Source organism: Rhinoraja longicauda, chromosome 9 (genome assembly GCF_053455715.1).
Source record: "Rhinoraja longicauda isolate Sanriku21f chromosome 9, sRhiLon1.1, whole genome shotgun sequence".
NCBI lineage: Eukaryota > Metazoa > Chordata > Chondrichthyes > Rajiformes > Arhynchobatidae > Rhinoraja > Rhinoraja longicauda.
Window position 1 is genome coordinate 16,541,739 of NC_135961.1, and position 144,179 is coordinate 16,685,917.

The 144,179-nt window shown below is 40.9% G+C and overlaps 1 protein-coding gene across 2 annotated transcripts; it reads right to left on the reverse strand.

The window, feature by feature from the left end:
• Positions 1 to 228: 228 nt before the first annotated feature.
• LOC144596914 (EGF-containing fibulin-like extracellular matrix protein 1) lies at positions 229 to 91,649 on the reverse strand. Of its 2 annotated transcripts, XM_078405792.1 has the most exons (11): positions 91,523 to 91,649; positions 90,910 to 90,997; positions 90,532 to 90,580; positions 87,459 to 87,716; positions 18,302 to 18,424; positions 14,143 to 14,262; positions 11,849 to 11,968; positions 7,310 to 7,429; positions 5,130 to 5,253; positions 2,880 to 3,072; positions 229 to 554 (listed from the first exon to the last, which is right to left on the reverse strand). In XM_078405792.1, exons 2-11 carry the CDS (start codon positions 90,988 to 90,990, stop codon positions 393 to 395), a joined length of 1,350 nt encoding a protein of 449 aa, XP_078261918.1. In that variant the 5' UTR covers positions 90,991 to 90,997; positions 91,523 to 91,649; the 3' UTR covers positions 229 to 392. The 2 variants fall into 2 exon arrangements, with proteins under 2 accessions (XP_078261918.1, XP_078261919.1); XM_078405793.1 differs by lacking the exon at positions 91,523 to 91,649 and having other exon boundaries at positions 90,524 to 90,580; positions 90,910 to 90,939.
• Positions 91,650 to 144,179: the final 52,530 nt, after the last annotated feature.

Below are 144,179 nucleotides of genomic sequence, written 5' to 3' on the forward strand. Positions count from 1 at the left end.
CTATGAAATTGCTTTGTGAAAACAGAAGAGTTTGATATTGATTTTTATTGGGATTACTTTCTGCAGTTATAAAAATATTTCAAAGGCAACATTTAATATAGGAAGTACATTTTATTTGGTAAGAAACAACTTTGTACATCATGATATTAAGTACTTAATTTTGGGCTGAATAGCTAACATTATAGAGCTTTATGCAGCTTTAAATATTAATTTCTAACGTATATTTACTTTAGTAAGGTCATTATTGAAGGCACTTTGTACAAATAAAAACATTGAAATACAAAAGTGAAGGTTAAATTGAATCATAAAGCAACTTACATAATCAGACCAGAATGTTAAATGCTGTGGTAAGAAATGTTTTCCTTTGGCTGTATTTAATCACTGCTACAAAATTAGAATGGATGAGGCCCCACGACTATTGTCAACTGCAGCACCGACACAGTTCGGTAGTTCATTATACTGTTGACTGTTTGCATCTCCAGATCTACTATGTACTCCTTTGGTCCTGTTAACGGCTTCATTAAAACGAGCATTGCACTCACGTTACTTGTTTGCTGTGGGAACACAAAATTATTAAATAATAAACAATGCAGTACATTTCAAACTATGAAATATGAGGCTTTTCATTTTCTACCTGTGCATGAGTTAGGTGTCCTAGTGATGGAAAGCTAGATGGGCAATAAGTGTCTTTGTTTGATTTCCACTCTTGCTGCACTTCTGAAGAGTGGCAGAGGTTTCTTCTATTTCCCCTTCACATAATGGAAGGATAGTGGGGAGAGCAAAGAATCTTTCATGTAACCTGGCAAAACCTCTATAACTTTCAAAGACATTCCTGCCTGTAGAACGGGGGCATGTGTGCCATAAAGAGATGTAAGTAGATATTAGTCAGCAGAATTCAAATAACACTCGATTCCAGAGAGACTTATTGCTGTTTGAATGAAGTGCCTACCTGCCAGTGAGCTATGTCACAGTCAGACTGTCCAATTTCCATTTGCATCTGCCTCAGTTCAGTTTTGCTGCATCTAAGGCTAAAGGCTATGCTTATAATTAAACGAATGTTGTAATTTGCACATTTCAAAGGCACTCATTCTGGTTCAATTGCAAAAAAGTGGCACAATCATGATTTCAAAGCTACCTCCTCCACCCAGCATGTTCCTCAGGTGTTGTGCTTGTAACATCCTGGATGATACTGGTTTAGGCTCCTTGTCCTCACCTTCCACCCCATCAGCCGTCATATACAACAAATTATCCTCCAAATTTCCGTCACCTCCAACGGGATCCCACTACTGGCCACATCTTCCCATCTCCACCCCTTTCTGCTTTCCGCAGAGACCGTTCCCTCCGTAACTCCCTGGTCCACTCGTCCCTTCCCACCCATACTACCCCCTCCCCAGGTACTTTCCCCTGCAACCGCAGGAGATGCAACACCTGTCCCTTTACCTCCCCCTCGACTCCATCCAAGGACCCAAACAGTCTTTCCAGGTGAGACAGGTTCACCTGCACTTCCTCCAACCTCATCTATTTTATCCGCTGTTCCAGATGTCAACTTCTCTACATCGGCGAGACCAAACGCAGGCTCGGCGATCGTTTCCCTCAACACCTTCGCTCAGTCCGCCTTAACCAACTTGATTTCCCGGTGGCTCAGCATTTAAACTCCCCCTCCCACTCCCAGTCTGACCTTTCTGTCATGGGCCTCCTCCATTGTCATAGTGAGGCCCAGCGCAAATTGGAGAAACAGCATCTCATATTTTGCTTGGACAGCTTACACCCCAGCAGTATGAACATTGACCTCCAACTTCAGATAGTTCCTCTGTCCCTCACTTTCCCCTCCCCCTTCCCAGCTATCCCACTGTCTTCCTATTTCCTATTACATCCTATCTTTGCCCCAACCCCTCCCCTGACATCAGTCTGAAGAAGGGTCTCGACCCAAAACGTCACCCATTCCTTCTCTCCTGAGATGCTGCCTGACCCGCTGAGTTACTCCAGCATTTTGTGTCTAGGCTTCCAGTAACCTGTTTATACTTTTTTTGTTATTGAAAGTAAAGTGATTAAATGAAAACTTTTCTTTGAGCAACAGTTATTTCACCCCTATAATGATTAAGGCTCAGAAAATGTCGCAGTCCTCCAAGTTTGTATTGAAATTTGTTGGATGACAATGGGGTGAGGGGCGAGGGTGGGAGAGAGAGAGTCTATAGGGCTGGAAATGTCTCATCAAAGAATTTAATTTTGATTCATAAAACTGCTAAGGTACAAGTAGTCATGATAGGCCAATCACCTCAATAATTGGTAGCTTCCAACTAGATTGGAACTTCTCAAGAAAAATGGTAGAACCTTTAGTAAAATTAAAATATTTTCCCAAGAGAGGCTGTGGGGGTAATAAATAATTATTTTAGGGAGACTTATTCTGTGAGTACACATTATTTTCTGGCCCCTTTCAGCCTGAAGGTACTAGAAAAACACTAATGCTGATGAATGCATTCCAATTATAATCAAATTCCACAGTTGTGAATCTGTGGAATTCTCTGCCTCAGAGGGCAGTGGAGGCCAATTCTCTGAATACATTCAAGAGAGAGCTAGATAGAGCTCTTAAGGATAGCGGAGTCAGAGGGTATGGGGAGAAGGCAGGAACGGGGTGCTGATTGAGAATGATCAGCCATGATCACATTGAATGGCGGTGCTGGCTCGAAGGGCCGAATGGCTTTCTCCTGCACCTATTTTCTATTGTCTATTGTCTATTGTCTAAATTATAGGACTGCCTCTCAGTCGAATTTTAAAAATGATGCTAATTACACTGATTTCGACAGGGAACTTTGTGGTTATTATGCAGATTTTTGAGGACCATCTTTTTTGTTCAACCAACATAAACATTTATTACTCACCCTCAGGTAGAACTCTCCTTCATTCCCAGAGCTGATTTGGAAGGTGTTGAAAGTATTGGGGTAGATACTTGTTGCTTGAATTTGGAAGATATCGGAGGGAACAGATCTATCAGATCGAATATTCATGTATTTGTACACATAGGAATAAGGCTGGTCACGGCAGGCTGCATTAGTTGCCAGACAAACACACCGACTGTAAGGAAAACAAGGGGAGTGATATTTCCATTATTAAACACAGAACATTTAAGTATATATCACAATGTTCTTGCTATAATGCTGTAAACTATTGTTATTCATTTAATCCTTATTTGTTCCTGAAATTTATATGTAAATGAATGCAAAGATTTGAACTTGAGGTGGGCCTTTTTTTTAATGTCAGGAAACATGTACATGTGCCAGTCAATGTCTCTGGGTATGCAGATGTGTATCAATAAATGGCACAGTGGCACAGTGGTAGCCTCACAGCGCCAGAGACCCAGGTTCTATCTTGACTATGGATGGAGTCTTTGTGGAGATTGCACATTCTCCCTGTGACTGCATGAGTTTTCTCCAGGTGCTCTGGTTTCCTCCCACTTTCCAAAGACGTGAAAGTTTGTAGGTTAATTGGTTTCTGTAAATATTTCCTCGTGTATGTAGGATAAGAAAGAGGGATAACATAGAAATAGTGTATAGATGATCGATGTGGATTTGGTGACCCTAAGTGCCTGTTTCCACGCTGCATGTCTAAACTAAACTAAACTCTACACAGGTAAAAAATAAAGAGAGTTGCAGATGCTGTAACAATGCTGGAAACACACAGCAGGTCAGGCAGCATCTGGCGAGGAAAACAGGATTGGTCAAAATCTGTTTTTTTTCTACAGAGGCTGCCTGACCTGCTCAGTGTTTCCCACGTTTTCTGTTTTTATTATCCACAGGTAGAACTTCCTCACAAATTTAGCATTAATCGGGACCCCGTCCTTTCTGTTCTCTTAATAATGGACCAGACCAGAGCTTTCTCCCATGGATGTTTTTTTCTACTAATTAAAAGCATGTCATATCTTGTGAGAACAGGAATTTCTACCTGAAATGTGAAGCAATTGATATCCTTCTATTCATTGATTGCAGTGTAATTTTAGTCAATTATGGCTAGCAGTAGAATAAGGAAAATGAAAATGTAGGCCAATAAATAGTAAAGAGGAAGGTGAATGAGTGATATTGAAGCCTGGGGCAAAATAATAGAGGTAATGGGTGGCCCAAAAAAAGAAAGGCAGAAGAATGAAGAGTAAAATGTAAAGGAAATTATGGCAATGTCAAGAAAAGGGAAGGGAAGCTTGCGATGATACAGTGGTGGAGGGAGGAAGAGAGGAAAGAAGGTGGAATAGGCTTCGGAGGAGTCTCAATCTTTCCATTTGTGATTGGGAGATGCCGTCAGCACTGAAGCAAGTAGGGGAGAGCATGCTAGCAGTGTTGGGGTGGGAGGCAGTGTGGAGGGATGGAACTATGTTAATTTGAAATGTAATCATAAAGAAGAACACCAATTGTTTCAAGAGAAGCAATGAGTAACATGAAACGCTTTGGGGAGGATGTATTGTGTTAGATGTTGAGTTATTGCATGGGGTAATAATGTATTTCCATGATCTAGGTTGGAAGGGGCAATTGATTTGTCTGGATCCTATTGATTTTGTGAACATCTCTTAATCAAAATGTTTATTCTTGTTTATTAGATAATGTTAAAAGGTTCTATGAGGTACATTCCCTCAACTTTGAAATGTATCAGCATTAACTTGTACATGAATGGATGGCAGGAACATAATGGGCTGAATTTTATGATTTTATTCGAAGAGGCCATTTGCAGTCAGGGACATTACTTGTTGAAAAGTTGTCTCTACATTAGTGCAGGGATTGCTGACTGGAGAATATGTTTCAAAGGAGAAATTATGAACCTTGTCATTTATAGCCTTTCATAAATTAGTTTACAATTGCTCACATTTTCAAATGCTGTAAGTTCTAAGGTAAACATATTTATTCAGCAATATAGATTTATGGGGTTTTTTTCAGTAACAAATAGTAAATGACCTAAAACTCAGTTTGTTTACAATTGTTTCATGATCTACTGCCCATCCCCAGCAGTTTTGTCTTTATTTCAGATTTCTAGCATCTGCAGTGCATTACTTTTAAAGATGCATCTTCCCACCTCCTGTACAATGTTGGAGATGAACAAAGCCATTTGAAATTATTTTTTACACAGTTGAAAAGTTTTTATATACTCACTTTTCAGCCATCAGAGTATAAGGCTCATAGCATGGATTTTGAGGATAACATCTGTACCCACCATTATAGTTCCAGCACTTTTCTTGTTCTTCACAAACATTTCCAGTTTCACATTCATTTATATCTGTTGCAAAGAAATAAAAAAGGAACATCCAACATACAAAGTGGAAAAGCATGATTAGTCTTGAATTGCAATGTCCTGACAAAGCTGTAATTGCTATGCTGGGCCCCTGAGTCACTTCTAATCACTGCAAAGACAGCAATGCATTGTAATTCTATTGAACAATAAAACCACCAATTTGATATCAGCATCAGCTTTAAGTAATGTTGACATTCTTAAGGTAAGTGCCATAAGTGTTTTGGTCCATAATTGCAGTTTTACATTGATACAAACACCCAACTCAACCAACTTTTGTTACGAACCGTTGGAATGCAACTTTTTACATTTACATGCAAATTGTATTCATGCATATTGTTACTGCTTTTGAAATATTGATCCATTCTGTAACAGTCCACCTGTATCACCACTATCTTAATGTTGTCCACCTTCAAATAAACGACTAGCTTCGAAGATGGTATAATTTCAACCTCACTGATCTGACCCAATAATCATCATGTGTGAGCATAAAATAAAATCACTCTCTCCTGCATGATTCTTTACAAATTGAAAAGTTAGAACATAAATGCACATTCTATTTTAATACAACAAAGTTCAAAGAATATACATTTCAGTCCACTCATCCGCAAACCTACTGGAAAGAGCTCATTTGTCTGAGACACTTGAAAATGTCAGGAGGATTGAAAATTCAAATATATATTTTTTTGCTTTAGGTTGTGAGCAGGCATAACTCATTTCCTAATGGTGTAATTGTTGCACAACTAACTTATGGAATCTTTGGACTATTGATTCTGAAGTTTGTGTGAAGTTTCACTGGAGTGATGCAGACGATCAGACAAAGGGAGGTCAAAAAGGAATGAAAGGAAACAAAAAGTGGGACGAAGAATTTGGAGGTCATTTTCTGACAGACAGGAGCATTTTCAAAGTAATTCAGCACAGGTTTGCTCATTGGTATTGCCTTTGAGTCAGTAGAATGTGGGTTCAGGGCTTGAACCTTGAACACTTAATTTAAACTGAAACCATTGGGTGGAAAGAACTAATGCTGCACTTATTATTTTTTCAGTACCTGGGCTTCTTTGGCAAGAGTGACATTAAATGTTCACCATTAATTATCCACAGAAAGGTGTTAAGAACTGCCTTCTTAAACTGCTGCAGTACTTCTAGTAAAGATATTTCCACGTTGCTTTTGTGAGTGCAGTGGTGATAAAAGGAAAGCAATATATTTCAAGGACTTGGAAGGGAACCTGCAATCTGTGGTGCTTATGAAATGCCATCAGTGTAAACTGCAGTGCATATTGTAGAAGGTATATTCTATAGCTATGGTATGGAGGGAATGAATATTTAGGGTACCAGTTAAGTGGATTGCTTTTCCCTGGATGGTGTTGTACTTCCTGAGAGTCATTAGAGCTGCACAGATATGGGCAAGTGGAGAGTTTATAATCATGCCGCTAATTTGTGCTTTGTAAATGGTAGAGGGGCTTTGGGGTGTCAAGAATTGCATCAGTCATTGCCTAATACTTGACCTTTGACCTGGTCCTGTAAATGGAGCTCAGATAGACAATAGACAATAGGTGCAGGAGTAGGCATTCGGCCCTTCGAGCCAGCACCGCCATTCAATGTGATCATGGCTGATCATTCTCAATCAGTACCTGCTAGATGTGGCTAGTCCAGTTGAACTTGTGCTCAATGGTCAGATATTGGCGGTGGTTGAGTCACCGGTAATAATGTCATTGGAGATGTTGTCTTTTTGGTCAAACAAGTGACAATATACAACATAAAATCAAACTAAGTATTATCAGAGGCTTTATGTGTATCCCTGTGCCTTTTATAACAGTTAGCAGTTGTTTAATTAGGCATCAGAGATGGTCAGAATGGTTAACTGTTGTGATAATTGTGATTTTTTTTCTCATTCTCCAGAATTGTTCTATCCTAGACCACTGGTACTTTGAGGTATTACGTAGAATAGAGCCAGGATGACAAGAATAATTTCAGCTTTTCAGCATCAAAGTAACAATCATATTCCAACTATAAGAAAAAAAAAATATTGTTTGAAATGACCTACCTTGGCACATTCTGGTACCCAGAAGCTTGTATCCCTCTGGACAGATACAGGAGAATTGTCCTGGTTCATTTACACATTGGTACTGACACATGTAGCTTGAATAGGCACACTCATCAACATCTGCAGTTCAGGAGAATATACATGCATTATACAATGTTTTAATAAAAAAGCTTTCTTCCCACAATGAGGTGACCAGAACTGCACACAATACACAAATTCTCATGATTGCATGAAATGTTTTCATCATCGCATAAATTATTCAAACATTAACAGCAAAATACTGCAAGTCTATGCTGTGATCGCCACATGAAAGCTTTTTTATTTGAATATTTTATGCAATTACATTTTGGACAGTAGGACCTGTTCCTCTGCTGTAAATGTTGATGTTTTATGAGAATGATAAGTGGTATAATCTATATACTAAAACTCGTTTGTTTGTTTGTTTGTTCCTGAACTACAACTAAACGGTACACGATAGCGCGACAATTAGGCCCACCTTACTCACCGCCGTCCCTTTGGTGCTAAAGGAGGAAATTTCATTGAAATCGGTGTTATATTTTGAAAGTTATTCACATTTTAAAGTTTAAATCTATCTCCTAGGGCGAGAGGGAAGGGTGGGGGAGGAGGATAAGGGGGTTGAGGGGGGTGGAGTGGGGGGGGGGAAGGGGAGGGGTAAGGGAGGGAGGGAGGGAGGAAAAAGGAGGGAGGAAGAAGGAGGGAGGATAAGGAGGTTGAGGGGGATGGAGTGGGGGGAGGGGAAGGGGGGAGGAGGAGGGGAGGGGGAGGGGGGGAGGAGAGGGTGCTGCACCAATGCAGGAGAGGGTTGGGCCCAATGGGTCGACTTGGTCTAGTTAACACTAAAATGGTAAAGGTAATGTTCAGAGTACTACATCAGCATTGTATCCAACCACACTTCATTTGGATTTGCTCAATAATGTGACTTAATGTCAAATAAAAAACACTCCATTCCTATAAATGACATCTTGCAATTTTTAATAACAGTTCGTGCAAACATGCACAAAATGTAATCTCTAGGAATGGATATCAACAAATAATAAACAAAAATCCAAAAGGATTGATTTCTGGTGAATGCTACCAATAGCTACCATTTCAATATGTTTACAGAATAAGGTCATGGAAATATTTTTTTAATTGGCAGCCAATTTATAATTGGTATAAGTGCTAAAGTGGAATGGAAAGTGCCTATGTCAAGATCATGGATGCAGAACAGGCTTAGTATAACCTGAGCCAAAAGCGTGAAAGATTAGACCTTGATATGTTTTGCTAAGGCCATCCACCAGCTCTGTAAGTGAGATGGTTTTGAGGACAGTGCCTTTCAGGGAAATTCTCTCATCACTAACTCAATGGCATCAGAAGGTTTTAGTTCCAGTATGGAACAAATTCTGTCTACCTTAAATTCTTCCTTTTGTTTTCCACTCGGTTTTTATTTACATTTTTCATTGAAAGTTAACAGAATTCTACCCCAAGCTGCTTTCAGGTCTTTCTTTGTAAAATCAATGTTCTTGGGTAACATTTCAAAGTTTGTTTGAATCTTAAAAAATTGTTATTTTTTAATATTGTTGATACATCCTATCCCACTTATAAACTTCAAAGTATTAACTAGAATGATCAATTAGAGAAAAATCTAAAACATTAACCACAGAAAATAAACACAAAGTAGTATGAATTAAAAGGTAGATTTTAAAATGACAGCTGAAAAGGACTATATTCAAAATATTTAGTAGGTCAATTAGTATCTGAAACACAAAGTCTGATGAAGATTTTGATTAAATCCTTCATTGGCATTAATCAAAGTGGCCTGATATTTTCGCATTATTTCTTCCCCATATCATTGAAATTTAAGTCTGGATACAAAATTATATTACAAGATAATTTTTTGGACATTGGTTGAGTAGCTTGAAAAGAAGTATTAGATTAGTCAGGTTGTAATTGGTTCTTTAATTTTATCAATTTCTTTTTTATTTCCAGAGAACCAAAGCATTGAGCAGAGCATGAAGAATACCAAAAAAAAAGGACACAAGGTGCTGGAGTAACTCAGCAGATCAGGCGGCATATCTGGAGAACATGAATAGGTAACCTTTTGGGTTGGGACAGTTCTTCAGACTGATTGTGGTTGGGGGTGGGGGTGGGGGGGGAGAGAGCTGGAAGAGAGGAGAGAGCTGGCAGAGAGGAGGAGAGAGGAGGGGCAGGACAAAGCCTGGTGAGAGATAGGTGGATACAGGCAATGGGGGGGTGGCAGTTGATAGACAGATGATTTGACAAAGACCAGAGATGAAAAGACAAAAGGTTTCAAAGGTCTTTTCTTGTCACATGTACCAATTAAGGTACAGTGATATGCGAATTACCAGACAGTCATAAGAAAAAAAAGCACCAAGACACCCAACTACATAAAAGTTAACATAAATGTCCACAACAGTGGATTCCCCATATTCCTCACTGTGATGGAAGGCAAAAAAGCCCAATCTTCCTCCTCTTTAATCTCCCGCGGTCGGGGCAGTCGACCATCCGTCGGGGCGATTGAAGCTCCCGCAGCCGGAGGTCGAGACTGTCGCATCGGGGTGGTCGAAGCTCCCGCGTTGCGGCGATCGAAGCTCCTGTGGCTTGAAGTTCCCGAAGTCGGTCTCTGACCAGAGACCGCGAGCTTCATGATGTTAAGTCCGCAAGCACCCACGGTTGGAGTTCCGAGGTCGATCCCAGGCAAAGGGGTCGCGGGCTCCGCGATGTTAAAGTCCCATAGGCTCCCTGCGGTGCAGCTCTCAAAAGTCGGTCTCGCCAACTTCTCGATGTTAGGCCGCAGTGCAGATGGAAAAAAATCGCATCTCCGTCGAGGTATGAGATTATAAAAAATCTCCCCCAACCATCCCCCCTCACATAAAACAAGCGAAAGAACACTAAAAACATACATACTATTTGTTTTAATACATACTGTTTTAATACATACTATTAAAACACAAAGAAGGAAGGGAAAGACAGACTGTTGGCAAGGCAGCCATTGCTGGCGCCATCTGGTGGTGTGGGATAAGATAGAAGAGATATGAATTGTGAAGTCAGAAGAAGGAATCTAGGTGGGAGGAGAGGGAGAGGAGAGAAATGGGTGCAAGTCCAGGTGGGCACAGGAAATGGAAGGGGTAGGCAAGGGGGGGGGGGGGGGGGGTAGGAAGGGGTCTGATTAATCTTACCTAGTTCAAAAGTCATAGTAACAATCTTCAAATCATACGATGTTCTGTCTGAAATGTTGTCATTTTTTATTCTTAGTAATATTAGATGTATAGTTTAAGTACGTTTCTTTCGAGGCATCTAACTAAAGGATAGAGGGGTCTCAACCTGAAATGTCACCAATCCATGGTCTCCAAGGGATGCTGCCTATTCTGCTGAGTTACTGGGTGTCCTTTTGAGTAACAACCAGCATCTTCAGTTTCCTTTGTTTCTGCACTGCTAACTAATGCGCCTACTGCATTAATACAGATGAACAATATTCAGTAATTAAGTTCCAAATTTTGTTTACAATTGGAAAATTGCCAATAAGTAGACATTGACAGGATGTTGCTTGACCAGGAAACGTACCAACTCCCCCCTCACATCCTCTCCCCCTTTACCCGTCCTCTCTTCCATGTGCCCCACCTGGATGTGCACCCTTCGCCTCCCCTTCCACCCATATTCCTTCCTCTAGCATCACAATTCATACTCCTTCTATCCATGTAGAGTCATAGAGTGATACAGTGTGGAAACAGGCCCTTTGGCCCAACTTGCCCACACCGGCCAACAATGTCCCAGCTACACTAGACCCACTTGCCTGCGCTTGGTCCATATCCCTCCAAACCTGTCCTATCCATGTACCTGTCTAACTGTCTCTTAAATGATGGGATAGTCCCAGCCTCTACTACTTCCTCTGGCAGCTTGTTCCAGACACCTACCACCCTTTGTGTGAAAAGGTTACCCCTCGGATTCCTATTAAATCTTTTCCCCTTCACCTTGAACCTATGTCCTCTGTCCTCGATTCTCCTACTCTGGGTAAGAGACTGTGTGCATCTACCCAATCTATTTCTCTCATGATTTTGTACACCTTATCTTATACTTTTTGTTGTTTCATCTCTGGCCTTTGTCCAACCATATGCCTAGCAAAACTCCCCTTCACCTGTATCCGCCTATTATTCGCCAGGCTTTGTCCTACCCCTCATCTCTTCGAGCTTTCTTCACCCCACCACTACAATTAGTCTAAAGAAGGGTCCCAACCTGAAATGTCACCTATTCTATGTTCTCCAGAGATGCTGTTTGAACCGCTGAGTTACTCCAACACTTTGTGTCTATTTTTGTAAGCAAGCATCTGCAGTTCATTGTTTCGCCATGAAAAATACCAATATAAACAACGACTTCTTCTACTGGCTTTATACATAATAAATGCATGAGCTAAGATGAAAATCTTATTATTTTTATGTTTGAACGACATAGTAAAAATAACGATTATTACATATTAATTACAATAGTTGCACAAATTTGAAAGGAGCATTCAGTAGTTACCTCTGCATGTGATTTTGTCTAGATTTAGTTCATATCCTTGGTCACACTGACAGATGAACGTACCCAAAATATTGAAGCACTGATGATCACATGGTGAACCTGTCTCACACTCATTAATATCTCAAAGGAAAGAAAATTTGCAATCATCAACCAAGATCTCAGCAAAATAATCTTACAACAAAAAGGAACAGAATGCTGAAAATTTACACAATTTTAGCAAACACAAGGAAGTTTACAGTGAAATGTTTCAATGTCATTTTTCCAAGTCAGCCATTTCAAAAACCTTTTCTGCAGACCCTACCATTTCATCCAAGAATAATGATGAAGGGGCAGGTGTCATTATGATTATGGAGAACACTAAATAATCCACTCAGCAAGATTATCAAAACATAAAGACTGACAGTGAATACTACCAAATGTTCAGGAGTTACATGAAAACAACACGGATGCACTCTCACATCAAGAACTCTGGAAATGTCTGACATAGGAACACAGTCTGGCATAGTCATGTACCCCTCTAAATTAGTAAGAATGTTTGTTAGGGTCAGATACTTCCAGAGAAGTTCTGAGATCCAAAGTTGCAATCATTTTATGGAATTAGAGACAAGGAATCATACTGAACACAAACAGGTCCTTGGGCTCATTGTGTCCAAGATAGCTTCAAGTACCTATCTATACTAATCCCATTTCCCAGCACTGGACCACAGCAGTCTTCGCCTTGGCACTTCACCTCGATATTTCTTAAATGTGAGAGTACATGTATCCTCCACTCTCTTAAACAGTGGATTCCAAATTTTCACCACCCTCTGGTAGAAAAAAACCCAGCTTTGTTATTCTTCAGATTATCATTAGATCACTGGAAATGTTTTCTTTATAAAAATTGCTTAAGGCTAGATATGCCAAACAAAGTAATTGTAGCAGCATAAGTTCAGAAGAGGATGTTCTGATTAATCTTACCTAGTTCAAAAGTCATTGTACCAATCTTCAAATCCTACTTTGTTCTGTGTGAAATGTTGAGCCATATTTAATTCTTGGTCATAGTAGATTTACAGTTTACGAAAGTTTTTTTATTGGTGTCTAACTAATGCATCTATTGCATTAATAATGGCAATAATGACTGACAACTGTCAGTAATTGAGCACAAAATTTTGTTTACAAACAGAATTGCCAAACTGTAGAGACGGACAGGACCTCATATGAACAGGTAAATAATTACTTTTGTTATCTATGTTTTAATCTGGCCTCCGAACTATTCTTTGGTCAAGTACAGTTTCATGAGTGTCAGAAGCTCTCTGATACTTCCCCATATGGACAAGCTTTTCTTATGATTCTGGACAATGGACAAGACTGTTATCTGTACATCATCATAAGTTTGCAGGAATTTTAGCAAAAACCATGTTCATGTGCATATAAGGAGTTTCTGTCACACTTCCAAAGAAGGTAATGGCAACTACACAGAAATAACTCAAATGAAATTCTGGGCCATTGATTCCTGGTAGGCTATTTCATCTTGTGCGCAAAACTGATAAGCCATGATGATACTTGCACGAGTGCACTGGAGTCAGTGAATACCACTGAGACGTTTAATCTCAAGTTAATTCCACTGCATTTCAGAGGTACTGACAATAACTGAAAGCATCATATTGACACATAACAGGGATTAACTGCAGTACACACAAAATGTTATGGTTCAGTGCCATAGCAGGTGTGTGTTTACTCACTAAACCGTCAGGGGAGATAACTAAAAGGTTCTTTATTACAATGTTTATTATATCATAAAATGCAGGTTATTTTACAAGGCTGCAAGAGGATTTTTTGTGGAATTATTGGAACACCAAGAATTACAGTGAACTGTGGCTTGATGCCAGCTTGGCAGGCGTGAGTAGGAAACCTTTGCCATAGGGTATTGCTCACACTATAAAATAGCAGCTGAAAACGAGTCTCATAGAGAATGACACAAGGAGTTGTGCAGCAGCTGCCAGGTTTAATGATGTCACGATAGAGAGCAAAAGATTCCCAACCACACGAGTTGTTGAATTCAACATAAAAGGATGAGGTTTAAACTACATGTTAGGTCCTGTATCAAAAATGTACAGCAAGCTTTGTACTTTAATAGGGCTGAAATGTTGGAGTATGTTTTGGTGAACTCAAATGAAATATTCTTTATACCTTTATAATTAAGGTTTATTTTTGTATACTCTTTGGACACCTGATAAGAAAAAGTTTTGTTCTGAAATTACTGGTGGTGGTGAATTGAAGCTTTAATGGAATGATGAGTAACAGCAGATGCTTACCCCTGCATGTGCGATTGTTGCTTGCCAACTGAAAACCAGCGTTGCACTGACAGTAATAAGAACCAGGTGTGTTGACACATCCATGATGGCAGTAGGTGGCTACGTTACATTCATCAATGTCTGCATAATCATTGAAAAATAAATTACACAACTACTCATGTTTAAGAAGATCATTGCCAGACACCCAAAATGATTAGTGTCAAGGGCCATGGCCCAACGATGTAATATTATCACAGCAAGGTTGTTTTATTCTGTTTCAAGTCATATTTCTTTATTGGTAACACTTTGGTTCATTCTGTCTTTTTTTTGTAAGTTGCCTGCTAATCTACTGTACTCTAATATCAATTTTGATTTTGTTATTTCCTATTTCATCTCAGACCATATTAATGCTTAACGAATACAGCTGTAGTAGGGTTGGAATACTTGGTTAGTCAGCCTACAGGAGCCATGCCATGGCTAATTTGATACTATGGTTACAATGTGGCCAAGACTAGGTTGAAATCTATCATTTCCTCATGATATTGAGATTTTATGTCAACATTCATCATTTCATTTTAAAATATCTATTCTTAGGATGTGCAAGGTCAACAGTATTGCCCAGACTTAACTTGCCTGAGAAAAGCATGGTGGCCTGCTTTTGTTGTTGCAATACATGTTATCTTATATTGTAATGATTTAATGCAACAGAATGGCTTGCTTTGTTTGCTGGTTGAACCTTGGTGCTTAATACATTACCCTAAATGTCACTCCCTCCGTGACTGGTACATTATGGTGGCACCTACATTTGTACAATGTACAAAATGCTCCTATGTTTACTCACCTGGATGTTCCTAACAGAACCTGACTCCCATCATTGAAAAAAGGACAAGGGCAGCTTGGTTCATCATCCGCACCCCTCAAAATCGCAGTCCGTCAGCACTCAAAATAATAATTGTATTTCCTTTGGAATGGAACTGCCTACTCATCAATTTTATGAGAGTTGCTTTATTAGCAGGAACAAAATGGTTCATGAAAGTAATTTTCTATTGTGCCTGTACATTACAGTACTTGTGCATGAGACAATAAACTTGACTCGACTTCCCACTGCCTTCACAAGTTGGGAAGCAGTTCAGGTCTTTAGCTGGAGGTGCTTTTCTAACACTGCTATGGGCATGATGAATTACATTATGATGCTCCATCCAACTGAGAACACATCTCCAGTGATCAGAACCTCCGCTCTTTCCAATATCTTCTACAGTCCACCATCTACTCCCACATGTCTTCCCTGTGCTCTAATCTCTCCCAGACATTCCACCGATGCTTCCTCCTCTCCCAACATCTATTGCCACTCTTCAATATTTTCTTTATCCTGATCTGTCCTTAGCACCCCCACTTGAATCATTTGATTTCCGTCTCCTTCTCCCTTGTTATCTCCTCCTCCCCTCCTTGTCTATTGTTAATGCCTGGCATTCAGCCAATCTCTCAATCACTTAGACAGTGGCTGGGAAACAGATTTCAAAAAATATAATTTAAGTCCCACTGTTAAATTTGGCAATAGCCGAGGAAAACCCTTTGTAAAACTGCCCTTGTAGCCCCCGTCCCCTCCCAGTTTCCTCAAAATATTGCAGCCAACTTGAGCAACAGCTAACATGGAATATAGAATCATGAGATCACATTTCAAAGCCTCGTTGCACCAAGGTCTCAGTTATTTTTATAAAATGTTCCTACTCTGTTTTTTTTTACACATAGCCAGAACTGAACTTTATCATCACTCATTGCCAACTACTATTCTATGAATTCAAATTGCAGTTCAAAGAAAGGGATGATTTAATACTTGGAAGTCTGTGTTCCTGTATTGAAATTGTACTTTGCTTTTATAGCTTAACTATGTTTTACTGGCAACTTTTGTTTTATTACCTGACATATGGAATATGCAGAATGCAATTATTTTGATTTGAGCCAACTAGTAGAATGGTGTTCATTTCCACTGAGGCAGATTGTCCAGATGATGTAATAATAAATACAACTAGCTTGGAAACAATTTAAAGGGCAATAAATTGTGTTTAGAAATCATTGATTCTATCAGTATTAAATGATAAATTCATTTTCATTGATGTTGTATATTAATCTTGGTGACTTTTTCACTTTCTACATAATAGAAGAATGAGAGTACAGTAAACCCTTGTTATAGCGGTCCATAGAGAGGGGAGTGGTGTCCGTTATTGCTGATTGTCCGCTATAACCGAGTAAGGGATTATCATTGTAATCAGAACCACAAATGCTGGTCAATACACAAAAGAACACACAAAGTGTTGGAATAACTCAACTGGTCAGGCAGCAACTCTGGTAAACATGGATAGGTGATGTTTCGGGTTGGGACCCTTCTTCACACTGATTCAGGCTTCTGAGTTATTTCAGCACTTTGTGTAATTTTACTTTAAAACACAAGGCGCTGATGGTGCTAGTCTGCACCAGCGAGCCTTTCTTCAGCTGCTGCACAGTCCGGTTGACACGGCTGTGGCTGCGGTTCATGTTGTGGTCCCTGGCCGACAGCACTTTCTTCAGGCCACTGACAGGATGCGCTCGGTCACAGTGGGGCTCCCTCCCCTCTCACCAGCTGCTGCCGTGGACAAAGTGACGGGAGAAGGAGGAGAAGGCAGCAGTGAAGCAGAGCAGACAAAGCGACGGCCGACAGGAAGAAGCGGCAGCTGGTGAGAGGGGAGGGAGGTCCACCGTGACCGAGCATGTCATGTCAGGCACCACAACGTGAGCCACAATAACATTCAAGTCAACCAGGCGGTTTGGGCAGTCGGTGAAAAAAGACTTCCTGGTACGCCTTGTGGGCCTTTCCCTCCCCCCCACTTCACTGCCACCTCCCCCTCCTTCTCACCCGGAGTCACCGAGATACTCCGCCTTGGAAGATGTCAGCAACTTCTGGGAAGAAGGAGGAGGAAGGAATGGCACAGCAGACAAAACAAGAGGAGGAGGAGGAGGTGGCAGTGAAGAGCGTAGCGGACAAAGCAACAGCCAACAGAAAGAAGCAGCAGCTGGTGTTAGGGGAGGGAGCTCCATGGTGACTGAGCGTGTCCTGTCAGTGGCAGCGACCTGAAGAAAGCGCTGTCCCCAGGGACCACGACGTGAGCTGCAACAACAGCTACGTCAACCGGACTGTGTGGGCAGCTGGAGCTGCCAGGGGCCGGGGAGGTCATGTGAGCCGCAGTAGGTCTGCTATATGCAAAATCCATTATAAAGAGGGCTATTAAAATGAGGGTACACTGTATAGAAATACATGTATGCATATTAAATTACATATTCCTGAAATAATTCAATTCAATCATATTTAAATGTTGTTTTGTAAACTAAATGATTTTTTTTTAAAACAATGTTTACGCATAAATTAATCAGGATGATGAATGATTAAATTAACCATGTTGCAAGGAATGGTTAACATAATGACTGATGCACTTCCAGCTTTAGTACTTCTGCTTGAATCCACATAAACAGATGTAGGTAAAATGTATCTTTTGGTTGTAATTGAAGATTAATTTAGCTTATCACTTGGGAATCAGCAAACATTGGTAATCTCGGTTGGATAGAAAAATAATTTTGTCACAATTTTGTCCGTGGGATTTAGCAGAGTCCAATTTTAAGGATGAATGTCATCCTTTAGTTGCAATTTTCCTTAAAACTATGTGATTTAAATTTGGAACTGCTATCTTAGAGGAACCCAGGTATTAATACAGGGGAACTCACAATAGCCAGATACTAATAAAAAGTTTGGGGTATGGAAGGAAATCAGAGAACCCTGCAGAAAGCTACCTGGTCACATAGTGAATGTACAAGATCCACAAGATAGCACTCAAGGTCAGCGTTAAAGCAGGGTCCCTACAATGATGAGCTGTACTACATTCTGCACAGTGTTTGCAACTTATGTTTTTCTGAAGGCCCAATCTAACAATTAAAGGGGCCCAATCACTTATTAATAATCACTTAAAATAGAATTGTCCTGCTCAGTTTTCTAGTCATGGATAGGGTTTAGACATCAACATTCACAGAAAAGATACATTTATTTCTTTTTTGGAAGCAGAAACGTTTCGAGTCCAGAAATCTTATTCCTAGAAACTTTATTTCAAAATTTAATAATGCAACATTCATTTCTAAGTGATTTTAATGTACGTACCCAAACATTGGTCTCCACGTTTGTGATAACCCTGTCTGCATCGGCAGCTGAATGAGCCTCTTGTGTTTATACAGATTAGTTCGGAAGCACAGTTATGGTTTCCTAATGCACATTCATCGATATCTGTTTCAAAGGGGAAAAAATACACATACTTCAGTTGTGGATGATGAAACAGAACTGTTTCTGTGGTTTTACTTACTTTTTACTGTTTACTGTGGTTTTCATTGTCATTTCAGCTTCCAAAGGCACATTGGTCTAGAAACTTGGGCACCAAATGAAGTCCTAGGTGTTGAATATTGTGAAGAAATGTTTTTCTTTGCACGTTTGCACAGTGTCTTTCTCATATTTGTTTGGGTTGCTCTGTTGCCACAAGCCAAAATTGTGCAATCATTGGCTAATATAGACAAATTAAGGTCCTTTGCTTGTTGGAGGACCCTTATGAACCGGAGCTGTCTCATAATGAACTCACCTGTGCCACTTTTAAGGTGGAATAATGCTTTTGCACTCGTTTAAAGGGTTCTATTAATATTTCCAGCTACCTGCTGGGCTGCTACTTTGAACTACCATCCATCTGTGTTCTGCCTGTCAAAATTAAAATTTGACTTTTGAAAATAAAGTTTTGCTGGCATTGCACAGTTTCTGGTTGCACTGTTGAACACAGTCAACTGCCTTTCGAATTGGAGGATGGTAGGAAAGCATTAAAGCAGGATCAAGAGGGAAGTAGAGGACACTATAGAGATGGTCACATCTATAGGAGGAATTGAAGGCGCATTTCTCCAGTTGGCAGAATAATATACAATTTAAGTCCTCTTGTGAAGCTACAGATTGGACCTTGCCTTGGAAAAGCTTCAAAATTTCCAGAGGCCTTTTTCCCCCTTTTAGACCGCAGCACATGAGAGCAGCAACAGATCGCATTTCATTATGTAATAGGAAGGTCACCTGAGACAATCTTTATAAGGAGGTGCAACTAAATCATTTTGAAAGTCGTTCTTCACGAAAATCTTAATGCAATGCCAATCCCTGGCCATTGTATATACAGGAGATGTTGTTGGAGGTGAAAACCTGCTGCCGGAAGTGATTTATCCTGAAGCATGTCTGTCTGCATGGCTGTCATATGGGAGGCCCAGAACAAACATTGCGCACAGAAGGGCTGGAGAAATCTTTAGGAAGGAACTGCAGATGCTGATTTAAACTGAAGAAAGACACAAAATGCTGGAGTAACTCAGCGGGACAGGAGCATCTTTGGAGAGAAGGAATGGGTGACGTTTTGGGTCGAGACCCTTCGTCGACCCGAAACATCACCCATTCCTTTGCTCCAGAGATGCCAGTCCTGCTGAATTACTCCAGCATTTTTGGTCTGTCTGCTGGAGAAATCTTTGACAGCTAGCAAGGCCACGTTTCCTGGCTGGAATCAGAATTGGGTCAGTGGGCCAACTCCCCAGTGCTAAACGTCCTGATATTCTGTGGACTAAATGACAGGAAATTTGCAAAGGACTGCTGTATGTTCTGTGCCAATTTGAGGTTAAGGGTAACATTAGGAAGTTTTATCCATTGGCAAGTTGCTACTCTCGATTCGGCCTTTGTTTCTTTCTGACCATATTCTTACTAAGTTCTCAGATAGTATTAATGACGCATTATATATTTATTGTCTCTTGTGCACTTGTTTTCATCACTAGTGAAATCTCTCTTAAAAAAAGAAATCTTCTGGTTGTTTTTTCAAACTGCCTCCGCAGTTCAAGAGAAGATGCCAGACATTTATGCAGGCTACTCCAGACTTACACTAATAGCTTGCTCAATTCACTCTTCTGGTTTATCATGGACTTTCTTGAGTGAATGGCTGCAGCTGGTGATCTGATGAAATGGCACCATGGAAACAATGTGTAGTCACCAGTTATCATCCTTTTTTTAACCTCAGCTATTGTAATAAACAGAACAGCAAACAAAAGCCTCAAGCGTTCTTGCAGTGTATTGGGAATTCACTTGTGAGAAACTTCATATGTCACCACAAAGGACCTATAGATACAGGGAATGTAAGCCATTTTTGCTGATATAATTATAAAGGTTACCATTTGGTGCTCAAAAAGCCTGATGGATGGAATTATTATCTTTTACTTACCCGATATGAAATATTAATATTTTATACTTATTTATTGCCTTTTGAACCTGTCGAGGCCACTGTTCAGTTGTAAAATTAAAAACTGAGGCAATCCTACATAGAAAATCCATTAAGTTGATTGATTGAGACAATATTCCCTCTAACATCTTAGAATAAGCTGTTGCACAAAATGTTAGAGCCAAAATCATATCCTTTGCCTTTGTGTTGCAATCAGACATACTTTTAACTTTGGTTTCAGCAATGAGTAGGATTCCTCCAAAGTTTCAGTGCCAGCTCCTGAGCTACTGCTATGCTTGAATACACATTTCCTGCTGAATCTTTATGACTGACACTAATTTGATGTTTCTTGATTAATGCGTTTACTTTTACAGCCTCCTTGCGGCTCTTTTGCATACTTCAGAAACTTGGCTCCTAATTATCTTCAATTAATAGGCTTTCCATTAGTATTGGGCTATGGAGCGGAAGGTTTCCAAAGTACAAATACTATTTTTATTCTCTAGCCAATCCCAAGTAAATGACTAAAAGTATGCAAACAGTTTCAGCAGATTCCCTTAAAATACAAACAGTTCTTATGAACTGTGGCTGTTGTGCAAGAACAGAAAGTGGCGATGAGGGGAAGAAAAAATGTCACTGAATTTAGGATGGTTCATATTATCAAATGAACATTAATCTTTATTGTGCTCTGTACTAAAAACTCTAAGAGACTCTGGAGTGTGCCCAAAATTCCTGTCCCTCAAGACACACATCCTTACTTATGCCCTCTCCTCAACAAGCTTTCTTTTGCTCTTTGTCCACTTTAGCTTCAAATACTATTTTAAAGTTTACGTTATTCAATCATTTTCAGGATGTAGGTGCAACTGGAATAGCCAGCATTATCACCCAACTCTACCTTCTGTTGAGGCGGTAGTGGGGTGTCTCTTAAACCACTGTATTCCATTTGTTGAGGGTACTTCCATCTATCTTATAGTAAATTCCTAGATTTGGACCTAGCAATAAAGAAAGGACACTGATATATTTCCAAGTCATGATGTGATTCGGAGGGCAACCTTCAGGTGCTGATGATCCCCTGTGACTGCTGCCATTCTCCTTCTTGGCAATATACATTCTGTTTTGGGAAGTGCAGTTGGAGTAGTCTTAGTGAGTCTCATCTAGATGAGCAGTGCATTTTGTGGATGGTACACACCACTTCCAAGTGTGCATGTGGGAGAGGGGATGAAAATTTAGGGAGATATATGGGTAATCAATTAAGTGGGTTGCTTTGTCCTGGATGTATTGATCTCTTTAAGTAGTGAATGAGCTGCACTCATTCAGGTGAATGTAGAGTATTCTACTGCACTCCTGACTTGTGCTTTGTAAATAATGGGAAGGCTATTAAGGTATTCAGTAAGTGAGTTAACCACAGACTATATGGCTTCTGACTCTTGTCACCATTATAGTCCTGTTGAATTTCAGTTCAGGATGTTCATGGTGTGGGATCTGGCAATGGTCATTTCATTAAATATAAAGGGAAGGTGGTTATATTCAGTCTTGTTGCAAATGGATAGTACGTGTTTCTAACTTTACTTTTTTCGTTTCACCATCCACCAGTAATTTGTACTGGGATATTTGAAACTGTGACACTGTGAAGCCTTCTTGGTTCAGAGCTGCAGTATGGAGAGAATTTCTATAGAATTCAAGTGAGGGAAGTTTGTCTACACATGACACAGGTAACACAGAGCAAAATTACCAGTAGAGACTGATAAAATATCATTGATACTTTTGTACAAACTAGAGCCTTGAGAAAGAAATCCCAGTTCAGATTGAGCCTTTAAGCCAACATTAAACTTTAAATCATTCTGCTTATTAAAACGTCCAGAATGAAATTGAGCGAATCCAGTGATTGCAAATCAGTAGCCTGTTTTATAGACCATTCTATTTTCAATTGAAAAATGGGATGAGATGTACAATTGCATGGTAATTGGTTGTCAATTTCATATCGTTCAATTTGCTATCCTCCTTTTAACAAAAGAAGCCCATTTTTACACTCACTTGACTTCTGCAAAAGGCAATGCATTTCCATTATGTTGTGAAGTGTTTACCCCTGAGTTATGAGAAAGTAGTTGATGCCAGTTGTAAGACTGTATTTAGATTTGGCAAGGATGAGTGGTTCCAACAGGAAATATATTAGCATGTTGCAAACTTTTTCTTTGCTCTTGGCAGTTTTCTTTAAGTTCTTCAGTCATTGCCAGATACCAATGCATTGTGCATTATATTTAGTAGTTGGAGTGCCACCCTTTTGTTCACTCAGGAGATTTCTGTAATGTGCTGCCTGGAGAACTCACTTCCTTTTCAGATGCATTTCTTGTTACTCTACTACACCCCAGTTTGAATTTGGATGCTGCAAGTGTGTGCAGTGAAAATGCTTCTTCATCCAGAGTTTTATTTTTAACCATTTACATCTTATCTCTCCATTTCTACAGCCTGCTGATAATTGAAATAATATTGGAGACCTTGAATAGATTGAACTAAACATTTCTCCTTTTTAGCAGGGAATGAAGCAAAAATGTTAAATTATGTTAGATCCAATGTCTAGCGTTTTACCTTCCTCATTGGGCTTGTAATAGCATTTCCCACTGAGAAAATTGTTCACAAACACTGGAGTCAAAGTTTTGGGCTGTCTCTGGGCCGCACCATTTATGTTGCGTGTGCCAACAACCTTCGTTGCTTTGGGAATTTCAGCCCCTAATTTACACAAGGAGTGAATTATTTGAGCTTGATGAGTTACTGAAAAATGAAACCACTAGCTGAATCATACTGATTCTGGTTGTCCTGCCAAAAGTTACTTGGTGACTGATGTTTCAGTAAATCACTGAGTCATGGTTACTTTTGAGCCACATTTAATAGCTGTACTGAGTGGAGGTAAAAGACTTTAAAGTAATATTTTCTCAGTACAGATTTATGTTCAGCTTAAGAATAGCACATGGTGCAGTTATGATACAATGATTATAAACAAAGGTTCATAAGGTATAGACATAAAGAATAGAAAATTAGAAAATTCAGTTTGGAACATTGAGCTTATTTCTTGTATATAACAAATGGAATGATTTTTTTGACATGGTTCCTGTTTGAGGCATACATTAGTAATCTCCTGGAGAAGTAACTGAAGTCATGAAAGTTCAAAATATATAAATTACTCCTCAGTTATCCAAGGAAATTGCAAGTGAAAGATATTTAAATTGCAAGTGAAAGATATTTAAATATTAAAGGACAAGGACAGAGCTGGAAAATGCTCCGAGGTGAAAGATCAACAAGATTTTACTGCATGGTGGAGGACCAAATAGCCTGTACCTTGCGAAAGTTGAGGATGTCATCTTAATGTTAGCTTCTGCATTTCTATACTTTAACCAATTGCATTCCACAGTTAAAGTGTAGTTTGACTCAGCAGGAAGTGGACAATGCATTTCATATTTAATTGGTTCTTTATTTAGCTTTTATGTTAGACTTTAGAGATACAATGTGGAAATAGGACCTTCGGCCCACCGGGTCTGTGCCGACCAGTAAACCCGATGCACTAACACTAGGGACAATTTACAATTTTACCAAAGCCAATTAACCGACTAACCTGTAAGTCTTTGGCGTGCGGGTGGAAACCGCAGCACCCAGAGAAAACCCACACAGTCACAGGGAGAACGTACAAATTCCGTACAGACAGCATCCGTAGTCAGAATCGAACCTGGGCCTCTGGTACTGTAAGGCAGCAACTCTACTGTGCCACATTGTGCCGCCCGACCACAAGTGCCACCCTCTGAAAAGCCTCTTCCTAAACAGTCAATTAGTTACTCCTCCGGCTAAGGAATTAATATAAATTAAACTAACTCTTCTGGGAATCATTTCTTTGGTACCGACTGAAACGAACCTTCAAGATTTTAAACACAAAGTGCTGGAGTAACTCAGCGGGTCAGGCAGCATCTCTGGAGAGAATGGATGGGTGACGTTTCGAGTTGGGATCCTTCTTCAGACTGAACCCAACCCGAAACGTCACCTATTCTTTTTCTCCAGAGATGCTGCCTGACCCGCTGAGTTACTCAAGCACTTTGTGTCTATCTTCAGTATAAACCAGCATCTGTTGTTCCTGCACCCATGCAGAACTCATAGACTTCATCAACTTCACCACCAATTTTCATCCTGCACTCAAATTTACTTGGACCGTCTCCGACATCTCACTCCCCTTTCTTGATCTCACAGTCTCCATCACAGGAAATAGACTATAGACTGACGTCTATTACAAACCCATTGACTCCCACAACTATCATGACTACACCTCTTCCCACCCTGCCTCCTGCAAAGACTCTATCCCCTACTCCCAATTCCTCTGTCTACGCCGCATCTGCACCCAAGATGAGATGTTCCATATTAGAACATCCAAGATGTCCTCATTCTTTAGGGAATGGGGGTTCTCCTCTCCCACCATAGATGAGGCTCTTAATCGTGTCTCCTCGGTATTCCGCAGCTCCGCCCTTGCTCCCCCTCCACCTTGTCGCAACAGAGACAGAGTCCCCCTAGTCCATACCTTCCACCCCATCAGCAGTCGCTTACAACACATAATCCTCCAATATTTCCGCCACCTCCAACGGGATCCCACCACTAGCCACATTTTTCCATCTCCACCCCTTTCCACCTTCTGCAGAGAGTATTTCCTCTGCAACTCCCTGGTTAACTCATCCCTTCCCACCCAAACCTTCCCCTGCAACCACAGAAAATGCAACACCTCCTACACCTCCCTGCTATACCTCATCACTCGACTCTGACCAGGTACCCCGACAGTCCTTGCAGGTTAGGTAGAGGTTCACTTGCACCTCCTCCAACCTCATCTACTGTATCTGTTGTTCAAGATGTGGACTCTTATACATCGGCAAGACCAAATGCAGACTGGGCGATCGGAACACCTTTGCTCAGCCCGCCTGAACCTACCTGATTTCCCTGTTGCTGGACACTTTAATTCTCCTTCCCATTCCTACACAGACCTTTCTGTCCTCGGTCTTCTCCATTGTCAGAGTGAGGCTAAACGCAAAATGGAGGAACAGCATCTCAAATTTTGCTTGGGCAGCTTACAGCCCAGTGGTATGAATATTGATTTCTCTCACTTCAGGTAGTCCCGGCATTCCCTCTCTCTATCCCTCCCCCACCCAAATCGCACTAGCTTCTCATTTTCACCCTACAAACAGCTAACAATGGCCTGTTTCCTTTGTCATCGTTACTTTTTTTGCTTATCTTTCATTCATTTTTCTTTATCTCTCCACATCACCATCTATATCTCTCGTTTCCCTTATCCCTAACCAGTCTGAAGAGGGTCTCAACCTGAAACATCGCCCATTTCTTCTCTCCAGATATGTTGCTTGTCCCACTGAGTTACTCCAGCTTTTTGTGTCTTTCTGCAGTTCCTTTCTACACACTTCAAGTTTTCAAACTTGCTTGAAGTATTGCAATCATTTGGTGAGAAAAGACACCAAGAATAGGTCAATCTTTACCTTAGAAGTCTGATAAGATGGGGTCAATTATCAACTCGCCCCAGGCATCACACTGGATGTGCTAAATATGAGAGAAGCTGCCTGATCTGCAGTGCCAGCTTTAGGCCAGGTGAGAATTTGAAAATCAGCCCTGGTGTGTGGTGGTTTGGGTGTGATGAATGTACCTCTGTACTACAGAAGAAGCAGCTTGTGCTGCAGAATGAATAAAGTTTCCAGAAGGAAATAATTGGTCATTTTTGAGACCACAAGTGTATATGAAAGAAATTAAATTTACATTTCAGTACAATATCATTGGGCCAAAAGAAAACATTCTGGGCTTGGTTCAGATTTATCTTCTGATACCTGGTACTGAGCCAGTTTAATTAAGGAAGATTAAAGTTCATAAAAGGGACTGCATTTCTTTCTGAAATTTTATTTTGGTAAGAAGAAAGAAGTTAATCGATGAATCAGCTTGTGTTCTCAGTGATCACATTGACTTCTGCTTAATTGAACACAATGGTTGAGAAGGTTCTGGTGAATTATCTTATAATGCATCTTGCACTTTCCATGTGTCAGAACACTCAGTGTACTCCGAAAAGTTGACAAATACCCAATTATCATATTAATCTCTTTGTAAAACATTGAATTTCTTTCTCTAGGTTTTTTCCTATGTCCGCAATTGATGATATTCGGAGATAATCCTGACAATTCTCTATTTTTATTCTTTTATTCTCCTTTTCTTGTTTCTTTTATTACTCACAAAGAAAACAAAATCCAAATCACTTCTGTAACTATCGAAATGTTGCACTGTACCCAACAGCTTTGGAGTACATGGGTACAAGGAACGAATTGGTTCTTGAATTCTATTGTTCTATACGGAGAAGCATCCGGCATAAAAAGATCTTCAAGATAAAATGTAAAATCAGCATCATAGTTGAGCGAGGGACTTTAGTCACCAAGTGAAATCCTGGTTTTGCTGCATTTTGTATTTGTACACTGTTATGTAATTTAAAGTGAATTTGCAATTTAAAAATAACTGTGTATCCTCAATATGAATTCACTTTACATACATGTTAGACACCGGATGAGAAATGAATTGTATTCTTCAAAATTGTGCCTTAATTACACATTTCTTGTTTATTTGGAAATTATTTTTAGTTTCCTTGAGTAATGCACACAAAGCATGAGTTATGTAATTTTGGAAAAGTGCCACAGCTGGAGCCTGCAGTCTGGGTAAACAAATCTTCTGGATACTGGGCAAGTGTGAGTTCCAGTTAACAAATCAAATTGGAACTTGAGTAGATGGTATCTGACAGGATTAGCTCTGAATATTATCAATAGTAGACCCAAGGGAAACTCAGGGAAAGAAAATTAAGCAAATCTCTCAAATGCAACACATCATAAACCTTTCCTAAAATCTTTTACTTTGTTTAAATCCATGTGCATCTAGTGTTTAAATGAGAGCAGGTCAATGTTGTCAAAAAAATCTGGCGTGCCAGAAACAATAGCCAGATGGTTAAATTCATGTACGCATTGGAGTGCTGAGACAGAAGTTTTAGGATTTAAACAGCAGCATGAAACATGTCAAAATTATTTTCTTTCAGTGCAAACTATATAGCTGAGCTCCCGGGCTTGGAAACTTGAATCATATCTCAAACCTCTGAGAGCTTCTGGTAGAGTTATAACTATTGCATGATTCTCTTTGAAGTACCACATGCCTTTTGGGGAAATACTATTAAAAACATTTAGTTAGAGGGGAAAAAAAGGATAATGGGGAGCTGGCAGAATAAATACTAAAGGTTGTATCATTGATTTATTATGCTATGGCTTTAGGTCTGTTGTTCTTTTCTGGTTTTCAGTAAACAAGCTCTCTGTAATATTGTCATCTGTTTGAAGGTTAAGTTGAGAAAATGAAAATAGATTGTCTGACTAATTTTTAATTGTTGTTTTTGCTTCCCTTCCACATTTAATCAGCTTTCCCTGAAAATTCACATTCACACCAACATCACTTTCCTTGGCAATCGCTTCCAGTTCTAACATCACATTTGGATTACAATTTAATTTCCACCCTTTGTGATTCATATCCACCTTATATTATGGAAAACCCCATCTTGTTTATTTTTCTAAGAAACACTGTCCTGTTTTTTGTATTTCTTCTGTCTATTGGCTTTATCTTCATCTCCTTTTGGACAAAGTATGTAGTCAACTGTCAGATATCTCCTTTGGCTCAACATTCAGCTGTTCTTGATCACCTACCTGGGATGATTTTCTATGTTATCATATCATATCATATATATACAGCCGGAAACAGGCCTTGTCGGCCCACCAAGTCCGTGCCTTAACAGTACTATATTAATTCCACTTTTAACTGATCAATTCATTACTTCAAACTCCAGGTAATCTATGGCCTTTATGAATGCCAATATGTCTCCATTTTAATTCATTCAAAACCTGACATATTTAATTTTCAGTTTATCTTTTAGAATTTATCATTGCTGTTGATTACATTTAATATTTAGTGGAGATACAAATGTCTGGAAAAAATTCTCCATTAGATGGTGCAAAGCTGAAGTAAAGAACGTGGTAACAGGAATAGGCTATTCATGCCTGGACTTTGCTACCCCCATTAAATCTTCCACCATTCCTCCTGGCTGTTCGACATCTGACTTCATCCTTTGCTGTGTTTCCATAAATGCTTAATGCCCTTGATTATGCTGTGGCTGTGGGATTTAGTGGGGACACGGTAATTAGATTGGAACATGTATCTTCTGGGTTTCTACAATTTACTGGACCCTACAATAGCTACAGTTTGGGAAGTTGAAGAGAATCACCTGCCCTGTTGTCATTTTTTATTGTTGCATCTGGTAGTATCAAGCACTCCTGCTGATGTAGTCAGTTGCACCACTTATTAGTATACATGGATATGAATCACAAAGGATATTAATGAAATGTCATACAAATGGGATAAATCAAAACCGGAGATAATTGTCAAGTTTTAAGAGGTACCTGACCAAACACATAAGGGTTGCAAAATGCAATAAAAAGATGGTCAACGTGTTAATAGAATATTCATTTTCTCAACTTAATCTTCAAACAAATGGTAATGCTTCAGGCTTGCTTAACAGGAAGGGCGCTTACATGAAGCAAGTGTACACAGAGTGCTGTGTTGCACAATGCTCAATTTGTAATGGCAACCAAATCTACTGAAACATTTTGTAGGGCTTACAATTGTTTAGTGCTGAGCATGTGGGGATATTTCTGGAGCAAAAATTAAATGTTTCTTGAGCTGTCACTAAATAGGTTTAAATTTATAAACCTCAAGTTTTTTGAAGTCAGGAACTCACGTTCCTGAGCTGATCGTGCCATGTTAATGGATTAAATACTGGGAGGTGGACTGAATATCAAATAAAAGGATATTTGAGTGAATGGTTCATAAATTGGGGATTGATTGCTTTGATGCTCAGATGAGAATACCTACCCAATCTTTTCCTCACTGTTGTTTACCATTCAATGCACAGCAAAAGAGCAGCTGGTAATTGGCTTCAGAGCAATAAACACACTAGTTAAAATGGAATCTTCAATTACCAGACTGGAGACTTCCATTATTTAGGATCTTAAAGCCTGTCTCTTTAATAATCTGATAAATGGTAAAGCTTGATCACATTAGCATTGGTTCTTAACACCAGTGACACAAACGACTCATGATCTAATATAGTTCAGCATGAATCCTTGTAAAAAAGTAATAATGGAAACCACAAAAGGACCACATTTTTAGCAAGACAGATTTTACTTATTCGAAATGAAGGAAAATGAAACGTATGATTGATTAAATATACTAAATGGTTGCTTTTATGTTTAGATATATAGATAAGACTGGCTCTGCTTTCAATCAATCTATCATCAACAAATCTCAGTTGCCTAATGTTAGGTCAGGAACAGAACGTTTCACAGAATAATTGGCTCTAACATATCATGAATAAGCTAAAATGGAATTTTTCACAGGAACAATTAAAATGTCATTCTTTCTGTAACATATTTTTATAAGATGATTAACAGTCAGCAGTTCTTCAATTTTTATCATTCAGAGTTCATTTGGGATTCTAATTAGAATGAGAATTGTCTAATTATTTCACAGGTATTTAAAAAAAGAATAAGATCACAGGATAACCAGAAATTAGCCTGTCATTTTAAATTTGTAATCGTGTAAACTTGTAATCTGTTTTCTCTTTTCCATGGTTACTTTCTATCAGATATTTTTTGTTTAAACATTTCATATGGAAATCCTTTTCTTGATACTTTCTCCTTTTTTAACACAGACATCAACCAGCATATTTTAAAAATCTAGAATGATCATAAGTGATCATGGAAATTGAATTGTGTGCATAATTTAAGTCAAAGTAAAAATAGTGGCAGTGATGTCAGCTTATATTGCATTTCTTTTAGATAAGTGTAAAGCAAACATCATAAGTGGATGAATACTGATATACTTTGATATACTTACTATACTTGCTAAGAATTTGCATGATGTGGTGAAAAATATTCAAAACTTTGAGTGATTTGCACATTATGGTTATTTAAGTCTTTTATTTATTCATTTGCTCTGTCCATGAAATGATCCAGGACAATTTACAAAATTGAAATACTCCATTTAAAATTTTTATTCCAACATTGATTCCCATGAATGCATGATAATGACTTTATCAGAGGAACACTCAGAGGTAGGTGTATATTGAGCCAAAGAGGTAGTATCAAAAATGCGATGAAAGGCTTGGCCAAATAACTGAATTTTAAGGAAAGTTTTCAAGTGGTGGAGAAGAGCAGGGAAGATAAGGCAGGGAAATTCAGACACAAGGGCTAGTCACCTGGGACTGTAGCTGCTCTTCAGGTAGAGCTGTGTTTACTGCATTTATTGTTTCGGTTTTCTCCGAGATCTTCGGTTTCCTCCCACACTCCAAAGACGTACAGGTATGTAGGTTAATTGGCTGGGTAAATGTAAAAATTGTCCCTAGTGGGTGTAGGATAGTGTTAATGTACGGGGATCGCTGGGCGGCACGGACTTGGAGGGCCGAAAAGGCCTGTTTCCGGCTGTATATATATGATAATACTCAAAAGAAAGGTCTGGATTTATTATTATCAAACAAAATAAAATCCATGTAATGAATGATCTCGCAACTCTTTTTATTGGAGAGCATTAAACAAATGTGGAGAGAACATAGGAGACCCAGCATTTAGTTAATAACCAGGCATATGCGATTCTTCCGTGCTGTTAATAATATGCATGACCCAGACCCAATCACAAAATTCAGTAACTTTTAAATGTAGCCCAGTCCATCACACAACCCAACTCAACTTCCCCTGATCGACTCCATCTGCACATCACGCTGCCTGGGGAAAGCTGCAATCATTCAAGGATCAGTTCCACCATGGCCATTCCTTCTTCTCTCCTCTATCATTAGGCAGAAGGTATAAAAGCTTGAAAGCATGTGCCACCGGATTTAGGAACATCTATGCCCCGGTGGTATCAGACTACTGAGTGGTTCTCTAATAGGCTAAGGGTGTAGTCCCGATCTCCAAACCTCCCTTATTACGACCTCTTGCACATTGTTTCTTAATCTGCACTTTCTCTGTAATGTTGTCATACTATGTTCTGTACTCTGGTATTTTTGTCTTTACATTACTTGTTGTGCTTGTGTATGGCTTGATTGTACTCGTGTATGGTATGATTTGACTGGTGATAGCATGAAAACAATGTTTTTCAATGTATCGGTACAGGTGACCATAATAAACCAGCACCAGATAAGCCTACCATGAGGGACCTTGCCTAATGCCTTCTAAAGAACTTGTAGACAACATCCACTGCCCTAACCTTGTCACCTTATCAAAAAACTTAACCGAGGAAGGTCAGACATACCATGCTTGTACAGAACCATGCTGACTGTCCCTAAGTAGCCTACTAATGGGTAGTGTAATAATTACCAATGCAAGTAATTATTATCCCAAAGAATCCTTTCCAATAGTTTCTCTAACACTGATGTGAACCTCACCAGTCTATAATTTCCTGGATTATTAAACAACGGACAACATTGGCTACTCTCCAGTCCTCAGGGAAGTTGCTGTGGTATGAGAGTATACAAAGATTATCATCAAGACACCAACGAGTTTCTCTCTTGTTTCTCTCAATAACCTGTGATAGATCCCATCAGGCGATGAGGATTTATCCACCTTAATGCTCTTCAAGAGTCCCAGGTGCACCTTCTTCTTCCTCAAAATGCCTAAGCACATTAGTATACCTCTCACGGATCCCACTACTCTTAATCTCTGGTGAATATTGCAAAATTCGCATTTGGTATCTCACCTACATCATCTGATTCCAGCATAAAGTTTAAAAAGCCTTACAATTTTCCTACTTGCCAATAACATTTCATGGCCGCTTTGGCCCTCCGAATTCCCTGTTTGAATTATTTTCTGCTTTCTTTATATTCTTCATCTGATTTCATTTTCTTAAACCTCACATGGATGAAGCATGACATCCATCTTCATGTAAATTCCAAGTTTGCAATGTTCTCGATTAACGATGCCGAGCAGTACAATAAATCTTTGCAAAGACAAAAGGATGCCAAATGGCAATTCCGGCCCAAAGAGTCCCAGAACAACCACATGGAGAGCTTTTGAATGTGGCGTGGCTTGCATGATAGAATAGGCTACATATTGAAGTTGAGCAATATAATGAGCAACAATGCATCCCTTCCTGATGAGTTCAATACATTCTGTGCTTGCTTTGAACAGAAGGTCAGTGGAACATCAACCATCATCAACCCCGACAGCGTCGGGTGCGCCTGTCCCCATGGTCAACATTTTCAGACATCAGATTGCCTTTCTTGAGAGTGAACTCGCAGAAAGCAACGGGCCCAGATGTAGTCCCCAACCATGTCCTCAGGGCCTGAATGGACCAGCTGGCAGGACTATTCACATCTTTAATCTCTCCCTACTCCATTCTGAGATTCCCACCTGCTTTAAGAAGACCACTATGATCCTGATGCCAATGAAAAGCAATGTAGTTTGCCTTAATGACTACTGTTCAGTAGATCTGACATCTACTATAATGAAGTACTTTGAGATGATGTTCACGACACATTCCATCCTGCCTGTGCAGGATGGAATTGCAGATGCTGGTTTAAACTGAAGATAGACACAAAAAGCTGGAATAACAGCAGGTCAGGCAGCATCCCTGGAGAACAGGAATTGGTGATGTTTCGGGTTGATATCCTTTTTCAGACACCAGCCTCCCACTTGATTTAATACAGTTTGTTTACTGGTGCAACAGGTCCATGGCAGACACCATCTCCTTGGCCCAATGCTCATCATTGGAACCTCTGGGTATCAAGAACTCTGTGTCAGACTCCCATTTATTGACTCTGCCTTCAACTCCATAGTTCCAACTAAACTCATCCTCAGACTCCTGAACCTGGAGTCAGCACCCCCTTCTGCTACGAGATCCTCGACTTCTTGACCCATAGGCTACAATCAGTGAAGATAGGTGACAAAACATCCCCCATAATAATTCTCGACATCGGTGCCCCACAAGTTTCCATTCTCAACTCCTTGCTACACTCCTATGCACTCACAACTGTGTAGCCAACTTCTGCTCTGATGATGAGGCAGAGTACAGGAAGGAAACGGAGAGCTTCGTAACACGTTGTCAAGATACCAACCTCTCCCTCAATGTCAGCAAGACGAAGGACATAGTAATTTGATTTGAAGAAGCGAGGTGGTGGACACACCCCAATCAGCACCTCTTCCATTGAGTGCTTCTTTTCCTCCACTTTTCACCTGATCTATCATGATAGTCGGGTATTGCAACATGCTTCTTGAGCAGGGCATACTGTGGGCATTGTTTCAGGATGCCAATGACAAGGTTATTTTTATTTCTTGCAACAGGTTGGCTTTGTTATATGTTTTCTCAGCTACTGCTTGGGAAGTGAGTCAGTGATGACTTATTTTGTCAGTGGACAGGCTGTGTTGCCAAGTGGTCACCCATCAATTTGCCATTATGGTTGTGAATGTGACAGGAGAGAGGAGACATGCAGAACAAATGGCATCCCTGCACTGAGGCAAAGCCTACAAACCTTAAAAAACTGTGTGCGCTGTTAGCTTGTTTCTGTCACGGGGACATTCTGTTATATCTCTTTTCATTAAAAGTCATGGTGACAGCTCCTTGCAGAAACACGCTTAATTATGGTAAATTACTATTTTCTCCAGCAGGAATTTCAAAAGGAGCCAAACGACAGCTTGGCCTGCACTTTCTCCCTGCTGTGCTTAACTCCATGACAACTGAAGACAGGAGTAGTGTTTGGAAACAACTTGAGTTTTACACTAACCTTTAAGTTACCACAAAGAATTTAAGAATCAGTTAAATTACTAAAACTGTTAACAAGTATGTAATGTGCAATGAAAATCCAAAACATACAGAATTCCAGCAGCAGGCTAAAGGAATAATTCAGCAATCTGTTAAGTCATAGAGTCATAGATTGATAGAATGTGGAAACAGGCCCTTCGGCCCACACCAACCAACAATGTCCCAGCTACACTCGTCCCACTTGCCTGCGCTTGGTCCATATCCCTCCGAACCTGTCCTATCCATGTACCTGTCTAACTGTTTCTTAAACGATGGGATAGTCCCATCCTCAACTACCTCCTCTGGCAGCTTGTTCCGTACACCCACAACCCTTTGTGTGAAAAAGTTACCCCTCGGATTCCTATTAAATCTTTTCCCCTTCACCTTGAACCTATGTCCTCTGGTCCTCGATTCCCCTACTCTGGACAAAAGACTCTGTGCATTTACCCGATCTATTCATGATTTTGTACACTATAAGATCTCCCCTCATCCTTCTACGCTCCATGGAATGGAGACCCAGCCTACTCAACCTCTCCCCTCTAGTCCTGGCAACATCCTTGTAAATCCCTAGGGCCTGATGCTCTGCATCCCAGTTACTTAAGGAAGTGGCTCCAGAAATCGTGGACGCATTGGTGATCATTTTCCAATGTTCTATACATTCAGGATCAGTTCCCATTGATCGGAAGGTAGCTAATGTTATCCCACTTTTTAAGAAAGGAGGGAGAGAGAAAACGGGAAATTATAGACCAGTTAGCCTGACATCAGTGGTGGGAAAGATACTGGAGTTAATTATACAAGAAGAAATTGCGGAACATTTGGATAGCAGTAACAGGATCGTTCCAAGTCAGCATGGATTTATGAAGGGGAATCTTCTGGAATTTTTTGAGGATGTACAAGGGAGAGCCAGTGGATGTAGTGTACCTGGACTTTCAGAAAGCCTTTGATAAGGTCCCACATAGGAGATTAGTGGGCAAAATTACACATGGTATTGGGGGTAGGATACTGACATGGATAGAAAATTTGTTGGCAGACAGGAAACAAAGAATAGGGATAAACGGGTCCCTTTCAGAATGGCAGGCAGTGACTAGTGGGGTACCGCAAGGCTCGGTGCTGGGACCGCAGCTATTTACAATATACATTAATGACTTAGATGAAGGGATTAAAAGTAACATTAGCAAATTTGCAGATGACACAAAGTTGGGTGGCAGTGTGAACTGTGAGGAGGATGCTATGTTGCAGGGTAACTTGGACAGGTTGTGTGAGTGGGCAGATGCATGGCAGATGCATGGCAGATGCAGTTTAATGTGGATAAATGTGAGGTTATCCACTTTAGTGGTAAGAACAGGAAGGCAGATTATTATCTGAATGTTGTCAAGTTAGGAAAAGGGGAAGTAAAAAGAGATCGAGGGGTCCTTGTTCATCAGTCACTGAAAGTAAGCATGCAGGTACAGCAGGCAGTGAAGAAAGCTAATGGCATGTTGGCCTTTATGACAAGATGAGTTGAGTATAGGAGCAAAGAGGTCCTTCTGCAGTTGTACAGGGCCCTAGAGAGACCACACCTGGAGTACTGTGTGCAGTTTTGGTCTCCAAATTTGACGAAGGACATTCTTGCTATTGAGAGAGTGCAGCGTAGGTTCATTAGGTTAATTCCCGGAATGGCGGGACTGTCGTATGTTGAAAGACTGGAGCGACTGGGCTTGTATACACTGGAATTTAGAAGGATGAGAGGGGATCTTATTGAATCATATAAGATTATTAAGGGATTGGATACGCTTGAGGCAGGAAATATGTTCCCAATGTTGGGGGAGTCCAGAACCAGGGGCCACAGTTTAAGAATAAGGGGTAGGCCATTTAGAATGGAGATGAGGAAAAACTTTTGCAGTCAGAGAGTTGTAAATCTGTGGAATTCTCTGCCTCAGAAATTCTCGGGCTAAATCTCTGGATGCTTTCAAGAGAGAGTTAGATAGAGCTCTTTATGATAGCGGAGTCAGGGGGTATGGGGAGGGCAGGAACGGGGTACTGATTGTGGATGATCAGCCATGATCACATTGAATAGCGGTGCTGGCTCGAAGGGCCGAATGGCCTACTCCTGCACCTATTGCCTATTGTCTATTGTAAATCTTTTCTGAACCCTTTCAAGCTTGACAATATCTTTCCTATAGCATGGTGCCCAGAACTGAACACAATATTCTAAATGCGGTCTCACCAACATCTTATGCAACTGCAACATGACCTCCCAACTTCTATACTCAATACTCTGATTGATGAAGGCCAAAGTGCCAAAGACCTTTTTGACCACCTTATCTACCTGCGACTCGATCTTCAAGGAACCATGTACCGGTACTCCTAGATCCCTCTGCTCTTCAACACTACCTAGAGGCCTACCATATACTGTATAGGTCCTGCCCTTGTTCGACGTCCCAAAATGCAGCACGTCACATTTTTCTGTATTAAATTCCATCAACCATTCCTCCGCCCACCTGGCGAATCGATCCACATCCTGTTGCAATCTTTCACGACCATCTTCACTATCAGTAAAACCACTACCTTTTGTATCATCAGCAAACTTGCTAATCTTGTCCTGTGTGTTCTCATCCAAATCATTGATGTAGATGACAAACAGTAACGGGCCCAGGACCGAACCCTACAGCACACCACTAATCACAGGCCTCCAGTCTGAGAAGCAACCTTCCACCATCACTGCCTTAACCAAACTCCTGCCCTCTATGCAAGACCTTCGCTCAGTCCGCCTTAACCAACTCCTGCCCTTCCACCGTCACCCTCTGCTTCCTTCCATGGAGCCAATTTGTTATCCATTCAGCTATCTCTCCTTGGATTTCATGCGATCTAACCTTCCAGAGCAGCCGACCATGCAGAACCTTGTCGAACACCTTACCTTATGTTGTGTACATGTGTCCATGTACACAACATCTACAGCTCTGCCTTATCAACCTTTTTGGTCATGTTTTCAAAAAATCAATCAGATTTGTGAGACACGATCTCCCATGTACAAAACCATGCTGACTATCCCTAATCAGCCCTTGCCCATCCAAATGCCTGTATATCCTATCCCTCAGAATACTCTCCAGTAACTTACCAACTACAGATGTTAAGCTCACCGGCTTATAGTTCCCAGCATTTTCCCTGCAGCCCTTATTGAAAAGAGGCACAACATTTGCCACCCTCCAGTCTTCCGGCACCTCTTCTGTGTTTAAGGATGACTCGTAAATTTTAACCAGGGCTCCTGCAATTTCCTCTCTAGTTTCCCCGCAATGTCCTCGGAGATATCTGATCAGGCCCTGGAGATTTGTCTACCTTTAAACCCGACAGTACCTTCAGTACTTCTTCGACGGTAACACTGACTGCTCTCAAAACACTTCCAGTGACTGCTCAAATTTCCTCCGTCCTACTGTCTTTCTCCTCGTTAAATACAGAAGAGAAATCTCAGTTAGGACCTTGCCCATCTCCTGTGGCTCCACACAGAGGTGACTGCTTTGATTTCTGAGAGATCCCACTCTCTCTCTAGTTACCCTTTTCCCCCTTATGTATTTATAAAATCTTTTGGGATTGTCCTTAATGCGACCCGCCAGAGCTATCTCCTGGCCCCTTTTGGCCTGATTTCCTTTTTTAGTATACTCCTTAGTTCCCCAAATTCCTCCAGGGATGCACTTGATCCCAGCTGCATCCCACCTGTCCCATGCAACTTTCTTGTTTTTGACTAACGTCTCAATTTCCCTCTTCAGCCAAGCTTCCTTACGTTTGCCTTCACTCTAACGGGGACGTACACATCCTGATCTTTCTTCAGTACACTTTTGAAAACATCCCACTTGGCCGATGCTCCTTTCCCCTCAAATAACCTGCTCCCGTCAACGAGCGAGACCTTCTCTCATACCCTCAAAGTTGGCCTTACCCCAGTTGAGCATTTTAACACGTGGACCCTCTCCGTCCCTATCCATAACTATCGTTAACCTAATCGAACTCACTGGTCCCAAAAGCCTCCTCCACACACACTTCATTAACTTGCCCCTTCCCAATTTCCCAATACTAGATCCAGCATTGCCCTCTCACGTGTGGGGGCATCCACATACTGCTTAAGAAAACTCTCCTGAACACTTTTGAGGAATTGCATCCCATCTAAACCCTTCACGCTATGATATTACCAGTCTATATTGGGAAAGTTAAAATCCCTTACTACAACAACCTTATTTGACCTGCAGCTTCTGCAATCTCCTGGCACATTTGTTCTTCTAATTCCCGTTGACTATTCGGGGGTTTGTAGTACACCCCCAACAAGGTGATCATCTCTTTCTTGTTCCTCAGCTCCACCCATATAGTCTCACTCGATGAACCGTCCGTAATGTCACCTCTGAACACAGCCGTGACATCCTCCTTAACCAACAATGCAACTCCCCACTCATCTTTTTTCTTCACCCCTGTCTCTCCTGAAGCTCCTGTACCCCGGAGCATTGAGCTCCTCCCTTAACCAGGTTTCAGTCATGGCTACAACGTCCCAGTCGCTCGTACCTGTCCATGCCATAAGCTCATCTGCCTTACCCGTCAGGCCCCTTGTATTAAAATACATGCAGTTTAAACCAACCCTCCAGCCTTGGCAATCATACAAAGACTGTGTCTATTCCTTGGCAGATGTTTAAAATATATTGTAGTTGTGGTTTATACTTAAAATTGAAAGTTGGTTTCACGATTTGCGAAGGCCATTATTGGGTTCCATAATTGCAACATTCTTTTAAGGACTATCATTTCACTATCATTGCTAAAGTCCTTCACAGAAAACAAAATGATCCTTTGCCAATTATTCTTAATGTTATGAGTTTAGCTGAGGTTTACAATGTTGTTTATGCACGAGTGAGGAAAAGGTGCGTTATACCTGCAAACTTAATTCTATCATGATTACATCTGAATTGGTTTACAGAAATTAGAAGCAAAACATTTTTGCCCTGATGCAGCTGCCATGATTCAGTGAACTCTGCCCAAACAAGCTTATTATGTTACTACATACTTGCATTGCCAAATTCCTCTTTGCTCTGTCATCACAGCGCTGGTAGTTCAGAAACATTGGCTTTGGTTGGTATGATCCTACAAATAAATTTCTAAACATGCGAGTAATCCCAAACTGCACGACAGATTTTTGTTGAATATTAAAAAGGACAAAGGCTGCACTGGCATTGCATACCTTAACATCACAGCTTAATTTAAATAAATAGCTGTGATGTTATCATAATCTATATAGTTTCAGTTAAAATTATATCATCATATCTTCCACTTTGCATTCATTACATAATGTGCTCTGTATTATAAAATAATCTATTTATATATTCTCTTGATGAATTCTCAATCAACAGTGTGCTATGCAAATATACTAGGGCTGTGAGGCAAAACCATTGAGACAATTGCCCATAAGGTACAGCAATTTATCTCAATTCAATTAAATATCAAGCATTGTGTATTTGATCCCAATTCCCAAGGCTCAATGTGAGAATGAATTATATAACAATGGGGAAAGCACAAGATACAACAACAAAAAATCACATTCATGAATTCCACCAAGAAAAGCTGACCACGATGGCAAAAATCCATCATACAAAATATGGCACAGGAAAAAAGACAAGACTCGTACACAAGTACAGAACACCAAAAATGCAGAGAATATAAAAAAGGTTATGAAGTCGAGATTATAATAACAATTACTTCATAACTATTGGTATATAAACTTTCGATCAGCATACTCATTATTCAAACCCTATGCTTGCCATTGTTAACATCACCCAATTTATTTTCTCATTTTATCATATGATCTTGTAACTCAATCTTTGCACTACTAGTGTGGTCAATGAAACAATGGTTTTATTACTCTGGGAATATGTCCATATTCCCTGTTAAATGATTTCTTGCTGCAGTAATGCAGGTGCAGCTTTGTCAGTTCCAAGATACCAATCTTTCTTGCATTTATTTTTCCATCTGACTGTTTGTGGGGTCTCCGATTTCTGGCACCCCTCTCTTTTCAGTTTCACAGCTGAGATGTTCTGGTTGTACTTTGCAAGATTTTATCTTTTTCCATCAGCCCTGACTCTGGATTTGAATATTTTGCCAGCAATATTTCTTCACTAGTTTAAGAATTCCATTTTTTGGCTCTAAGATGTTTCCTGCATCAATTGTGGAAAAGACAAAAAAATATCTCTGCCATTCTGAAGTAACTGTTATAATAATTTTTAATATTCCCATAAAGCTTTTCGCTATGTGTAGGAGGGAACTGCAAATGCTGGTTTACACCAAAGATAATCACAAAATGCTGGAGAAACTCAGCGGGACAGTCAGCATCTCTGGATAGAAGGAATGGGTGACATTTCAAGTCAAGTCAAGTTTATTTGTCACATACACATACACGATGTGCAGTGAAATGAAAGTGGCAATGTCTGCGGATTGTGCAAAAAAAATTACAATTACAGCATATAAATTAAAATTAATACAGAAAAAAAATTTAGTCCCTGGAGTTATAATAGTTAACAGTCCTGATGGCCTGTGGGAAGAAACTCCGTCTCATCCTCTCCGTTTTCACAGCATGACAGCGGAGGCATTTGCCTGACCGTAGCAGCTGGAACAGTCCGTTGCTGGGGTGATAGGGGTCCCCCATAATCTTGCTTGCTCTTGATCTGCACCTCCTGATGTATAGGTCCTGCAGGGGGGCGAGTGTAGATCCCATGGTGCGTTCTGCCGAATGTCAAAAAAACTAAGGAGCTGATTGTGCCGAACACACTACTCTCTGCAGGGCCTTCCTGCCCTGGGCAGAGCTGTTCCCAAACCAGACTGTGATGTTGCTGGACAGGATGCTCTCTACACCCCCAGAGTAGAAGCATTGAAGGATCCTCAGAGACACTCTGAATTTCCTCAGCTGTCTAAGGTGGTAAAGGCGCTGTCTTGCCTTACCCACCAGTGCGGCAATGTGTGTTGTCCATGTCAGATCCTCCTTGATGTGGACTCCCAGGTATTTAAAGCTGCTCACCCTATCCACAGTAGACCCATTTATCTCCAGTGGCGTGTACGTCCTTGGATGTTGAGCCCTTCTAAAGTCCGCAATCAGCTCCTTAGTTTTTTTGACATTCAAGAGGAGGCCATTTTCCTGACACCAGATTGCCAGATCAGCCACCTCCTCCCGGTAGGCCTTTTCATCGTTGTCGGAGATCCGGCCCACCACCACAGTGTCATCAGCAAACTTGATGATAGAGTTTGAGCTGAACCTGGCCACACAGTCATGTGTGTACAGGGAGTACAGTAGGGGGGGCTAAGGACGCAACCCTGGGGGGATCCTGTGTTCAGGGTGAGGGGGCTAGATGTATGTTCCCCCATCCTGACCACGGGGGTTGAGACCCTTCTTCAGACTGAGAGTCAGGGGAGAGGGAGACACAGAGATAAGGAAATGTAAGGTGTGAAAACGAGAGAGCAAAGAGAGAGAGGACAAAGATCAAGGAAAATATAGAATGAATCATTGTTAGCTAGGGGGAAGTAACAACGAGGCATACAAAGCTAAAATTGAATCAGGAGGACAGTCAGACTGGTTGGAGAACTAGGATGTGGGAGGGATGGAGATCGAAGGAAAGCATGGATTATTTGAAGTTCGAGTCAATATTCCTACCGCTGGGTTGTAAGCTGCCCAAGCGAAATATGTGGTGCTGTTCCTCCAATTTGCACTGGCCCTCACTCTGACAAAGGAGGGGGCCCAGGAGAGAAAGATCTTGTATCTTGTGGTCATCACTTCCGAAGAGTCCACCAGGGACTACACTGGAAGTTGACGAGAGTGGGTTTGATCTAGTGGGGGCTTTGCCGTCTGTGGACCTGGATGGAGGTCTTGAAGGTTGCATAGGTGGACATGTCAATAGAAGATTGTGGGAGGGCATTCCAGAGGGAAATTGCTTCAAGGAAAAACGACTGGATGTAGGAAGTGTTGTTGAACTACAAGTTGCTTGTTGTGGCTTCTTCTGGATCTTGTTGTTTTCTCTTTGACGTATAAGTCAGTGTCGAGGTCAATGTCCTTGTTGATGATCTTGTGAAGGTTAGTCAATCTGAGCATCTGGCGTCTGGTTTCAAGGGAGTACCAGTTTAAGTCGGTGACCATTTTGGTTACACTGGATTGTCGTCTGAAGTCACCGTACACAAACCGGGCTGCTCTTCGTTGAACATTTTGAAGAACATCTTTATTTTTCTTGGTACTGGGGTTCCAAGCAGCGCAGGCATACTACAAGTGCGGTTGCACTATTGTTTGATACAATTGTTTTTTAGCAGTTTTGGAACAATGGTGGAAGTTTCTCTGGACGAAGTTGAGCATCTTCGTGGCTTTGTTTGCAGCGTAATGTGACTTCAGGTTGTTTTGTATAAAGACACCAAGATATTTGTCTTCAGTGACTCCCTGTATGGTTTCGCCAAGCATAGGATACTTTGCCGATCCTGGTTTACGTTTCCTGGACACCCTCATCACTTTACATTTTGATGCATTAAAACTCATGCCCCATTCTTAGGACCAGTTTGCGGATGACACTACCCTGATTGGACTGATCCAGGATGGGGAGGAATCTGCCTACAGATGGGAAGTGACACAGCTGGCGTCCTGGTGCCATCGCAACAACCTGGAGCTCAATGCAGTCAAGACAGTGGAACTAATTGTAGACTTTCGAAGAGATCCCCCTCCCCTCCCCCCACTCATCATCAATGACACCATAGTCACATCTGTGGAGTCATTTAAGTTCCTTGGAACCATCATCTCCAGGAAACTTAAATGGGGGGCCACCAGAGTCAAAAAGGCCCAATAGAGGATGTACTTCTTGCAGCAACTGAAGAAACACAATCTGCCACAGGCAATGATGGTCCAATTCTATACTGCTATCATTGAGTCCGTCCTCACCTTCTCCATCATGGTCTGGTTTGGCTCAGCCACCAAGCACGACGTCCAGAGGCTGCAACGGATCATTCGCACAGCTGAGAAGGTTGTTGTCTGCAACCTTCCCCCCCATTGACGAACTGTACACTGCAAGGGCTAGGAAGCGAGCGGCCAAGATCATCTCTGACCCCTCTCACCCTGACCACAACCTCTTCGAAGTACTTCCTTCTGGAAGGCGACTCCGGACTATCAAAGCAGCCACAGCCAGACAAAAAAACAGCTTTTTTCCACGAGTGAAAGTTCTACTTAATAACCAAAGTCTGTAGTCTCTTTTTTGCTCTGGCTTATTTTCACCCACATGTTTAGACCGTAATGGTGTATCCTAATTGTTTTGATGTGTTTATGCTTTATTCTTAATTGTTAACTGTATGTTTGTGTTGTTATTTGTGAGCGGAGCACCAAGGCACATTCCTTGTATATGCATACTTGGCCAATAAACTTATTCATTCATTCATTCATTCATTCATTCATTCATTCTTTCGTTAACAAGGCTTGTGAGGTCAGACTGAAGAGAAGTTTCATCCTCTTGAGAATTAATGGCTTTATATATGATGCAGTCTTCTGCAAACAGTCGTGTGGTAGATTTAACAACTTCAATAATGTCATTTATGAATAGGATAAAAAGATGTGGGCCCAATACAGTGCCCTGAGGGACACCACTCAGGACTGGTTTCCATGTTGATGCACAACAGGTCAGTAGGGGAATGGGAGAGGGAGTTAAAGTGTTTAGCAACTGGGAGATCATGAAGGTCTAGGTGGACTGAGCGGAGGTGTTCAGCAAAATGATCGCCGAGCCTGCGCTTGGTCTTTCCGTTATATAGGAGTCCTCACTTGGAACAGTGGATACAGTAGATGAGGTTGGAGGAGGTGCAAGTGAACTTCTGCCTCACCTGAAAGGACTGTCAAGGTCCTTGGAAAGCGTCGCAAGCGGAGGCATAGGGACAGGTGTTAAGATGCTACGTGTCTCAGTCTGAAGAAGCTTTGTGTTACATTCTTGCTGTTTTTCTATAATCTTTTCCTTCTTAATATTGCTTTATTTCTCTAGTCCCACACATGCATACAACTGAATTGAAAAGGTTCTCAATTTTATTCACTATGTGGCGTCAGGGAATGACGCCACCGTTCGGCAGTGACCACACCAACACTCACAATAGGGTGAACTCACATGATATATTTCATTTACATTGGTAAGCAAGTTCAGGACTGAATGGGGGCACTGTCCCTCACTGTCAGAGCGCATGTGTGATGACGCTGGCAATTTTGGGCTTGTCCCAACAGCTTAGTTGTGGTCTTTGATGGAGGAGGCATTGCTTTGAGAGGAGTGGTTGACAATACAGGTTTCTTCCTGACAGCTCAGCTTTGGCCTGAAGAGGCAATGCTGGCAGTCTCTGGATTATTCTGGCAGCCAGTCAATGCCTCTGTGGGTGCAGTTCCTTCTTGTCTGGGGCAGAAAGAGGTTCTGGTATCTCAGGCTTGCCCTGGCCACTCAGACTTAGCCTCAGGTAGAGGCACTGGCTGTCGTGGACTTATTTTCCCAGAAGTCCAGTCGTCCACATGGTGGAGTTGTCTCAAATCTGCCCCAGTGGCTCATTCTATCTCGTACCTGTGACAGGGGAACACAACTTGGAGGGAGGCAACCCACTTTGTCTCCCTTCCTCACTCTCATCTTTCTTCCAGTCTCTCTCTTTGGCTCGAATGCCCGGGTTTTATAGAGAATAGGCTGACCAGGTTCAGTGGCCAACCAATAGCAATAATGCTGGGAATTAGCCTCTCCTGAACTGTCAGCCAGTTAAAGGGATCAGAGTGACACCCAAAGGTACTGCAAATCCACCCTGATATTCATTTTATAAAACTCAAAAGCCCATATATCAATGAGGGAACGGAAGGCTTTATGGCCAAGTTTGCTGATGATACGAAAATATGTGGAGGAGCAGGTAATGTAAAGAAAGCATGAGCTCTGCAAAAGTCTTGGACAGATTTCGAGGGCTGCTTAAGAAGTGGCAGATGGAATCCAATGTAGCAAAGTGTGTAGTCATGCATCTTGGTTGTAGGAATAAAGGCGTAGACTATTTACTAAATGGGGAGAGAATTCAGAAATCGGAGGTGCAAAGGAACTTGGGAGTGCTGGTGCGGGATTCTAAAAATGTAAATTTGCAAGTTGAATCGGCAGTAAAGAAGGCAAATGCAATATTAGCATTTATGTCAAGAGGACTTGGAGTATAAAAGCAGGGATGAAATGCCGAGGCTTTATAATGCACTGGTCAGACCACATATAGAGTATTGCGAGCAGTTTTGGGCCTCATATCTGAGGAAGGATGTGTTGGCATTTGAGTGGGTCATGGGGAGGTTTACGAGAATGATCCAGGGGATGATTGGGTTCACGTATGATGAGTACGAGACCTGTATTTGCTGGTGTTTAGGATGAGGGGGGACCTCATTTAAACTTACCGAATAGTGAAAGGCCTGGATAGAGTGGATGCAGTGATGATTTTTCCACGAGTGAGTCTAGGACCAGAGGTCATAGCCTCAGAATAAAAGGACACACCTTTAGATGGAGATAAGGAGGAATTTCTTTAGCCCGAGTGTGGTGACTCTATGGAATTCATTGCCACAGATGGCCCTGGAGGTCAAATCATTGGGGATTTTTAAGGCAGAGATTGACAAATTCCTGCTTCCTAAGAGTGTCAAGGGTTAAGGGGAGAAGGCAGGAGAATGCAATGGAGAGGAAAAGATAGATCAGCCATGATTGACCAATTTCCCTCCTGGGAAAATAAAGTTCTATCATATCTGTCAGTCTGAAGAAGGGTCTCGACCTGAAACATCACACATTCCTTCTCTCCAGAGATGCTGCCTGACCTGCTGAGTTACTCCAGCATTTTGTGATACTTTCTATCGTATCATTTCGTTTCGTGTTGTATTGAATAGTGGAGTCTACTCAATGGGCCGATTGGTGTAATTCTGCTCCTATGACTTATTCACATGAATTTATATAGCACAATGTATTTTTCTGTGCAGTAGCATCATTATCACATCTCAGCTGCTTGTTTGACATATTTTAATATTTGCATTCTTGTATTCAGATGCCCAAGAATGATGTTTTATCACCACTATTTAGCTTTTAATTTTAGCAGAGAGCAGATGAAGGTGGCAATGGTGATAGCATGCAATTCAGATCTCATGGAATCCATTTTCATTCTGGCTATGATTACTACTTGCTCCAATAATCCTGTACTTTATTGGCATAGTCAAGTAAAATCTTGTGGTGGAACTTCATTAATATCATGGGTTACATAATCATTCTTTAGCTTCAGGAACACATTAATATTGTTGTCCCATGCTAAAGCTGAAAATTTGGAGAAACAAACTCCAGGGAATCTCAGGAAGATGGCGCTTCATCATTGCATGGTATATCCTGAATTCACTGCCATTTAAGCAGGGAAATACGGTCTTGTACTATCTTTTATTGGACTTTATCTTGCAGTAAATATTATACCCTTTATCCCGTATATATACACATGGTGGATGGCTTGATTGTAATCATGTATAATCTTTTCGTTGACTGGATAGCACGCAACAAAAAAGCTTTTCACTGTACCTCGGTACACGTGACAATAATAAACTAAACTGAAATCCAGTATTTGTCTTCAAACTCCAGTCAAAGGTCACAATTATCTGGTCCCATTAATCTAATTGAATGTATGTGTGCATTCATTCTTTTGCATAGATATTTTAAAATACAACGGGCTTAAAAATAAAAAATAATTACAAAGCTAATTAAAATTTAGGCTATGCACATGAATTTTGAATCTGAAATAACATAAATAAGGTTTGCATAATATTTAACAGGTTAAGTAATATTGTGCTACCTGACCCTGAAGTGCATAGCCATTTTAGTTAGTGCACATTCTCCAATCAGTTCCAAGAAATGCTCAGAAAACATAAACAAATTATTTATATATGTGGAGTCACAAGAAAATGTTCATTTTCCTGCAGATGCTACAAGAATAATTTGTCTTGCAACCCCCCCCCCCCCATCATGGTCCCTCACCTAACACAAGCTTAGGTCACTATTCAGCTTTCTTATTGAATATCCATCTTAAAATTTCATCAGAATGCCCCCAAGGTTACTCTACCATTTCCTGTTTGAGATAAATTAGGCAGTTTTCTCAACATTGTGACACCCATTTCATGACTGGAGTGAACAACGAGCTTAAGACGGCTTTGGTGTGCTTTGCTGGTCAATTACTAGTCAAAAATTGAACTGTTCACGGTTTTGTCTTTTTGTTTTCATACATTACGCAACAAGCATTGTGAATATTAAGTTAGAATTAGCTACATTTGGGTACTTTTACTTTCCACCATTATTTTCAATTTTCTCCCTGAATTTTTATCTCAGCTGTTTTGTTTCTAGTGAATTGGCTCTCATGGGTTGCATATGTTTCATTGGTTCCTAGAAGTTAATTAAATGGAATGCCATATGGAAGTTGTTTTAGCACAAGACAAAGAGGAGGAAACAATTAATTCATCATGTTCTTACTACAGTCACATACCTGATCAGCCAATAATGAAATAAGAGCAATTGCAATTATGAGGACAATAATTATCTAATTATTCTTCTCTCCGTTAAATGGATTTAAATAGTGACAAAATGTTTCTATTCCATTGTAGGTTAAGAAGTTAATATGTTGTTATATTAGCTGTGTGCACTCCTGTACAAGATCATATTTGTCTTAACCAATCTTCCTGTTGTATCCATGTTCAGTTTGTAAACCATTCATTTAGTTAGCCTAAATGTTGATTTTATTCTTAAATTAAGTACATAAATGCAGGATGGAATTCATTTTACAAATTGGCATGCATTTCCCTGACTCTCAAGTGAATTGTACTCAATTTTGCAACAATTCAATTCATCTGATACTGTCAGTTTGACTTTTCTCCTGATTCCTTAGACATTAGGTATTTTCTACCCCTAACATTCCTAATGGTACTTACAGTTTGGGCAGTAGTCATGCTTAGGCTGCACTGTTTGGATCCCTGGTAAATCAATTGTTTTTATTCAAGAACTACTTTCTGTCTGGTAATAGCCAACAAACGACATATTTATTATATTCAAGCTCACAATATAATTTGAAGTCATAACCTCTGGATTGTCTTTCCAGTGCCATAACTATTACCTTCTTCTGTCATAGCATTCAGGGGCACATCAAAAAACTCATTCACAACTGATCTCTTAGAAGTTGGTGCAAGACAATACATACACATAATTGGCATAATCAACAGTGAATTGGTCGTACAATGCACCCCAGCAGTAAATTTGAAAGAAAAAGCAAGATCAATGTTCCCTTTATTTAATGTGCTCTAAATGAGTGCAGTTAATTCATAATACCTTGACATGTTTACCAAAATGTTTCAAAAAGTAAAAAATGCTATCCTAATTTTTTACATTATTCTCCACATGGCAAAGCAAGTTTTGTTTGGTAAAGTAGTTTACGCAGCATGGCATAGAATTTTAATGATTTAAGTTAACAATTATAAATATCTATTTATATTTCCTGCATTAAAAAAAATCATTTAAAAAAAATATTCCAAAATATATTACACAAATGTTTGGATCTTCATGGTCTGTGGTTGTGAAGAGAGATTCATAAATAACTTTCAACTAAGCATGATTAATCAAAATGTTTTGAGCTAACAATCTCTGCACAAAATCACAAAGCAAATTTCTGATTTATATTACTCTTTTGTGAAGTGGCTAAACAAAACAACAATGTTGAAATAATTTATTTGCTTTTTGACTCATTTTTTTGTACATGCTGAAATCAGACAACAGTCTGAAAAATTATTTATATCTAAAGTAATTAACACAGCAAAATGCTTTTGTTCACTGTGTACATTTGTTGATATCAAAGGCACATTTCTTTATATCTGGATTACTAAAATATTTCCGCTGTACTTCAAAGGTCATGTTTATACAGGTCTATTATGTCTTGGGACATTGGTTAGTTGTTCAGTCATGCACGTGTAATATTTTATAACCACTGACTTGTTTTCCTATGAGAGATTGCCAGTCATTAAATTGCACAATAATTTACAGAACTAATATTTCTGCAAATTTACTAAAGGAGAAAAATAAATGAAGTAGCATATTATGAAACTGATTATAATATTTAAGTTAAGTAAAATTTTGAATTGAATATTCCAGTATTTTTGATGGCCAGTCATTTAAAAGTTCTAGAGATCATTGTCACCTACAATTCTATTCTAAAACAACTTGTGCACCTAGAAATTCTATTGCAACATTAATGTGCACCGCACAATAGAGTTTCTTCGGAACGTTGTACACAACTTAGCAGATGTGTTGCATGGAATCCATGATTTTCCACTGTCTCGTGATAAGCAGACTTACTCAGGAACCCTTCTGAATATGTGCAGTGGCATCCAATAGCATGAAATGGGTGCTTCAACGCTGGAAGAATTTTCATGCCTGGCTGTGCGGCCTACAGATACCACCAGCCAATCAGGCACATCGTAATTGAAGCCTGTTTCTCATAAATTAAAAGGAATCTGTGATATTTTTGAAATCTTCCAGGAATATTCAAAGTCTGTGGAAATGAAATTCCACTTGTGATAGTTAATGCTAAGGGTCTGACAGAGATAACATGGCAAAAATGTAAAACATTATCAGGTTTTTTTTCTTGTTTATTATATTGTTTACAGTGTACGATGTTCACATATTCTGTTGTGCTGCTGCAAGTAAGAATTTCATTGGTCTATCTGGGACATATGACAATAAAATAGTCTTGACTTGTTTTACAACTGAAAAGTCCCTAATCATGAACTTGGGTTGTAATGAAGAATTGCTGAGTCATATGATGTTGCATGTTCTAATCTTAAGCCAAGCCAAAACATCTTGAAAAATCATCATACTATGGAGAATTAGTATGCTGGCTAACAGAAAATATTATCATTCAATGATCTTCAATATATAGGATAACAATATGCCTAATTCCTAGCCTATCTGCTTTATTCTACATGTCCAACCAAAATAGTTTGTGAAGAGGTGAAGATATTCAGATTCACCAGGGTGGTCGTGCCTGAGGTGTGTAATTTGAGTCATTTGCACTGTGGTACATATGTGGAAAAAGGACAGTATGTTTTTACGAGAAATATAGACACAAAATGCTAGAGTAACTCAGCTGGACAGGCAACATCTCGGAAGAAGGGTCTCGACCCGAATCATCACGCATTCCTTCTATCCAGAGATGCTGCCTGTCCCACTGAGTAACTCCAGCATTTTGTGTCTATCTTCGGTGTAAACCAGCATCTGCAATTCTTTCCTACCCTTTTCGAGAAATATCCTGGATAAAACAAATTTTACCCTGGTGTAAGACAATTGGTATTTCAACATGAAAATTTCTGGAGCTCCAATCCACGAGCACATGACCAAAGCATATCTTTGCACAAGAACCTAGTTAGGCCCCCCAAAAAACTGCTGTTCCTCACATCATTGCTTTGGCAAGCTTCTCTGGAAAAAAAATTAATCAATTTTCCTCAGTTGGGACCACGATTGAGGCCTCAGCTGGACTTATGTGGGCACAGAAGATTGAAATTCCAACAGACCCAAGGAGATTTGGCAGACCTGTTCCTTTGATATGCAAAATGGTACACATTTTCCTCAGTCTACAATGCTGCAATGTAACAGAACTCATTGAAAGCGGTCAAAAACCTAGGGAAAACTGCAAATTCTTCAAATTCCTCAACTCCTTACCAAGGTGCATTGTATCCTCTAAGATGAAAGAATAAAGAGCATGAACAAGAGCTTGAAGTTGGTAGTAATTGTTATACTGATCAGAATAAAAGACATCGGGAGGAAATTGGAAATACAGGTCGTCGCCGGATAAATAAAAGGTTCTGTTTTTACAAAAGCCCATGAGTGGATATTGTTCTTAAATTGGTAAATACACAGAAGTCATTCAATTTGGTAACCATACCGCCACAGTATTGTAATGAATGTCATTTTAAAGTACATGAGATTGATAAGGAAAAACAATTACAAAACAAGTGGAAAGAGAAAGATGACTGGTTCTGCTGTTCATAAGAACCAACCTATTTACATACGTCAGGCATTGGAAATTAATAATACTATGGGAATTCACCTGTTGTACGGCTGTCCTTAAGTCAAGAGTTCATAACTCAAGCCATTAATGATCTTGGTGGATTTCTGCTCTTTAAGGATAAATATCTGCAGAATCAGACAGCACAAAACACCATGCTACTCATCATAAGCCTCCCATCTCTAATTAATTCCAGTTTCTTCTTTCTTTCTGACGTAGTTTCATTTTAAATTCCTTTTCAAGTTTGTGACAAAATGCTTTTGAAACATCACAAATATATCTACCTTCAACAGTCTTCTATCAGGTTTTACCTAGGCAATCTCTCAGGGTCAAGGAACTGCAGTTCTGTGGGTTTTGTCACATGGGGCTGAGTTTTACTCTTCAGGTTAGTCTTGTTTAGTTTAGTTTAGAGATACAGCAGGGAAATATACCCTTTGGCCCAGAGTCCGCGCTGACCAGCGATCCCTGCACACTAATGCTATCCTACACACTAGGGACCAAAGCCAATTAACCTACAAACCTGAATGTCATTGGAGTGTGGGAGGAAACCGGAGCACCCGGAGAAAACCCATGCAGGTCAAGGGGAGAACCTACAAACTGCGTACAGATAGCACCCATGGTCATGATCGAAAATGGGTCTCTGGCGCTGTAAGGCAGCAACTCCACCACTACAACACCATGCTGCCCGGTTCTTTCGTTTGTTCACTCGGTAATCTCTTGCTGTGACAGAGTTTCACATGGAGTGTTTCAGGAGTCTCGTGTTGGGGCATGTGGGTGCTGTGGACTGGCCAACAGAATTGGCTGAGATTATGTTGCAACTGCAGGACTGCAAAGGGATTGAGGTTGGTTTGCTTATTTGTGACAGATTTGTAATATTTTGCAGAGACAATATTGGTGGTCTTTTTCCAATGTTCTGAGATATCAGCTATATCAGAAGCATAGTAGAGGGCACGAATCATTATTGCTCAGCAGCCCACGAATTTTATGCTTGGTTTAATGTCTTGATTTCCAAACCATCTTTCCCCCAGGCAACCAAAGACTGTGTTGGTGCAGTGAAATAGAGGGTGAATTTCACCTTCAGTCTCAGCATTTGGTCTGTTGACTCCAATAACATGGAAAGTTATTTTACATTTTCTAGGGTTCAATGATAATTGTTGGAGAATGGTGTTGAACAGGAGGAATATTGGTAAAGAACACTTTTGTGCACGTTAAGTGTAAAGTCCTCCCATCAAATACTTCAGTGAATGAATAGACAATGATTTGGAGCTTGTCGTCTGAACCCATGTGTACCAACGTATTGTTTGCTTACAATTCAATCTGAGAGTTCCTGGTGACCTTGGTTCTAGTCTCGAACAACATAGTTGAACAATTTCCCGTTAGTCCTGTAAATTTGTCAGAGCAAGACGCAGCAATGCAGCAGAAATGAATGAAAAGAAGATCAGCACGTCACTCAGAGTTGCTTGCCACTGAGATTGGAATGACTATGGAATGACTAGTTAGGATCATCATTTGCATACCTTCATGAAGCAGACAAATTCCTGCAGGCAGAAAAAATTGAGGCTGCTTGCAGAAATCAAAATGACAGCAATACAAATACACTATAATTATCCGGAAGTGGCTGCGCTGCCCTGCAGCTGTGGCTCGCCGGCAGTCTGTTTGTCTTTCTTCTTTCTTTGTCTATTTGTTAGCGTTAGATGTATGGAATAGCTTATTTTTAGCTGTGTATTATGTGTGGTGGGGGATGGTGGGAACCTTTAAAAAAAATCTCTTCCTCAATGGAGATGTGACCTTTTTCCGTGTCGTATCTCTGTTCGCGCTACGGCCTAACACCGTGGGGTTGGCGGCCTCAGCTGGATCGACCTTGAAGGCTCCGGTCACAGGGCCTGGACTTACCATCTCCGAGCTGGCCGACTTTCGGAAGCTGTGTTGGCGCTTTGATTGTGGCTGCGACTGTACCTTCGGAGGCTCGGTCGCGGGCTCTGTGGACTGCAACATCGGGAGCTTGCAGGTTCCTAACTGGTGACCGGCTTTCGGGAGCTCCAGCTGCAGCAGCTTCGACCGCCCCGAATCGCAAGGCTCGATCAACCCGTTTGCAGGACATGCAGCATGGCTCGGCCGCGGGACCTTCCATCGCCCGGCGGAGGCTCAGGACCTTCATCGCCCTGCGTGGCTCGGCCGTGGGAGCTTCCATCGCCTGGCGGGGGATTCAAAAATCGGCCTCGATCGCCTCGAAGCAGCAGTTTGTCTGACCGCGGGAGAACAAACAAAGGAGGAGATAACTTTTTTTTGCCTTCCATCACAGCGAGGGGGTGCCTGGAGGAGTCACTGTGATGGTTGTCTATGTTAAACTTATGTAATTGTGTGTCCTGTGCTCTTTACTGTCATGACTGCATGGCAACGACATTTCATTCAAATATATTTTTGAATGACAATAAAGGCAATTTGTATTTTGTATTTGTATTAGGTTGTCCTAGAATTTGTACAACTCTGCTATTTTTTACTATTAATGTTCGGGCATTCTGGGTGGTGTTTCGGGTATTCTGAGCATCAATGCACTAAATCTTGGATAATCATTTAGATATGTTCTATTCTACATTCAAACAATATTGATGCATCACCTTTTTATTTATTCGGGTTGATATGATGCTTTCCATATTGACATTGAAAAACCTATTGTTCTCCTTGCTTATGTGAAATCTATTCTCCATTTTCATATTATTGCAAAAACTATGTAAAACTTAATATTTATGAATGCGTACACAGATTGTTAACTGCTAAGATACCTCAATGTTACAAATGTGTCATAATTGTCTTGTACCTGCTCTGACTGTAGATTTGTTGTATCTTTATCAAATCTGCTGGACTTGATCAATTTGTAATATCCTGCAGCACAAAAGTGTAATCTTATTCCCTTTGTCCTAATCAGTCCTCTGGCACCTTTCCTGCAATTTAAAATGACCTTTTAAATTTTTCTTTCCCCCAGTTTTGAGAAAGGGTCTCTGACCTAAAACGTTAACTCTCTTTTACAAATATTCCTGACCTACTGACTGTTTCCAGTGTTTTTTTTGTTTTAAATTTAATGTCTTCTTGTTCATCTTCCATTAGTGCTTATCTGCTTCTGGCACCAACCTCATCAGTTAATGGCAATATAATTGGAGGTTTCTACTCCAGATTCAGTTTACTGCTAAGAATGGCTTCTATAAATTCCTATCGTTGTCTGTAATCTTCATGCAATCCTTTATAGTTTAAGCCTTGATTTCTTAAACCCTCTGCAAATTCACCTATTTATTTCCCTCTCTCAGAAACTCCCCCGAACAAATTCACATATTTAATTGTAAACTGGCTCCAATTCTACGACATGTTATTATTGCTCTAGCTGTGCTGTCTTGATAATTGTTCCTAACCTTTAGTCTCCACAGTCAGCTTGTCCCTCGCTACATATCTCAAAATGTTATCGAGTGATCTTTTACTATTTAATTTTCTGAGTTTGGAACTATCATCCAAACCTAGTTTGCCAAAGCTCTTTTCACATTGCCATAATACTCCCTTTATCTTCAAAACTTCCTAAACATCTATTTTTTAAACTTAATTTTGTCCCCTTAGATGACATATTTTTGGCCCATCATTGGCTTTTTCTTTCCATTATTACTGCCCCCTTGCACTTACACTAATGCAATGTAGAGCACTATTATCCATGTTGGTTGTAAGAGCATTTCCTTTTTTTTATTGGTTTTTGTTGTTTTTACAGTGACTAACAAAATACCATCCACAGGATTTCAAGGCTGCAGTTGATTAATGTTTTAAAAAAATACAATAGAAAATATATCATCTTTTGGGGAAAAGGGAACTCCAGATCTTGAACTGTCCAGTTACACATATAGGACATTAAATTGTTAACCGTCTTTTGGTGAAAAACAATGCTCCTTCCAGGACTGATACAAATAATCTAATCTTACATTTATTTCCAACATGATCACAACACTAGTTTAGAAAACTTCAGCAATGAAACAGACCATAAATGTAACAGACAGGAGGAATAGATCAATAGAATATTCAGTTTGTTCCATATCATCTAAATCAAGACTTTGAAGTCTATGATGCCAAAATCCTTTATTTTTTATGAGAAAGATTAAAACCACAGAAATGATTACCTGGAATTCAGGACAAGAAAGCATAGACTGTATTCAGAACAGTCTTAATGGTATACCTTCAAGTACCATTAGAAATACTGTTCTGAATACAGAATGATTGTTGCTTTCAAGTACATACCAAGAGAAACTTCACATTTTTTAAATTGATATATGCAAGTAAAATTCACATTGCATTATAAATTGTCTTTTTATTCAAAATCATGGGATTAAGTCACAATAAAACTGCTTGTGCTGCTGAGTAATATCCTGTATGAACTTGTGAGGTATTTGTTTTTTAAAATATGAGCTGTTTGGGAATCATGATTAGTTTGTGCCTGGAAGATTGAATGACCATCTTTCTTCGTATCACAGTAATTCTTAGGCTTTTGATATAGACGAGATAAAAGGGTTTAATTGGAAAAGAATCAACTTAATATCAACGCACATGAATGGCATACAATAAACTGCAGAATTGTCCTTCTCTGATCCAGATCAAATCTGCAACTTAAAAAGATCTTTGCAAAATTAGATAACAAGCAATTGATACTATCTCTGCATCTTCATTTTTTGTAGTCTTCTTAATCCCAGAAAGATTAGATTCAAATTCACACCTCCAGACTCGACAGGTATTTAGATACTAGTTGTAAACCTTGCAACCAGATTTATAGACGCATGCAGAAAAACTTTGATCAAAATGATTTAATATTACCATAGGCATGATCATGATTCTGTGTTTCACTGGGTAGGGCTGTACACTATAATCTCTGGCATTTTATCACTGAGCTATGTAATCTTTGTAAATATATTAGTCAGTTATTAAAGATGTGATAGCATCACATTTGGAAAGTGGTGAAATCATCGGACAAAGTCAGCATGGATTTACCAAAGGCAAATCATGTCTGACGAATCTTATAGAATTTTTCGAGGATGTAACTAGTAGAGTGGATAAGGGAGAACCAGTCGATGTGTTATATCTGGACTTTCAGAAGGCCTTCGACAAGGTCCCACATAGGAGATTGGTGTACAAACTTAAAGCACACGGTATTGAGGGTTCAGTGTTGAGGTGGATAGAAAATTGGTTGGCGGACAGGAAGCAAAGAGTAGGAATAAACGGGTCCTTTTCGGAATGGCAGGCAGTGACTAGTGGGGTACTGCAAGGCTCAGTGCTGGGACCCCAGTTATTTACAGTGTATATTAATGATTTGGACGAGGGAATTGAATGCAACATCTCTAAGTTTGCGGATGACACGAAGCTGGGTGGCAGTGTTAGCTGCGAGGAGGATGCTAGGAGGCTGCAGAGTGACTTGGATAGATTAGGCGAGTGGGCAAATGCATGGCAGATGCAATATAATGTGGATAAATGGCGGCAAGAACAGGAAAGCAGAGTATTACCTGAATGGTGACCGATTGGGAGAAGGGGAGATGCAACGTGACCTGGGTGTCATGGTACACCAGTCATTGAAAGCAAGCATGCAGGTGCAGCAGGCAGTGAAGAAAGCGAATGGTATGTTGGCATTCATAGCAAGAGGATTTGAGTTTAGGAGCAGGGAGGTTCTGCTGCAGTTGTACAGGGCCTTGGTGAGACCGCACCTGGAGTATTGTGTGCAGTTTTGGTCTCCTAACCTGAGGAAAGAGGTTCTTGCCTTAGAGGGAGTACAGAGAAGGTTCACCAGATTGATCCCTGGGATGGCGGGACTTTCATATGAGGAAAGACTGGATAGACTGGGCTTGTACTCGCTGGAATTTAGAAGACTGAGGGGGAATCTTATAGAAACATATAAAATTCTTAAGGGGTTGGAGAGGCTAGATGCGGGAAGATTGTTCTCGATGTTGGGGAGTCCAGAACCAGGGGTCACAGCTTAAGGATAAGGGGGAAGTCTTTTAGGACCAAGATGAGAAAACATTTCTTCACACAGAGAGTGGTGAGTCTGTGGAATTCTCTGCCACAGAAGGTAGTTGAGGCCAGTTCATTGGCTATATTTAAGAGGGAGTTAGATGTGGCCCTTTTTGCTAAAGAGATCAGGGGGGTATGGAGAGAAAGCAGGTACAGGCTACTGAGCTGGATGATCAGCCATGATCATATTGAATGGCGGTGCAGGCACGAAGGGCCGAATGACCTACTCCTGCACCTATTTTCTATGTTTCTATGTTTCTATACTATACTCTGAGATTTGGGGCTAATCTATAAGAAATGCAAGTACTCATAGACCATCCACTATTTCCTATAAAGATAAATCTTCCAATCCTGTAACAGCAACTTTTTCCTATTTCCTTTGTATTTTCTCCATTCTCTCCAAGCTTATTTTGCTTTCAAGAGAACCACTTGCTCTCTTCACCCCTTTCCCAATGAATTGCTTATTATGTTTAGTTTCTATGATCTCCAGTTTTCTCTAAACATTGGGAAAAGCTGAAGCTAATTTTCTTCGATCTATCCTCCAGCACCTGATTCCAAAATCCATCCTGGCCTTTATCTTAGGTCAGATCAAACGAACAGACAACTCTCTCTATCACAAAGGCCACCTTCTTCTTTCTTTTATTTTTAGTTTAGTTTAGAGATACAGCATGGAAACAGGCCATTCAGCCCACCGAGTCCACGCTGACTAGCAATCACCCGTACACTCGTTCTGTTCTACACAATACTGACAATTTACAGAGGCCAATTAACCTACCAACCTGCATGTCTATGGAATACGAGAGGAAACCAGAGCACCCGGAGAAAACACACACGGTCACAGGGAGAAAGTACAAGCTTCATACAGACCGCATCCATAGTCAGGATGGAACCTGGGTCTCTGGCACTGTGAGGCAGTAACTCTACTGCTGCACCACTGTGCTGCTCAAATGTCTATTAAAAAATAAGGTGAAATTGATTTTCCCATTCATGACCTTGGCAAGATCCAGAACCATGTGTGTTCCAGCCTCAAACAGTCTTAACACAATTGCAGAACTCAGAAATTATTGCAAATCTCTATTTCACCAAGTTGGTCTTGACCAGCAACCAAAATAATTTAGGGCCTTCTTAAAATTCAATTTCTCATGGGACTCAGCAGAAAATGGCACCCCTTTAGCCGCACTGGCACTACTGAGAAGGTCTGCAATCATGCCTGACAGAGCTCCCGGTGAGTGGCAAAACAAGAAAATTGCCAAATCTCTTTAGATCTGAAAAGTCCTTCCCTGGTTTCAGAAGTGGAACAAGACCTTTTTTTACAATGAGATCCCATGCAGATGTTGATTTTTATCATTCATTGAAAAACCTACCAACACTGAATTTCTCTGAAAATAAAAACAGGATCACAGCAAAACCTGCCTGACATATCTGTCTCCACCAGCCTCTACCATGCTGTTATCCATTCCAAACTTGACAATCTCAAAACTTTTTGCTTCCTTTCTATAATTGGTGAACACATAATGCAATTGTTATTTTAATATCTCATAATTCAAGTTTCTGTTTTGTTATTTTCACATTTATTGTAGATTTCTCCCAAATAACTTGAGATTTGATTCGCCCAGATATAATTTTGCAATTTCATTATTTTTCTTGCTTTTTGGTAGTTTAGTTTATTTTTTTTTATTTTTACATAATGCACCATTCCATCTGGGAATTCTAATGTTTTTTCACTTCAAGCACAAATGCCTATTGAAGTGATTGTCATGATTCCAATTATTCAGATTTCACCAATTTATTCAAAAATGCTTCCTTTCAATTATTTCACAACATAGTATTGAATGTTGCAAGCATACAAATTATGTAATGAAAGATACAGTGTGTAAGTTTTGTTTTGATTAGCATTATTTCATAGATTGAATATTGGGAAGCCACTGTCATTATTCCCCTGCATTCACTGGCCACTATTTTCATTCTTTTGAATGTTAAATGTCCGCAGCTGAGCTAGATAGTTGCCTCCAAGAAGGATGCATCTATCACAAGAGTTGCTTACTTCCTGAAGAAGGGTCTCGACCCGAAACGTCATCAATTCCTTTTCTCCAGAGATGGCGTATTAGTCCAGCTTTTTCTGTCTATCATTTGTTTACTTTCACTTCTGTAACACACTCTCTTGAAATTGCCTTATATTAATTATCTTAAACATAAACATGTTAAAATCTATCTGCCAAATTCACCTCCACATTTGTCCCACATTTCACTGAGGTTAATCAATTTCCTTTTATCTAATTACTTGTCCACTCAGGTTTTCAGCATCAACAAGAAGTAATAATGTCTCTCCTGATGCTTTATTTATTTGTTCTAGCAGGGTCTTAGAACTATTCCATTTGGCCAACCTGTGGTTATTCTTTTCTGAGTAATGTATTTCCACTGACAGGTTTTCAATTGCTAAACTAATTCACCAGTTATTTAGGTATCAAACCAATAACCATTGATCAGTTCCAAATGAAGTAAGTTTTGAATGATTGTTTGGGATTAAGTTAAATGATAGCGACTGAGTTATACTCATGATATTCTGCAGGAATGTGGTGTTGTGGTTTTTCATATTTCTTGACATGATAAGGGGTATACAAGACCATGGCTAAACAATTCGTTAAAGTTATTTTCTTATGATGTTGCAAACATTTGTGGGAATAATAAAATTAACATTATCCCTAGCACACTAATACTCAATGAATGCCCTTCATACGTTTTATGTAAACCATGTCATAAAGTGGTAAAGATTGTGTTATCTACAATACAATCAAGGCCCATGTCAAGAATGGTTTACATGTGTAAAGCTTTTCATGAGGTCGTCAGCTTGTGGAGGGTTCTATGTGAATGAAAGTTCTTTGTTTTAAATATATATATATTTTCTAGTCCTGCCTGTTGTTCCCTACTTTTTTCTCTTTACATGCACATAGCCACAAAATGCTCTTCACAATTTTTTTCAAATGCAGACAGGTTAATTGTGTTAAAATTACCACAATATATTTCTTTCTGAATAAATGAATTACTTTGCTATCCTCTAATCCTCAGGTACTATAGTCTTTGAGGGCCTCTGACATATATCAAATATAGTATCATTAATCTCCTGCTTTAATTATTGATGACTTCAGCGAGCATCCAGTCTGGCCTCTTGTGGATACTTTATACTTCCAGTTTCTGTGTTACATGTTCTTTGGCAACTTCTGTATGTGCTATTGCTTGGCCCAAGGGTATCCAACATGCAAACTGGGGCCAACTACGTGCCTTGATAATCTGGCTCTTAAAGAGCAGTCAATTCTATTCATTTTCCATTGATAGTTTTTAGTTAGTGTTTTGACTTATTTAAATTTTGGGGGTCTGTAGGTTTGTGAGTGAAGAACAACACATTTACATTGCTCCTTCAATAAATTGCTTCAGCGAGGTGTATTTGGGTAAGATTATTTGCATAGTTTAAGAACGATTATGCTGCAGCCTTGATTAAAGATGTTTTTGTTAGGGATGGTCTTAAAGGAGGGAAAGGAAATAGCCAGCTAAGTTTTTGAATGAACACTTCAGATGTTATGGTCATGTATCTGAAGGCACAACAAGTAAAGTGTCGACCCACAGATTTGAAAAAGAACTGAGACAGGAAGGGGCAAGTCTAAAGGGATTTCAACAGAGTAATGAAAAATTTAAATTGAAGGACAAAGAACCCATGAAGATTAGCTAGAAAATGAGGTATACAAGCAATATAATTTAGGATGAGTTGACATTTATCAAAATTGGTGCTTGGCAGAAGATAAAACTGTATTAGGCATGAGATGGTCCAAGGCTTAAGGTACACTAAAGTTATGCAGAAAGTAGATAGTTTTGTAATTGTGTGGTGGAAAAGGTGGTCTTTGAATTATTTCTTCATTCTTAAAGCAGAACAAGAAGATCTCTCATTATCCTAAACCTCTGTGTGCGAATTAAAGAGATGCATTTCAATTCTGTACGTAAATCTGGTTTGCATTTATGTAAACCATGAATGCAACAGCTGGTAATTATTTTATTCACTGAATAAGTGATCCCTGTCTTCTACAATGTTTGAAAAGTGGACCACCTACAGCAGGTATCTCAAGTCACTGAGTAAAATTCCACCAACACCAGACATAGAAACATAGAACATAGAAAATAGGTGCAGGAGGAGGCCATTCGGCCCTTCGAGCCAGCACCGCCATTCATTGTGATCATGGCTGATCGTCCCCAATCAATACCCCGTGCCTGCCTTCTCCCCATATCCCTTGATTCCACTAGTCCCTAGAGCTCTATCTAACTCTCTCTTAAATCCATCCAGTGATTTGGCTTCCACTACCCTCTGTGGCAGAGAATTCCACAAATTCACAACTCTCTGGGTGAAAAAGATTTTTCTCATCTCAGTTTTAAATGACCTCCCCTTTATTCTAAGACTGTGGCCCCTGGTTCTGGACTCGCCCAACATTGGGAACATTTTTCCTGCACCTGTCCAGTCCTTTTATAATTTTATATGTTTCTATAAGATCCCCTCTCATCCTTCTAAACTCCAGTGAATACAAGCCTAGTCTTTTCAATCTTTCCTCATATGTCAGTCCCGCCATCCCAGGGATCAATCTCGTGAACCTACGCTGCACTGCCTCAATTACAAGGATGTCCTTCCTCAAATTAGGAGACCAAAACTGTACACAATACTCCAGATGTGGTCTTACCAGGGCCCTATACAACTGCAGAAGAACCTATACTGAAATCCTCGTTATGAAGGCCAACATTCCATTAGCTTTCTTCACTGCCTGCTGTACCTGCACGCCGACTTTCAGTGACTGGTGTACAAGGGCACCCAGGTCTCGCTGCACCTCCCCCTTACCTAACCTAACTCCATTGAGATAATAATCTGCCTCCTTGTTTCTGCTTCCAAAGTGGATAACCTCACATTTATCTATATTATTATACTGCATCTGCCACGCATCTGCCCACTCACTCAACCTGTCCAGATCACCCTGCAACCTCCTAACATCCTCTTCACAGTTTACACTGCCACGCAGCTTTGTGTCATCTGCAAACCTGCTAGTGTTGCTTCTAATTCCCTCTTCCAAATCATTAATATATATGGTAAACAGTTGTAGCCCCAACACCGAGCCTTGCGGCACTCCACTCGCCACTGCCTGCCATTCTGAAAAGGACCCGTTTACCCCTACTCTTTGCTTCCTGTCTGCCAACCAATTCTCTATCCATGTCAACACCCTACCCCAATACCATGTGCTCTAATTTTGGTCACCAATCACCCGTGCGGGACCTTATCAAAGGCTTTCTGGAAGTCTAGATACACTACATCCACTGGCTCCCCTTCATCCATTTTACTTGTCACATCCTCAAAAAATTCCAGAAGATTAGTCAAGCATGATTTCCCTTTCATAAATCCATGCTGACTTGGACTTATCCTTTTACTGTTATCCAAATGCACCGTTATTACCTCTTTAATAATTGACTCCAGCATCTTTCCCACCACTGAAGTCAGGCTAACTGGTCTGTAATTCCCCGTTTTCTCTCTCGCTCCTTTCTTGAAAAGTGGGATAACATTAGCTATCCTCCAATCCACAGGAACTGATCCTGAATCTATTGAACATTGGAAAATGATCACCAACGCGTCCACTATTTCTAGAGCCACCTCCCTGAGGACCCTGGGATGCAGACCATCAGGCCCAGGGGATTTATCATCCTTCAGTCCCATTAATCTACCCAATACTATTTCTCACCTAATGAAAATTTCTTTCAGTTCCTCTACCCCCCTAGATCCTCTGTCTTCCAGTACATCTGGGAGATTGTTTGTGTCTTCCTTAGTGAAGACAGATCCGAAGTACCTGTTCAACTCTTCTGCCATTTCCTTGTTACCCATAATAATTTCACACATGTCTGCCTTCAAGGGACCCACATTTGACTTTGCTACTCTTTTTTCTCTTAACATATCTAAAGAAGCTTTTACTATCCTTCTTTATATTCTTGGCCAGCTTCCCCTCGTACTTCATCTTTTCAGCCCGTATTGTCTGTTTTGTTACCTTCTGTTGTCCTATGAAAGTTTCCCAATCCTCTGGCTTCCGGCTACTCTTTGCTGTGTTATACATCTTTTCTTTTCGTTTTATTCCATCCCTAACTTCCCTTGTCAGCCATGGTTGCCTCCTACTCCCCTTAGATTCTTTCTTCCTTTTTGGAATGAAATGATCCTGCGCATTCCGGATTATCCTCAGAAATTCCTGCCATTGCTGTTCCACCATCAATCCTGCTAGGATCCCTTTCCAGTCTGCTTTGCCAGCTCCTCTCTCATGCCTTCATAGTCCCCTTTGTTCAAACTGCAACACTGACACTTCCGATTTAACCTTCTCCTTCTCAAATTGCAGATTAAAACGAATCATATTACGATCACTACCTCCAAGCGGTTCCTTTACCTCAAGTTCTCTTATCAAATCTGGTTCATTGGACAACACTAAATCCAGAATTGCCTTTTCTCTGGTAGGCTCCATTACAAGCTGCTCTAGGAATCCATCTCGGAGGCACTCTACAGACTCTCTTTCTTGGGGTCCAGAACCAACCTGATTTTCCCAGTTTACCTGCATATTGAAATCGCCCATCACCACAGTGGCATTACCTTTCTTACATGCCAGTTTTAACTCCTGCTGCATCTTACAACCGGGCTACTATTTGGGGGTCTGTAGATAACACCAATTAGTGTCTTCTTGCCTTAACAATTCCTCAACTCAATCCACAGTGACTCTACCTCATCAGTCCCTATGTCTTCCCTCGCAAGGGACTGAATTTCATCCCTCACCAGCAGAGCTACCCCACCGCCTCAGCCCACTTACCTCTCCTTTCTATAGAATGTATAACCCTGAATATTAAGTTCCCAGGCCCAATCCTCCTGCAGCCACGTCTCTGTAATCCCCACAATGTCATATCTACCAATCTCTAACTGAGCCTCGAGCTCATCTATTTTACTTCTTATACTTTGCGCATTCATATACAAGACTTTTAATTCCTTACTCATCTCACCCTTCACATCGACCCCCATTACACTTGCCCATACTCTCCTCTCCCTTTGTGAGTTTTCTTTCCTGTTAATTCTGGGGTCATTAACTATCCCTTTACTTTCTTTCCCTTTAACTCCACCCTTGACTATCACATTTGACCCCCCCCCCCCCTTATTTAGTTTAAAACCACCCGTGTAGCAGTGGCAAACCTGCCCGCCAGAATGCTGGTCCCCCACCTGTTAAGGTGCAATCCGTCCCTTTTGTACAATTCCCCCTTACCCCAAAACAGATCCCAGTGATCTAAGAATCTAAATCCCTGCCCTCTGCACCATTTCCTCAGCCACACATTCAGGTCCTGTATCTCCCTGTTCCTGCTCTCGCCAGCACGAGGAACTGGAAGCAAACCGGAGATAACCACCCTGGAGGTCCTGCTTTTCAGCATTTTTCCGAGCTCTCTAAAGTCACTCTGCAGAATATTCATCCCCTTCTTTCCGACATCGTTTGTGCCAACATGCACTACCACTTCCGGCTGTTCACCTTCGCCCTAGAGCATTTTCTGCACTCTGTCCGTGACATCCTGGATCCTGGCACCAGGGAGGCAGCACACAATCCTCGAATCCCGTCTGTTGCCGCAGAAACCCCTGTCCGTACCTCTCACAATGGAGTCTCCTACTACCACAGCTTTGCCTGAATTCGGCCTCTTTAGTTTTGGCTCAACAACACTTTGTGCTTCGCAAGCCAGTCTGCCGCTCAGTGTGGCAACGTCTTCTTCCCCGACAGCTTCCAAGTGGGTGAACCTGTTTTCAAGAGGTACAACACCCGGTGACCTTTGCATTCCATGTTTCCTTCCCTTTCTCACCGTCACCCACCTTCTCTCTTCCAGTACCTTCGGTGTAACAATCTCACCGTAGGACTTGTCGAGGAACGACTCAGTTTCTCGGACGAACCTGAGGTCATCCACTTGCTTCTCCAGTTCCCCAACATGTTCCTTCAGGAGCTGAACCTGGATAGACTTCTCGCACTTGTAGCAACCAGAGGCACCAGCAGTGTCGCTGATCTCCCACATCCTGCAAGTATCACACTGAATCAGCTTGCTTGACATTTCCCTCTTTCATCTCTCCCTCTCCAGCGTTTGGTGCGGCGTCCTCCCTCAGCCTCCTGGCCGAAGACTCGCACTTTACTCGCGGGGCACTTTACTCACAGGGCACTTTACTCACAGGGCACTTTACTCACAGGGCACTTTACTCACAGGGCACTTTACTCACAGGGCACTTTACTCACAAGGCACTTTACTCACAGGGCCGCACCCCCTTGAGCAAGCCTTGCTTATATCAGATGCTAAATTGACTAATTGTCCAATTTACCAATCTAATTGTTCAGCCAATCCCAACACTCATTCCTGACCTTCCTTTCTCTGGTGAGCTTGAAGGTATGTGCTTTGCACGACCTGCACTCAAAGACTGCTAACCTGCTGTTTGCCCTCTTTTTAAACCTGCACTCAAGACTCACCAAGTCCAGCCAACGGTCGTTCTCGCTGCTGCTTTGTCCGACCTGCATTCAAAGACGGATAAGCAAACCAGAGCATATGGGTTCTCCCAGTTCAACGTTCCCAACACGTTGAGGTCCTAATCAGACTCAGTCAGCTATTAAATGTTGGTCATGTCATTTGCACATCTGACGCTAATGTCCGAAAACAGACCGCTCCATTTGAATTTCAGTGTAACATGGCTGTCCATCTTTTAGTTCCATTTTTTCCAACAGCTTGCTTCTGAAATGTCAGTGAGCCAGCAGAAAGGCTCTCCGGCTGATTTTCTCTGTTCTCTGCAGTTGATTATTACACTTGTTTGCGGGTTCTTTCAAACTTCTATTCCAAGGTCAGTCATGGGAGGAGATTACCAAGCAGACAGAAATCATCATTCATGCGTGTACTTAAGGCTTAAATAAAGTACATGCCCATGGACCTCTAGGAACTATTGGCCCACAACCACGTACATTGGAGGAAGAACAAAGGTATCAAGAAACTTGAGGCTAAGCCTGCAGAAAACCCAGAAATCCGACATGTGTGCTGGAAGAAGCACACCAGCTCACAAACTACCCATTCAACTGCTCACAAACTACCCATTCAACCGCACTGACACTTCCTGCCCACCTGTGGATGTTTCCATTTCCCACATTGGTCTAAATAGCCATCAATTGAACACACAGACAAGAATGGAAGCAAGTCATTCTCAATCCTGAGGGACTGCCGAGGAAGAACATTGTTATTTTCCCCAAAGTTGGCTTGACATCCAACAGTATATTCTTAAGGATGGATTAAATACTAACTCTGGGACACAGCACCTCCTCCCATCTCTTGGATGAAAAGCACATGAATGTGTTTCAGTTGATAGACACATATATCCCAGTGAGGAATGTGGAGGAGTCACTGTGGTGGATGTTTATGTTAAAGTATATTTTGTGTTCTGTTGCTTTTAATTGGTATGACTGTATGGCACAACAAATTCCTTGTATGTTGCAAAACATACTTAGCTAATAAAGTATGATTATGATTACGATATTCAGTCATGAACAATAAACAAAGATTGATTAGAAAATTTATGTTCTGCAGTAGTGTAAACAATTTCCTTAATTCAACAAACTCAAACTAGCAATTGACTTTAATGGGTTAGAAATTGTATTTTTATTTTGAGAGAGTCTGTGGAGCAGTGCAAAAGTTGCAGCAAATTATAATACAGCATAACAGCTCACGTCAAAATTTCCTTCTGTATCAGAGATGTGTCATTGTTTTTGTGAATGTTAGATAAGCTCCAACAGTAATTTTTCTCTTGTGTCATGAGGCCACTTTGTAAGAGGGAAGGAAATTGTTCCTGTGTAGCCTTCAAAGCACAGCATGCATGTCAGCCTCTGGACTAGCTGGGAATAGTTTTTATTATTTTGTTGACAAATGATTCATGGGGGCTTTAGACACATTTGGACCTTTGAAAATTTAAGTTCTGATTCCCTCGCAGGGCTACAATCCCAGGAAATGTCATAGGGGACTGTTAAAGCTCAGATGGTATGATAACATCATACGACATATTGCTGTAATTTGAATTTCAGTGTAACATGGCTGTCCATCTTTTAGTTCCACTTTTTCCAACAGCTTGCTTCTGAAATGTCAGTGAGCCAGCAGAAAGGCTCTCCGGCTGATTTTCTCTGTTCTCTGCAGTTGATTATTACACTTGTTTGCGGGTTCTTTCAAACTTTCTAACTGAACCATTGTGCAGATATTTTTCATGGTCTTAAAACCACCCATCTGAAACTGAGCACTCCAGTTATTACTTTTGAGAATTTTAAATATATAATATAATTGTTGTTAGATACAAAATGCCGGGTATACTCAGCGGGACAGGCAGCATCACTGGGTAAAAGGAATGGGTGTCGTTTTGGTTTGAGAGACCGAGGTCTGAAGAAGGGTCTCAGCCTGAAATGTCATCCATTCCTCCTATCCAGAGATGCTGCCTGTCCCGCTGAGTTACTCCAGCATTTTGTATTTATCTTTGGTGTAGACCAGCATCTGCAGTTCCTTCCTACATGTATAATGGTTGTTGTTCCATAGGCACTTCCTGACATCCAGATCATCGTCCAAGTTTGGTTGATTCCTGTGCAATCACCCAACATAGCATGATTATAGCAACCTATCAGTTGTTTACATTTTCATCTTTTCCTTTGATTGCCCCCCCCCCGGTCATTTTTTGTTGACCAAGTTTACCAAGAATTAAATCTTAAAATGAGAATTTTGTATTTTTGTATTCTTTAACTTTTTCTTATTGTAAACTTCTATTTGTTGCAGGTTATACATGGGAAGATTAAATAAATGTAACCTTATAAAATCATGAACAATGGAAACACCAGTGCCATTGTAAAATGTATTTAAATTAATTGTCTAATTAATTAATTGATTGATTTTTTTTTTGCTTTGGATATATGATCCACTTTTCAACACTTAGGAAACAATGAATGTGAAAATGAAACAGATTTGTCAGTTTATATTTTGTCCAAAACTTTTGTCTGTGGATTACACCTGTGAGGGTGTGTAAAGGAAAAATATGGTTACACAAAATATACTTACAGCATATTTTGCTCAGTATACCACACAATCCATTCGGATGCTCCCAGTAGCAGGTGAAAGTACGAAGGATATATAATAATTGATGAAAATTGACCATCATTGAAGACAAGCAGTAACTTACTTGTGCTGGAGTTTCAAACAGATAAAATATGTGATAATTGGGCATGTGCCTTTATCTAGTCTAGTTCCATATTAATTCTGATTATTTTAATACGTGTTATATTGAAATAAGTAATTATTACTATACATGTGACTCACACTCCAGTGACCTTGTTTATCTGGCTACTTTGGCTCTGATAAATGTAGTTGTACAAACAAGCCCTGGCCCTGTAACACACATGGGAGCTTTCATTAATCTCCACATAAAATATCTCCAGATTTTTCAATGATGTCAGCATTAAAAGCCCCTTGGAGCCCAAGTTTGATCACGCAATGGTCCTTATATGAAAATATTTCAAAAACACCCAGCTGAAGAACTCTGCCTGCTGGTTTGGAAAAATAAACCACAAGCATCTGCATGAAATTATCCATTAATCAAATGAATGTCACTTTTTAAAAATATATAGAACAGCTCAAAATCTGTAAATTATTTCAAAATTTTAACTGGCTATTCTATTTCAACAGGAACAAAAAGCAGCTGGTTAATTCATTGAACCATCAAAGTTTGTGAATCATTTCAGTAACATTAAAGTACTACAGATACCTTTACAATAAATATCATTAGGTTATGAATGCACAATGCTGCCCAGATTATTATTTCCCTCATTCCAATATTGCACTAACTATTTTTTCACACTCTGCTCACATGCAATCACTACACCCTTTTGTGGTGCTTTAATTTACTGTAGTTTGAAAAGTTGCAGAACCTAATGATCTAAAGGATTAAATTAACACAGTGACCTGGTGGTAAATCATCATGCTGAGTGAATGTATTTCTGCTCATGGGAATGCAGTCCGCAACATTGCCTCAGCAAGATTAAGGATCTGCACCTGATTATAACACTCAATTTGGCATTTCAAAATTATTACGATCAACAAAAGAAATGTAATAGTTTCTTATGTTCATCATGTTATTTTAATTACAGAGACTTCATTTAGTACAAAGTTAAAAGTTGTAAATTATATATTTTGTCCCTCGAGCAGCCCGACTATTTACTGGGTCATTTCTTAAGTTAATAATGGTTGTAATAAACCTTTGATCATTTCAAATGTTGTATCCCAAAAGTTGCATTCCTGAACCATTCTGACACGAATGATTTCAGTCTTGATAGCAATGGAAGTGAAAATAACAGTTCCATTTCCATTTCCAATTATGAACATTCTTTTATCCTTTTATGCTTTTCATCCTTTTATCATGCTGTACAATTTGGACAGATATCAGCAAATGACAAGCAGCACTTTTGTCAGAAGCACATTGCATCAACTCTCAAGCAAACCTTTTCCCAAAGGAACCTGCAGATTTAACTCTCTTTATCTGTTCAGAGATGCAGCCCAACCTGCTTGGTATTTCCTCTATCTTCTGCAGTTATTGTAGACCATTTGATTATTTGATTTCTATTTTGGAATTTTCTTACCTCACATTCTCTCTCTATGATATCTCATCACTATACACTGATCAGCCAAAACATTATGACCTGATGAGCCAAAACATTTTGACCACCTGCCTAATATGATGTTGGTCCTCTGTGTGCAGCCCCATACGCAGCAGGGTGCGATGCACTGTGTATTGTGACACATTCCTCCCGTGACCACCATTAAAGTTTTCTGTGACTTGTGCCACAGTAGACCTTCTGTCGGTTCGGACCTGATGGGATAGCCTTCGTTGCCATCGCGCAACGATGAGCCTTGGGCGCCCAACACCGTGTCGGGGGTTTGTGGTTTGTTCCTCCTCGGACCACTGTCGGTAGGTACTGACCACTGCTGACACAAGCCTTGCCATTTCAGAGATGCTCTGACCCAGTCGTCTGGCCATAACAATTTGGCCCTTGTCAAAGTTGCTCAGGTCTTTACTCCTGCCCATTTCTCCTTCATCCAACACATCAACTTCAAGAACCGAATGTTCACTTGCTGCCTAATATATCCCACCCCTTGACAGGTGCCATTGTAACAAGATAATCAATGTTATTCACTTTGCCTGTCAGTGGCCATAATGTTTTGGCTGATCGGTGTGTAACCTTACATGTCTTGAACTAGTTCATTATCATAAGTCTATTTTAGACATGGCTATTCCAGGGGGGGTTTTGTTGGCTTTGTGAAATATTTCCAGAATAACGCTTTTATTAAGCACTTTGATAAAATGTCTGAAGAAGGGTCTCGACCTGAAACGTCACCCATTCCTTCTCTCCAGAGATGCTGCCTGACCCGCTGAGTTACTCCAGCATTTTGTGATACCTTTGATAAAATGTTTGTCATTATCTTAATTTTTTTTTACACAATCTGGAACTGGACAGTTAAAGACTGGACACTTAAAGAAATTAGTTTCAAATGGCCTCACACCAAAAAAAATTGTAAGTGATCCAGGTTTTTTAAAAATTCACTCCATTAGTGCAGAAGTCAACAGCTGATTGTATGACTCTTTTTCCATTAACACAATGAAATCCCAAGTGGTCAACCCTCTCTTCCATTCTATTACTTCACATGGAGTCGTAAGGAGTTCAGAAGGAGGTCACAACCCATCAGATTTATGTTCTTTCAGATTCTTCAACATGGTTTATCAAGTCTCATTATTCGATGCTGCTCTGCTGTTGATGCCCGGTCCACTCCGAGAGTGACACTTTTATGAAATTCAAAATGCCCCATTGTCAATTAGACATATAATAATCTAAACTGTTGGATTGATTGAAAGATACAACATGGAAACAAGCCCTTCACCAATTCCATACCGATCATAGATCACCCATTCACACTAGTTCTATGTTGCTTTCACAACCACTCCCTACACACTGACGGCAGCTTAGAGGTCAACTAACCTACAAACCCACACGTCTTTGGGATGTGGGAGGAAACCCACGCATTCACAGGGAGCATGTGAAAATACCACACAGACAGCACTTGGGATCAGGATCGAACGGGGAACTCTAGTGTGAGGCAGCAGCTCTGTTAATACTACTACTTCTTCATGACCTAATATAAACATATGTATTTTGTACAAGTTCACTTCTTGAACTTTTCACAAATACCGGAAATGAATACCGGTTCAGTTTCATCGGTATGGAACTGAAATCCGATACGAGTAGATGATATTTAAGTCACAGTATGGTGAGTGTGCAAAATAGAATTCATGATCAGACTCACTTAACTCAATCAGTGCAATTTATCTCAGCACAGTAAGACAAAAGAATTAACATGTTGCCTCCCTACATCAGTGAGTGATCTTCCTGACTTAAATGGGCTGATGTTCAACTGGAGTTGAATTAATATTGCAAAAGTCAACTTTTCCATCTTGAACACTAAGATTTGTGGCACCTACAAATTTATTACCAGTTCATCTCTTTTAATGCAACTTGCATACCTTTGATGGTAGTGTGATGGACTTCTACTGCACAGAGAAAAGTCCAATGTTCCACCATCAAAAAGGTATGATTGCTGCCCCATGTTTCAATCATAGGGTCTGAACCATGTACATATAATGTATGAAATAAATGTATTCAGTTGACGATTGTCCTCTTCCAATCTAAAAGGATTAATGGCAATTTGAGAACCTATTTGTTCACTGGCAGATTAGTATTTGCAGACTGACGTACTCAACAAACTTGACGGAAATCAATAAGCTTTCTGAAGGACAAAATTTTCACCTTTCTCACAGGTTAAGAAATAACAAATTACTAAGTGGAAAATTATTTCTAAAGTCAAGTAGAACTGAAGAGGAATTCTTTTTTCAAAAATGAAATCGAGATGCAAGGAGTCAAACAACCATGTGCATTAAAATTATATTGAAAGTTAAATGACCGCAACAATAGGCCTGATTGCATCTCTTTACTCTCAAATCCAGACATGATAGTAAAATTGTGAGATACTTTGCAATCCTCTGCTGCAAATTACATTAATAATAAATAGAGTTCTATCCGAAGGAGTGGAGTGGGAGCTCCTCCAGATAGCTTAATGCAAAATCTGCTGACGCTGGAGAAACCGTTAATAAATATGAAGGGATTTGTAAAAATTAAAAGAATTGCAGGTGTTGGAAATCTGAAATAAACAAAACTAGATTATTATCTCAATTGTGTCAGATTAGGAAAAAGAGAAAGTGCAACGAGATCTGGGTGTCCTTGTGCACAAGTCACTGAAAGTAAACATGCAGGTACAGCAGGCACTAAAGAAAGCTAATGGCATGTAGGCCTTCATAACGAGAGGATTTCAGTATAGGATTGAAGAGGTCCTTCTGCAGTTGTATAGGGCCCTGGCGAGACCACATCTGGAGTATTATGTGCAGCTTTGGTCTCCTAATTTGAGGGAGGACATCCTTGTTATTGAGGCAGTGCAGCGTAGGTTCACAAGGTTAATCCCCAGGATGGCGGGACTGTCATATGAGGTAAGATTGGAAAGACTGGGGTTGTATTCACTGGAATTTAGAAGGATGAGAGGGGATCTTATAGAAACATATAAAATTATAAAAGTGACTGGACAAGCTAGATGCAGGAAAAATGTTCCCAATGTTGGGGGAGTCCAGAACCAGAGCCCGCAGTCTAAGAATAAAGCGGAGGGCATTTAAAACTGAGATGAGAAAAAAAACGTTTTCGCCCAGAGAGTTGTGAATTTGTGGAATTCTTTGCCACAGGAGGCAGTAGAGGCCAATTCACTGGATGAATTTAAGAGAGAGTTAGATAGAGCTCTAGGGGCCAGCGGAATCCAAAGACGTACAGGTATGTAGGTTAATTGACTGGGTAAATGTAAAAAATTGTCCCTAGTGGGTGTAGGATAGTGTTAATGTGCGGGGATCGCTGGGCGGCGCGGACTTGGTGGGCCGAAAAGGCCTGTTTCCGCGCTGTATATATATGATATGATATGATATGAATCAAGGGATATGGGGAGAAGGCAGGCACGGGTTACTGATTGTGGATGATCAGCCACAATCACAATGAATGGTGATGCTGGCTCGAAGGGCCAAATGGCCTCCTCCTGCACCTATTTTCTATGTTTCTATGGAAGCCTTCGGCAGGTCAAGCAGCTTGTAGCGAGAGAAACTGATGTAGTTCTGGATCTGAAATTTTATTCGTTTCTCTTTCCATAGATGCTGCTTGCCTGCTAGGTATTTTCTGCATTTCCAGCTTTGATTAAATAATTTGTTGAAGAATCACTTTAACCCAATGCTGATCAATGTCATGCTTGATTTTCCAGTTAAGAAAACTAATAAGACGGTGGCTGGGTTAATAGGCGAATTACAGATTGTAGATGATCAGCCATGATCACAATAACTTATAACTTAATTTTTTTATCGTCCTGTGACTAATCTAATAAGATGGTGGCTGGGTTAATAGGTGAAAAAAATTTAAGTTATCACAGGAGTATAAATAGGGCTCTCACAGATACTAAGAGACATGTTTGTGTGCAGAATCATTGATGACAAGATTCAGAGCCAGTTGCTGTAAGAGACAAATTTGACTTTTGAGAATGCACTGAAAATTGCTCAAAGAGTGCAATCATCAGGTGGAATTGTTTGGTTTAGTTTATTATTGTCACATGTTTAGAGATACAGTGAAAGCATGTTCTGCCTGTTATCCAGCCACATCATACTATACATGAGTAAAATAGATCCTCTTCCGGAACAGTACGCAGAGAGTCGCCAGGCAAGGCTTGCAAAGGATAACAGGTGTTCCATGCAGTAGTGTGCACTAGTGAAGAATATGCACTATTTCGAAGCAAAACTAACATCATTTTTAAAAAGCTGTTCCTGTGGTAGAGACAAATATATGCCATCTGATTGCTTGCTCGAGCAAAAAAATGGTACAAAAAGGCCACACTGCCTTGGCTTGCAGCAATAAATGAAGAAAAGTTAGGCAAACAACCAGAAAGAAAGAAATGTTTAAAGAAGGGAGCTCAAAATCTCTTAGGTTTCCTTTACATGCACCATGTAAAAAGTGCTGTAATGCAAAGGAAGTGTTCACAATGTTTATTGGGAAAGGGGGCTAAGAATAAAAGAACCATTGATTGTTGCCATGAATGTGAATGACAAAGAGTTGACATGAGCTTCACATTGGGTGCTGCGTTGCACTGACTAACCAAAAAGAATATCCATCTGAGTGGCCAGAAAATACTCTGCCTCAACTTAAAAAGGCACAGTTAAATCTTAAGACCTGTACAGGTGAGAGCATTGAAGTAGTAGTAGATACTGATCATTTAGTAAAATATCACAGATATTGATACGTTATCATGAGTAGTTGTGGTAGGTTCTGGTCTAAGCCTGTTGGGAATATGCTTGCTGAAAGGAATTCTCCTGGATTGGAAGAACAATTATAGCATTGTTACTTCTGTTGTAACAATGTGAGGAGGTTTAGAGGGATATGGGTCAAATGGGGCCAGGTGGGACAGCTGTAGATGGCCCACCTTGATCGGCATGGGCAAGTTGGGCCAAACTGCTAGTTTCCATGCTCTAGGAGTCTAAGTTATTAAACACTGTCTAAAGTGCACCCAAACCAAAATTCCCTGCACTCCACCACAGTTTTTCAAGCCTAGTCCAGTGACCGATTTAATGTAAGTAAAATTGGAGGCACAAATTGCTGGCTACTGGGTCGAGAAAGTAATTCAACCTGTTAAGTACTCTGGATAGTTAGCACCCGTTGTGCCATGATGGATCCATCTGGGTATGTGGACATTACAAACTAACTGTTAATCATCTCATCCCTAAAACAGTATTCAACAGTCTTACTTCCAGTTTTGACTGGAGGACTAGTATTTTACTAAATTGGACACGAGTTATCCATATCAGATAGTGTTAGAGGATCAGTTTAGCATGTGTTTGACAGCCAACATATATAAGGACTAATATACATACTACATAAGCAACCCCCCTTTGGAGTTTCTACACCTGTTAGACAATAGACAATAGACAATAGGTGCAGGAGGAGGCCATTCGGCCCTTCGAGCCAGCACCGCCATTCAATGTGATCATGGCTGATCATTCTCAATCAGTACCCCGTTCCTGCCTTCTCCCCATACCCCCTGACTCCGCTATCCTTAAGAGCTCTATCTAGCTCACTCTTGAATGCATTCAGAGAATTGGCCTCAACTGCCTTCTGAGGCAGAGAATTCCACAGATTCACAACTCTCTGACTGAAAAAGTTTTTCCTCAACTCAGTTCTAAATAGCCTACCCCTTATTCTTAAACTGTGGCCCCTTGTTCTGGACTCCCCCAACATTGGGAACATGTTTCCTGCCTCTAACGTGTCCAACCCCTTAATAATCTTATACGTTTCGATAAGATCTCCTCTCATCCTTCTAAATTCCAGTGTATACAAGCCTAGTCGCTCCAGTCTTTCAACATATGACAGTCCCGCCATTCCGGGAATTAGCCAAGCAAACCTACGCTGCACGCCCTCAATAGCAAGAATATCCTTCCTCAAATTTGGAGACCAAAACTGCACACACCACTCCAAGTGCAGTCTCACTAGGGCCCTGTACAACTGCAGAAGGACCTCTTTGCTCCTATACAACTCCTCTTGTTATGAAGGCCAACATTCCATTGGCTTTCTTCACTGCCTGTGTACCTGCATGCTTCCTTTCAGTGACTGATGCACTAGGACACCCAGATCTCGTTGTACGTCCCCTTTTCCTAACTTGACACCATTCAGATAATACTCTGCCTTCCTATTCTTACCACCAAAGTGGATAACCTCACACTTATCCACATTAAACTGCATCTGCCATGCATCCGCCCACTCACACAACCTGTCTAAGTCACCCTGCAACCTTATAGCATTTTCCTCACAGTTCACACTACCACCAAGCTTTGTGTCATCTGCAAATTTGCTAATGGTACTTTTAATCCCTTCATCCAAGTCATTAATGTATATTGTAAATAGCTGCGGTCCCAGCACCGAGCCTTGCGGTACCCCACTAGTTACTGCCTGCCATTCTGAAAGGGACCCATTTATCCCCACTCTTTGCTTTCTGTCTGTCAACCAATTTTCTATCCATGTTGACTTTGAGAGATCCTTGGAAGGGGTAGTCATGGAGCATTTCCAAGGTCACAGGAACCTGCAGAGATGAACACCTGCAGGATGTGGATGAGCAGATTGAAAATGACAGGCTGACATTCAAAGACAAAGAAGTGAATTTTATTCATGAATGAAATACACTACTTCTCACTGTGGCTATTAAAGGACAACACCTAGTTCATGATGAGGGAAAGGCCACTATGAATGTTCTCACCACAATCAGCGTAAATGAACTGAATGCATAACAGGGTTGTTGAATTATTATTTAAATTCTAGCAACGTATGAAGTACCTCATATCAATTGCTGCTTAAAGATTGAAGTAGACATAGGCCAAAGCCCCCAAAAAAGTTTGTGTATTTTAAAACTTGCTACACAGTCTGTTGATATGCTAATACCTATTCAACTGAAAGAGAGTTAAACTTATTTTGTGATGCATCGTCATAAGGAGCAGAATTCGACCACTCAGCCCATCTAGTCTACACTACTATTCAAGTCAAGTCAAGTCAAGTCAATTTTATTTGTATAGCACATTTAAAAACAACCCACGTTGACCAAAGTGCTGTACATCTGATTAGGTTCCAATGGAAAAAAAATGAAACATACAGTAGCACGCAAACAGTTCACAGCGCCTCCTCAATGAGCCTCAAACGCTCGGGAGTAGAAATAGGTTTTGAGCCTGGACTTAAAGGAGTCGATGGAGGGGGCAGTTCTGATGGGGAGAGGGATGCTGTTCCACAGTCTAGGAGCTGCAACCGCAAAAGCGCGGTCACCCCTGAGCTTAAGCCTAGACTGCGGGATAGTGAGTAGCCCCAAGTCGGCCGACCTGAGGGACCTGGAGTTAGAGAGGGGGGTTAGAAGATTTTTGATGTAGGGGGGGGGGGAGTGTCCATTTAGGGCTTTATACGTGAATAGGAGGAGCTTGAAGTTGATTCTGTACCGTACAGGGAGCCAATGGAGAGAGGCCAGAATCGGGGTGATGTGGTCCCTTTTACGGGTACCCGTCAGGAGTCTCGCTGCGGCGTTTTGGACCAGTTGCAGGCGGGACAGGGAAGATTGGCTGATCCCAGTTGCAGTAGTCTAGGCGGGAGGAAATGAAAGCGTGAATGATTTTTTCTGTGTCGTCGAATTGGAGGAAAGGTTTGATTTTAGCTATGGTTCGAAGTTGGAAGAAGCTGGCTTTTACCACAGCGTTGACTTGCTTATCAAATTTTAATGCAGAGTCAAATATCATGCCGAGGTTTTTGACATGCGGTTTGACTAGGCAGGATAGTCATGCTTGATCTATTTTTCCCTCTCAATCCCATTCTCGTGTCTTCTCACCATAACCTTTGATGCCCTTCCTAATCAAGAACCTATCCTAAAAATACCCAATATCATGGCCTCCACAGCTGCCTGAAATTCCACAAATTCACCACCCTCTGGCTAATTAAATTCCTCTTTATCTCCATCTTGAAGGTACGTCCTTTTATTCTGAGGCAGTGCTCGTTGTTTCTAGACTACTATTACTGGAATTCCACGTCCACTCTATCTAGGCCTTTTATTAAAAACATAGACATAGAAACATAGAAAATAGGTGCATGAGGAGGCCATTTGGCCCTTCGAGCCAGCACCGCCATTCATTGTGATCATGGCTGATCATCTACAATCAGTAACCTGTGCCTGCCTTCTCCCCATATCCTTTGATTCCACTAGCCCCTAGAACTCTATCTAACTCTCTTTTAAATTCATCCAGTGAATTGGCTACCACTGCCTTTGTGGCAGAGAATTCCACAAATTCACAACTCTCTGGGTGAAAAAAATTCTTCTCACCTCAATTTTAAATGGCCTCCCCTTTATTCTTCGACTGTGTGCCCTGGTTCTGGACTCCCCCAACATTGGGAACATTTTTCTTGCATTTAGCTTGTCTAGTCCTTTTATAATTTTATACGTCTCTATAATATCCCCTCTCATTCTTCCAAACTCCAGTGAATACAAGCCTAGTCTTTCCTCATATGACAGTCCCTCCATCCCAGGGATTAATCTCGTGAACCTACGCTGCACTGCCTCAATAGCAAGGACGTCCTTCCTCAAATTAGGAGACCAAAACTGCACACAGTTGGCCTCACCATGGGCCTATACAACTGCAGAAGGACTTCTTTGCTCCTGTACTCAAATCCTCTCGTTATGAAGGCCAACATGCCATTAGCTTTCTTCTCTGCCTGCTGTACCTGCACACTTACTTTCAGTGACTGGTGTACAAGGACACCAAGGTCTCATTGCACTTCCCCTTCACCTAATCTGATACCATTGAGATAACAATCTGCCTCCTTATTTTTGCCGCCAAAGTGGATAACCGCACATTTGTCTACATTATACTGCATCTGCCATGCATCTGCCCACTCACTCAACCTGTCCAAGTCACCCTGCAACCTCCTAACATCCTCTTCGCAGTTCACACTGCCTATTATCTGGTAGTTTAAAATGAGATCCCCCCTTGTCCTTTTAAGCTCCAGCCAGTACAGGATAGAGCCTTCAAATGCTCCTCATATGTTAATCAAATCACCCCCGGGTCATTCTTTTAAACGTCCTCTGGACCCTCTGCAAAGCCAGCACGTCCTTCCTCAGATATGGGGCCCAAAACTGCTCACAATCATAACTGTAGCCTCACCAGTGCCTGATAAAGCCTCAGCATTACATCCTTTATATTCTAGTCCCTTCGGCATGAATGCTAGCATTTCCTTTGCGTTCCTTACCGCCGACTCAACCTGCAAATTAGCCTTTTGGGAATCGTGCACCAACACTCCCAAGTCCCTTTGCACCTCCCATTTCTGAATCCTCTCCCCATTTAGAAAATAGTCGACTCCTTTATACCTTCTACCAAAATGCATGACAGTACACTTTGCCAGGCTGTATTCCATTTGCCACTTCTTTGCCCACTCTCCCAATCTGTCCAAGTCCTTCTGCAGCCTCCCTGCTTCATCAACACTACCTGCCCCTCCACCTATCTTCATATTATCCCCAAATTCAGCCACAAAGCCATCAATTCCCTCATAGACTCATCCACGTCATTAACATGTAATGTGAAAAGTAGCGGACCCAGCACCGACCCCTATAGAACACCACTATTCATTGGCAGCAAACCAGAAAAGGCCTCCTTTGTGCCCACTCTTTGTCTTCTACCAGTCAGCCAATCTTCTACCCATGCTAGTTTAGTTCAGTTTATTATTGTCACATGTACTGTGGTACAGTTAAAAGCTTCTGTTTGCATGCTATCCAGTCAAAGAAAAGGCTATACATGAATACAATCAAGCTGTTCACAATGCACGGATAAAGGATAAAGCGTACAACATTTAATGCAAGATATAACTGAGGTCCAATTAAATCTGATTAAAGATAGTTTAGAGGTCACCAATGAGGTGGATGGGAGGTCAGAAACACAGTCTTGCTGATGAAAAGACCATTCAGTTGCTTGATAACAGTTGGAAAGAAACTGTCCCTAAAAGTAACTTGCCTCTAATACCATGGACTCCTATCTTGTTTAGCAGCCTCACCAAAGGCCTTACCAAAGGCCTTCTGAAAATCCAAGTAAACAACATCCACTACCTTTCCTTTGTCTATCCTGCTTGTTAATTCCTCAAAGAACTCCAACAGATTTATCAGGCAAGATCTCCCCAAAACAAAACCATGCAGGCTTCAGCCTATCACGCGATTCCAAGTACCCTAAGACCTCATCTTTAATAATTGACTAAAATTTTACCAACCATAGAAGTCTGGCTACCTGGCTAGAATTTCCTTTCTTTTGCCTCGTTCCTTTCTTAAACAGTGTAGTTACATTTGCGATTTTCCAGTCCTCTGGAACCATTCCTGACTCAAGCGATTCTTGAAAGATCACCACTAATGCCTCCACAATCTCAACATTTACCTCTTTCAGAAACCTGCGGTGTAATCCATTAGTCCAGGTGACTTATTCACTTTAAGACCTTCCAGCTTCCCAAGCTCCAGTAATAGCGACTGCACTCACTTTTGCCTCCTGACTCTCTTGAATTTCTGGCATGGTGAGGGTGCTGTGTTGTCCCTTTGAATGGAAGATGGATTTTGTAAGACAATAGGGTTTACATCCCTAACACTGACAGTAGCAAAGATAGAATACTCTCAACTAGATAAAGAAGTTTTAATCATCAGGTCTGGAGTCAACGGATGGATGCCACTTCCCCATTCACAGACTATTTCCCTGCCACTCTCTGCGTATGTCCTGACCTGGTTTAACTTCCCAAAATATGTCACTTTGAACTTGTCTGAGTGAACATTAAAAGGTCCCAGTACTGATCCCTGTGGCACACCATTCATCCAGGTCTCTAATCTGAAAGGCAACTCTACACGACCTTCCACTGCCACCTACTGCCAAGCTCACCCAGCATCCCAGGTTTTCTAATCTTCTGGACAAACCATGTGGAAGCTTGTCAAGACCTTGCTAAAGTCCATGTCGGTAACATCCACTACCTTGCCCTCATCAATCCTCTTGACTACAAGTTCAAAAAACTCAGTCAAAGTCATGAGACGTTATTTTCCACACACAAACCCATGCTGACTATTCCCAAATCAGTTGCCTGTCCAAATACAAATAAATGCTGCCTCTCAGAATCCACTCCAATAACTTTCCCATCACTGATTTTAGGTTTCAACTGCAAGCATTTCTTGTATATAAGTACAATATAAGCTATCCTCCTGTTACCTCAGTCAAGGCTAATGAAGATACAATAATCTTTAGTAGGACAAAGAACTGCAGATGCCGGTTTAAATCGAAGGTAGACACAAAATGCTGGAGTAACTCAGCGGTTCAGGCAGCATCTCGGGAGAGAAAGAATGGGTGACGTTTTGGGTCGATACCCTTCTTCAGACTGATCTCTGCCAGGGTTGCAGCAGTTTCTTGGTTCCCACAAAATTCTAGGATACACCTGGTCAGGCCCAGGGTCTTAATCATATGTATGCTCTTCAAGAGCACAAACATCTCCTCTTACCAATCTAAACCCTATTGTGTTACCAAAACCACCAATGGGACAACACAGCACCCTCACTACACCAGCAATGTACCACAAATTCAAGAGTCAGGGGGCAGAAGTGAGTGCAGTCACTATTACTGAGGAGAAATTGCTGGGGAAGCTGAAAAGTCTGAAGGTTGAAAGTCACCTGGACCAGATGGACCACACCCCAGGGTTCTGAAAGAGGTAGTTGGTACCAATATGTTTCAGGCTAATACTAGCTTCCATGTCCTTCTCTGTGTTAAATACAGAGAAGTATTAATTGAAGACCTCTGCATTCTCATATGGATGACCACACTGATCCTTAAGGGGACATCCTCTCTCCCTCGTAACTCTTTTGTTCTTAATATAGTTGTGGATTTTAAAAAAAGTCTCATTATCTTATCTGCAATGCATATCCCACATTCAATTTGTGCCTTTTGTACACAAGGGACTCACTTGATCCTGGAAGCCTGTACCTCACGTGTCTCCTCCTTTTTCTTGACCGGAGCCTTAATATCCATAGAAAACAAGGGTTTCCTAGTCCTGCCAGCATTCAAACAGGCACATGCTGGCCCTAAGCTCACCCATTCCACTTAGAAAGCATTTCACTTCCATCCCTTTACTTTCAAACAGCCTTTCCCAATTAACCTTGGCAAGTTCTTAACTAATTCCATCAAAATTGTCCTTGTCCCAATTTAGAACATCACCTTGTGGACCAGGCCTATCTTTAAGTATAACACATTTCGAACTTATAGAATTATGGAACTGGTCACAAAGTGTTCTCCCATTGACACATCAACCACTATCCCAACCTCATTTCCTAAGAGGAGGTTGAGTGTAGTCCCTTCTCTAATAGGTCCATCTACATATTGCTTCAGAAAACATTCCTGGACACATTTAACAAATTCTAACATCTAATTCTTCAGTACTATGGCAGTTCCTGTCAATATTAGGGAAGTTAAAATCGTCTACCAACACAAACCTATCATTCCTACTCTTATCTGCATTCTCCCTACATATTTGTTCCTCTAATTCTTATCAAATTCTTATTTCCAAGCTCCACCCACATAGCCTCACTGGACACTCCCTCCGTGATACCATTTTTAAACACTGCTGTGATGTTCTCTCTAATCAATACTATGACACCCCTGCTCTCTTACCCTCACCTCCTGCCTGTAGCCATACCTGTCACCCCAGACCATTCAGCTGACAGTCCTGCCCATCCCTCAACCATGTTTCCGTAATTCCTATTAAATCACAAACCCATGTGCCAATCCATGCCCACAGTTCGTCTGTGCTACTCATCAGACTTCTTGCATTAATATATATACTGTTTAGCCCATGAGACCTTCCTTGCCTTCTATTCTGCCCATGTCTGGCTTGCCTTCTAGACGTGCTTGCTTTAACTTCTATATTTGATTGATTGATTTGATTGAGTATTTTGAACAACCAAGAAGGTCAATGAGAGCAAGGCCGTAGACATTGTCTACATGTACTTCAGTAAGACCCATGATAAGATTCCATAGATTGCTCTGGAAGGTTAGATCGCATGGGATCCAGGGAGAGTTAAGGGCCTATCCCACTTAGGCGATTTTAAGGCGACTGCCGGTGACTAGGCTGTCGCCGACAGTTCGCCGGGGTGTTGCGGGCATGATCGTGAGGAGTCTTCCAAAACTCGTAGTGGATCTCGGCGCGTCACTGAGAAGTCATCCGGTTTGAAATTTCTCAGCGACAGCTGGCTTGTCGCCAGGTATCGTTGCTTATTGCAGGCGCTGTCGCCTGCTGTCCCCAGGTTTGATAGGTTCTCTTAGATGCATTTAGAAGCACATAATATTAAAATAAGTAAAGTCATTTCAAATACCATAAAATGCTTGTGTTTAACCAATTTATTTACCGTCAGGACATTTCACAGGTAGATTGGAGGCAACAGTTTGACGGTCAGGTAAGCATGGGAATTTTCGCGATGTTTTTGGCCTCAGCCATTACATTTAAAGTGGGCTCCAAACCCAGATATGCAACCCAGAAACCAGATATGCATCTCCCTTACATTTTCAAAGAATGCCCACACACTTTTCACAAAAATCCACTGAACCACTTTAAAAAAAAAATTTTTTTTTAATACAGCTATTAGTAAACTGGAAGTAAATCCAGTGTATTCCTTGTTAGAGTAAAGCTTGGTTTTCAAGTAACCAGGGCATGATGTTTTATTTCAAAACTCTCAAGTACTTACCGACTTGTCAGTGATTTCAGCGAAAATCAGGACGCCGAAGCATTGACAGCGTGGGAATTTTCCCAATGTTTCAGAAGACGGTGGAAGACCTGATGGCATTGTCGTGGTCATTGGTGTCGGGTAAAAGAAAATCTCGACGATCTGCTACGACTTTGACAGTCGCCGGCAGTCGCCAAAAAATCGTCTAAGTGGGACAGGCCCTTTAGCTGACTGGATATAGAATTAGCCTAGTGTTAGGAAGCTGAGAGGATGTTGGTGGATGGTTGTTTATCAAACTGAAGGCCTGTGACTAGTGGCGTACCTCAGGGATCATCGCTGGGCGTCATTTATATCAACAATTTGGATGAGAATATACTAGGCATGAATTTGTAAGTTTGCAGATGACCCAAAAAAGTGGTATCATAAACAGTGTAGATGGTTATCGAAAATGACATCAGGATCTTGATCAGCAGGGTAAGTGAGCCGAGGAATGGCTAAGAGAGTTTAATTCAGATAAGTGCACGGCGTTGCATTTTGCGATGTAAAACTAGGGCAGGACCTTTACATTAAATGGTAGGATCCTGGGGAGTGTTGCAGGGTGGAGAGATCTAGGAGTACGAGTATGTTTCTATTCTAGGGACTATGTTTCTATTCTAGGGGCTAGTGAAATCAAGGGATATGGGGAGAAGGCAGGCACAGGTTACTGATTATAGATGATCAGCCATGATCACAATGAATGGCGGTGCTGGCTCGAAGGGCTAAATGGCCTCCTCCTACACCTATTTTTCTATGTTTCTTACATAGTTCCCAGAAAGTGCTGTTGCAGGTAGATAGGATGGTGAAGAAGGCTTCATCATCGGGAAACTAAGTATAAAGATCAGAATATTATGTAGAGTTGTTGGTGAGGCTGCACTTGAAGTACTGTGTTCAGTTTTGGTCACTGCTATAGGAAAGATGGCATTAACATAGAAAGGGTGCAGGGAATATATATCAGAATGTTACCATAATTCTAGGACCCGAGCTATAGTAAGAGTTTGGGCAGAGTCAGACTATATTTCTTGGAGCGAAGGATGCTGAGGGGCAATCTTATAAAATCATGAAGGGAAAAGATAGGGTAAATACAGCCTTTTTCCCCCAAGAATAGAGAAACCAAGAACTAGAGGGCACGTTTAAGGTGAGAGAGAAAAGATTTAATAGGAATCTGAGGGGCAACTTGTCTGGTGATTATATGTAACACACTGACAGAGGATGGAGATGAGTCAGATGCAATAACAACATCTAAAATAGATTTGGACAGATGCAGGGATAGGAAAGGTTTAGAGGTATAGGGGGCAAACGTGTACAAATGGGACTAGCTTAAAAAGCATCTTGGTTGGCATGGACACGTTGGACGCTAAGGGTCTGTTTCCATGCTTATGACTCCATTTGCTTTGACTTTCTCATTTGTTACACGACAACTTTGGGTCCCCTGCCAGATGAGAGAAGAAGCTTAGAAGCTTCTAGCATCTCGCTCTGCCAGGATATTGATCCCCCTCCAGGTCAGATGCAACTCGTCTGTCTTGGGGCAGGTCACCTTTGCCCCAGAAGGGATCCCAGTGGTCCAAGAAACCTAATCCCTCCCCTCATCACCAGCTCTTCAGCCATCTGCTTGAGTCGTGCCACAACGACAGCCTCTTGCTCACTGCTATATAATCCAAGGACTTCAGAAAGGGGAAGTTGCCAAAGCCATTTTAATCCTGCTTGGCTGGACATTTGTTAAACAGCAGGGAAGATTAATGCTATTTACAGGGATCACCAGCTACAAAGCAGTTAGTTGCTGATTGATTTTTCTGCTGGTTGGTGTATCTCTGCAGTGATTTTCTTTTGTTCCAAGTTGTAAAAGCATCTAATGCCTGGTGTAATATGTTCTTCGGCTCTTTTTGCTCCCGGCCAAGTACATTGTCAACATTCCCTTGCAATACATTGCATGACACACTGCTGGAAGAAGAAAGAGGGAAGAAGGCTCGTCCTCAAAAGGAAACTGTAACATCAACCACTTAGATGGGATTACAAGCAAACAAAGTTTTCCATTGCTTCTATGCTGAATATCATTAGTTTATTGCAGAGTTTGTGCAAAGTTAATGACAGCCTCCTCCATGCAAGTGCACATGTTTTCTGTAGGCCTGCCTAATATCTTAAACATTTCATTGGGGAAATTGCGAGACAAATTTTTTTCTGCAGGCTGCTGCATTAAATTCTTCATTTAATCCTTCTCCTCAGAGCTCATGTTCGGCTTTGCCTAACCTACCTCTAGGTTCTAACAGTATATTTGTAAAAAAAAAAATACTTGCTCTATTTTTGCTGATTCTTGTCAACTCATGGACCAATTGAAGCCAGGAAAGTGTGCAGCTTGCATGTAAACCTCCTTGAATGTTAATGAGATCCAGAATAGTGTTGATTGTTCAATGCTCCAATGACACACTGAAGAGAAAAATTGCCTCTGAGATTACAGATTCAAACCTGCATTTATTATTATTTTTTTATTGAAGTGGGTATTACCAGCCTTTATTACCCACCTAATGGCGCTTGAGAAGGTGGTAACTGTGAGCCATCGTCTTACAAACCTTACGATGAAGCTGCTCCAATAATGCATAGAAGTCGAGCGCTCCAGTAATTAACACAAAGATAATAAAAGACTGGTGGTGTTTTCCATGTTAAGATGGAGTGGGACATTTTGAATTTTCAGGGGGTGGGCTGCTATCCTTCTTCTAGAGTTGAAGATATGTTTCTTCAGTATTGTTATAGTTGCATTAATCCAAGCTCAGAGAGAGTTAGATATAGCTCTTAGGGCTAACAGAATCAAGGGATATGGGGAGAAAGCAGGAATGGGGTACTGATTTTGGATGATCAGCTATGATCATATTGAATAGCGGTGCTGATTCGAAGGGCCAAATGGCCTACTGCACGATTTTTTTATGTTTCTATATTTCTGTTACTTTCATCAAATTCTTGATTATGTTCTAAAGATGGTAAAGAAGCATTAGCCTCGAGTGAGGTACCGGAAGACTGGAGGATAACCTGGGGAGTTAGGAGGCGAGTCAGTCATTACAGGGTACCCTGCCTCTGATTTAATAGTATCAACAATTAAGCTCCTGGTCATTGGAAACCCTCTAGATGCTGCTTGTCAACTTGCTGTATAGAAGAGCGATCCATTATATAATGTGCAGAAAGTAACTTAATTGTTTAAAAATACAAGAAACATTTAGAAAGAGAGAGACAGCGATTTTGCCTGCCTTCCATACTTGAACTTTGCATCCTACTGGATTCCCATGGAGAACCAATTGCTCATGAATTTTGTTATTGGCAATAAATAATCTGAAGCAATAACAGGTTTCCCAAAACGACAAGTGAAAGAAAAGCAGTAACATGCCAGTTCACATTCTGGGGAAAATATGGAATCAGTTTGTATATTATAGCATTCACAGCAGAATGTGTTGCATTGGAATAATGATCAATTATGCAATAAATGAAGTTGGCACACCATCACCTATTCAACAAATATCCGATTGTAATCAAATTGCTACACTGCTGTCTTACCTTTACACTGGTTTTGATCATTGCGTGCAAAGCCACGTGGACATCGCTGTTGCAGGAAGGGTAGATTTGAGTATGGCCGTTGAGTAGGAACAGGGACATGAACAGGCGCAAGAGTGGTTGAAGGAACATTCCTACTTTCACCACTACTATTCGTGATAATGATAGCTGTTTTAGGCAGGCACAAGTATCCTCCATAATGGTTTATACATTTCATTTCTCCTTTGCATGCATCAGCAATAGTCTCACATTCATCAACATCTGAAAAACAATTTTAAAAAAAATACTTAACATGTGAAAGACTATTTTGCAAAGTTACTAAAAGGATCAGATTTTGCTGCATAGAATCACAGAAACACTTTCAGAAAGAACAATCCCAGTTCACTCCACTCCCCGTCCAACAGTGGAAGTGGGCATGTAAGACCTATAAATGCTTCCTTTTAAAAAATATACATGCACAGGCCATTATGAGAAGTGATGGAAGAAATTGAAGGGCTTCCTGTCAGAGATATTTGTGTCATTGATAGCCATGGGCGAGGTGCCAAAAGACAGGCTAACATAATGCCTCTATTTAACAAAGGCCATAAGAAAAAGCTCGGGAACTACAGACTGGCGATTCTAACATTAGTGGTGAGAAAGTTATTGGATGGGTTTCTGAGAGACAGGATCCAAGGCAAAGAATGATTAGGGATGGTCCACATAGCTTTGTGCATAAGAAATTGTGTCTCCCAAATTTTTCTACGTTCTTCGAAGAGGGAACCAAGAAGATTGATGAGGGTAGTACATTGTCTATATGAACTTTAACAAGGTCTTTGACCAGGTACTGCGTTGGAAGCTGGCAAGGAAGATTAGATCACATGGGATTCAGGATCAGCTAGCCAATTGCACACAAAATTTGATTGAAGGTACGATTAAAGGGTGGTGGTAGAGGTTTGTTTTTCAGACTGAAGGTCTGTAACAAGTGGTGTGCCACAGGGTTTGTTACTGGGTTCATTGTTTATAATATTAATGTGGATGTAAATGGTTAGTAAGTTTGCAGTTGAAATAAAATTGGTGATATAGTGGAAGAATACAGTGAAGAATTTAAAGTGTAACTACAACTAGATCTTGATCAACTGGGCCAATGGGCTGTTCCTATTACATGGATAGGATAGGTTTGGAGGGATATGGACCAAAGGCAGACAGGTGGGACTAGTGTAGCTGGGACATATTGGCTGTTGTGGGCAAGTTGGGCCGAAGGGCCTGTTTTCACACTGTATCACTCTATGTGGCGGATGGAATTTAATTCAGATAAATATGAGGTGTTGCATTTTGGTAAGACAAACTAGGGCTGGACATACACAGTAAATGGTAGAGCCTTGGGTAATGTCATAGCTCAGAGAAACCTAGGGGGTGTATGTATATAATTCCATGTATATGGCAGCACAGGGGATGACGGCGTTTGGCATTCTCCTCTTCATTGTTGAGGGTATCGAGTATAGGAATAGGGATGTCATGATGGAGATGTTCAAGACATTGGCAAGGCCACACTTGGGATACTGTATACAGTTCTGGTTGTCCTACTTATTAAGGATGTCATTAAACTGGAAAGGATGCAGATGAGATTTACAAGAAAGTCACTGGGTTTGGATGGTATAAGCTGAGTCTTTTTCCCTGGAGGCCAAAGGTGACCTTGCAGAGGTTTATACAATCGTAAGGGGCAGAGATAAGATGAATAGCCACAGTCTTTTCCCCCAGGGTAGAAGGCATAGGTTTAAGGTGAGAGAGAAAAGATTTAAAACAGGACCCAAGCAGCAGCTTCTTCACACACCGAGGGTGGTCTGTATTTGGAATGAGCAGCCAGAGGAGGTTGCAGAAGCAGGTACAATACAACACCTGAAACACACTTGAATAGGCACATTTCTCGGAAAGGTTTAGAGGAATATGGTCCATTCACAGGCAAGTTGGGCAACATGGTTGGTGTGGAGGAGTTGAGCTGAAGGGCCTATTTCCATGCTGCATAGCCCTATGATACTATCTATGACTCTATTTCCACAATGTGGGTGGCAGTGTGAACTAGTAAATCAGAGCAAACAGAAGTTCAAAAACACCACTGTGGAATGCAATGTTTGTGTGACTTTCACAAACCACTTGTAGACCACTCACGTAGAACCAGGTCTTTGCAAGACATGCGAGTCCCTTTTAAAAGGAAGTTAAAGGAAAGCTGTTTGACCAGATACCCAACCTAAGGCTTAGGCTTAACCTAGCTTTAATTTAAAACTTATCCTTTCTCTTCAGTCTCCACCTCCCCTGTTCTGACTTCTCTATCCCAGTACAAGCCTGAATCCTTCAGCAGACAATCATGACCATAAATGATGCCCAACCAAACTTTCACAGTCCCAGTCTCCATAAATTACCATCTCACTCTTGCGCTTATAGCTCTCTCCAAGACCCTTGACTTGGATCTGTGACCTCCCTTTCCTCTATTAGTTCTGCAATGTGGAGTGTGTGGAGGAACAGTGCATGCATCTATTGTACAGAACATCTTGGGCTGTACGGTACAGAATTTTGCAGTGATAAGCCCACAGAGAAAAAAAAAAGCAGCTTTCCAGATTCAAATAATTTTTGGACGCATTGATATCCAAGTGCTGGGTGTGTAGCAGGACAATTTGTTTCTATAACCAAGAAGTTTAAATGATGAAGAAATAAACAGTGGAAGGACTGAAGATGTGGTTTATTTCAAAATCTTTATTTGAAATTTATTTTCAAAGAGAAATAGTGAGAAAGATAGAATGATCTCCCTTTTGCTTCAAGATGCTGACCAAATAGCATATTAGCTAGGCATCATTCAGCCTTTTTAAACAAAATTGTAAATTATTTTCATGAAATGATTTTATTTCCTATACCCATAACAATTTGTTTGCAGACACAGTTATTGATTTTATTTATGTATTCATCAGATTTCTAACTCTCATTCGTAAATAACCCAAATTGTATGTCACAATTAGTTTTAGTGCCTTTACTATACAATGTAAAACATACGCAGAAAAATGGACAGAGAAAAGAAATCCCAATTTTTATAAACTTACTATCTCACCTCTGCATTGTTGCTTTTCAGGATCCCATTGATAACCATCTGTACATTGCTGTCGGAATATAAAGGCAAAGGGAGTATCAAAGTACAGCACCACATTTGTATTAATTGGTCAATAATAATAGTATGTAACATAACTAGAAAAATCCATTCAAAACTAAGAGAATTGTCATTCACTAACCCAGCGATGAATTTACTGAGGAACAACGATCAGATTATAAAAAGTGTACATATTTTCACACAAATGTAAATATATCCTTGCAGACGAAAACAGTTTCATCATTACATATTTATATTTTGCCATTAAAATACTGTTGTTGATTTCATTTTAAAGTATTTTGTGGTCTTTAAATATCTGCACAATTCTTAGAGGTGTCTTACCGTGTATGTGATGGTTTCACTAGTTTCTTGCGAGGATGTACCATGCAAAATAAATGTGACCAGCAAACACCATTGCAACATCTTGTATCTAAGTAACAACAATAGCGTACAGTCACTAATAAAATACAAACTCCAACAGTGCTTTATAATGAATTTATTCTTTGAGAAATACTTGAACAGAGGTTTTTTCACACTCATTTGGCACGAGTTCAAGTTTAATCTAATAACATTTTCACAAGTCTTGACAAGCAGAATAGTGTGGAAAATAAAATATTTATGGTTTATAGATCCTTCACAGGTATTTCTAAATTGAGTATATTTCTAGATTTATATTGCATTATTATCAATGACTTAAATGTATTAAATAACTTGATAATTTCAAAATTCCCTCCATATTTAAAGACAATGTTCTACATATCTTTGTTATCTTCTGCATTTTCATACATTTTAAAGCCTGTATGTCTGAATATCGATTATCATATTTTAAATACATTCAAAGATTGTCAGATAGTTAAAATGAACAGGCATACAAGTAAAACACAAATACACATGTAATTACAACCAGTATTTAAATTACTTTTATCGCTTATCGATAGAAATACATTTGTATTACCTCTGAAGACCGCAGACCTTCACAGCTCTTTAAATTTCTCTGTTCGAGTTTGGCAGTTTTTTAGAACTGTGTTGTGTGTGTGACTTACAGTGGTTTATGAGGAAGACTTTGTGCAGCAGTGGTATTGCTCCCTCTGCAGGTTCACAGGCTAACCACGATTCCCGGACTGATAAGATGAGAGGGAACAACAAACCCTTCAGAAGCAGTTAAACGGGAGTGTCGCTGCAACTGCGGAACCGTCAGGTGATACAACTGCTCGCTGGCTATATAGGGAAGGCAGGCGGGACCACCAATCGATGCTCAGTCATCCCACAACCAAATGGGATTGCTAGCAACCAGTGGCATACTTGTGGGTTACTTTGGAATAGAGGGCAACTGCTTACAACATAAAATGGTTCTGGGAATACGAGCGATAGATTTTGTTATAAAGTTGGGATAAAATATAAATTTAAAAAAATCATTTGGATCAATCAATCAATCCACAAAACTAATCCACCGTGTGTGGTATTTTCCATTGATTCAGATGCCTAAGTATGACGAATAAGCTTAAAAGTTGTTGACATACGTTTCTTGGAATTAGGCGAGAATGAAAATGATACGACAATGTATCTGAGTGGGCAAGTTATCGGAAGCGCGTTAAAGCGCTCAGCTCAAGCCCGCAGTTACAGTTCTGAAACGGCCTCTGTTTGCACTGCTCCTTGACTCCGAGAGCCAAGAACAACACGCAGCCCCAGCCCCAGCCCAGCGTGTGGGTGATTTACTACGACAACCTTTGGCTGGCGTGACCGAGAGGTTCATCCAAGCAATGAATAATAAAACACAAATAAACGCGGTGAGCTCAGTCCACCTCCAGCTCGAAAACTCTCTGACAAGCGGCACGAGTCCCGGGGTCACACAGCCTCCCCGCAATGATGAATCTGCAGAATTTTTTTTTGTAAGCGGAGGGAAATATGGCTATTTAAATCAATAAACCACAGGAATGACACGGGGGGGGGGGGGGGGGGGGATGAGGTTATAGGTGATCTACAAGGTCTCACTTGCTTCCCATCATTATCTCACAATTATTTGATGGCATTGTATGTGTCTCACAAGTAGTATAAGAAAATAGCTGCAGATGCTGGTACAAATCGATTTATTCACAAAATGCTGGAGTAACACAGCAGGTCAGGCAGCATCTCAGGAGAGAAGGAATGGGTGACGTTTCGGGTCGAGACCCTTCTTCACACCCTGGTTTATTTCCGTGCACTTGCAAGCTTTATGTTGGCTGCCTGAAAAATAAATTCAGTACTTCCAATAGTTTGCCTTTAATGAGTTGTAGTTCACAAATAAACGGTTACGCTCCAAGTAGGCAAAACATTCATTGTGCATTGTCAAAATATGAAAATGTTTGGAAAAATAGGCCTCAGATATCGCAGCATGGGAAAAGGATGGAGGCGTTGAAAACTTGTAGGTCAATATAATACATCAGGAAAAGAAACATTTCACAGAGAATGCTTGTTGGATACGAATACAAAGTGATGCCAAGTCCAATAACTCCGAAAATGTGTTTCCAAGTGCTAGTTATATGTGAGTTGGTTCTAATACAATTCCAAAACGAGCACATAGACTCCCATCTAGTGGCCACTAAGAGATAAACTATTTGGCTCTTGCATTATTTAGAAACGTAAATAATAATGTCAAGTCAAGTTTATTTGTCACATGCACATACACGATGTGCAATGAAATGAAAGTGGCAATGCCTGCGGATTGTGCACAAAAAAGAATTACAGTTACAGCATATAAATAAAAGTTAATACCGAGAAGACAAAATTTAGTCCCTGGAGTTATAAAAGTTAACAGTCCTGATGGCCTGTGGAAAGAAACTCCGTCTCATCCTCTCCGTTTTCACAGCGTGACAGCGGAGGCGCTTGCCTGGCCATAGCATCTGGAACAGTCCGTTGCTGGGGTGGCAGGGGTCCCTCATAATCTTGCTTGCTCTGGATCTGCACCTCCTGATGTATAGGTCCTGCAGGGGGGCGAGTGTAGTTCCCATGGTGCATTCTGCCGAACGTACTACTCTCTGCAGGGCCTTCCTGTCCTGGGCAGAGCTGTTCCCAAACAAGACTGTAATGTTGCCGGACAGGATGCTCTCTACAGCCCCAGAGTAGAAGCAATGAAGGATCCTCAGAGCCACTCTGAATTTCCTCAGCTGTCTAAGGTGGTAAAGGCGCTGCTTTGGCTTACCCCCCAGTGCGGCAATGTGCGTTAAGGTAGTGTTAATACTAGTGTTAGTGTACTGGCACGTCAGTTGTATTTAGTTTACTCGAGTGTTGGAAACTTAGCGGGTCAAAAATATGCAGCAGTGTGGTAATGTCCATAATGGTAATGTCTCTTTTCGAAACATATAAAATTCTTAAGGGATTGGACAGGCTAGATAAAGAAAAAATGTTCCCCATGTTGGGAGAGTCCAGAACCAGAGGTCACAGTTTAAGAATAAGGGGTAGGCCATTTAGATGAGGAATCATATTGAATGGCGGTGCGGGCTCGAAGGGCCAAATGGCCTACTCCTGCACCTATTTTCTATGTTTCTATGTCAACACAAGAAACTGCAGATGCTGGAATCTTGAGCAAAATGCAAAGTGCTGTAGGAACTCAGCAGACCAGTACGTATCTATGGAGGGAAGACATTTCAGATTGGGACTCTTCTTCAGTGGGGGAAAGAAAGCTGGGAAAAAGGTAGGGGTGAGGCAAAGCCTGGCATGTGAGTGGTGGATACAGGTGAGGTGGGGTGATTGGCAAATGGGTGGATTTAGTGACAAAGGCGAGGTATGAAAAGGAGACATAAGGGGATCAGATAAGGAAATAAGACGAGTTGTAAAATGTAAAGTGGGTGGGAGGGATATAGTTGGAGGAGGACAGAGGGGAAGGGAAAGAGGGGGGAAAGGGCCATTGAGGCTCAGGGTTGGAAGATGCACAGACATAAGAGGGGAATGGAGCAGGGTGACGGGGGAAATGTAAGTGCACTGGGGTAGAGGGGGTGAAGGTGAAGGGGAAAGAGGAGGGGGGTATTATTTGAAATTGGTGAGTTCAATCTTTATACCATTGGGTTGTAAGCAACCCAGGTGGAACATGAAGTGCTGTTCATCCAGTCTGCATGTGGCCACATTCAGGTGATGGAGGAGAAACGTTACAAATTTGAAGCAGAGGCAAGAAAAAAATTGATTGGCAGTGTGACGTTTGCATTTTAAACTATCATTTAAATTCAAAGTGCATTAATGAACAAAATGTAAAGTAAATAAGCATTTCTAAATCAGATGTATAGATTAAAAGGAGATAAAATAAAAGGGCAAACTAAGATATATATAATTATTTCTGATATGTGGGATGGAGGATATTATCGGGCCCATTGATCTCATATCAATTGAAAATGATCCCAACAAGCTCCAATGTGAATGAGATTCAGGATATAAAGGGATCTTAATGCCTTCCAAAAAATGCCTTCCAAGGCTATAGAATCTAACCAGGTAACATTTCCCAATTTTAAAACTGTGATTACATTTTAAAGATTCAAAATTTGTCTGTGCTGCCAATACACTATTCTTTAGGGTTTGATTAAACAAAAACATTTCTACTCAGAATATGTTTTTAAAACAACATTTGCATTCATTGAATATGACTATCAAAAACGTTCATTCAAGATAAATTTCAACTTTTGGTTCCTTTTGATTGTTAGTGCAATATGATGAGAACTTTACCAAGCAAAAATGCTTGAACAAAGTGTTTGTATCCATAAGGTCATAAGTGATATGAGCAAAATTAGGCCATTCAGCCCATCTAGTCTACTCCGCCATTCAATTATGACTGATCTATCTCTCCCTTCTAACCCCATTCTCCTGCCTTCTCCGCATAACCCCTGAACCCCTGACACCCGTACTAATCAAAAATCTGCCTTAAAAATATCAATATCAGCAAAGAATTCCACAGATTCACCACCTTCCAACTAAAGAAATTCTTTCTCATCTCCTTCCTAAAGGAACGTCTATGTTCCTCTAATCTATGACCTCTAGTCCTAGATTTTCCCGCTAGTGGAAATATCCTCTCCACATTCACTCTACCCAAGCCTTTCACTATTCGGTAAGTTTCAATGAGGTCCCCCCTCGTCCTTCTAAACTCCAGCGAGTATAGGCCCAATGCCATCAAACGCTCATCAAATATTAACCCACTCATTCTTGAAATCATTTTCTGTAAACCTCTTCTGAACCCTCTCCAGAGCCAGCCCATCCTTCCTCAGATATGGTGCCCAAAATTGCTCACAATACTCTATATGCGGCCTGACCAGTGTCTTATAGAGCCTCAGCATTACATCCCAATTTTCATTTCCATTTTTGTACTACTTCCATTTTCATTCTTGTTGTAGCAAAGAACATGGATGAATGCAACTAGATTGCAATATATCTGAGGGTGTTCATCAAGGGTAATTATATTTTATTTTGCACCAGAGTATAATATTACTCCAAAGTTTTTCAGATGTAGTAATTCTGACTTTCCATTCATTATTAATTTGGCAAAAACGTCATTTTCAATTAAGTGCATACAATTTGTTTCTCATTACATTTTTATTCACCTATTCCAAACATTAGGCCATTGGCCAGTGAATCCCACCTACAAGAGCAATTGGAAAGCATTCTGAATGCAATCTGCTGATTCCTGAAAGCAAAACATATATTTCATAATGTGAAAGAAGCTTTGTAATTAATTAAAGAAATTAAACAATGTAGAGAGATGCATTTTGTCAAATTGCAAGTGGACACCAGAATAAAACAGTTAACTTGCTAGAAAGATGAATACTAATACTAATACATGGAAATGAATTTTCAAACATCTTCAATTTTCTTAGAAATATTTGGCCCAACATATGAATACAAAATAAGTGCACTGAAACCTTAAATTGGCAGTAGCTCTGGAAAAGTTTTCCTCTGGTTATTCAGTACACGGTTTAATGTACTACAGCAATGGATTTCAATGGATTGATGAAATTGTCCTGCAGCTATTCTTATTATTTGACTGTATTAAACATTATAGATTTGCTCAACATATAAATACAAACAAATATAGAAATGTAAGAGTTGACAATGAGTAAAATAACAATGGCATTGTTGGAGAGGCACAGCACATAGGGTATTTTTTTATTTGAATAATTTGAAGATAAAGTAGGAACTTCACTGACCAGGTTTAATATTGGGAATTCTGGTAATACATGTTGCCTCATGGAAGTTATTCAAATGGCCTTCGGGTTCTAATTTTGCTTAAAATGAAGCACAGCAACTAGCAAAGGATTCCTCTGTCCTCTGAAAACTTGAACACGAGAGTGGATAAAGCTGGAGTCATGGTAAAAATGAAGAAGATTGCCAATATTCATGCCTGGGTAGGCTAAAATAAATATTGATTTGTTGAAGAGTCACAGCTGAGAGGACAGGGAAATCTTTTTTAAATTTTCACAATTTTAACTGAAGTAGGGATCAGAATTTAGCAACTCATAATTCCAACCTAAACATTCTCTGATTTTTGAAATTAATTTTCAGTAGAGACTCAGATATTTTTTGTTCCTGTTAAGATGCTTCGTAAGAGTACTCCTGGCCCTGCATGGTGATATAAGCTTCTCATGGTCACAAAAGTAACCAGTTCCTCTACCCCCCCCAAAAATACACAAATTACTGGAATAATTCAGGCAGCATCTCTGAAGTACATGGATAGGCGACTCAGAGATGCTGCCTGACCTGCTGAGTTATTCCAACACATTGTGTTTTTTTTGTAAACCGGCATCAGCAGTTCTTTGCATCTACAAATTTCTGTACCCAATTTCCTAACATACATTATTGGGAATAGAAACAAACAACTGGAGTAACTCAGCAGGTCAGACAGCATCTCTAGAGGAAAGGAATAGGTGACATTTTCAAGACCCTTCTTCAGACTGACCCGACCCGAAACATCACCCATTCCTTTTCTCCAGAGATGCTGTCTGACCTGCTGAGTTACTCCAGCTTTTTGTGACTATCTTTGGTTTAAACCAGCATCTGCAGTTCCTTCCTGAACATTATTGGGAATTGATTGTGGCAGTGGTGGATTTAATTTTGTATTTGTATTTTCACCTATCGGCAAAAGATTTAACCGTTTTGTTGCTGAAATGCCTCCATTATAGGGAGAAGAAATTGACTCAGGACAAATCAACATTGACATCCAACATTCCAAAAGGAACATCATATAATTTCCTCATGGAGAGGTCACAGGCATGGAGAGATTTTCATGGCTCCAATGAAGAAGAATATTATCCTTGCTTCAAAGTAGCCATTCACCCTGGGGTGAAGAGCTGGGTACGAGTGGCAATACGCATGGCATGTGTTATCCCTTTCACTTTGGGAATGTCTGCAGCATTAAAAAGGAAACCCTTAAATGTATAAAACCATGAGAGGAATAGATCGGGTAGATGCACAGAGTCTCTTGCCCAGAGTAGGGGAATTGAGGACCAGAGGACATAGGTTCAAGGTGAAGGGGAAAAGGTTTAATAGGAATCTGAGGGATAATGTTTTCACACAAAGGGTGGTGGGTGTATAGAACAAGCTGCCAGAGTTGATGCAGGGACTATCCCAACGTTTAAGAAACAGTTAGACAGGTACATGGATAGGAAAGGTTTGGAGGGATATAGACCAAGCGCAGGCATGCTCCATTGGCATAATGTAATTCCTGGGACAGATATTGGGACTAGTGTCGCTGGGACACGTTGGCCGGTGTGGGCAAGTTGGGCCAAAGGGCCTGTTTCCACACTGTATCACTCTGTGACTCTCTATGACTCTCATATTGTTGTTGTGGAAACATGTAAAGAAGTTGGTCCATGTTGACTTAATAATCTGTCTATTGCTTTATTGGTGATGGCAGTGCGGGGTTGCATTTCAATTTTTTAAGGTCATCAGAATATTCCAAAATCTTTAAGAGCTGATCAGTTACTTTTGAAATTTAGTGCTGTTGCTTGGTTAGGCAAATGCAACAGTCAGAATGCATAAAGCTAAGTCTCAGTAAAACAGCAGAATCAGCTAGTTAACTCTTTCTTGTAGTATTTGAATGATAAATGTCAGTCTAGGCATCAGAAGAAAGTTAAAAGTTAAAAGCCGAAAACAGAAAATAATGCAAGTTTGAAGCAATGATCACTGAAGCAATATGAAATTTCACATAAAGTGCTCCATTGGCATAATGTAATTCCTGGGACAGATATTTAAGTGAAGAAAAAATAGATTTTTATGTAAAGAGGTTACCTGGGCAATTTACCCTATTTGGTGTTGCCATGCACATGCCTGTCATCCTTGGCCTGGACCTGAAGCACACTGTTGTTGGGAATCAGTTGTGGTGGTGCCTGAACTTAGATATCTTGCGTTAATGAGTTTCAACATACATACATGAACTGATAAAAGCTGATGATTCCCCACCTAAAATCATCCCCGCCTGCAGATAATGCTGCAGACATTCTCCATTCTCTACAGTCTCAAATCTCCACCCCTGGTTCAGCCGATCCTGGCATAGCAGGGTCTTAATTCCGATCTTAACTTTTTCACTTTGCTCCATCTATTGTACTTGACGTTTCTGATTGTATTGATGTATAGTATTATTTGATCTGATTGGATAGCATGCAAAACAAAGCTTTTCACTGTACCTCAGTACATGTGACAATAATAAACCGAAACATTGCTTGAGAGATTGCTGCTTTCCTTTATCAATGTAGATTTTTCTGAACGCAAGGTGCTGACAGTGAAAATGCAGAGGAAAAGATGAGTGACAACTTTATCAACGGTGCATAACATGAGATAATACAGTGCGCTTGTTTTCCTCAATTATCTTTGACCTGGATTGGATAGGATGGATGTGGAGAGGATGTTTCCACTAGTGGGAGAGTCTAGGACTAGAGGTCATAGCCTCAGAATTAAAGGACGTTCCTTTAGGAAAGTGATGAGGTGGAACTTCTTTAGTCAGAGGGTGGTGAATCTGTGCCACAGAAGGCTGTGGAGGCCGTCAATGGATATTTTAAAGGCAGAGATAGATAGATTCTTGATTAGTATGGGTGATAGGGGTTATGGGGAGAAGGCAGAATGGGGTTAGGAGGGAGAGATAGATCACCCATGATTTATTGGCGGAACAAACCTGATGGGCCGAATGGCCTAATTCTGCTCCTATCACATGATCTTATGACCTGCTATGGAATGCTTAAGGCTACTCTGCAATCTCTTATATCATCCCTTTAAACCATCTGATTATCCTAATATAGGAATGTTTACCATCAGTTGTCAATGATGCCCGATTTCTATCAGTAATATCAACTCAGTCCAATCATTTGGATGCCACCTTCCCATTGCCAGCTGGTCAATGGGAGGAGAATGCAGCTCAAACAAACATGAAGTTAATCCTGGAAAGGAAAACATCAACTCAGGAATTCCAGATGTAAGCTGGAAACGAATGTTATCTTTCAATGCAATCTTTCGTCCAGTAAAAATACTTGGAAAACAACTTCTACAAATTGCACTTCCAAAATCATGCCAATATCAGTCCATAAAATATTTAATTTGTAAGGATAATATTCTGCAACTGCAAATCACCTGCAGTTACTTAAAGAGATAATTATGTAACTTATTCCCGTTCACTGCACGCTGTGCGGTGAATTTAAATGATTCCAAATTACTCTTTGTAGAATATTATTCAGCAAAAATGTACAATGAGAAACATATGCAAAAATTAACAATGTCCTTCTGTCTTAATAATTTGCTGTTCAGTTGTGGCTTTACTTTGGAAAGCTGGTGGCTGAATACGTTTTTCTCTTTGCTGACTTAACACACCAGTGCCCCTATATTATTTCCTCTTCTGTTTACTCTTCAGTATTATTATAACTTAACAGCAAGCCACTGCAGGAAGTGAAATAGTGGAGGTAGCAGAAATGCAACAAATATGCATTAGTTAATGAACTTTGGCAAGAGTATGTTTGTTTGTTGAAGTTTTCTTTCCCTTACATTTCCTCTCCAGAGATTCTTGCTCTGTGCTTACATATAACAAACCAAGTTGATATCGTAGGCTGAGATGAAGCCGAACTTCAGGTGAATACCCTGTATAAATATACAGTGTGTTGAATCAGTGTAACTTATGCGCTTGTAATGTGACAGATCAATGAGATCCCCCCCAAATTTCTTTATTTTTCTTTCAGCCATGTTCCTTCTTTCAGTTCGAAACCTGGCATTCCCTAGGCGCAAATATTGTCCTTGGAAAGGGCCGTAATTATTGGTGAGGAAACACACAGTTTTGATAACCTATTCATCTCATCACTTTTTTAAATAAATATTGGCACACAGATGGTGAACACAGTCATTGGTGGTGGGAGTCCGATATGTAGAAAAAATATTGATTATAATTTTGAATGCTTTGATTAGGCAAAAGACCTTGTAGTGACATTTGAAGTGCGCAGTTAACTTTCCATTGGATTGGTTTCCATTGTTCACAGATAATGGTTCTAGGGGAGATTGATTCCCTCATATACCTATTTTGGGGGGGAATATATGTTAATCATTCCATTTTAAAAGATTAAAATCCTTTTAAGGCTAACATTCTGAATATTCAGATACATGGTAATAATCTTTTGCTTTTTTATTTTTAAATTCTTTTGAATTTTCCAACATTGAATTGCAAAAATACAACATGGGGAGACTGGATATTTTAGTACCCCTCAAATATCTGTGCACCAAGATTAGTTAATTTCTGAGTGATTACTACAATTACATCCTAAAAGAGGTGGTAAACTGAGGTCCATCAGGTGGATAGAAAGTCGAGCAAGGAAATCATCTTCAGGGTCCTGGCTAATATTTAGATCATAATGAACATCACTAAAATGGCTGTTATCACACAGCAAAGCCTGTAGCTGCCTTTTTACTTTTGATCCTCGAAAACTCAAAATCAAAATCGTTAATTCGAATGTACTGCTATTTCTTCTCTTATTAGTTGATCTTAAACATGTAATTGGCTCTCAGATTTGGTTTTCACTTTATCAAGCGCAACAGTAGAAAATGGATAGGCAATTCAAAACAACATTGAAATGGACGAGCAGGTAAAAGCAATGATTTATACAATGAGTTTGGAAGAGTGTATCAGTCTTCAGTGCTTTATCATCCTTTTTGCAGATGAAAAGTTATCTTAATTTGCCGTGTGATTCACCCACCTCTCCAGGAATATCCAATTGCAAGGTTGCCAACCTTTTAATTGAGCTGTCATTGAATAATTCCAACGTTTTGAATGGTAGCTAAATTGTAAAGGAACTTAACGTTCATTTCAAGGGTTCAGGCCTCATGGAACATTCTACTCAATGTTGGTTCCTCATCTAACATTGACAGTGCCACATACAGTTAGCAGGAGATTCATTAGCAATACATTTTAAAAAATCACTATAAATCTCCACCCTCATTATGTGGAAAGTACACATGGAAATATGGTCGTCTGCATTTTTGATGCGTTTGTGATTCATTTCCGGTTGAAATCCCACCCCATTGGGGAATTGGACAGAGCACTTCCTGTCACAAATTGCCCAGGGCCAATGCCATTTTCCATATCCTACGATGTCATCAACGTGCAACATATTCTGCTTTGTTAGATTACAGCTCAGCCATATTAACATTGAATTCTTAATTTTTTCAAATACCCCCTCTCCATTCTCCCCCAAACCCACTTTTTCTTTTTGCCCTCCTCACTCCCCTCCTTTGAACCCTGGCTGACCTTATTTTACCTCTCCCGCTCCACTTATATTCTTTCCACCTGCTACACAATTTGCAACTTTTCTATCTGGGCTCACACGTGCTTTTTCATCTCTGGCCTTTACCCAACAATTTGCCTATCAAAATAACCCCTTGCCACCTATTACCGGCCATGCATCGTTCTGCCCTCCTCTCTTCCAGCTTTCTTTTCCGATCCCCGTGCAATCAGTCTGAAGAAGGGTCCTGACCCGAAACGTCACCTATCCATTTTTACCAGAGGTGTTGCTTGAACTGTTGAGTTCAGTATTTTGTATCTTTCTCTGGTAAACCAGTTCATTGTTATTACTCAACAACCATTTACTGACAGCTTGCAATTCACACGCTTTCTTATTAACTCACAGTTCAATTATGTGCATATAATATTGAAAGTAGTACTTCCAACGTGACTTAAACAGGCATTATTTTTACATTTTATAAATTTCCCACTGTGAATTATATTGTATTATAAATGTCTGCTACCCTGTGGCTTAGGCTACGAATGTGACATCTAGCTCAGCGCCAGCCCAATGACAAACTGATCACGGCACTCATTTTCACATAATATGGCACATAATATTATTTGCAGCTCTTGTTTCATCTCATCTAACACACTCTATTCCTTGTAATCTCTGTCTGAGCTGCTACTTACCACAAGGTGTAATTTGCTGCAAAGATCTGCAAATCCCAGGTTGCTGCATATCTCTAACTGGGCTGATGCTCATCAAAAGGCTCCCTGAGCAGGTTTGTATTTTGTGTGATCACAGCCTGGCAAACTTTTGCTGTTACGTTATCTCCATCTGCAATTGTCGCTACTTTGTAATTAAAATCCAAGTGAAACCTCACCAATTATTTTCATCTTTCACTTGATGTCGATTAAGAAGCATGAGATGGACCTTGTGGGGGGAGGTGTGTGTGGCTCCTTTCTATTACACCTCGGCACCTGTTATTGTATTCACAGTAGATTCCTATAGCTCTTATTTTCTTCACCCTCCTCTTGAAGGACATCACTCTGACTATATATCAGGGGTGGCCAAACTTGCTTAATGTAAGAGCCACATACGATAAAGTTCAGATGTTTGAGAGCCGCAAGACATGAACAAAATTTACACATACGTTTTTATTGTTACATACACATTTTGTTACAAAAAATTTATATAAATATTAAGAAATGCATGTATGCGATAATATTTATTCATGTATGCAGTTTTTTAAACTGTTTGTATTAGTTTCAGTAATCACAAAGTACACATATATACCAAATGTTTTTAATGATATTTATTTGTCTTCGTAAATATCAGGTCAAAACATGGAGGAAAATATGTTTTAAAAAAAAGCAAACCAATAAAATTAGAGATATTTTAATCAGATACCACCTTTCTTTAATCCCTCTGTCTCCCACCATTCCCTCCCCCAGCACTAAAGAACAATGCCTCACTCAGATTTAGCATTAAAATCAGGATTTAAATTCTTAAATATTTTTACTAACCATGAACATTAAACTTACGTTTTATTCCAATGGGGTCTCAATTCATACCTAGTAAACAATTATAAAGCTTGAATTTTTTTCTTATTTACCTTTTATATTAACTGTGATGAAAAAAGGAGCTCAGCCAACATATTTCCACGAGCAGCATATTAAAGGTCAAAGAGCCGCATGTGGCTCGCGAGCCGCGGTTTGGCCACCCCTGCTATATATGAATGGAACCAAGAGGATGGGATTAGGGCCTTGTCAAAGTTTCCTTGTTCCCATTGCTTCAGGCATTATTGTGGGAAAGTGCCAAGAGACCATATTAAAAGGTATGAGGGAAGGCTACCGGTAAGGGTTAAATCTGTTCACTCAAAATGTAGTTGTGATATGTCAACGGTTCAACAGTTCAACAGAGCTTTATTTGTCATTCGGTACCAAGGTACCGAACGAAACTACATAGCAGTCACACACAAAAAAGAACACAAGACACATGACCCCAACACAAACGTCCATCACAGTGACTCCAAACACCCCCTCACTGTGATGGAGGCAACAAAACTTCCACTCTCTTCCCCACGCCCACGGACAGACAGCTCGTCCCCGACCGACCCGCACAGTCCCCGCAAGGGGATGGAAGTCCCCGCGGCCGAGTCGCACCGGGCGCTGAGATGTCTCGCGGCCGAACCGGGCGATGGAAGGCCCCGCGACCTAGCCGTGCGCAGCTAAGTCCTGCGGCCGAGCCGCACCGGGCGATGTTAGGCCCCGCGGCCGAGCCGCACCGGGCGATGGAAGGCCCCGCGGCCAAGCCGCACCGGGCGATGTTAAGTCCAGCGGCCGAGCCGCACCAGCGATGAAAAGTCCCGCGGCCGAGTCGCACCGGGCGATGTTAGGCCCCGAGGCCCGGGCACTGTTAAGTCCAGCGGCCGAGCCGCACCAGCGATGTTAGGCCCCGTGGCCGAGCCGCACCGGGCACTGTTAAGTCCAGCAGCCAAGCCGCACCAGCGATGTTAGGCCCCGCGGCCGAGCCGCACCGGGCGATGGAAGGCTCCGCGGCCAAGCCGCACCGGGCACTGTTAAGTCCAGCGGCCGAGCCGCGCCGGGCGATGTTAAGTCCAGCGGCCGAGCCGCACCGGGCGATGGAAGGCCCCGCGGCCGAGCCGCACCCCGCGCCGAGGAAGAGACCTAAAAGGGAAAGGTTTCCCCCACCCCCCCACCCACACCACCACCCCCCACCCACACCACCACCCCCCACCCACACCACCACCCCCCACCCACACCACCACCCCCCACACATACACAACCAAAAAAAAAACACCAAAAAAACCATCCCAACACCGACACACAACAAAAAAAAAGGAAAAAAGACGAACAGACTGCTAGCGAGCCACAGCCGTTAGGCGCCGCCACTTCCACTACTGAAGCTACAAAGATTTCTGATTCTCTGATCATTTGAACACCTGCACTTTAATTCCATGTCTGCTTTCCCATACCTGCCACCACCAACTCATTGGAAAGCCCATTCCCTCTACCTCCCCCTTGATCTACCCATTCCACCACTACTCGCTTCTTTACTCATACACTGCAAACAAATTCTCCAGCACATTGGAGAATGCTGAATCGTCTTACAGCTGAAAGGACAATGATTTGGTAGTGATGCATTTAGCGTGTAGACTGGAAAAAAATGCAAGCAGAAGGTTTGCTCTTACCGAGGAAGAACACCATGCTATTTTATCTCTCAATTTCAGTCAATGCTTGCTTGACCACTCTCAGTGCAATTACTTCTTTTGATACATCAAAGGATTACATTGGACAGCAGTTTGGGATTATCAGCGTTTTATTTGCACTCCAGGCTGGTATGAAAAATTCGAAAGTCTTGAAGGATATTGACTACAAATTCCCCATAGCCTCAGCAAGTTAACTTCTGCTTTGCAATTCTATGAATCTAGACAACCCTTCAGTTAACTGGTGTTCCCTCAAGTTCTGCTTCAATGGGGTATCTTTCTCGATTTGCATTTCAAGAGGTTCACTGTAATAAGGCTGCTATTTGTGCAGCAAGTCTGGTTTGGAGAAAAAGTTAATTTTTCCTTTTCTCTTCTCTTCTTATTTTCCGGTGTAATCTTGCTGCACCAGAATTGAAAGGAGGATTTTTTGCTCTTATTTACTTCAGCCAATTTGGAAAATGTTGCTACCGCTTGTATCTCTGATCATGTTAATGTCCCAATCATAGCAGCTAATTTTCAGTACTTCTTGCCCTTCTGCCTAATTGCAATTTTAAAAAAAATGTATTTTCAGATTTTTTTCCCTCTCGATCCTATGCATTAGAGGCCAATTGGCTATATCCCAAGGATTGTTTTGGCACAATTCAAAAAAATACAGGCAGCATTTTTTTTGCCAATGTAAATGTAATAAAATTTTAGCTTTCATTAATTCAACATCTTTGCATTATGAAAATAAAAATAAACAATGATTGAATGAGTTGGGAATTGAACATATCATGTGGGTTATTTTTGAGTATTTTGTAATAATTTCTTTGGTATTGTATACAGAAGATTCTTCTGACATGCAATAGGTGTTGAGGAAAGGACACATTTTTTTTGTCATTAATTATGTTATTGAATGGTCAATAATCGGGAAGGAACTTCCAGATAGTGAGCACAAGGTTAGATGTTTTATCTAACCATTCATGAATGGATGAATATTGAGGAATTACAGATATCTTCTCTTCATTGGCTTCTCATTATGGTATATCTGAACATACAAATCTGTTGGAGGCTGAGATTTGTTCTTTAGGATCTTTGTTCAGTTTTCTCAAGCCTGTTACGTGCACATATCCACACATACAGCCTTTCGAGAGAAACCAAAATGCCAAAGAACAACAGTGACACAAGATTATCCCTCAAAAGCACTGATGCAGGCTTAATGGAGAACAGCTATCAATCATTGACATTCATCCACATGTATAGACATCCTGTGTGTTCTCAGCTATTGAAGCTGAGCTCCACTATAATGAAAGACAGCAGCCAAAAGGAACTGACATAGACCATTAATGTTTTTCTTACAAAGAGATTAAAGAATTGCATTTATCTGGCGATGCCTCCAGTGTTCAGTCGACGGGTTCTACTTCCACTTCCATGTCATCTGACTACTGCACAATTCAGCAAACTGTGAGCCAACAGCAATGGGAAACAGGATATTTAGGAGAAAGTAGAAGATGAATAAGACAAGCAAGAGCTAGGCCGCTATCAACAGCACCCAAAGCTTACACCAAAGGCTAATGAGGATGTCAGGCAATGAAATAGGGACTTCTCTCTCTCTCTGTCGGCTAGCTCACCCTGGATCCCATGCGATCTAACCTTTCAGAGCAGCCTACCATGTGGAACTTAGTCAAATGACTTGATTAAATCCATATAAGCAACATCTATGGCTTAGCGTCTTTTTGGTCATCCATTCCTTCTCTACATTCCCTCTCTCCAGAGATGCTGCCTGTGCCGCTGAGTTACTCCAGCATTTTATGTCTGTCCCTAATCAACCTCCATTTATCCAAATGCATATATCTCTTATCCCTCAGAATACTCAGGGAATCTGCGACCAACCTGAATGAGCACGCCACTGCCGTGACAGTCTTCATCAGTAAGTGTGCAGAGGAATGTGTGTCAAAGGAGACAATCTGAGTGTTCCCCAACCGGAAATCATGGATGAACCATCAGGTCCATTCCCGAGGGAAGATCAAAGCTGGAGCATACAATTCAAACAACCCTGAGCAGTTCAAGAAATCTTTCTACGATCTTTGCAAAGCCATCAGGAATGTCAAGAGGCAATCTTGAGTCCCAACAGAACCACTTGAACACCCATCGACTTTGGCAAGACTTCAATACAATGACGGGTTAAAAAAACAAAGTCAGGCAGCATCGCTGGTGAGAGTGCCTCCTTCCCAGATGAAGCTAATGCATTCTATGCTCGCTTTGCACAGAGGGCCAACGAAATGACGACATCCATCGACTCCGTTCTGAGGTACCCACTAAAGATCACCACTATCATTCTGGTGCCAAACAAAAGCAAGATCTCGCACCTTAAGGATTATCATCCTGTGGCCTTGACATCCACCATCATGAAGTGCTTCGAGAGGCAGTTATGTTACACATTAACTTCAGCCTACCAAGCATCCTTGATCCACTGCAGTTCGCCTACCACTACAGCAGGTCAATGGCTGAAGCCATCTCCCTAGTCCTACGCTTATCTCCAGAAAACCTGGATAAGAAGGATACTTTAGACTCCTATTCATCGAATATAGGTCTGGTTTCAATATCGTTATCCTAACCAAGCTTATCTACAAGCTCGGGGCACTTGGAGTCAGCATTATCAACAATGGTGACCCACAAGGATGCATTCTCAGCCCCCTATTGTACTTGTACACTCATGATTGTGCAGCCAAATAGCAATCCAACTCAATCTGCAAGTTTGCAGATGACACCACTGCAGTGGGCTGGATATTGAATAATGACGAGACAAAGTACAGAAAGGAGATTGAGAACCTAGTAACTTGTTGCCAAGACCGCAACCTCTCTCTCAAAGCCAGCAAGACAAAGGAGATAGTGATTGACTAGGAAGCGAAGTGGTACACACGCCCCTCCATTTATGGCACAGAAATGGAGATGGTCAAAAGCTTGAAGTTCTTAGGAATAAGTATCACCAGCAATGTTTTCCTCGACTAGCCACATTGAAGCTACGGTCAAGAAAGCACATCAATGCCTCTTCTTCTTTAGAAGTCTTAGGAAGTTCGGCATGTGCCCAACAACCCTCGTCAACTTCCACAGATGTGCCAAAGAAAGCATCTTATCGGGATACATTACAGCCTTTTAGGAACAGCTCCATTTAAGACCATAAGGAATTGCAGAGAGTTGTGGACGTAGCTCAATCACACAAACCAGCCTCCCTTCATCAACTTCATTTACACTTCTCGGCGCCAGGGTAAGGACACCAGCATAATCAAGGTCCAGCTTCACCCTGGTCACTCCCTCCTCTCCCCTCTCCCATCAGGCAGGAGATACAAAGGTTTGAAAGCACATACCACCAGATTCAGGAACAGTTTCTTCCCAGTTGTTATCAGGCAACTGAATGGTCCTCTTTATCAGCTAGAGTGTGGTCCTGACCTCCCATCTACGTCATTGGAGACCTTTGAGCTTTCTTTAATCTGACTTTATCGGAATTCAATGTTATATCTTTGCATTGAATGTTGCATCCTTTATCCTTTATCTTTTCATTGTGGATAGTTTGATTGTGTTAATTTACAGTAAAGTCTTTTTTTTGACTGGAGAGAAAGCAGACAAAACCTTTTTGCTGTATCGCGGTGCACGTGACAATAATAATAAATTGAACTAAATTAAACTAATGTTCAGTGAATGGAGGAATTTCAGTTCAGTTCAGTTTAGTTTATCATCACGTGTACCGAGGTACAGTGAAAAGCTTTCCTTGCATGCTAACCAGACAGCGGAAAGACATTACATGATTCCAATTGAGCCATTCACAGTGTACAGATACATGATAAGGAAATAACGTTTAGTGCAAGATAAAGCCAGTAAAGTCCAATCAAGGATAGTCTGATGGTCCCCGATGAGATAGATAGTAGTTCAGCATTGCTCTCTGGTTGCGGTAGGATGGTTCAGTTGCCTGATAACAGCTGGGAAGAAACTGTGTCTGAATCTGGAGGTGTGCATTTTCACACTTCTATACCTTTGCCCGATAGGAGAATGGTGGCGCCGTCAGCGATGGCAGCCTCGCCAACGGTCTGTCTGTCTTTTCGTCTTTTTTATTATTTTTAGTGTTTTTTAAAAGTCTGTGCTAATGTTCTCTGGTTTGTTTTATGTGGGGGATGGGGGAGGGGGTCGGGGAAAACCTTTTTTCAATCTCTTACCTTGCCAGAGATGTGATTGTTTTCCGGATCATATTTCCAGTTTCTCTGCGGCCTAACATCATGGAGCTGGTGGCCTTGCTCAAGACTGACTTTGAGCCCCACCGCGGGGCCATGGACTTACCATCGGAGCCTGCGATCCCTTGCCTGTGGATTTCACCATCGAGGAGCTCGCAATCTCGGGTAGAGGCTGATGGCAGGAAGCTCCAAAGTTGCAAGAGGTTCGACTAGCCCCGACACGGGGTCTGATCGCCCGGCGCAGGGAGCATCCCCTCGATGCGGGAGCTCGATTGTCCCGATGCGGAGGGCCCGACCGCTGGCTACGGGAGCCAAGATCGTCCTATCAACAGAAGGCTCGAGGCCCCCGACCGCGAGAGAACAAAGAAGGGAAGAGATTGAACTTTTTTTTCGTCTTCCATCACAGTGAGGAATGTGGAGGAGTCACTGTGTGGTGGATGTTTATGTTAAAATGTATTTTGTGTGTTTTGGTGCTTTTTATTGGTATGACTGTATAGCAAGTCAAATTCCTTGTATGTTGCAAAACATACTTGGCTAATAAAGTATGATTATGATTATGAGAAGAGGGAATGTCCAGGGTGTGACTCGTTGTTGATTATGCTGCTGACCCTACTGAGGCATCGTGAAGTATAAATGGAGTCAATGGAAGGGAGGTTGGTTTATGTGATGTTCTGGGCTGCGTCCACAATTCGATACAATTTCTTGCGGTCTTGGATGGAGCTGTTCCCACACCGGACTGTGATGCATCCCGATAAATGCTTTCGATGGTGCATCTGCAGAAGTTGGTGAGGGTTGTTGGTGACATGCTGAACTTCCTAAGCCTCTAAAGAAGTAGAGTAATTTGCAGAGCCACCTTATGTGATATCTTTACAGAGGTGACATTAACCTTTGCTGAATGGCCTTTACTGACCACTAAGCATTCAACAGGGCTAATGTGCTATATAAATAAATAGCATTATGTTTCAAGGACACGGTGCTGTAAAAATAGAAATTAATTACATCCTGTTTACTACAGCTAGGGGCAAAATATTGCTGTGGTTAATGTTAGGAGCTCCAATTATGTTTTAAAGAATTTGCTTGGATTTGTCCTGAGGTTGTGGACACTTCCATTCTTGAACCACCGTAGCCCAGCCATCAAATAAATACAGGACACCATGACCCTGAGCAGAAAAGATTGCAGATGATAATTATTTAGTACACATTAATTGAAAGAGATGTCCTCAGGAATAGCACTATTTTTTATATTGCTGAGTCTGCAGGTTATCATGAACTATTACTGGTCATAAGAGAAGACTTATTAAGTATTCACCAGTATGTTACCATACCAAGTGTGGTAGCAGAAGCAAATGGAGTAATGGTAAAATGTGAATCTCGATTTCACCGTCTATCTTTTGATTGTGAATGTATTAACTTGTGCACATTACGCTATCATATTGAAGCAGGATATTTTTCCAAGCAGTAAACACAATAGAGAATTAATTAAAAGTTTTGTGTCGAACAAACACAATTCTGAACGTCTAACCACAGAATGGGATCTGCAAATATCACTTCATAGGAAAATGCTACAGGGGTAAGTGCAGATTATGTTTACATGAATTTAGTTTTGTTTAGAGATACAGCGCAGAAACAGGCCCTTTGGCCCACCAAGTCCATGCCAACCAGCGATCCCCGCACACTAACACTATCCTACACACTAGTGACAATTTACAATTAAATAAAGCCGATTAACCTGCAAACCTGTACATCCTGGGAGTGTGGGAGGAAACCGGAGATCATGGAGAAAACCCATGCAGGTCACAGGGAGAATGTATAAACTCCATGCAGACAGCATCTGTAGTCAGACTCAAACCCTGGTCTCTGGAGCTGTGAGGCAGCAACTCTGCCACTACGCCACCGTGCTGACCAAGTTTATTGTTTTGGACATAATGTGCTTTCTTAGCCATAGCTTCGATGTGGAGGGTCCAGGACAAATTGCTGGTGATATTTATTCCTAGGAACTTGAAGCTTTTGGAATCATCTACTGGAATCACCCAGAAATCTACACTTTTCAATACTTAAAATAAAAGTATAATGGGGATTCATTTCATCGCTCTTGATGGTGAAATAAGTGAAATCAACAGGATGTAATCTGATAAGAACAGGAATGCTCAAAGCTGCAGCTTACCTTGCTGTGAAAAAACCTGAAATTATTACTAAGCTGGAAGGAAAAGAAGCATGTGAAACATAATGATGAATATCAGTGCAGAGTTCTTAAAATGTGGTGCATCACATGAAGCCGACTTTAAATGCTTGACGTTAAGACAGAGTAATATCTTTTCTGGAACCCATGAAGGTCCAAGGAGAGCATTTTATATCCTGACATATTTGATGTATTGGTGCTTTTGCCAATACTCCCTGTCACACTTGTAGTTGCACAATGATGGTTCAGTGCCAAAAAGCTTCCCCCAAATGGATTTGCAGCAACATGACAGAAGGATATTTTTAAAACCCCTTGATTCTTTCATTTGAGACTGACATTAATGATACTTGTAGCATGGAAGAGGCTGTAGATATATTTACAGTAGATGAAGAAGGGTCTTGACCTGAAACATCACCATTTTGTTTTCTCCAGAGATGCTGTCTGACCTGCTGAGTTACTCCAGTTGTTTATGTCTATCTTTGGTTTAAACCAGTCCCTTTCTACACAATACATTTAGTTAGATGACTCCAAGGGGCAAGGATTTTCATTGAAATTGTAGATAGTTGTACTTTATTTCTATGATCATTGTAATCCCCAAAAGTGCTAAATTATAAATTGTTGTGCACCTACTGCCTATCAACCCGACAGAAACCTACTGCAAAACTGCAGCTGGCTACCCGATGTCAACTCAAGGTCCAAGAGGACCCCACAGTAGTTTTTATTTTTCTCGTGTCCAACTGCAGGAAGAAATGTAAAGGGTCTCCTCTTATGCATTGCACCCCCCCCCCCAACCCATGTTCTGCAGTCATGGTGTCATTATATGAGTTGCTACGAAGCAGGAACAGATGTAGTAATGCAGGGGACTTGCTCTTGCCACATCAGTGACTTGTTTTACTTAAGCAATATTCAGCTTTCTATTCTTTCAACCAAAGTTGATTATCGAGGACATAATTCAGATGTGGGAGGAAACCGGAGCACCCGGAGAAAATCCATGCGGTCACAGGAAGAATTCACAAACTCCGCACAGACAGCACCCGTAGTCAGGATCGAACCCGGGTCTCTGGCACTGTAGGGCAGCAACACTTCCAGTGCGCCGCTGTGCCGCCTCTTGAAAAGGTAATTTTATTGATATACCATGATGAACTCTTGATATTTTGTAATGCACATGCATTTTATTCGGCTGTATATCTGACAAATGAGATATTATGGTCCATAAATTATTTTTGAGTAAATTGTTAAAAAAACATTTGCAAGAGTAACATTTCAGAAGATGCAAGTTATATTTTTTGGTGTTTCTAACATCTGTTAAATTTGGCATTCATTCCTCACTTCCTTGAAAGTTTTGTTACATGCCAACCAACAAAACAACAACCTACTCTTATGCGTGTGGGTGGAATTGGCAAGGACCCTGTTTCGAAGACCTTTTAATTGAATATCTTGCCTGTAGACGAGGGAAAAGCTGCTCCGAGCACCTGCAGTAACAGATCTTGTTACCAAAAGAAATGTGGATTTAAATATCAGCCTGCAGTTGAAAGCGATTTCTTGTAATCTAAGTAAGTCAGAATTTTGACAGTTTTTAAACAGTTGTGCACACACCCGCATAATTACAGGAAATGTTAGGGGTTGTGTAGCTTGAAAGCAGATCCAGTGAGTTACCGTATTCAAGACCAGAATTACAAAAGAGGAATATTTTTTACTTTTTCATGGTAATTTGACCTGCATTGGACAGAACATTCTGGAACAATTTCAATATGCCAGTACACTTGTGGAGAATTTTTTCACATAAATATACTTTGACAGCAGCATTCAGCCCTAAAATGCATGAATAGCTGTGTGTAATAATTGCTTGAGCACAAGGAATGCTCCTGATAGTATTAATGGGATTACCAGATAAAAAGAAATCAGATATTTTTTAATCTGCTTTTTCAAAGTAAAGCAACATGTCTTGTAAATCGTGTTAATTTTGCAGTGTATTGCTGAAGGGATATTGGACCAGGTCGGGTGGGGAAATACCAGCATTTCTGGACCTAATGGTTAGATTTCTCTGCCTAGGTCACCACAAAACTCTGGTTTTGCCCGATTCCATAAGATGTTCGATGTCGGAGCACAACGGTGGTGATTTTCAAGGGGAGTTTGCTTGCTGAACCTGCATCTGGTCTAACCTAATGCAGGAACAACAAATCCATTCATTTGAAAGGAGAGGAAAAGCTAAAAGGGAGCAATAGATAATTTATATGTTTTAAAGTAATTGAATTATTTCAATGTTTTTCAGCTGTTTAGAAATGATGTGAAATGTTTTCATTTTTGACAACCATGTGTTGTTCACCAGAGTTTTGGGCTGTTTCATGGGTAGGGCTAGTACTGTTTATGCCATCCCTCCCCTTACCACACACCCTACATGACATGTTATACCATGCATGGCTCTGCCCTGCTGCTTGCTGGGCCTTGTCTTTGAAGACAGGGTCAGCTGGACTTGGGAGTGAATGTGGGTTGACATCAGGTGGTCCAAAGAAACATGTTTGTGCTTGCCATGAGGTTCTTGGGCCTCATAAATTTTTTAAAAAAACAATTGATATGATGTCAGTTAAAAGTTTGAATTAAATTGAGGCTTATTATGAAATTAAAGATATATTAGGATGGAAAACTGGCTACTGATAGAAATGAAGAACATGAATTTTCAGGTTACAAATATTGTATTAAACAAGGATCACTGTTGAGTCATCACTAAAGTCATGAACTATCGTGTGAATAAAATGCAACATAAAATAAATATAAATTTACTGACAACACAAAGCTGTTTCAGAAAGTAAGCTGTGATGCAAAGTGCTGGAAAGGGATAGAGACTGAGAAGAATTAAAGGAGGAAGAATGATTTACGAGAGTATATGGCGGGTAGAGCCAAACCTTGCAGCTCCAGAGATCTGAGTTCAATACTGACTTCAGGTGCTGTCTGCATGGAATTTACACATTCTATTTGTGACCACTTAAGTTACCTCGAGGTATCTGGTTTCTTTCCACATCCCATAGATGTGCCGGTTGATAAGTTGATTTGCCACTAAATTGTCCCGAACATAAGTGATTAATAGACTCTAGAGGGAGTTCATAAGTTCATATGTTCTAGGAGAAGAGTAAGGCCATTCAGCCCATTAAGGCTACTCCACCATTCAATCATGGCTGATCTATCTTTCTCTCTCAACCCCATTCTCCTACCTTCACCCCATAACTCTTAACACCCATACTAATCAAGAATCGGTCAATCTTCACCTTAAAAATATCCATTGACTTGGCCTCCACAGCCGTCTGTGGCAATGAATTCCACAGATTCGCCACCCTCTGACTAAAGAGTTGATGAGGAGGTTTGGAGAATAAAAATGGGATTACCATAGGATTAGTGATGGGTGGCTGATAATAAGTATGGACTCAGTCATCCAATGGGCTGATGTTGGTGTGTAAGAGGGAACCTCAAATGTTGGTTTACATCGAAGAATGAATGAATGAATAAGTTTATTGGCCAAGTATGCATATACAAGGAATGTGCCTTGGTGCTCCACTCACAAATGACAACACAAACATACAGTTAACAATTAAGAATAAAGCATAACCACATCAAAACAATAAGGATACAACATTACGGTCTAAACATGTGGGTGAAAATAAACCAGAACAAAAAAGAGACTACAGACTTTGGTTATTGAGTAGAACTTTCACTCGTGGAAAAAAAGCTGTTTTTATGTCTGGCTGTGGCTGCTTTGACAGTCCGGAGTCGCCTTCCAGAGAGAAGTGCTTTGAAGAGTTTGTGGCAGGGTGAGAGGGGTCAGAGATGATCTTGCCCGCTCGCTTCCTGGCCCTTGCAGTGTACAGTTCGTCAATGGGGGGAAGGTTGTGGCCAACAACCTTCTCAGCTGTGCGAACAATCCGTTGCAGCCTCCGGATGTCGTGCTTGGTGGCTGAGCCAAACCAGACCATGATGGAGAAGGTGAGGACGGACTCAATGATAGCAGTATAGAATTGGACCATCATTGCCTGTGGCAGATTGTGTTTCTTCAGTTGCCGCAGGAAGTACATCCTCTGTTGGGCCTTTTTGACTGTGGAGTCGATGGTGGCCCCCCATTTAAGGTCCCTGGAGATGATGGTTCCAAGGAACTTAAATGACTCCACAGATGTGACTGTGGTGTTGTTGATGGTGAGTGGGGGGAGGGGAGGGGGATCTCTTCGAAAGTCTACAATTAGTTCCACTGTCTTGAGAGCATTGAGCTCCAGGTTTTTGCGATGACACCAGGACGCCAGCTGTGTCACTTCCCCTCTGTAAGCAGATTCCTCCCCATCCTGGATCAGTCCAATCAGGGTAGTGTCATCCGCAAACTTGAGGAGCTTGACAGAGGAGTCTGTGGAGGTGCAGTCGTTGGTGTAGAGAGAGTAAAGGAGAGGGGAGAGTATGCAGCCTTGCAGAGCTCCTATGCTGAGGGTCTGTGGGTCTGAGATGTGCTTTCCCAGCCTCACATGCTGCTTGTCCGTCAGGAAGTTGATGATCCACTGACAGAGGGGTTCAGGCACAGTCAGCTGGGAGAGTTTGTAATGTAATAGCTCTGGCACAATGGTGTTAAAAGCAGAGCTAAAGTCCACAAACAGAATCCTGGCATAGGTCCCCTTGTGGTCTAGGTGCTGGAGGATGAAGTGCAGGCCGAGATTGACTACGTCATCCACCGATCTATTGGCCCTATATGCAAACTGCAGGGGGTCCAGCAGGGGGTTTGAGATGTTTTTCAGCTGGGCCAGCACGTCTTTCAAAGGTCCTCATGACTACAGAGGTCAGTGCGACAGGCCTGTAGTCATTAAGACCAGTGATCCTTGTCTTTTTGGGTACAGGGATAATACTGGAGACCTTGAAGCAGGCAGGGACAGTGCAGGTTTGCAGGGACTGGTTGAGAATGTCTGTGTAGATCGTTGCCAGTTGTTCGGCACAGAGCTTGAGGGTAGAGGGGGAAACATTGTCCGGTCCTGGAGGTTTCCGGCTTTTCTGTTTTCTGAATAGCCTCTCCACCTCCACAATTTCTATTGTTAAACTGGAGTCATTCTGTGAGGATGTGCAAATTGGTGATTGCAGATTGGTGGGGGAAGGGCCAGTCTTTGCAAACTCCAGCCAGTCCCTGAGTAGGTGTGAATTGCTGTTTGGGGAGGAGTGGGTGGGGACGGATCCAGTCTTTGCAAACTGGAGTCAGTCTTTGAGTATGTGAAGGACTCCTTCCTTCTCTCATTCCTTCTCTCCAGAGATGCTGCCTGTCCTGCTGAGTAACTCCAGGATTTTGTGTCTATCTTCGGGCTGAACTTGCTGCATCACTTTGTGATTTCATGAAATACATAGAATATAATGGGGGATAAACACATTATCTACTTATGTGGGAAATGTTAAAAGAAAACAAATAATGATTAGGGGTGGCTGGAGTCCTTGTACAGAAGACAATTCTTTAAGCAACAAGGAAATATGACCATTAAGCAGGTTGACCATCATCAGTAAAAGGATTGAAGAATAAGAGTAAAGATCTCGTGAAACCACAATGGGAGCATTATATATCCAAGGAAGGATATTTTTCTATTGGAGAAAATACAAAAAAGATTTATGAGAGTATATTCTTGGAGTATTGTTCTCTGAGTCCCAGTAGAATAAGTGCAGATGATATTGACTGGAATTCAGAGCAATGAGAAGTGATCATGTCGACTAGTGGACTCAATCTTAAGAGAAAAAAATGCATTACGAAATTCTTCACTCAAAATTTTGTGAATCTTTGGAATTTACTGACCCAGGGGATGCTTAGTTGCCGAATATACTAATGACAGAGATTGATAGAGTAGTTTTTGATAATATGAGAACTATGGGATAATGTGGGAAGGTGAAATTGTTACAAATGATTTTATTGATCGACTCCTTCCCCATTTCCTTAAATGGTATCATTGTGAAATATATTTTGTGAAATATATTTTGAACAAATTGCTGAACAGGGAATTGGTGGACACACGTTTGTGAAATACAATCGATGTGTCACATTAACTACCAAGGTCTAAGAAGCAAACAAAGGCCACCTGGGACAGATGGTTCTAGAATCTATCCAAAAACCACACCTCGGGTTTTGTTGCCAAGTTCAAGCTCACGGGCAGCTTTTAGATGAAATGTGAAGGAAATATTGTCATGGCCAAGAAAAAGAGAAGCAAAACAAAGAACCAATTGATTTTAAAAATAACTTTTATGGGAAGTGGAAAAATATTTCGATTGTAAACATCATGAAAGTTAAATGCTGGAAAGATAAATGATGTGTTCCCTGTATAACTGGTGACCTTAAAGCTTCTGTAAAAATCCACAAAAACACTTGAATACTGTAATATTACTTCTGAATGCTCAAGTACTACTTTAAAATTTCCTCTTGAGAAATGAATGAAATATCAAAGCTGAATATATGGAACGTTAAGTGTGACTTCAGAGTGAGATGCTACCTCTAACAAAATCTATTGTGGAATATACAGATTTACTCACAAGAGACACAAGGAGCTCAGCGAAATGTGAGTAGTATATTCAAGGGCTCTTTACAGGTTATCTATGGAACTTACTGTAAACGATTGTGGCACTCCATATCAGTTAGTCACATGATGCAATCTTCAAAGGGCAGACAGACTTAAAATAACTTTAATTGTTCACAACTAATATTACATTTACGTATAAAAGTTAAAATTTGAATGCTCCATTTTAATTGTTACTAGACCAAGTGGACCCATTGGGCCCAAACCTCCTGCATTGGTGCAGCACCCTCTCCCCCCCTCCCACCCTCCCCCATCCTCTGCCTCCCCTCCCCCCACCTCCCTCCTTCCCCCTCCCTTCCCCCTCCCTCCCTCCTTCTCCCTCCACCCCCCCTCTCCCCCCCCTCTCCTCCCCCTCCCCCTTTCTCCTCCCCATTCCCCTCCCCATCACTCCCTCCCTCCACCCCCATCCCTCCCTCCCCCCTCCCTCCACCCCCATCCCTCCCTCCCTCCCTAGGAGATAGATTTAAACTTTAAAATGTGAATAACTTTAAAAATATAACACCGATTTCAATGAAACTTCTTCCATTAGCACCAAAGGGACGACGGTGAGTAAGGTGGGCCTAAAATTGTCGTGCTATCGTGTACCGTTTTGGCTGTAGTTCAGGAACAAACAAACAAACAAATGAGAGTTTTAGTATATAGATATTGCAGTCACACTATATACGTTCTGTATATATTAATTAATTTCTTACTTAAATTCGTATTTTGGGTGAATCATAAATGGAGCACTTCCATTTGATAACTCTCAGGATGAAATGAAATGGGAACTTGTTCCCAGGGTGTGGTTTTTCGTAGATGTGCACAAGTGACTTCACAAGTGACTTCACAAGACTGTTTACCCCTGTTTATCCAAAATTAAAATGGATGTAGATTCAGTGTCACGGGATCATGAGTCATTCCCCAAATTTGTTTCACCTTTTACTTTTATATCCATTTGACCCGAAAAAGAACTAATAGTGTATTGTAAGTGTCACTGGTGCATTGATTGGAGAAAGAAAACATCAGAATGATCTGGCTCCATATTTTTACGCGATCTTCAATGTGATGAACTATAGGATTCCCCACATATAGTGCAATCCACTTTTTAATACATCGGCTACATTTGTGGGCGGCACAGTGGTATGACTTGTAGAGCTGCTGCCTTGCAGCTTCAATGATATGGTACAATTTTAAAAAGATGAGATTAAATTGGGTGCATGGTGATGGCCTCAATGATTCAGTGGGCCAAGTGCATAAGGTTTTACTTGATGGGAAAATTAAATGAACTTTTAATGTAGATTAGTAATTGAAAAATCAGGAGCATGTGAAAATATAAGACCCGCTGATTTTCCCACCCAAATTAGTAATTCACAAATCAAGTAACCACTGTGCTGTAATACACAAACTGCTGGAGTAACTCAGCAGGTCAAGCGGCGTCTTTGGAGGGAACGGATAATCAATGTTTCGGGTCGGGATCCTTCTTCGGAGTCTGAATCCATTTCTTCTGCAAATACTGCCTGACCTGCTGAGTTTCTCCAGCACTTTGTGTTGTACGTAAGATACCAGCATCTTTAGTTTCTAGTATCTACAAGCAATGAGCGGTGCTGGGAGGAATGGCTTACTAAATGTGCATTTATATAACCGTAATATCCTTTATTTGTGTACTGGAGGAATCGATGAAGCCTTTGCACACTGGCGGAAGTGTCACTTTGACCATACTCACCTTTGTAGATATGATGGATTAGTTTCCTTTGTCACTCTAACACTCTGAAGTCAGCAACTATGTGACATTTCTCTGATCTCAACAAACATAAGAAGAGAGAAAAACAGTTTCTCAAGCCTGCCCTGCCATTCAAATATGGTCAAGACTAATCTAGGCTCTCAGGATATACCTGTGGCAAGAGGTTTTTTTCTCTTTCCCAGTTTCTCATTGTCCAGTACTTTCAATACCTTCATTTGTTGCAGACTAAGTGGATATTTGAACCTTTAAAATATCACTCACACGGACTGTTGTGCTGACTGTGTGAAGTTCCTGTGGCCGCGGTGGGGGTACAGTTTAGAATAACCAGTGGTCCTCAAGGTATTTCTACAACTGTGTAATAGGATTTTTGCTTTTGACATATATCCATCTGGAACAGCTTTGTTGCAGAAAGCCACTGCGGTTTAAAGAGATTTCTTTGCTGAAATGTGTCAAAACCATAACTCTGAATAAATGCCTTTGATGTGGGCCCAGATCCCACTAGAGCCAAGGTTGCTGCTTTTACTTCTTGCCTGTATGTTTTTCCAGGGTCTTGAAGTTTGTTCGCTTGTAAAATTTGTAATCATTCACTTGTTAAATTGAATGATAATGCTCCAATTGTGGGCAGTGCAGGCCATCTGCTCAAATTAAATTCTGTGTTCCTAGTCTCTCCCAGGAATGGCCCAACCCAAATACTTTGGAATCTAATTACTTAATCAACTGATTATTGCTGACAGACAAAGATTTTTTCTTTAAACTGCTATAAATATTTAATCACTGCAAAAAAATTATTTTCTCTGTTATATTATCAATAATCTTATATTGTGTTGAGTACATTAACAGACACGATGATGGCAATGGTGGAAATCATTTTCAAATGGTTAAAAGCTTGTTCTAATCTAGCTAGAATGGCACTGGGCCAATTGCACTTGAAGCTTGTGGGTCAAGTATTGTATAATTATTTTCAAACCTAAGTGAAATTTTTGCTGGTGCAGCGTCATGAAAATTAAGCTGGGGACAATCAAAAATGTGTGTCAATGGATGACACACCTTGTAAAAACCTTTAAAAAATTGAAGCAGCCTAGCAATCACAAAGTCATTTGGTCATAAATGATAGGAGCAGAATTAGACCATTCGGCCCATCAAGTCTACTCCACCATTCAATCATGGCTGATCTATCTCTCCCTCCTAACCCCATTTTATTGCCTTTTCCCCATAACTCCTGACACCCAGTACACAATCCTTTTGGGTTATGTGTTCTGGCAGTAAATTAACGTAAAGAGAAAACAAAACCAGTGGGTCTACATGCGCATGGTATGTCCAGTCCTCTTGAGTGCAGCTAGCTGTCAGGGACATATGATTATGGAATCATATCACTGTAAAAGATCACAGGCCTGCTCACGATTTGGGGAAATGGACAGATGATTCAAGTGAGACAATCCTGGGAGAGCTTTCTTTCATGATCTGTGGTAATTGATGTGATTTTTTCTCTTCCTTATGAATTCTTGTTGCTGTAGATAGCCCTCATTATGTAGAGTCAAAGCTGTGCTATAGAGCCCATTCTCTGAATGATGCAGATATTAGAAGCATTACATGAGTACACCATTCCATGCAGCGTAGGTTTACTAGGTTAATTCCCGGAATGACGGGACTGTCCTATGTTGAAAGACTGGAGCGACTAGGTTTGTATACACTGGAATTTAGAAGGATGAGAGGGGATCTTATCGAAACGTGTAAGATTATTAAGGGGTTGGACATGTTAGAGGCAGAAAACATGTTCCCAATGTTGGGGAAGTCCAGAACCAGGGGCCACAGTTTAAAAATAAGGGGTAGGCCATTTAGAACAGAGATGAGGAAAAACTTTTTTAGTCAGAGAGTTGTGAATCTGTGGAATTCTCTGCCTCAGAGGGCAGTGGAGGCCAATTCTCTGAATACATTCAAGAGAGAGCTAGATAGAGCTCTTAAGGATAGCGGAGTCAGGGGGTATGGGGAGAAAGCAGGAACGGGGTACTGATTGAGAATGATCAGCCATGATCACATTGAATGGCGGTGCTGGCTCGAAGGGCCGAATGGACTACTCCTGCACCTATTGTCTATTGTCTATTGTCCTCCATTATATTTCTGCTGGTGGCATGCAGTTTTTCCATTGTATGCCACTCTTCTTCTGCATCTCAAATGCATGAATGTGTTTTCTCTTGCTTCTGATTCACCAAAATCCATTTAGATAATCTGGATGGAGAAAAGCCATGGTGGAGAGATGAATCCGAAATATTACCAGGACTCCATGCATAAACCTTCAGTACACTTTGCCTCTGGTTGCAGAAGAGTTGGGACATGAATGAGAAGTGTACCATGTCTTTAAGGACAATGCCAGCTGGTGACAGATGGGAGTACACAGTTCAATTTAAATGCACCTTTTCTCTCCAATCAATTTAATGCCAGACCCAACAGCCCAAAATGATTTGTCACACACTTGAACCTTTTGAATAGGGGATAAACCTGCAGTGTCGGGGAAATGGTCCCATTCCTCATTGCTCTATTTCTGGGAAATACAATACATGTTTTCATCCCAGCAGGGAGATCCTTGGTGCACAATGAACTGTAGAGATATCATTAATGTTACATTCAATAGCTTGGAACAATCTGGTGGCAAAAAATTGAAGAGCAGTCATGATCGAAGCCCGAATGATCGGTACTCTATGCTCGGGCTTAAGACTCCAATAATGGTCGAAACACATCGTAAGCATCAGACTGTAATGAAAGCTCATTTAACAGTTTTTGAATTCATCTCCACTACCCTGCCTAACACTATGGCAGAAGGCTTGTTTGTGTGAATGAATAGATTTTCTTCCATACTTTTCATTGAAGTTATTGAGGTAGAACACTAGCAGCTGCAAAGCTTGTTAGATGTAATTTTTTTATGAGTCTAATGTCATTTACCTTGCTGAAATTATTACATTCACAAAATTATAAATTAAAAAACTAATTTACAGATACTTACTTAAGTTGAGGTTGCCATTTTAAGTTGCCTTAATCGTGGGGGTGTTGATCATATAATATTTGCAACATGCAAGCACATTTCTTTAATAAAGGTTGGTTACCAAGTTTATTTTTAAGCTTCCACCCACCAGTTTAGTTATCCTGCTTGAACAATATTTATCTACTAAAACTACCCCATTACAGCTCTTGGATAATGCCAGTTTTCAAATTTCATTTTCCTCCCGAGCATCATTCCAAATATTTTTCATTGCATAAAATGCTCCCTGACCTTTGTGCTGAACTCACCATTATCACATGTGTTTCTTAAAAGGAGGAGAGATTTGGATGCTGAAATTTTCAAAGAATCTGCAGTATCAGCAGACAGCAGCCACAGTTTCTCTGACATATTAGATAAGGATTGGGTCTTCCTGCACATTAACAAAATGTTGTTTCGTGGGGGTGGGAGTGTGATGTTTGGCACTTGGGACCCAGCCGGGATCCAGACGTGTTTGGTGGGGACTGGGTGGAAGCCCAGTGCTGATGCTGCCCTGTATCCTTCCAGCAGCTTGTGTGAGGCCAAATTCATCGCCTTGTGTTGGAAGAGCAGCCAGGGCACAGTCACCTGCATGATCTGCACCAGGAAAAGCTTGGGTTCAGACTCTGGCAACTCCTGAACATATAGACTGGTGCAGGTCAGGCATTTGGAATAATGAATAGTTAAATAGCATTATTAATGTTAACCATTAAACTGCTGGCCCAGGGCGGCACGGTGGTGCAGCGGTAGAGTTGCTGCTTTACTGCACCAGAGACCCGGGTTCGATCCTGACTGCAGGTGCTGTCTGTTTGGATTTTGTACGTTCTCCCTGAGACCTGCATCGCTTTTCCGGGATTTCTGGTTTCCTCCCACATTCCAAAGCCATACCGATTTGTAGGCTAATTGACTTGGTAAAATTGTAAATTGTCCCTAGTGTGGAGGATAGTGCTAGTGTGCGGGGATCGCTATTCGGCATGGACCCGGTGGGCTGATGGGCCCCGTTTCCATGCCGTATCTCTAAACTACTGGATTGTTGTAAAACCCCTTCAGAGTTATTAACATCCTCCATTGGATGTAATGTCATCTTCAGTGCTTTTTTTTGTTGCAGACAATAAGGTACCGGTGGGCACCTTTAATAAACACACATGTCACCTGGCCAGAAAACAAAATAAAGATGAACTTTTTAGAGGTACTGGTACAGTGAATGGCACAGACCTTCACGAGAAAAAGCACTTATTTGATCTGGTCATTATTTGACTCCAAGCACATTATTGTGGATGACTCTTAACTCTTTCCTCAGCGCAGTGGCAATTAAAATGGGCAATAATTGTCAACATTGCCAATGATGTCCATATGCCATGAACAGAGTCATGAAGCACATTTAGCTTTAGGTTTATTATCATCACCTAGTACTGAGGTACAGTGAAAAGCTTTGTTTCGCATGCTTTCCAATCAGATCAGTTCACACTAATACAATCAAGCCAAACTCAAGTGCACCAGCCAGAGCAAAGGGGAAGGTACAGAATGCAGAATATAGTCTGTGGAACATTGTCAGCAGAGCACCAGGGATAGTTATCAGATAGTTACCAGGAAAATTTGTGATGCTTGATCATCCTAATGACAATATTATTTTGTAGTAACAGGGAAAAACGAAATTACATTTTCGCAGGAGTTGGCTGCGCCTAACGGCTGCGGCTCTCTGGCAGTCTGTTTTCTTTTTTTTGTTTGTGTCGTTGTTGGGATGGTTTTTGTTTCTGTTTTTGGCTGTGTATGTGTGGGTGTGGGGTGTGGGGGGGTGGGGTGGGTGTGGGGGGGTGGGGTGGGGTGGGGGGAAACCTTTCTTTTATTAGGTCTCTTCCCCGGGGCGCAGCTCGCCCGGCGCGGCTGTGGGACTTAACATCGCTGGCGCGGCTCGGCCGCGGGACGTTTCAGTGCCCGGTGCGGCTCGGCCGCGGGATGTTTCAGTGCCCGGTGCGGCTTGGCCGCTGGACTTAACATCGCCCGGTGCGGCCGTGGGACGTTTCAGTGCCCGGTGCGGCTCGGCCGCGGGACGTTTCAGTGCCCGGCGCGGCTCGGCCGCTGGACTTAACATCGCCAGCACGGCTCGGCCGCGGGACGTTTCAGTGCCCGGTGCGGCTCGGCCGCGGGACGTTTCAGTGCCCGGTGCTGCTCGGCCGCGGGACGTTTCAGTGCCCGGTGCTGCTCGGCCGCGGGACGTTTCAGTGCCCGGTGCGGCTCGGCTGCGGGACGTTTCAGTGCCCGGCGCGGCTTGGCCGCTGGACTTAACATCGCCAGCGCGGCTCGGCCGCGGGACATTTCAGTGCCCGGTGCGACTCGGCCGCTGGACTTAACATCGCCCGGTGCGGCCGCAGGACGTTTCGGTGCCCGGGGCGGCTCGGCCGGGGGGCCTTCCATCCTCTTGCGGGGGCTGTGCGTGTCGGTTGAAGGGAGGAAAAAATTTACTACAAAATACCTTTAAGTACTAGAAATTAATTAAAACGATGAAAATAGGGAATTAGAAGGACAAAAAGGGGACAGGAGATAGTTCTGGCAGATAGCATTGAGGATAATCCCAAGAGGTTTTATAAGCACATAAAGGGGAAAAGGGTAACTAGAGAGAGAGTGGGACCCCTCAGGAATCAAAGCGGTCAACTCTCAGGTCCCTATCCATCTCAATCTCTACTCAATACATTTATAGAACATTGATACATCTACAACTGATCAAGTCCAGTGCTTGGTAAAACTTCTCATGCATAGCACAGTCAATGAGTTACTATGCAGATTGACCACATATTTTTGAAAATTTGCTGAGAACCGATGTAATAAATTAGAGTGAGGCATGACATTGCAAAGTAAGTGAGCTACAACTTCTGCCATTAACTTGTCGTCCATATTTGAAGTCAGTTGTGTGGGGAGAAGACATTGGCCTCCAGTTGAATATGGATCCTGACAGCTCTTGTACACAAGTTGCAGGGGTCTCCGATGTCTGACTGAATTGAAGCAGCGCCATATACAATGACGTGGCACTTGTGCTGTCACCAGAAAGTCCCCCATCAGGTGTTAGTGTGTGGTTAGAAAGATGCCTTCTGGCTGAAGAAAAATCCCAAACCAAAGCATCGCCCTATCCATTTTCTCCAGAGATTCCACCTGTCACGTTGAATTACTTCAGCAGTTTATGTCTACGTTTGGTATAAACCAGCATCTGCAGATCCTTTTTATTAGAAAGTTGCTCCCTGGCTGAACAGTGGTGAAAATTGTTCCAATTTCAGTCATAGTATATTAAATGTCAAGTCTACATCTGCTACTTCTGCCTCTCTCTCAAGCCATCCCGAATAATTGGAATTTGTTGATTTCAGTAAATATTTACAGTAAGCTGAATTTCCTTGCACGTAGAGATAGTGGAGGCACCAAAATGAATTGCCATCAGGATCCAATCACACCCAAGGAACCAGCGTGCATAAGAATAAACAGCAAAATCATAACATCTGCAGGGCAAAACTGGAGGAATTGTTTGAAAGTATTTCAAAGACTCCTGAGACATTTTATGATCTCTTTGTTGGTCTTCCAGTCTCACAAAAATGTTCTGGCCAAATATCCGCTTGTTACAAGATTACAGGCCATTAATTTGATCAGGCTTACGAAATGTGCTGCACTAATCAACAAAGTATAAAATATCTCAATTACTCCACCAATCCAAGAATTGTTCTTAACGAACTGGCACACTATTCTTCAGCTTTCATTTCTGTCGACAATCACTGACAAGATACAGTCTATCTATTAACTCATTGCAGATTTCTGTGCCGTAAAACAAAGTACTGGAGGAACTCAACAGGACAGGCAGTATCTGTGCAGAGAATGAATAGATGACATTTTGGAATGGGACCGTTCGTCAGACTGATAGGAGTAATGAGGTGAAAGTTGGAAAAAAGAGCTGGGGGTGAGGAAAAGATTGGCAAGCCTGGTGGATACAGTTGAGGGAGATTATTGTCAGATGAATGGAGTAAATGATAATGGCTAGAGATGAGATGGAGACTAAATTCTGACAGATAAGGAAAGAAGAGAAGGAGTGAAATGTAAAGCTGGAGGGAGGGATGTAGGTGGAAGCAATAGGGGAGAGTAATGAGGGCAGATAAAAGGGGAATATGGGACTCGGGGATGGGAGATGAGTGCATGGATGAGGGGAAAGGAACAGAGTGACTAGAGTGGTGGAGTGTTGTGAGGGAAATGAGAAACTCAATGTTCACACCATTGGGTTGTAGGCTACCCTAGTGGAATAGGAACACTGTTCTTACAATTTCCTTGTGGAATAAACCATGGACAGAACTGTTCGTATGGGAATGGAAAGAGGATTTAGAATGGTTAGCAACCAAGAGATCCAGCAGGCCTTGGCAGTACAGCACTAATGTTCAGCAACTCGGTCAGCTAGTCTGCGCTTGGTCTTGCTGATGTAAAGGGGACCATATCAGGAGCACCAAATGCAATAGACAAGGTTGGGAAAAGTGCAAGTGAACCTCTGCCTCACCTGGGAACAACTGCTTAGGCCCCTGGATAGATTTGACAGAGGAGAGTAGATCTGCCCTTGCAGGGGAAGGTACTTGCGGAGTTAGGTGGGAAGGGTGGGTTAGGTGGGATAGAATGAAATAACCAATGAGTTATGGAAGGAGTGGTCTCTATGGAAAGAGGAAAGGGGTTAGAGTGGAAAGATGTGATTAGTTGTGGGATTATATTGAAAAAAGCAGATATTTTGGAGAACAATGTGTTGAATATGGAGTCTGAGGTGAAAGATGAGGACCAGGGGAACTCTATCCTTGTTCTGTCTAAAAGTAGGTGTGAGAGCAGAACTGTGGGACGCAGATGAGATGCAAGTGAGGGCTCCATCAACAACAGCAGGGTAGAACCATAGTGACTTCTGAGCTTTTGTATTGCAGTACGGAAGTCAAGACTGATCTGGAAATCTAGTACTGATGCAGCTGATAGGGTCAATTACCTTAATGATAAAGATAAATGTTTTATTTTTCATCTTACTTAATTTTTATAGAATCATAGTCTTACAGCATGGAAACAGGCCCTTCAGCCCAACTTGCCCACGCCAGCCAATATGTCCCATCTCTACTGGTCCAACCTATCTGTTTAGCCCATATCCCTCTAAACTTGTTCTATCCATGTACCTGTCTAAATGTTTCTAATACATTGCAATAGTACCTGCTTCAACCACCTCCTCTGGCGGATTGTTCCATACACTTGCCACTCTTTGTGTGAAACAGTTACCTCCCAGATTCTTATTAAATCTTTCCCCTCTCACCTTAAACCTATGTCCTCTGGTTGTCGATTCTCTACTTTGGGCAAGAGACTCTCTATGTCTACCCGATCTATAACTCTCATAATTTTATGCACCTCCATAAGTTCATCCCTCATCCACCGGTGCTCCAAGGAATAGAATCCTAGCTTGCTCAACCTCTTCCCATAGCTCAGGGCCTTGAGTCCTGGCAATATCCTGGTGGTTAAAAATATTTGTCCTTGATTCCAAATGTCTCCATGGGCCTTCATTACCTCGGTAATTTCCTCCAGTCCGACAGCACTCAGGTGTACTCACTCTTCAAATTCCTGTTCCTGTTTCTTGAACATCCTGTTTCTTGAACATCCTGTTTCTTGAACATCCTGTTTCTTGAAAATTCCTGTTTCTTGAAAATTCCTGTTTCTTGAACATCCTTGAACCTCACTTGCTTCACCTTTGGTGGTCATTTCTTCAGCTACAAAGGCCCAAAGCTGTGGAATCCCCTCCCAACATCTCCTGCCTTGCTTATGATGCTCCTTAAAACCTACTATTTGACCAAGATCTGGGTTGAAAACTCAGATCTTCCTGCATTCATAGCATTAAAATCGGTATCCATCTTCAGTAGATCTGTCAGTGTCAACGCCACCAACGCCACCTGATATTTAATAGCAAGACTCTAGTTTAGAATAAGGATTTGCAAATTGAAATTCTGCTACATGGACTAGCCAGAAAAAGTCCTGTTATCAAAGCAGATGAAAATATGTTTGATAGTTGGCTAAGGCATATCCCCGGTTCAACTGATTATCAAAACTGTCAGGAAATGCAGAATATCTACATTAACATGTAACATTAAACATTTAACATTAAAAATCTCTTAAAAAAATAGAACTAGTGCAACTATTTTAATATTAAACCAAAACATTTGAATATGTTTAGAACAATTAAGTTATTTATATAAGAACGTAAAAATGTAAACAAATCATACGTTACCTTTGTCCCTCTGTAATGTAAGGGTTAACACAGACATTTCAGCTAAATAGAGTTGTCTGCTAACAGTTCTTATGTGGAGCAAGCAAGCTCACTTAGAAAAACCAATTAGGGGCTTTGGAAAATAATTGGGCTCACTTGGAAGAACTAATAAATCACAAGGCCTCAGATCATGCAACCTCAAGGACATATAGTAGTAAAACAAGATAAACATTTCTTCCCAGAGCCATCTGACATTAGCTCAGTCCTGATATAATAAATAACCCCTGTTCCCATTACTGAGGACACTTAATTTTAAAAAGTGTCGACTGTTGTTTGTAATTAAAGAAGAAGCTCAAGCTTATTGAGCAAATAAGTGCATGTATCGAGTGAGCTCACCAGACTTCACCATGGACTGGTATCCAGAATGGTGCCAGGACCATTCTGCAGACCAGGCATCGCAAGCAGGAGTTCCCAATGGCTGAAAACAAGTGATATTCATTACTTTTTCCAGCCACTGCTCGTATCAGTGAAGACTCGATGAGCAGAAGGGTGTGGGATTTCTTCCTTCATTAATTATTTTTCATGTATTTTATTCTAATAAACATACCTGTTTATAACCTTGAAATGTTCTTCACCAATCATTGATCCGAATCTTTGAAAACTTGCTTGTACCATTACAGTCTTTCAGCTTTTCGTTCCTATTCAAATGTGTAGACTCCATTCCTGCATCGCGAAGTTCCCAATATAGGAACACCATCAAATGACAACTCTGGGACTTCTCTACTTCCACTGAAGTCCCAAATTTGTTGCTGGGACATGCGGAAATGGCAATATTTATTGGGCAACAGCAGAATACTCCAAAAGATTAGGGTCAATATAGACTTGAATTTGGTGTCAATTTTTTAAATAATCTTCCTGTGAAGCACTAGTGGATATTTTAACTGTAATAAAAGCATTGCATTAGGATAAATTGCAATTTTTAGATTTAACGTTTGGAATCAATAAAGTTACATTTGGCTTCACGACTACTTACATAGAAAATAGGTGCAGGAGGAGGCCACTTGGCCCTTCGAGAGCTGTAATACATCAATAGAAATATGAGGGAATACAAAATGTTCAAATCAGTTTCTTTATCCGGAGGTTCACAACAATAAACAGTCTAAACCAGGTAGGATAAAGAGATCCAAAGTACCTTTACTGAAGCTTGTTTCGATGCTGAAGGCAATGCATTAGGACCTGATGGTAGTTGAAAATTATCCAATCAGTTCCTGATGCAGTATCTGCGACATCAGAAAATCTGCTCTACCAGTTTCACAGAGACTGTTTTCCTGCAGGACATTTATATTCCATGGCTGATTCTCTTTCACTGACTTCTGACCAGTCTTTCCCAAACCATGTGCTTAATCTCTCGTTTGGTGAGCTTTGGATTCTTGGCATACCAATATTGATACGCACTTTCGGGAAGGTTACCTTAAATTACACACGGCCACATACTATATCATTGATAGTTTATTGTTGAGTTAGTGCTCCATTGAGAAATCAGGGCAAGAGTTTATGCTTTGAGCACAACTGACAAATAGGAGAAAATTGCACGCAATATTGAAGTAGATTTTTAAAATATTAATTTTATCCAAATTTTATCCAGTTTGCTTGCATTGCGAATTGCGTGGAAAAAACCCCCTGCTTGACTTTTGGAAACTCCGAGCCATTTTAAGTAAAACCAGATAGTTGCACAGTTCTGTTGTGCGGCACCACAAAATTTCTGTATTTAGCATAACCCCAGTGACCACTGTGAGGAAACTATTTAAACACTCACAGTTGCCAGCTGAGATTAAACCAACTCACAGCAGTTCGTGGTAGTTTTACAAGTAGAATAATGTCCATGCACCACTTCTACATCTGACAGAATAAGATATAGCAGTTTACTGCACAATACCAGGCAGATAACAGAACATTTCACATTTGAAACGTGTCCAGGCATACACTGGCCCTATCTCCATTACATTGAGGACTGCATCGGTGCTACCTCCTGCACCCATGCAGAACTCATGGACTTCATCAACTTCACCACTAATTTTCATCCTGCACTCAAATTTACTTGGATCATCTCCGACACCTCCCTCCCCTTTCTTGATCTCACAGTCTTCATCACAAGAAATAGACTATTGATGGACGTCTATTACAAACCCCCTGACTCCCACAACTATCTCGACTACACTTCTTCCCACCCTGCTTCCTGCAAAGACTCTATCCCCTACTCCCAATTCCTCCGTCTACGCCGCATCTGCGCCCAAGATGAAATGTTCCATACTGGAACATCCCGAGATGTCCTCATTCTTTAGGGAACGGGGGTTCCCCTCTCCCATCATAGATGAGGCCCTCACTCGTGTCTCCTCAGTACCCCGCAGCTCTGCCCTTGCTCCCCCTCCCCCAAATCGCAACAGAGACAGAATCCCCATAGTCCATACCTTCCACCCATCAGCCATTGTTTAAAACGCATAATCCTCTGAAATTTTTGCCACCTCCAACGGGATTCCACTACGAGCCACATTTTCCCAACTCCACCCCTTTCCGTCTTCCACAGAGACCATTCCCTCTGCACCTCCCTGGTTAACTCATCCCTTCCCACCCAAACCACCCCCTCCCCAGGTACCTTCCTCTGCAACCGCAGAAGATGTCGCTATACCTCCTCCCTCAACTCTGTCCAGGAACCCCAACAGTCCTTTCAGGTTAGGCAGAGGTTCACTTGCACCTCTTCCAACCTCATCTACTGTAGCCGTTGTTCAAGATTTGGACTCACACATCGGCGAGACCAAACGCAGACTGGGCGATCGTTTTGTGGAACACCTTTACTCAGCCTGCTTGAACCAACCTGATTTCCAGGTTGCTGGACACTTTAATTCACCTTCCCTTTCCCAGAGTGAGGCTAAACGCAAATTGGAGGAACAGCATCTCATATTTTGCTTGGGTAGCTTACAGCCCAGTGGTATGAATATTGGTTTCTCTCACTTCAGGTAGCCCCGCCATTCCCTCGCTCACTATCCCTCTCCCACCCAACTCGCACTAGCTTCTCGTTTTCACCCAACAAACAGCCTGTTTCCTTTATCATCGTTGCTTTTTTGCATATCGTTCATTAATTTTTCTTGATATCTCCACATCATCTTTCTCTCTCATTTCCCTTATCCCATACCAGTCTGAAGAAGGGTCTTGACCCGAAACGTCACCCATTCCTTCTCTCCAGAGATGCTGCCTGTCCCACTGAGTTACTCCAGCTTTTTGTGTCTATCTAATCTAGTCTGCTCCTTCCTTGTAAAATTTTTGTTATAAGACCATTGGAGCAGAATTAGGCCATTCAGCCCGACGATATGAACCTCAATCCACAAAGTAATCCACTTCTCATTTATGTGCTGCTTTGGTTCATGCTACAAAGGAAAATATAAGTAGCACTTGAATAATTTGCTGACCTTTAAATTTAATTGGATTTACTTAGTTAGAAAACTATGGTTCAGAGCTGATCGACCTGACGAACATTAATTATTCTCACTGAGTAGATGATGTTGACCCATTAATTATCTTCAGGATTTCCTTTTTTTAAGATTACCAGCATGTATCACTTAGAAGCTAACACAGCGAGTAGTTATGAAAACAGGTTACCTCAGATTGCAAGATTTCCGAATGTGATGCCACTTGACCAGGCGACACAGTGGCACAGCGGTAGAGCTGCTGCCTCACAGTGCCAGTGACCCAGGTTTGATCCTGACCACGGGTGCTGTCTGAGCGGAGTTTGTACATACTACCTGTGACCACGTGGGTTTTCTCCAGGGTGCTCCGGTTTCCTCCCACACTCCAAGACGTGCAGGTTTGTAGGTTGATTGGCTTCTGTAAATTGCTCCCTTTTGTGTAGGATGCGAAAGTGGAATAACATGGAACTAGTGAGCAGGTGATCCATGGTCGGTGGGCGGGTCAAAGGGCATGTTTCCATACAGTATCCACGCTAAACTAAAACTAAAAACTGGCAATGAAACGGGCAAGTTTAACTTTTAGAAAAAGGTTCAATAATAGTCAGCAATTTCTAAAGTCCCCAATTTCTTTTGTAACTGCAGATGACGAGAAAGGAAAGTGAGATATTTATGAATATCGTGCCGTTCTCAGCCCGATTAAAACCTGTTCAAATTACTATCTGTTCAAATGACTAAATCATAATTCTCCATAATTTTCAATGTTTCACACGGTAAATGTTTTTGAAATGTATGATAATTCAGAAACAATTACATAATTCAGGCTACACATTTTTATGATGTTTTCGATAAATGATTATAGTTTCCCATTTTGTTTCTCAGTGCCTTAAATGTTGCCTGGTTTCACCCTCATGTGGTGGAGGCTTTTCATTATTTATTAAAGATACGAACTTCTCATTGCATTTTTAGTTTCATTTAAAGATGCAATATGGAACCAGGCCCTTCGGCCCTCCAACTCCAGGCAAACCATCGGTTACCCTAGTACATACTAGTTCTATGTTATCCAACTTTCACATCCACTCCCTACACTCTAAGCACAATTTACGGAAGCCAATTAACACAAAATCACATGTCTTTGGGACGTGGGATGGAAAGTAGAGCACCTGGACAAAACCCACACGGTCAAAGGGAGAACATGCAAACACCACACTGACAGCATCTGAGGTCAGGATTTAACCCAAGTCTCTAGGGCTGTGAACCAGCAGTTCTACTCCCTGCACCACTGTGCACCTTTTCTTAATATGTTGAGCATGAGGCACAATATGTAAAGATTTATCACTGTGCTTGAGATCATATTTGTTTCATTAGTCTCTTATTCCTCAAAGGGATTACAATATGGAAATCCTGTGCTCACCCAGATTATAGAGTGCCCCACTATATCTTTGCCTAATGTCTGGGCTACTTCTCTCCTGCTTTTCTGGGGAGTTCCTTGCCTCACAATGCCAAAATGAATTCTCTTCTGCAGATATTCCCCCGGTTCTGCACAAGTAATTTCAAATGTGCAGCATTGCCTATGACTTGCAACGTATAAAGTTGAAACCCCTCAACCTCTCTGATATTGTGGACAGGGCAAATGGCTGCTCAGTGGCACCCCACATTGCCATCGGTCTATATTTAATTTGAAATTGATACCCATCTGCATTGACCTTTGTGAAATAACATTCTACCCTTTGGTTTTACACAAATATTAGTCATGAAAGAGAAACCAAGAGAAATTTGTCCAGATGACATTTAGCTAAGCTTCATATCCATTCTGAGCACAATATCCTCTGAGCCTTTGGTGTACCAAGATTTAGTTTTTAATAAACTATCAGCATTTCTAACGCAGGATGAAATGAGAAATAACTGCAACGGTTTAGGTCAGTTAGGAAAGGACAGATGTTTAAATGACAAATATGAGAAGCAAACTATGTTTCCAATATACTTTATACTTTCCAATAAGTACCACATAGGCAACTAATGTCAAAATGTACTTGATATAAAGCATATCCTAGATGCATGGATGGTGGGGCTGGTGGAGGCAGAAAGCAAATGATAGGAGTGAAAATGAGTGTCATCTGAAAAAGTGTGGTAAGAATTCTGCTGGTGCTGCTGTTATTTGGAGTATATAGCCAAATTAACATGAATTATATATGGATTACTAGAGCAAAGGGAGTTTGGTACATCAACCGTGAAAGGGTAAATAGAAGTTGATTGTAAATGAATATTGGTTTTGTAATATGAAGCAAGTGAGAAGGTAATGTTATATTTGTAAACAGAGGGAGATGGTGTATAGGTTAGGCACAAAGGATAAAAATGGTGGAAATTCTTTCGATTTGCCAAGGATGTTTCCAAGGATAAAAAACGATGGTTAAGATACTTAAAATATGGAAACAAAAGTTTTATATTGGAATGGAGAAAATGGAAGTGTAAATAGACAATAGGTGCAGGAGTAGGCCATTCGGCCCTTCGAGCCAGCACCACCATTCAATGTGATCATGGCTGATCATTCTAAACATTACACTAAAATTATGAGAAACTTTAATAAGACAAATTATATTAACTTATGTTGATAAGAAAATAATCTGAAATTTGCAAAATTGTAGAACAAGTATGCTAGAAATTACATAATGTTTCATACACAGATGGTTTTACAAATTTAAGCAGACTATATCTATAGGAAAATAGTCCCTGCTTTCCCTCTCTATCCCCTCCCCCTTCCCAGTTCTCCCACTACTCTTCCTGCTCATTTCCTACCTCAAAGATAGGAGTTTTTGCCATCAACATAGGCAGTTATTCCTCTGCTCCAGCTAGCCTCTCCTGCGGAGTTCCACAAGGCTCCATCCTAGGCCCCATTCTCTTCTCTCTATACATGCTCCCCCTTGGCCAAATCATTCAAAGGCACGGCATTTCTTTCCACTGCTATGCCGATGACACTCAGCTTTACCTCCCCCTGAAACCCAACAACCAGTCAAATTTAAACAGCCTCTTACACTGCCTTGAGGACATAAAATGTTGGATGGCACAGAACTTCCTCCAATTAAACGAGAGCAAGTCTGAGGTCATCAAACCGCATGTCAAAAACCTCGGCGTGATATTTGACTCTGCATTAAAATTTGACAAGCAAGTCAACGCTGTGGTAAAAGCCAGCTTCTTCCAACTTCGTACCATAGCTAAAATCAAACCTTTCCTCCAATTCGACGACACTGAAAAAATCATTCACGCTTTCATTTCCTCCCGCCTAGACTACTGCAACTCCCTATACACTGGGATCAGCCAATTTTCCCTGTCCCGCCTGCAACTGGTCCAAAACGCCGCAGCGAGACTCCTGACGGGTACCCGTAAAAGGGACCACATCACCCCGATTCTGGCCTCTCTCCACTGGCTCCCTGTACGGTACAGAATCAACTTCAAGCTCTTCCTATTCACATATAAAGCCCTAAATGGACATTCCCCCCCCCTACATCAAAAATCTTCTAACCCACCTCTCTAACTCCAGGTCCCTCAGGTCGGCCAACTTGGGGCTACTCACTATCCCGCGGTCTAGGCTTAAGCTCAGGGGTGACCGCGCTTTTGCGGTTGCAGCTCCTAGACTGTGGAACAGCATCCCTCTCCCCATCAGAACTGCCCCCTCCATCGACTCCTTTAAGTCCAGGCTCAAAACCTATTTCTACTCCCTAGCGTTTGAGGCTCATTGAGGAGGCGCTGTGAACTGTTTTGTATGTGCTGTTATGTTTCATTTTTTCCTTAGTACCTAATCAGTTGTACAGCACTTTGGTCAATGTGCGTTGTTTTTAAATGTGCTATACAAATAAAATTGACTTGACTTGACTTCATCCTATCTTTGTCCCAACCCCTCCCCTGTCATCAGCCTGAAGAAGGGTCTCGACCCGAAACATCACCCATTCCTTCTCTCCTGAGATGCTGCCTGACCTGCTGAGTTACTCCAGCATTTTGTGTCTACCATCAGACTATATGTATGTTTAGAAAGAATTCATATGTGCTTGAAAAAAAGTGGGCAAATGACTAAGATTGAATTCATAATCTTGTTTTGTCAAGAAGTGCACAAACTGATGGACTGAATAGTTTGTTCTGTCCCGCACATCCTGTAATTGCACCAGTGGAGAAGCGGGTACAAGCTCTAACACAGGAGGGAATTTCTACAGTCTGTGTGAATCATGATCTGCACAGAACCCTATTGTTCCAATACAATTTTGTAGAACTGTTCAAATTAACTCCTTCACCATCCTTGATTGTGCAGGTACATGGAGCAAACAATGTATAATATTCAATGCAAGACTGGATTCTTTGACCATTAGAGCTGGCAGAATAAACAGCAGTGGATGTTGTGTGCTGCATTAGCATAATGAATCCCAAACCTGCAAATTCAGAGTTTAAACATTCTCACAAATAATTAACAGAAGCTTAGTTAACCTACTATGTAGAGATGTCATGGATCTTAGTGAGTTTTAACAGAAGGTTCCGGGAAAGTGACAGATCTTTGTTTTGCATCATTAGTTTCATGAGGCGATAGTCTCTGGATGCCATATTGGTGAGAGTATTAGCATACAGAGTCACAGAGTCATAGAGTGATACAGTGTGGAAACAGGCCCTTCAGCCCAACTTGCCCACACCGGCCAACATGTCCCAGCTACACTAGTCCCACCTGCCTGCGTTGGTCCGTATCCCTCCAAACCTGTCCTATCCATGTACCTGTCTAATTGTTTCTTAAACTTTGGGATAGTCCCAGCCTCAACTGCCGACGGATAATGACAATTCATTCTCCATGCAGGGGGAGAGAACACATGCATCTGTGAAGATTGCAGGCAACTCCATGGCTCAAGGAAGCCATCGCATACCGATATTACCTGCCAAGAACACACGCTACTGAAATGAAAGGGATTTCGCTCTCTTCATGTCCAGGTCCAGCTGATTTGGAACTGAAGATAGTGAATCACGCAGGCCAGTGCTTGGTAAGTTGGCAACCGATATGCTGCTTCATTCCGGGGCAGCCCACTGAGCCAACTACAGTCGAGTCACCACATCAGCAAAGGCTAGGCAGTGACCACATGGCTGATCACTCAAGTGTGCAACCCACTCACTCATGAACGGGACTCATTCAGTAAAAACCACACTGCCACACAGAATGCGAGTGAGCAGACACAGAAGCAGCTGTTCATTGCCTGGATCTCTCTGAAGGAGCCTTTTATTGCTCAAGAGAGTAAATGGGGTGGTCTGCTAAATGCAGAAATGTTCAGCACTTATTAGTCAGTATATAAGAGACAGCCGAAGAGCAGGAATCTGGGCAAAGAGGGAGGAGAAAGCCCCTTCCTGCCTGGTCTGTCCGTGAAAAATGCATCCAAGGGCAACACTAATAACTGTAACCCAATTCCCCAACCATCATTTACAATTTCCCCCATCTACACCTGCACCTTGCTTTCCCTTTATAACTCACATCGCGCTGTTCACTTGGCTAGATTGCAAAGTAAAAGCCACACAAACTAAACATTCCAAACCATGGAATAAATTACACCATATCATGTACAAAAGTCAAATGTTGTCTTTGCAGTTATATTCCAATAGATAAGCAAGCCTCTTGCTGACTTTCAAGAGACCTATCCTTGCAGGGTGGTCTTTACCTGTTCTGTGCCCAGATGGATTGCAATTATTGTCATTGGTGAGAGAAGACAGACTGCTGGACCCCAAAGCCACATTGCACACTATAATCCACAGTAAATCATATTGAATGGTGGTGCTGGCACGAAGGGCCGAATGGGCTACTCCTGCACCTATTGTCTATGTAATGATAGCACTGGTCTGTCCTTGCTTGACATAAATCTGAGTTTTCACTGCAGCACACAAATGTCGGGTGCGTGGAAGCAACAGCGTCATCTTTCAGATGTTTACAAGAATATAAATAGAGAAGGTCACCACTTCCTTCGTGGATGGGCTTCCTGCACAGAGTTGGTGCTTCCTTGTTCTGTGACATTACCAGGTTGCTCTTGGACCTATCGTTTTATTGCACCCAAGCATTAGCCTCTTTATAGTCCAAGATAGAACTCAGGTGTGACATTGCCTTGAGTGAGCAGGCACCTGTCCTGTATCTGTTCTGGTCTCTCTCTAAATTATGAACTGAATCATGAGGACAGCATCTGATTTGATGGTTTCAGCTCTGCAGCTGAACACAACCAGGCAAAAGAATGTCTTTAAAATGTCTCTGCTGGCCAGCTCTATCTCCTTATACGGTATAAGGACATACGGGCAGTTCAGGTTGCAGGTAAAGGGCCTGTCCCACTTAGGCGATTTTTTAGGCGACTGCCAGCGACTGCCAGCGACTGTCAAAGTCATAGCAGATCGGCAAAATTTTCTTTTACCCTACGACAATGACCACGACAATGCCGAGTCAGGTCGATACAAGTTACTTTTTTTGTGAAACTAGCACCTGGCTAAGAGATTACACCGTCTTTGGAAACATCGTGAAATTCCCACGCTTACCTGACCGTCGAACTGTCGCCTCCAATCTACCTGTCAAATGTCCTGTCGGTAAATAAATTGGTTAAACACAAGTATTTTATGGTATCTTCAAATGTCTTTTCTTAATTTAATATTACGTGCTTCTAAATGCATCTGTGACAACCTAGCAAACCTGGGGACAGCATGCGACAGCGTCCGCAATAAGCTACGATACCTGGCGACAAGCCAGCTGTCGCCGAGAAATTTCTATCTGGAAAATTTCTCAGCGACGCGCCGAGATCCGCTACGATTCTTTGAAGATTCCTCACGATCATGCCCGCAACACCCCGGCGAATGTTCGGCGACAGCCTAGTCGCCAGCAGTCGCCTTAAAATCACCTAAGTGGGACAGGCCCTTAAGGCTACTTGCAGGTGTGTGTTCCTACAAACTTCAAAACATATCATTGGAGATGGTTCTAATTTCCTATGGCAATAGGACAACCTTTACTTTGCCCCTCCTTCACCCAGGTCTTCAGTAGGGCATCTGAACTCATTCAAGCCTTTTTTCTATTGATTTGCTATTGTTTAGTAGTTCCCCTATCAGGTTCCTTTGTAGAAAAAAAAAGCCAGCGCAGGTTCCAGCCATACTACAACTCTTTAAGATTTGCAGCTGGCTCTAAGCAGGTATACCGTTTGAATGTCTCCTTTAAACCTTGCTGATAGAGAATCTCGGGTGTGGTTTAGTTTCCACTTTTTTTTTTAACCAAATTAGACATCCTAATTGTCAAACCTACTAATTTTGTTTTGGCTTCACGCTCAACTAATTAAGCCCTATTCATGGAGCATGGATGTCATTTGTGTTTTTCCTCTAATTACAATTCATTTGTAGCTGTGGCAAGTTTTATTGGTCGATGAACTATCACTTACATCCTTCCTCTGACTCACATTGAATTTTTAAGTTATATCCTTCAATTTTATGGGCCCTCGTCTTCTCAAAATTCAATAATTTAGCAATGAATGTCTGAATTCAAGCAATCATCTGATTTAGAAACAGTGACAATTCTGTTATTGATACCCAGATCAACTCATTTGATACGTCCTTACTCATCTATTTCCCATTTAACCATATATTCTACTTCCCAGCCATTTAGTTTTCATTCTCAAAGTTTATTCTGAATAATTATTTTAGTTAATACACTTTTAAATTGACATCAAATTGCTTTTGAAATTTAAATAGACCACATTTTAGGTTGTTTCACATGGAAGAAAGGCTATCGGTGAAGGAACCATGGGAGTAATTTTTTGATAACTTACTAATAAAATAAATAGATGGAGCTAGCTAATAATGCTTCCAAAACAATTCATTTTAAACTCAGTGGACAGAGGAATTTTGAACAGCCATTTTTAGGGTGACTTTTCCAAGATGTGTAAGTGAATAACTCATTTAATATTTTGTTTGTATGTTGTTGCACTTAAAATTGCAGTGACTGTCATGACACCAGGGCTGTGTGATGGTTCCTTTTTGAAGAAAAACTTGTAACTTGCATGTTACCTAGATATACTTTGAACAGGATCATATTCTAATTTACAGCATTATAGTTGGAGCATATTTTGCATCCCTCACTTTGAGTAAACCAGGACATTACATCATTGATGCTTAAAATTAATAATTTGGTTAGGAATTTTATTCCACAAAATTCCATGTTTGAAACCTCTACCTTTTTTGACTATATTAAAGTGCCTTTAGTGATGAAATTGATGATTCATTGAAGTTGTCATACAGAAACTGTTAACAGAGGCAACAGACCACAGAACCTCTGTAGGTTATTGTGAGATTATGACTATACTCCACAGTTGCCTGCAGAGATTATCTCGTCTGTACCTATCCATCACATTGAGATCTCACCCCTCTTCTTCCTTAAATTTTCTTTTGAGCAAAGAATGAAACTCACGTCATTTAAGCTACATTTTGGAGACAACTGATAAATTTTTTAAAATTGCATTTTCTGTGAGCTCCTCTAATGTAATTGACACACCTTTATAGCTGCTAAAGGCTGTATTGTTGTTTCCTGCCACCAGTGTCAGAAGGTCATGGATTCAAGCCTCTCTCCAGGACTTGAAAGCACACCTAAATAGCTAAGCCTGTGTGGGACAGATGCAATTAAGAAGTAAGCCAAAGAAATTTAGGTGTGCTTTGAAAACTCTAAAAAAAACAGACGTTTTTCCAGAACGCAAACAATATCACCAAAATCAGATGATCTCATTGTTCATTCCACCGTTGTTTCTGGGGCTTTGTGTGTATCATGACCATCTCACTTACCCGCATAACAGCATCTGCACTTAAAAAATAATGCACAACAAATTATCTTAAGACACCTCCAACATATAAAAGAAATGCTGTACAAATAACAAATGTGTTTTTTGGGCTGATTTTTCTGACAAGTACAAAATAAATATATATTTTTATTGCTTAATTAGTTTCTGTAACTGCTTTCCGAAGCAGATGCCACTTCAATTTAATACTGCATTCAATCGCAGTGTTTAGATGAGGTCTAATAATGAGGCACTCTGATGTGTCCTTATACTGTATGGGCTTCCTGCACTGAGTAAGTGGTGACTGGATTCCTGTTTGTGGAGTCTGTGTATACAGGTGATGATGCAACCAGGTACACAGGCTCCACAAAACGTGCACCTCAACACACCTGTTTGTCCAGACGGACTCTGAAAATCAATGACTTTTTAAGCTGCTTAATTATTTTATGAAAATAATGTTTAATTGGGATACGTGCTGTCAAACCATATATTTCATAGAGGATCGTTTCACAAGCAATTGTTTTATTTTCATTTTTTTAAATGAAATTAGTTGCTCCATCCACTCATCACAAATACGCAGTACCTTCAATACTTCATTTATCAACCACAGGAGACTGTTTTTTTATTTTTAAGAAATTGTAGTCTGCAGAATTATTTTTTACCCAATTGCTCATCTTTTTTCCATTTTAACATGACAAACAAAACAGAAATGTGAACATAAAGTCGCCATTTCTTCTCTGTATTCATATATTTCAATTCTGGATTGTAATGCAAGTCTAATGTTTCAACAGCATGATAAACCTTTGCTTAATTCAGTATGTTTTATGGTTCATTTACCTACAGATCCAGATTATGCAGATTATTAAGCAGAAGTAATTACTTTCTTTATTAAGCCTCAGTGGAAACCTTTGCTCATTGAACTGTTGACTCATGCTGACCTACCACAATAGTTTCTTGATGACAGCTGGCACGTGTCTTTTCCTCACAGAGCCTCTCCAGGATAACAGACCCCCACTGGTCAACCGTAACTGCTTTCCTGATGCCAGTTAACCAGCACGTGTCTCATTGTTGCCAGGTCTTTCTGGCGAACTCCTTGGCCCACGGGAGCTGTTCCACTAAAATAAGGTCATGACCCTTGAACTTTCAGATGCTGCAACAAATTGAATGTTTAACACATTTGTTTTATAAAAGTAGATTGGGAAAATCTTATTGTACTCTTTGGAAGGAAAATAAAAAAGCTGGCTAAACTCCTGTGTGATGTTTAGTCTCCAGATGCAGTTAATTGACATTTCTAAAAGGCTGCAAAAGGTGCAGTGGACTGAAGAGAAATTTACTAAATCAGTTTAGTTCTTTTTAACTAATGGGTCGTGCTTAACATTGCTCATCTTTCTAATCAACATTATTTAGAAGTATACTATTGCACATGCTGCAAAATGAATCAGAGATCAAAGCATTTCCTTCTTCTAAGATAGGACATTAATATTAAAAATATGTTATCATTGTCTATTATCATTATATTTCTACCATACTAACATTCTGTATTTTCTACAATATTAAATTTAATTTTGACATCTACACTTTGACATATTCTTTTACATTAAATAATAAAGAGCAAGAAGAATACTAATCCAATTTAGTGAGATTTACATTAAACAAAATACTCGCTTTTTCAAACACCACTAATCAAGCCACAACTCATCCGCTTCAATAAATGGGTACATTTCTGTTTCATATAAAGGAACCCAAGCTTTGAAGAATAATAGTCACAATTTGGAATTTAAGTGAAATATTAAGTAAAGACGAAATTGTTTTTGTTTATATTTTCTCAGTCATTTGTGGTAACAGTTTCAACATTTCGACATTTGCCTTTACTAATATAGTTGAAAAATTTCAGTAAGTATCCTAATTTTGTAACCAAAATCATCAAGGGCGTCAAAACTATTAAAATACTCATAACTATTTATCCCTTGTAATTCAAGTAAACAACAACCACTCTTCTTGCAGTGAACTGTATGCCACTATTATTTTCAGATGTTTGAAGAAATGTAATGTTAAGATCTGATTATTTGGACCCTTGCAAAGTTTTACTTAATTCGTATGTTGTGCTGTGACCAACTAAAAATGTTGCAAAGTTGTCAACTTTTTGTGCCATTTCACATATTTTTTAAAGCCACTGCAAATTATTTTTTTCATTTTGTTGTTTCTCAAACTTGTTACTGTGCACATTGAGATATATATGTATAAGTAGATAGTTATCTAGGCAGACACACACTTGTGAGAAGATGGAAACTTTGACACTCTCTTAACCAATGCCTTTACACAACTGCAGAAAATGATCTCATTGTTGCCGGGATGCTGATGTTTCCCTTCATTAGACTATCCTCCACTAAAGACTGGAAATTTGAACATAGTGGTAAATGTTACTTTATGTAGCTCACTGAAAATTTGCCGTCCTGGTATATTGTGCATAGCATGAAATACATCAGATT

What these genes read in the sequence shown, in the direction of transcription:
- LOC144596914 (XM_078405792.1), bottom strand. Translation starts at nt 90,990, where the DNA reads ATGTTGCAATGGTGTTTGCTGGTCACATTTATTTTGCATGGTACATCC. An exon ending in TGAAAAGCAACAATGCAGAG is followed by an intron (nt 87,717 to 90,531) that starts GTGAGATAGTAA and finishes ATTGTTTTTCAG; the next exon opens with ATGTTGATGAATGTGAGACT. An exon ending in AAGGAGAGTTCTACCTGAGG is followed by an intron (nt 555 to 2,879) that starts GTGAGTAATAAA and finishes GTGTTCCCACAG; the next exon opens with CAAACAAGTAACGTGAGTGC.